A 144,179-nucleotide genomic window follows, 5' to 3' on the forward strand; every position below is an offset into this window, starting at 1 on the left:
TGTCATAATGCATCATGAAGTCGGTTATGACGACTTGTGAATACATATAGATGGTAATAATGAGCATTACAATGCTTTATAGACACCTTATAAAACATTATGAATGCATTCATAGGGCGTTATAAATACAACCTTCATAGAAAGTGTTACCATAAATCGGTAGTATGTACACATGACATATTGCAAACCAAAATGATGGAACCCCCGTGCAGATTTGAACTAAGGGGTCAAATATTCTGGCAGATGGTCTTGGTTTCTAACCTTTGGGACCACAGCCCGTAAATTTGCATTCAGGCACAAACTATTCAAGAATATGGAAAGATGTACCGGTACAAAGACAATCATGGAACCTCCTGACCTAAATCTTAATATCTATTATCTCTCCATTATCTATTTATTATTTTCTGCACTATGATTTCTCTTAGGATAAGATAGCCTTAGACAGTTACTACATAGGCTAAATGGACTGTTTGGGTGCTCATGGGGGTCAAAGGTCAACATCACCATCAGTTGGCTGAAGTGGTAGAGCACCCATATGATCTATCCAATGACACAAGCAGAAATGTGGCACCTAGCTGCAGTTGTGAGATAAAAAAAAAGGTTTAAACTGTACTTTAAAAGTAAAAAAAAACTGTCAAACTTTAGACAATGTCTGCTCTTCAGGTGAGGGGTTAATCTGAGCAAACTGTTGGTATTCGTTCCAGATCTTCATCCTGATTTTGAGATGGTGAGTTTCCATCAGACAACCTATCTTTTCTCACTGTTAAAGGACAAGTCTGTTCTAAGAACAACCTAGGGTCTATTTTTGGGTGATAACGAGTGTAAACATATGGACCAAAATAATGAATGTAAGTAACGAGTAAGAACAGAATAGGCATTTACAAAGAAATAACATATGGCAATAGCCTTGGGGGCAAGCTCGCTATGTCAAAGTTAATCACTACTTTACAAGGGTACAGAAAGGACGGTTTGTGCAGTGTGTGCATTATCTAAATCCGAGGTTCCCAAGCTCAAGACTGCTGAGGCCGAACTGTGTTGTCTTGACACATCTCTCCCAAAACTTGTGCTTCACTGAAATGTTCAGTGTAGACTGACAAAAATATATTTTAATACATTTACTCGTTTGACTTTTGACGAGCATTGCACACCTCTACGGTCGGAACAACTAACTGGTGTATCTGGGAATGTCAAATGAGGATGTCCATGCAGCCAAAGGCCTTGGTTGTCTTTATGGTACTTAATCCCACCAGTAGCATAATGTTGCCTGTAATGACATTCTTTGGTTGTAACTCAGTTCCAAGAAGTATGTCAAACAATGCCATCTAAAACGTCCCAAATCAGTTAATGTTGATGACAATCTTACCAAGAGTAAAACAACACAGAACAGATGAGTTTATTTTATCATAGGTAAAGAATACATCAAACAGGACAAACTTGGTGAAGTACACCTGATGAATCATATGTTGGTCCTCAACCACACGTAGGCTGTAATGCTTTTGCTTTCCAGTAGTAGGCTGCCGTTGCAGTACTTATCTCACTAAGTTTGAAAGCTTTTCCACAGCGACAATTGGAAATGAACCAAATAGTCCAGAACAATTTTGACTCATTAAAAACCTTGACAGGTGTCCATTTTGTTAGTGATTCATGTTGGGAGGTTTTCTGTAAATGAATATATGAATTTGTCATCATGATGATGTACTTACCTCACACACCGATTCATCTCAAATCCCAAATTGCAAACTGGCCTCCACCATCAGTGTGTGAAACTATCCCTTACATCGGATAACAGGAATGTGCTTTTTAGTGATACAAAATAAATGACATTTTGCATCTAAATATTTAAAATGGTCTGTTTCAGGCCTATAAACTCAAAGAAACAGAGCATTAGAACTAATGAGCTAGTGGAACAGACAAAAAGAGCACCATATGCCAGTATTACAGACTTACTTATTAAATAAACCATGACTTGTCCTCTTTGGTGACTTTTAGTCCCTTCTTTAAGGACTAGTGCGATTCACCAGTTAATGACTTCCCTTATGTAACCCCACAGTTTGGTGATCCACAGGTTCACCCCTAGGTCAGAGAGGTACTGCAGCTCTGGCGTGAGCATCTTGCGACACAGTTTGCGATGTATTTTGTCCATATTTTTTTTCAGATTGTAACCCATGATGGACTTTTCACCAATGGGCTGCCAGGGCTGCATTGCGGTCTCCTCGATGCTCCCTGCATCCACGGCCTGGCCACCCTCGATACAAATGCCCGACATCTCTGCGTTCCGCCGCCGGAGCTCAGCCACGTCTCGTGCCATCTGCTCCTGCCCGTAGGCATCGACCTTCCTCCAAAAGGTGGTATTGAAGTGCTGATACAGCTTCCAGTCGGCGGCGTTCCACTCAAGAGCCCTGGCTCTCAGCTCTCTAGTCATCTTCGACACGGTCGAGTCTTTGCGGGCGTTCAGTTTGAAAAAGAGCAGATCATCCATCTCCCAGCAGAGGGCATCCTTAAGCAAGATGAGGGACTCCTCAAAGTGCTCCACCAGCATCACCAGCCGGAAGCGCTTGGCGATGGCCTGGATGCTCACCTCAATCCTCGGGTCACTCGGCTCCAAATTGTTGTCCTGTCCTAAGTCGAAGAACAGCAAGTTCTTGAGGTAGAATGAGTTGTAGCCATTCGAGTCATAGTAGTATTTCGGGTCTCTGAGGAATTCAGCAAACTTGTCCTCCCCTGGGATCTTCCAGGTCAGAGGCACCAAGTTGTGAAAGTAGTGAAATGAGGACTCAAAAAGTTCTGCTGGATCTCGCAGGATTGTGATGTACGTGGTGTCAGAGGGCAGTACCTTGGCCACCTCGGTGGCATTGAAACGCATGTGGTTGCACATGATGTTGAAACACATGCCCGGCCTGTAGTCCTTCACCTGGGAGCGATGGAAGGAGGACGGGTAGGAGAAGTCGTTCCTGCTACTTGGGAAGGCAAACTTGAGCCGATGTTTCTCGCCAAAACGGAAGAGGATGTTGAGGAATGTGCTACTGGCTGTCTTGTGAGTCTTCATGAACATGATGTCCACCTTGGGAACACAGGGTGTCTGGTCCTGGCCATGCTCAGAGGTGTTTGTGTTGGAAGCAGTGTGTGCTGGACGGTGTGCACAAGAATAAGGCACAGGCAGTCTGCAAAAAAAAGAATTGAATTCATCAAATCAGGAACTGCCAAATGCTAAATAGGTATGTTACAATTACTATTGTATATTCCATTATAATAAGAAACACAACAAAAACATTTTTTTTTTTCAATTTTAAATGCCATCAAATTAGCATCTAAAATATTAGGCCTTGTTCAGGTTGCCAACCCATACAGGTTATTTTGAAAGTCTTGACATTAAATCTGACTTTTGTAGAGAGATGAAAATGCGGATTGATTCATTGCTTTGATACTGATGCCTATAGTATACAATGTTGGCAACTGACACATATTGGTGATAGTCTGGCTCAAATAACAGAGAGTATACAGTCATTCATTTTAAAGGATTTGATTTGAGAAAGTAATCTGATTTGGCTGCCAGTTTAACATTGCCTTTGTTCTTACAAGGTCAGACTCACTCAGTTAGGTTGAACTGAATCTGCGGTGATGACAGACAGTAGAACAGGATCATGCAGCTGGTTAGGAGGGTACCCAGTACAAGGCCTTTGCAAATAGACCTCCACTGCCTCCCCTGCTTGACAACCATGGTATCATCAAAGGAGGTAGCTGAGAAAAAGAGATAAAGATATTTTACAATAATGTCCATAAACTGTGGATATACATAAAAAAAAATGGTTGAGGATGAAGCTGCATAGCATACCGGTACTTACAAATGCAGTTTTCCGTAATACAAGCTGTTGTTCCCAAGTAACTTTTATTTTTATTTGTTGTAGCCTACAAATCATAACCACAACCAGCTTTGTTGCAGTTTGTTAAAGCAGTTTATTGAAGAGGTTCCAATGTTCTAAATAAGGATTTGTTTTCGCTTAAGCTTTCTGACATCATAAATACCAGAACAATCACTGATCTATAAAGAACACTTTATAGATCAGTGAGAACAATGCAGACATTATTGAAAATATTGAGCAGCCTATAAGTCCTACAGAAGGAAGGTGGAACAGAAGTTGCAGGAAAACAACATGAAGGAGGCATGGAACGGCATGAAAATTATAACTGGCCTGAAGAAGAGCAGCAGCTCTGTGTAGGGGGACCTGGACAGGGCGAACCAGTTGAACCATAACAGGTATAACAGGTTTGACTGCCCTGCTCCAGCTCCAATGGGAGTAGTCTGTCCACCACCCCCTGCTCCCCTGCTCAGTACAGTACATTTTCTAAATATTGCATTACTACTGCCACAGTTCTCACATTTATGTACAGAAACGTCCTAAATGGAGTTATGTAAAATGTTAATGTTAATACCTTGGAGAAAGTAAAAGGAATTGAAAGTAAAATCAAGTCATTTTTACCATCTTGCCAGGGATGGGCAGTATTTCTAATACATGTATTTAAAATATGTATTTCAAATACAAAATACTATTTTGTAATTGAAACACTTGAAGCGAAAACTATCAATAACTTGTCCAGCAAATTGAAATTGTCTGGCGAGGTGGGGCCACGGGTTGGCACATTCCCAGGATGGACCTTCTGAGTCTTAATCCATTGTTTTGTCCATGGTTTCGTCTCTTATCTAAATCTGACCATGGAGTTGACTTTGGCGGAAAGCTGAAGGTGATTGCTGATAGGCTGTCCCAATCAGTGGCGCCTGCAAAATCCAATCACGTTTGAGAGGGAAACAACAAATTGGGGGTTTCCGAGATTTTTCTTTTTCCCTTTTTTTTTAGAAGAAGTAACGGGTACTCATGGTTATGGATAGTGGAGTAAAGAGTACAATATTTGCCTCTCAAATGTACTTGAGTAAAGTCATGAGTACTCCCCAAAAATGATACTTGAGTAAAGTACAGATCCCTCAAAATTGTACTCAAGTACTGTACTCAAGTAAAATGTAGACTACTCCGTTACTGTCCGGCTCTGGTTTTGGGGGGGTCAGATAATTTTTTCTGATATTGTGAAAAGTATCATAGGGCCATTTTAATGTAAAGCGATTTCAGACACCCCTATTATGGACCGTACCATTTTTAACCACCGTGGTGCGTGAAGCAACGGAGATAGAGAACGACTTCAACTTCTCAAGCAAGTGTCAACGTTTAACCCGTTTAATCCCAACGGTCACAATAGTGACCGTACAAAAAAATCTGGCTCTTGTGCCTTTGAAACTGTTACTGGATGAATTATCAATACATTTCTCCCAAAAATAGAAACCTGAAAGGGTCTCAGTTAAATATGTGCAGTGCCAAATGTGTAGTGTAATTTTTCACATGGCCAGAGCTGCTTATGTTTTGGTTGCACCCTGACCAGAAAATGTCCACCCAAAAGCTCCCAAACTAAAGCTTAGAAAAGTATGTTTATGTAAACATAGGACAAAGATTTTTGGTAAACATCATCGTTAAGGTGTCTAGTATGGAGGGATGCAATTGAAATATATGAACTTTGTTCAGCGTTAGCATGAGTGAACATGATGACGGTCACAATTGTGACCGTTGGGAAACAACATAGTCCAATTTTAGGGATTTTCGCACATTTCATTGTTCAGTCATCTAATTTCCACTAAATTCCATTCAAAGATGATATGGTATTGTCCCAGGTCTGTTTTTTACTTTTAAATTTGTTTCACATGGCATTTCTCAACATGGCCTCTAAAATTCTCTGTTATATTCTAAGTGTGCCAATTTGTACATAGAAAATCCATTACCACACTATTATACATAATTATTGTAATAGCTGATTTTCTATGCTGTTCTTTATTTTAATTTCACTTTCAGTCACTTCCTGCACATACTGTATCAGATCTAACTGACTGCCTAGATTTTACACCTCAAAAACAGTAAATCATCATATTATTGACTATTGTATTACATAATGTCATATAAACAAGGTGGTGGGGGGTATAATCAACTTGCCAGTCAGCCTGTTGAAGGCATATTGGCTGAATTTATGCAGAGACTTGCAGTAGATATGAACAACCTTACCAGAAAAAAATATTCCCCACCCCTTTTCCCAACAATACCCCTCCACTTATGTAGGGCCTCTGCCACAGGGACCAGTCAGACGAACTAGAAGCAAAGCTTCATGTGATCAAAAATAAAGATCAAGTGTCTCAAGAATCTGCTCTCACACTATTGTATGTCAAAATTACAGAATGTTTCCTATTATGCATTTAGAACCTTACTTAATTCAGTGGTAAAATTAATCAAATTTAGCAATATAGTGGATATCACACCCCTCTGACACTAGATTAGACCAATAACTGAGGCCAGAGCAGGCTCCTATGCTCCTCAGGTTTATATGTGATGGGATCATGGACAGGTGTCCTGTGTTCCCCAGGTCAAGCATTGTGTGTTTCCAGGGTCCTCCAGCTTTATAAAGCACATAATAGGTACCCGAATGAGCATAGGTCCCAGGATACACACTGGGAGGACCTTATGAAGATGGCAAGTTGCATGCTGTGATGAAAATATGTTTAACAGCACTCACCAAACACACCTCTCCACTTGTGTGTTTGATGCCAGACAGGCTCATATGGTAATGCTGTTGTATATGCATTTAGAACCTTACTTAATCCAGTGGTAAAATTAATCAAATTTAGCAATATAGTGGACATCACACCCCTCTGACACTAGATTAGACCAATAACTGAGGTCAGAGCAGGCTCCTATGCTCCTCAGGTGTATATGTGATGGGATCATGGACAGGTGTCCTGTGTTCCCCAGGTAAGCATTGTATGTTTCCAGGGTCCTCCAGCTTTATAAAGGATACATAGGACACTATAGCCTAGTCATAATAGTTCCACTATAGTCATAATAGTGTGATTTATTATTATATTATATTATACTATATTGAGGTGTGTCCAGTTATACGTAATTAATGGACTCGGGCGGAGGCAACTTTTTTTTGCCACTCGCCCTCGTCCATTAATTCCGTATAACAGGACACCTCGGCGGCCGTTATCCCTTACGTAATTACCGCTGCAAACATATAATTACCGCTGTCAATGGCAACGGGTTTTGTGCTTCTGATACGTCTTTCATATCACTACGCAAGGACTGGAACTTCATTCAAACGTGAAAGCAGACGGTTGATCAGCTGTGTTCTAAAGAATGTTTGATTCAAGTTCAGCAGCGTGTGTTGTTGCGAACTATTTGTTTCTCAGCAAATGCCACGATGAACGGTAACAAATAGGCTAGGTTATGTAGGCTGAGTGGTATCGTGGGGAGTTTATTATTTCGTTTTGGCAAGTAGCCGTATAATAAGCGGGATAATGTATAGAACGCCGGTCATTACTGTGAAAATAAGTCCCTTCAGGGCGGAACAAGACCCCTCCGCTGCGCAGAGAAGGTCTTTTTGTGTTTTGTGTGTTTTGCAATTAATCTTAGTCTCCCTCAGGCGTTATGAGTGCATTGTCGAATTTTCCAAATGTGTGCCACTTCCATGGAAGAAGTTCCCAGCCCGCAAAAGAGTTCACTCACTAGGTACACACACACACACACATACAGGGCCGGTTCTGGAGGGGTAGCAACGTGAGCAACTGCACGGGGCCCAGTTTAGAGGGGGGCCCAGAAAATGTTTTAAAAATTAAAAATGCTTGTGCGTGATGTTGCTCCCCAGCTCAGGATAGCGTAGGACCGGCCCTGCACACATACACATAAAAAAAATGCACAAGTAGAATCACATATAGCATTATGATATGTGTGCATGTAACTGTGTTTATTTTACCACCTCTTTTCATGTGTCTGTTGTTATGATTGTGTAGTGGGCTCCATCAACCATAGCAAAGTCGGCCTGTCCTGCTGTTACCGACAGGACCCCCCGTCATGGCCCCCTCAGACCTGTGGCCACCTTTGCCTCGGAGATGAACACACAGTGTCCCAGGTGAAGCACACACTAATCCCGGCACAGTGAGCTGCCTGCATCAACAGCAGCGCTCGGGGAGCAGTGAGGGGTTAGGTGCCTTGCTCTCAAGGGCATTTCAGCCATTCTACTAGTCGGGGTTCGAACCGGCAACCCTCCGGTTACAAGTCCGAAGTGCTAACCAGTAGGCCACGGCTGCCCATATTCCTCTATTTGAAAGTTCCTCCAAATTTTATCGTGATCGCCAAGTGCAACATGTTGTGCAACACACATATCGGAACTCCCCCTACACCCTAAAAACTACTGGGTTGGAAACGACCCAAATTGGGTCACTGAGTCACTATGGGACAGCAAACATGTTGGGTTAGAATGACCCAGCAAGATGGGTTGGTGATTTATGTCATCTATGAATTGGGAACAAAAGCCCCAACTCCATTCATGGGATTTGTCATGGCCACAAAGTTTTTGCCTGTTTGGATTCAATAAGAAAGCGACTGGGAGAGAAAGACTGTGAAGGACTGTGCTGAAACTGAACCCGGGTCCCCGGGTTTATTGTTCAGTTTAAATGTTCGCTCTGTTTTCTCTATTTTTATCTATTGTATGATGACTGCTTTTTCCTGGTTTTTAACTTTTTAAGCATTTTAAATAAATTTAATTTAAGATTCAAGATTTTCTTCATTACATCTCATTATATTAGTAGAGAGTAAATGTGTAATGTTTTGGCTCCTGAAAAAACGTAAAAATAAATAGTAGCCTAGTGATAGATGTACTACATGAGTAATGATGATGAAGTACTAAGTGAGTAATTTGTTCAAAATTGTCAGTATTATATTCTTTAAACTTGTTTGCTTCTATGGCTTATATGCTTATAACCCGCAATGTAAAAAAATGAACATAATTCAACATAATTGATGGGTCAAATGAACCCAACTAAATAGGTTAATGTAAACCATTCTTGGGTTAAAAGCACATGCCCATTTTCTGGGTCACTGTAACCCAACATCCCTGTCAGAATAACCCAATATCTGGGTTGATTAAGCTACCCACAAGTTGGGTTAAATTACCAACCCATCTTGCTGGGTCATTCTAACCCAACATGTTTGCTGTCCCATAGTGAGCGTGTCTCATTTCAGGGGCTACATGGTTCTAAGGCCAGATTCGTAGACCGGTTGCGTCATAGTAGCGCGACTAGTGCTGTCCCATTTCGTGGGCTTGTCACTCCCCGATGTGAGTCGCTACCCGATGTGAGTCACGCATGCTCAGATTGATAGGTTTTACGGCATAACGCCAAGGGATCCGACTGAAATCCATAAAATAATTCACTTTTCTGTTTCAAAAACGTTTTAGCTATCTAAGATTGTTTGGTTGCTAACGTTAGCAAACGCCATTCAAGTGACAGCCTTTGTTGTGCTTGATTGCTTACTTACTTGCCAGCAGTGAACAAACTTCATAATTTTTATTGATATTACAGAAGTCTCTCGCTAGCAGGCTACTTCAGCCTCTAATCTAGAACTGACATTAGAGATCATGCCGTGAAAATGTGATGCCTTACGCTAAATAATACATTACTGCTGTGTAGGCTAATGTCATTATTCTGTGGCTAACAGCACAGGTAGTGGCAAAGTAGCAAAGTGACGCATGCGCGACTCACATCCGGTAGCGACTCACATCGGGGAGTGACAGGCTCCTTCGAATTCGGCCGACAAATCCACCCTTCTTTTCCTCGAAACGGAGTGCACATCGGGTGTATGCTTCGCGGCCTACCTGGTCCCCCAAGATTCGATACGTTTATGACGTTTCATTAAAGACATGGCGAGACAGACGGCAGAGCCGACTGTCACATCACAGCTACACATGTAAACATTTAATAAACGGTTTAATAACATTACAATTAAATGATCGGGCTTCAATGTGAACTATGGTTAAGCTATGTAGCCGATTTCCGTATTTAGAACCACTTCCTAAATAAATCTGTTCAAACATTTCCAATTGAAATGATTTATCAACAAGTCATATTAACATGCTCAGATATGATCACTGGTCAGTAGGCTAGTCTATATTTTCCACGATAAAGGCTACTAGAAGACCGTTAAACAACACATTTAAAGAAACTGGTTGATGGCATTTTGCATAAAGGCTATAATAAGTTCAAGGAAGGATACATCCACCAAAGGTTTATTAAAGCGTCTGTTTGTGACATCTAGCTTATAAACGGATAATAACAAATTAACTTTGATAAATTATTAATTTGTCCATTAGCAAAGCAGCAAATACAATTTCATCAGTTCAAATGAACTAATGTGTTTGAACCGCAGCCTGACGATGCCGCTGTAGATCACAACATTTTCGCGAGGTGTAGCCTAACATAGCTAGTAAGCCTAAAGCAAGTCTGATCACTAACATTGTAAATGTGCATTAAGAAAATAGCCTACTATATCGATCTATTTTATGTGGCAAAGGCATGTGGTCATGATGCTTTGTGCATGATCGAGATAATGAAAGGCATCTAGCCCTACAACAACACAGCACAGCAAGAGATGAAAACCTCTGCTAAATGGATGCTCATCAGCTGAACCACAAAGATATTTGTCAACGTTGTAGTTGGAAAAACGTATCGGTCTACAAGCCAGGTCAGTTAACAAGTAAGATGAAGTGCAATATGATGCATTCAATCAGATACGTCTGCAAACGACCATTAGCTACAATCACCACTCAAGTTACTCAACCGATCATCACAGCTGTCTAGCTATAGGGTACGTTATCCTGCCGTCCTAGCCAGGCTACCTTAACTGTTGATATTCCCTCCTAAGTTTTTGAAATTAGTCTACATGTCAGCAATCAGGGAAATAAATTACGCTGCCCGTGCCCACCTACCTCTTTAAAGTTGGGTTTCAACCAGGCTAGAAAGAAAAAGGCCAAGGCTACTCACATGAATATGCTCCAACTCTCTTGAAAAGTAATGCGACAGTTGTGTGATTGCTTGTTAGCCGGTGGGTGAACAAATTATTTAAAATTGGAGATGGACGAGGCAGGCAAAGGCTATAATGGGCATGTACCCTCCTATCACATTTTTGATTAGTCTTATAATAAATTAATATCGACAGATGCCGCAATTAATTCCTTGATAACGTTTCCTTTGCACTGTAGCCTGAATGTTCTTAGGATAAGTGTCTGCTAATGTAAACATGCTAAATGATAGGGAAAGGAGCAGCGCAAAAAAGTAAAAAAAAAAAAAAACTCAATCCTTTTAGTTTGGAAGGACTTGCATAATTGTATATATTTTTAATAATTCAAATGGATTGATGACTGCTCTCACTCAGTTAGCCTAGTTCATATTATTGTAACCTATACATAAAACGTAACACGTTGATCTTAAAGGATGCTTTTCACGAACATGAGTTAGAAAGATCAGTAGGCCTACTCGGGCTAATGACGTAACAGATCCGTTCTTTTAGGCTAGACCGTCCCATTCATAGACTGTAAAAAATTTAAAAAAACGTTGGTCCAGCCAGGTCCGGTCTATGCGGTCACAGAAGACCAGTGCTAGGTAGCACGAATGCTCCGAAGCATCCGGCCCCTGAAATGAGACACGCCCATTCCATAGTGACTCAGCACCTGGGTTAGAAACAACCCAATTTGGGTCGTTTCCAACCCAGTAGTTTTTAGAGTGTAGGGGGAGTTCCGATATGTGTGTTGCACAACATGTTGCACTTGGCGATCTAATCGCAGCTAATCACACAATTTTAACGTAGTTTGAAAGGGACAGGATTCAGGAATAGGCTACTAAGACAGGCCCCTCTTCTGTCTGACTCTCATGTTACCCCATGCATTATAGACTGCACACTAAAAAATACTGGGTTATTTTCTCAACCCAAACGTTGGGTTGAGGCTGTCAGGGCATTTTGTGGGGTTGTTTTTACTCATGTTGGGTTATTTTCTGTAACCCAGCTTGTTGGGTTGATAGTTTAGGACAGCGCCCCTCCTCTCTCCCACCTGACGTGGAGTACACTACCCAGCACCTGGGTGACTTTAACACAGCTGCATAGTTATTTGAGAGTTCGAAAAAACATCGTTATTCTTCCAACCGTCCAGTCCACCAGCTGTCAGCATGCAATGGAAATCAGGCGATTTCGTAAGGTATGTATCTTTAACTTTTTTTAAAATGTTTTATCCAGACTGATTTTAAAAGTCCACCCAGAGATGTAGAAGCTACCCTTCATGATATGAATGGATATTCTGCCTGCCAATTTCGTTCAGCCTCAAACAGGTTAACAATTGTGTCATTCATGCTAACTAACGTTAGCTAACATTAACTTACTATTACTGTTCATGTTAAATATAGGTTACACAAAGACAGACTCATAAAAACATAGTTCTTTGTTCACTGGGTATGAACTGCTGACAGAAACAAAACGAACTTTTACAACGAACTAAAATGAGCATACCAAGCTGGTTGACATTAGCAGACCATATAGCTAGCATCAATGCTAATTAAATATGCTTCATGGTGGTTGTAGCCTAGACTATGGTTGCAGCTAACGTTTGTCAGCTAATATTAGCCAACACAGTTGAAGGTAATGTTAGTCTCTTCACAAGCCACACATACGGTAATAATAATGGCAAACAACATCTTATTAATTTATTCAGGGTAGCTTCATATCATAGCCATGTAACTTAACGTTACTGGGTGTTTTTGGTTGTAGCAGAGAAGACGGGCTCTGGTTGTAGTAGCACTATCAGACAGTCATTTAGATAACGTTAGCATCTAGAACTAGAAGCTACAAGTTATTATAACTGCACAGGTGGTCATGGTTTCCAAGTGTGTTGCGCTAATATTTTGTCTCCTGGTGGATTTTTAATGTTTGTCAACGTCATTCAATGATAATGGTTCATGAAAATCTTGAGATAAAGTTCTGTAAATAACAGTGATTAATGCACTCTTTTTTTTTTTCTTTGATTCACAGGGGTGATCCCCAAAACGGACGGTGGAATCTGCCTGCCTTCATGGAAGTATCACAAGCTTTTTCCTATCTGTTCAAAAAATAAACTGCCAAATAAATAAATGTCGAACTGTATTATTTCATTGCATGGCTATTGTTGCCCATTGGATGGATTTTAAAACATTATATTGTAACATTAATGATTTGCAAACATTTATTTGAATTATTATCAATTAATAGTGATTGGATTAAGGAGAAAAATAAGATACTTAGAATAACCCATAAATTAGGTCAGCATAACCCAGAGATGACAGTGAAAATAATATAAATCCTGGGTTGTATAAAATAGCCTACCCAACAATTATGTAGGTTTAACCTAACAGTTTTGTTACGATAACCCAATGTTTGGGTTAGACTATCAACCCAACTCATTGGGTTAACCGAACAACCCAATTTTCGGGGCTAATATAACTCAGTGCTGGGCTCGACCACTATTTACCCAGTGGATGGGTTGAAATTGGGTTGTTTTTAACCCAATGTTTTTTAGAGTGTGGCTTCTGACAGAAATGAAGTTTTGTGCCAACACGTAGAAACACTAGGCCTACTACAGCCTTTAATTGGCGAATGGAGGTGCAAATTCCTTTCTTAGGTTATTGTCCGCGATTCACATTAACTATAGGCGATCATGTATTGTAAACGTCGCCAGATCACGTTTTGCCTGCATGGATGAGTGCGCATCTAAATAATATGCAAGATGCAACAATCATTTCTAAGAGGCCTACAAGGTAATTTCTGGCATTACTACTAGCATATGAATGCATTATTTATGTTGAAAGACGTGAAAGAAATGACACAGGCTTGCACAAATTCATCATTTAAAATAAAACGTTTCACTTTTGCTATCATTGCGAGAATAGGCTACAATATGGAAAATGTTCCCTTTCAGTCTGATCGGCTCCAAACATGTATGGGATTTCCTTAGCCTGTGCTACACCTTTCCAAGAAGTTTTGTGAAAATTGTACCGGTAGCTTTTGCGATATTGTTGACAGTCACCGCAGTAGGGTGCAGTAAATGAAAGCTTTTGATAGCGCACGCCACTAACGAAAAACGGAAAATCACCAGGACAAACCACTCAGGGGTGTAGGCTACTCTGGAACCATAGGTCACTAATTTGTGCGTTATTTACGTTTGATTACATTTCAGATACGTGTTGGTTTCCTGTAGGCCTAGTATAGCGCTTTATTCTTTCTTTATTTTTCTGTCCGAATATTGGGGGGGGACATTTTGGTCATATTTGAATATTGGGGGGGACACGTCCCCCTCAATGTCTATAGTGACTACGGCCCTGCCTGTCCCTAAAAAGCCACATCCTAGTGAGCTTAATGACTATAGACCTGTCGCTCTAACATCACATGAAGACAATGGAGCGACTCGTCTTTGGTATGCTCAGACCCCAGGTACGCCATGCACTAGACCCGTTACAGTTTGCATACCAGGAGAAAGTGGGCGTGGACGATGCCATCACTTATCTTCTACACAGGACACATTCTCACCTGGACAAGGGGAAAAGTGCTGTGAGAATCATGTTCTTTGATTTCTCAAGTGCTTTTAACACCATCCAACCCCTCAGACTGAGAGACAAGCTCTTGCAGATGGGTGTGGACGCTCACCTGGTAACCTGGATCACAGATTACCTGACGGAGCGACCACAGTTCGTCAGACTGAAGAACTGTCTCTCTGACACTGTGATCAGCAGCACCGGAGCGCCACAGGGAATTGTGCTCTCTCCAGTCCTGTTTACCTTGTACACATCTGACTTCTGCTACAACACTGAGTCATGCCACATGCAGAAGTTTTCTGACGACACTGCAATTGTGGGGTGTATCAGGAACGGGCAGGAGGAGGAGTATAGGAGCCTGGTGGAGGACTTGCAATGGTGCAAACTCAATCATCTCCAACTCAACACTTCAAAGACCAAGGAGATGGTGGTGGATTTCCGCAGATCTAAGCCCGCAGATCTAAGCCCACTCTGCTACCAGTCTCCATTGATGGGGTCAATGTCGAGGTGGTAAGCACCTACAAGTACCTGGGTCTCCACCTGGGCAATAAACTGGACTGGTCAGCCAACACTGACACACTCTACAAGAAAGGGCAGAGCAGGCTGTACTTCCTGCCACAGCCTAACTGTGACCACATTTATACATTTCTTAATATAGTTATTTATATATAGATATATAGACTTATTCTTGCACTGTTGCACTGTTTGACTTTCTCATTTGCACCATCACCATGACACTCATTCACACAGAGCACCTTACCTTACCTTATGCACTGAGAACCACAGGCTCAGTCCCTGCTTCAGTCATTGCAAGCGCACCTGATTGATTATTCACCCACTATGTGGATACTGTTTTTTAGAATTGATTTAGATTAAGTTTTATTTAGTATAATTTGTACTTAGTATATTCTTTATCTTCTACAGTCCTTATTGCTTAGTTGTGTTTTTTATATTATATACATTTAATTACTTTTTCTGCTGTTATTGAATGTGTGTGTGTGTTGTCTGTATGCTACTGTGACCTTGAATTTCCCCTAGGGATCAATAAAGTATATATATCTATCTATCTATGACTCTACTACTCAGTCCAGCTTTGTTTAGCTAGTGTAACACTGACCTCATAGTTTCATGTTTGTGCAAGGGTGAGCAAGCAAGTGCTGCATGGCATTCTTCATCATTATAATAAATTTAACATCATCATTTCCTCTTGTGCCCAATTACTGAGACTACAGTGCTGTCATGTGAATCTCCAACAGGGGTTTGGTTTGATGTGTACACCTGCCTCTCCACATCATGCCAATGGCATCTCTACTTTTTTCATTGCCATTGCATGGTCTGAGCCAAAAAGCTCTGAAGGTATTTTTATGAATTCTTTCAGGAAGGTGATATGTAACACTTTAAGTCGCCTGGTAAGAGATAGCTGCATATGGATCTTTGGACACAATTCAGTTTGCTAACCAAACACCTGAAATGTCAGCACCCATTCATCTAGGGATATGAGTTCAATGCTAATGCTATCTACTCTAATCTTATCTCATGATATGGTGAAACTATGCCTGGAAACATCACATGACTGTTCACAGGATGAATAATGCATCACCACTAGTGATCCTGTTTAAACCCAGCCGGTGTCCCCAGCTGTCTGTAATCAGATACCCACAGCAGGAGAGCTGATAGCTGATTTAGCATAACAAAGTCATGCAGTATAGTTAACCATCTCCATCACAACTCAAGAGCATATCTAATTTAATTTAAATCCACCTCTGGCTCTTCTATCATGCTCCCCTCCATGTTTGGTACTGTCTGTCCACTAGCCACTTGTACCACTGTTTTTATGCCTCACTGTTTGCGTGCTATATTGGCACATTAGCACATATGCATAACCCCCCCCCCCCTCCATGCCACAGCCGAACTGTGGCCACACTTATACATTTTCTTAAATAGTTAAATATATAGATATATAGACTTTACTTTACTTTATTTCTGCATTGTTGCACTGTTGACTTACTCATTTGCACTATCACCATGACCACTATCACCATTGCGCTTCCACCATGACACTCATTCACACAGAGCACCTTAGAGCACCTTACCATACCTTACTATGCACAGAGAATCACAGGCTCAGTCCCTGCCTCAGTCATTGCAAGCGCCTCTGATTTATTAATCACCACTATGTGGATAATGTTTTTAGAATTTATTTAGATTAAGTGTTAGTTAGTATAATTTGTATTTTTGTAATTTGTATTTTAGTATATTTTTATATATTGTATTAAGTGTTAGTATAATTTGTATTTTACTATATTTAGCATATTCTTTATCTTCTACTGTCCTTATTGCCTAGTTGTGTTTTTATATTATATACTTTAGTTACTCTTTCTGCTGTTAAAGAATGTGTTTGTGTTGTATGTATGCTGCTGAGACCTTGAATTTCCCCTGGGGATCAATAAAGTATCTATCTATCTATCTATCTATCTATCTATCTATCTATCTATCAGGATGCTGCAATATACAAGAAGACTCAAGACACCAAGAATTGCATTATGTTATTATAAGATGATATGTGTGCCCTTTACGAAAATTATATTTATATTTGCATATGACACGTTTGTTTGAAGTCTTTCTTGCATCAACTCTCTAGCTATATCTGGAACTGGAATGCACACTATCCATATTTATATATGCCTTTAGATTGTCCCAAAGAGTATCCTTTTGAAATCTAATTACAACTCTTTGTTGGTGTTGTGGTCTATTGACAAAGGACGTCAATTCAAGTAAGGTATCACATTAGCACTTAAACTTTTAAAAGGCCTATGCGCCACATTTGAGATAAATCTTCACGTACAGTATACATTGGAATACTTGTGAGTAGATGTGTACACTTTGGGGCCCCAAACATTTTCAGAAATAGAGCCATTGCAAAAACCTCTCATGATGGCCAAACCAGCCATTCAACTTTCCTCCATAGCTGAATATTTATTTTGCATGATGCCTCTTATGCCAAAAGTAATGTCTACCCCTAGGTCATAGATTAATGTCACAATAGCACAGTATAAAACAACTATACGTCTTGTGGTGCCCAATGGCAGCCATTTCACTTTCTGCCATATAATCAAATTAGGTATTTTGCATCATATCTCCAAACGTGACAGCACAGATAAAATAATATTTTAATGGACCTTTGACTGTAAAATACTGGATTAGAAATAACATAACCAAATCAAAAAGTTTAACTGACCAAGAGGTTTTTTGGTCAGGTTCACTGCAATTCCGATATGTTGTTCTTTTATTGTGTTTTTATTTCAACAGACATTTTATTCTATTCTCTTTAAATCTATGTACAATCTAGATGTGGCTTACATAGGCCTGTCATGTTTGTTATAGTGGATGGAATCCACTATCTTGAAATCTCCTGGCTTTTTCTTCTTCTTATTATTATTATTATAGTGGATGGAATCCACTATCTTGAAATCTCCTGGCTTCTTCTTCTTCTTCGTATTATTATTATAACCTTTTTTCTTTTTACCTTTTCAAGAATGAATGCGACTCTAACCGCTTAACGTACATACATGTTGAAATAACCGTTGTGTAGGTCTGGAGTTGGACAAGAGAGGTATTTTTTCAGATTTTCTTAAAAGTTTATACTTTTTGAGAAATAGGGGATTAAAAATGACAAAAAGCTAATTTTTTCCCCCATAGACTTGTATGGCTGTGATGTCATAATGGCCTAAAGCCAGCTGCGCTTGTTAAAGGACCAGTATGTAGGAAATAATGGAAAATAAACTGTAACCATTCCAAAAATGATCACCATATGTTGTCAGATAGTAAGGAAACACGATGAATTAAAGTAATGGCTTATTTGACATTACTATAACCCACAAAACCCCGTAAAACCCATGAAAAAAATGATTTACGGGGCGGAATCTCTTGGAATTTTCGTTTATGTTTTGAATGAATAATTCTAGAATAGCGTATTAATAATGGGCTAGCGCGTCCTCCTATTTGGGTTGCCAAATTAGCAAAGGCCAACTGTCAACAGCTGTCAGTTGTCATGAACGCCTACGAGAGGCAGGCAAATTTCCAAAATTAAAACAAGAAACAAATTAAGTGGACATCGGAGGAGCTTTCTGAGATGGCGACGTCTTCGTCAAACGAAGAATGTCAAGTCTGACGCAGAGCTGGCCATATTTCTCCACAACAGGTAGCCTAGGCTAAACTTCATCTGTATTGCTAACTTCAGCTAAATATGTTACGTTGGTTAGAGAGGTATTTTTTTCCGTAATGTGTAGCTGGGTCATGGTTGGAGAAACGTTAAGCTGCAGGTCAACTAATGTTAGCTAATATTACATCTGGCAACCCAGAAGAGGCTCGCGTCTGGTAGTCTTGAGAACGTTCACCAGTGTTTTGATTTTGGCCTACAGAACGTTCAGTAACAATCCTACAAATCGCACCTTTAAAGCTTGCGTCTGGTAGTTAACAAGACTACCAGACGCGAGCCTCTTCTGGGTTGCCAGATGTAATGAAGACTTAACTAACGTTAGTTGACCTGCAGCTGCTTTAACGTTTCTCCAACCATGACCCAGCTACACATTACGGAAACAGTGAAAACAAAAAATACCTCTCTAACCAACGTAACATATTTAGCTGAAGTTAGCGATGCAGATGAAGTTTAGCATAGGCTACCTGTTGTGGAGAAATATGGCCAGCTATGCGTCAGACTTGATATTCTTAGTTTGACGAAGACGTCACCATCTCAGGAAGCTCCTCCGATGTCCATTTAATTTGTTTCCTGTTTTAATTTTGGAAATTTGCCTGCCTCTTGTAGGCGTTCATGACTACAACTGACAGCTGTTGACAGTTGGTCTTTGCTAATTTGGCAACCCAAATAGGAGGACGCGCTAGCCCATTATTAATACGCTATTCTAGAAGTAATCGTTCAAAACATAAACGAAAATTCCAAGAGATTCCGCCCCGTAACTGATTTTTTTTCATGGGTTTTTACGGGGTTTCACGGGTTAATGTAATGTTGTCAAATAAGCCATTACTTCAATTCATCGTGTTTCCTCACTCTCTGACAACATATGGTGATCATTTTTGGAATGGTTACAGTTTATTTTCCATTATTTCCTACATACTGGACCTTTAAGCTCCCAGAGAAGTTCCCGGGCTAATTAGAACACTGACACAGGTGTCACCTGTGAATCCAACAGCTTTTAATGCATACAATCTGGTGCTCCCTAAAACTACACATCCTGTTTAGGTGTTTCCCATGTGGCAAAATAAAAGTCACAGCCATATCTCATTCTTAGCGCATTATATCTCCAGAACGGCTTGACGCATATGCTTCAAATTTGGTACAAGTGTTTGTATGGACTCAAAGATTAAGTGAGTTGATGTTGGAGGTCAAAGGTCAAGTCCATGAATACTCTGAGCGCGATATCTCAAAAATGCCTAGACATACATGCCTGAAATTTGGTATGAGTGTTTGTATGGACTCAAAGATGAAGTGAATTGATGTTGGAGGTCAAATGTCAATGTGAAAAACACCTTGAGTGTTATATCTCAAGAACGCTTTGACACACAAGGTTTTTTGGTACGAGGGTTTGTATGAACTCATAGATTAAGTGATTCAATGTTTGTTTTCCAGGAATCTCCCTACCAATATTAAGCCAGCAGCTTTCCATCCACTATTGTAATTCCTCTGGCATTACATTTTCTAGTTTTATTTGTTATTATGTTATAGATACATATTTTCATTTGGGAATTTTTATCATAGATACAAAAGTAAAAGATGCTTTTGATCTTCTGTAGGCCTTATCCAGATCTTATTTGAAATGTGCAATATGATGTGTACATATGAATGTGGTAAAATCTTGCACTATCTGAGCTCTGTTGTTTCTGACTGTGTGTCTCATCAGATAAGATTTGGTTGCCTATCCTCCTGAGAGGAGCACAAAATGAGCTGTGGAACTTGAGGGTTCCCTTAGGTTTGCTGATTAGAGCCTGGTCATTTCCGTAGGCGCCCGATGACGGTGCTTTTCAAATGCACTCCAAGGAGATAGAAGTGTGTTGGCAACAGATGAATCAAGTCAATTTTCTCTGATTTTTGCAAGACACCAGGCTTTGACACAAGCATATTAAAGCTTGAACTATGAACTTGAGAGAACATTTCATTGTCCACTTGAGTGAGAGTGTCAGGTTGTAAATTATATTGTTGCAGCTCTCAAACATTGAGGGGAAAAAAATAATAACGCTGTGATCCTGTAGAAAACTGTATGAAGATGAGCACACAAAACCAAGATCTTTCCACTACACCATCTGATTCTACACTCCGATTATTCCTGCTATTTGGAATTGAATAAGCAAATGATATGTGGTGGCTTTAACTGATCAGGTCTAGGCTAAGTAATTTACAGCAAAAAGGATGAAAATAGCGGACTATCTGAATGTACTGAATGGCCAGTTTATTCCATCAATTAATCTCCCTGATGGCACAGGCCTATTCAAGGATGACAGTGCAGGATTATTCGGGTTAAAACTGTGACCATGTAAAATTGCAGCTCAGGATGCATAGAGTCATTTTATGCATGAAATGGCCACCACAGGATCCAAAACCCAAGTGGGACATGCTGGAGAAGATGGAGTGATTTGACCCTGTTGTCAATATAAAATCTTGGAAAAAATGAAACAGCTCTGGGTGGAAATGATTGTTGTGCCATTGTGTAAAGTTGTCGAAACAATGCCACAGGAAATGGCATTATAATAAAACCTAAGGGTGGTCCAAAGATATACAGTATTAGCGTGCGTGACTTTTTTGACAAGGCAGTGTACAGTAACACTCCACCGTAAAAAAGAGTATCTTCTTTGATCCTATAAACCAGCGGTTGTCAAACTGGGGTACGCGTACCCCCAGGGGTACGTGGACTGATTTCAGGGGGTACGCGAAAAAAGATCTAAGTCATAGCCTATGCCTTTTCAAACATTTTCTCTATCCCACGTTGGTAACTTAACTTCCGCATTTGCACTGCACATTAAAAACTTATTTTCTACGCATTAACAAAATATTCGAGAGTGGATTAAATGAGAGGTTAGAGCAGCGTTTCTCAAACTGTGGGTCGCAACCCACTACTGGGTCGCGGCGACATGCCAGGTGGGGTGCGAACTGACGTTATTTATTTATTTTTTTATCTGTAGCCTAGGCCCAGGTAGCACCCGATGCGCAATGGACGCACTGTGTTATTCATAGGGAAGCGCTCGTGTCAAGGCAGCTAGTCCCGACCTGAATGAGATTTTGAACGAGGTTGTGAGAATGGTGAATTTCATCAAGACCCGGCCCTTAAAAGCGTGTCTATTCTCCGCACTTTGAGAGGAGATGGAAGCTGACCAAAAAACTGTACTGTTTCACAGCGAGGCAAGGTGGCTTTCCCGAGGTAAAGTGCTGTCGCGTGTTTGAGCTCCGAGTCGCCTCTTCTTGGAGGAAGAGCGCATGTTTGAATCTGCAAGCACGTTCACTAATGAACATTTCTTGACGAAGCTGGCCTATTTTAGCGATATATTTGGAAAGCTCAATGCTCAATAAAGCTCAATAAATCTCCAGTTACAAGGCAAAGACAAGCACCAGATAAGATCACTGCATTCAACAAGACGATTGTGTGTGAGATTAGGTGCAGATCTATTTAAAATCATTATATTCAGCACATTTGTAGGCCTATCATATGTTGACTATTGATGAGATTTGTATCATATGTTTATCATCCTATTCACTATTCTCGACAAAATTGATAAAAATAAATATTAATAAAACAATTAAAAAAAACCTTGTTAACAATTGGTGGTGTTGGGGGTACTCCGGAAGATCATAATGTCTCAGGGGGTACATGCCTGTTAAAAGTTTGGGAACCACTGCTATAAACCATTGAAAGACTGGAACTTTTTTTTGCAAATAAAAGCCCTTCAGCTATAAGATTTTAGGCCATTAAATGTGTTAAACATCATACTAACATTCTAAATACATTAATAACTTTATCCTCTTTTAAAATTATGACTACAGGATAAAACCTCACCCCATATGTCAAATTTGATTTTCAAATAATTAAAATAACATATTCACATATCCATATGTATCTAGTTAAAAACAATCATTATATGCAGGTCCAAAAATAGAATAAAGAATTTATGATACAGAAAATGTCGACCTGAGAAGAGTTCTAATCCACTAATTAAGTCAAAACACTGGCAATGGTTTCCTTAGTCTGGTAAAAGCAATGGACTTTTCCTCAATTTTCTAATCTTTTGAGATGCACCTGTAAAATCTCTTTTACATTCTAAATAATCTTTCAGATGTAATGTGTATTTGATATGCTGCCTTATGGCCTAAGAGAGATTAGAGATCCACTTTCAGTGCATTTGTATTCTCCACTAGATAATGAAAGAAAGTCCTAATCATAATAGATAATACAATGAAGTACTGTAGTGTAGTATACTTTACCTTTTGCATAGATCAGCAGATCTTCTTCTGCGGATTAGGCGGAGGGCTCTGCAGACTGGCCGCTTCCTGTTGAGTTTGTTATCAGAGGGGCATGATTGCTTTATATCAGTCCAAATGTTTAGCTTCCCTTCCGGCTTCACAGAGGCTCTCACTCTGACCATCCCAGACCATCATCACATCCTTGATTGCCATGCCACTGACCGGACCCCAATGCCAGAAGGACTAGCCAAGCCCTTATCTATGGTATTCCTGCAGCCCAACTCTGCTGTGTCCGCGATGGGTTTCTCTCCCTCCCTCCCTCCTTCTACTCCCTCTCTCTCTCTCTCCCGCTCAGCTCACCTGATGCCTTCAAAACCCCCGCCTCTCTGAGCAGCAAGGGTGCACACTCTGGAAAAGACAACCAAGCAGAAACAGAGGCTCGCTCTGTCACCGCTGACGTCAAGCAGCAGCCTCGATGGGACAAAGCACCAGGCAGCCTACAAGTGGGTGTGACTTGGACTACAATGGGAGGGAGCGTGAGCGAGATGGAGGGAAAGTGAGAAGTAAAGAGGGAGGGAGAGAGTGAAGGCATAGCCTCTGTTTTGCACAGATCTCCACACACAGACATCCATTGAGCAGAGATAGGCTGAAAGTCGATAGATGGGGACTGTAAATGGGTATAATGCAAGTGCATAATGTCTTGGGAACAAACAAAGGCTGGGATTGTGTAGGTTTGACTGGGCTCTGCATTTCCCCGATAGCCTCAGGCTGACTGTACACTTGATATGCGCTGTACTGTTACATTACAGGGCTGGAAAGCATTCTAGTTCAAAAAGTTTCTAAAATTAAAACAAATATCAAGGAAGCTGGGAGAAATAATTTCCAATGTCAATATGTATCCATTTTAAGTCTCACATATGGGTTCTCCGAGAGAGCATAACCGTCTTGTTTAAAAGCATACCATACGGACATACCATACAAAATCTATTCTATAATAGAATACTATCATGCCATTCCTATTGCGCTGCAAATGAAAATTATGTGATTTTTGAAGTCTTTTGAAGATTTTCAAGTCTTTGAGTGAGGCTCACTAACTCAGTAAACAAAGCACTAAGACAAGTCGGGGGCAAAGCTGCATACATCTGTTGTTTGCTGCTGAGCAGCCTTTGCTCCAGACAGTTTCTCTGGGCCTCTAGCTCTAGTCTCCTCGGGCACGGAGGTATCAAGTAATGGATTATGCTCTTCTTCCCACCCTTCCCTGCAGTGCCCTGTGCCCAACACTCGGTTCTTTGTTGGTCGGGACTCACCCCGCTGCCTCTAGCGCGCAGTGCCAGGCCGAGCCGAGGACTGGGGCGGGCACGAGAAGAATGCTGATCGGCCGCGGCGGCCCGTGAAAGAGGAGATTGAGCCGCTCGGGGCATGACTCGCCTGGCCCCTTGCCCACCCGAGATCAGTAGCAGCCAGGGGCGAAGGACGGACACTCGTCACGACCACCTACCCCGTAGGGGTCACGGCCGTTCATGTCCACACACACACACACGTGCTCAGTGGAAAACTTGTCACGGCTGCCCACTCAGCTGAACATCACACCCGTCCTGTGTCGAAGCTCCACCGCCCTGTCCACTCTGGGTGGCCTTTTAAATGCCAAGAGCTTGTGGGGCAGTGAGAAGAGCACCCAGGGCTACTACAGTGGAGTGCAGGGGGGGCATTAAAGATGCAAAGCAGCCAACAGGTGGGCGGTGTGTCCCGGTCTACTAGACACCGCAGTCAGATGAAGGACTGAAGGGTGTCAGTTGGCTTGGGTCAAGGGAAGTGAAACCTTAGTGGCCCATCTCGTCTATTTCGATCTACTAAACCAGTGTGTGAGAGACTCAGGCCTGGAGCCTTTCTGTTGTAGGGGAAAAAGAAGCTTGGCCCCACTCCAAAGCTGGTCAATTATTTAACTGTAAAAGCAGTCAGTGAAGGTCCCACTTGAAATCTAATATATGATTAACAATAAAATGGCTCTTTATTTTTTGCATTTCATTGTACAAAACTCCCATTACATTGAATTCTAATAACCGTGCACAGACAAAAAGTTGACAAAAAAAACTTTACTTCACATATAGATCACAATCTACAACATTGGATTAAATGTCATAATATAATGGTACTGAGACCAAAGGCATGTATTTTACTGCTGGTCAAACATCCGATCAGACTGACATGATGATAGGGATTTCTCACTGATTATCATATAATGACAGATCAAACAATTGTAACATTGCTTCTGGCAACATATTTTTTAATACAAATAAAACTAGTCCTTAGTGATGGTGTCAGTGTGTGCTCACTGCGTCTTTTTTGCTTTCTTCTGCTTTTTGTCTGTTTTGGTGGCATCGTCGTGGGCCTTCCTCTTCGCAGTCAGTTTGTTTGCCTGGAGGGAAGCAACAATTTTAGCCAATTCAGAATTTACCAAAAGCAAACAATTTAAGAGCATTTAAATATAAAGTGTCTTGCAAAAGTATTCAAACCCTCTGCAAATCACAGTTAAACATATTCGCCCAATCAGAGTTTTCATTGTAAACATTTATTACTTAGTACATTTCTGAAGGCTAGAACTTGCTTGTCTGTTGCAATTATTGTCTGTTGCAAAAATTCATATGAATTAAGCAGTTGAATTAAGCTGCTGAAAACCATCATTGGGTGGTAAAACAAGCTGGTCAACCAGCAAAGCACCTTAATTAACAATTTGAATGTCGCGCTGTTTTCTGAAGCTTTGGCTCAGAGTGCCAGCAATCTAGATCATTGTTGACGATGTTTGTAGAGCCACAGCGTATTCTATGTTATAGCTATGGACACATACTATGGCTCGTTTGAAAGGTGAGACTTTAAGCTCTCAGTGCGTACAATTTAGTACCATTTATTTCTACATGCCTTTGTTCCTGAGAAATCCCAAGCTAAACAGTGGCTAGTTTTCATCAAATTCCCTGTTTTTTTTCTAGAAATGGAGATATAGCGTCTTTCATGAAATATGAAGTGTTGCCTGTAAAGTTTTCAGGAAGTGACCTAGCGAGACTGCCACCTAGTGATAAACCCACAAAAATGGCCTGGTTTTGACCTGACGTGCATGCTTCACTGATTCGACCCAAAGCGGAAACCATCAAAAGCAGAGTTTTGATAAAATGTCCAGATAAAATATCCAGATTGTGCGTTTTCAATCTTCATCTATTTCAGTTCTATTCATCATAGAGTTCCCAAAATCGCACATAAGGTGTGTTAGAGTGTCTATTTTCGTAATTTAAAAAAAAGCTAAAAATGCAATATTGCGTTTATGGCACTCAACGCATGGGAACAAAAAATGCAATATTGCGTTTTTGACACTCAAAGTGTTAAGCTGGTCATGCTGTTTTTTTCAGCAGGGATTTGATGCCAGACATTATCAGCTTTGCAAATTGTTTTAAAGTGTTTCGCCCCAATTGATCAACTTGGTTGATGGATAATGATCCTGCACTGTGGCACCATAGCCTCTTAGTTGGATTTAAGCTGTGCAGATGAACTACTCACAGAACATTTGCAAGTTGTGAAATAATAACTTAGTGAAAACAACGAAATTTACATGTGCTGTATACAAAGCACAATTAACAACAGCATATCAGTGTGAGGTGGCTTCTGTAGGAATAAAGGCTGTTCTGGTGATGCATTTCAAGGGGGTTGAATACTTTTGCAAGCCACTGTATCTTTTTTTTTTTTTCTTGAGGAGAAGACCACCATCTTATGCACCGTCTATTTTGTGCTTTTGATCCATTTGAAAAGGTGCCACCACACCTCAGTTGGTGATCGCTGGATGCTACTGCACTCACCTCTCTGACTTTCCTCTTCTTGCCGAACATGATCTTGTCATAGAGGTACTTCTCCTTCTTCTTCATCATCATGATGGCCAGTCGCTTCTCTTCGGCCTGCTCCTCCTGCTCCGTGCGCTTCCTGTCCTCATGCTTGACCTTGCCAGGGGTCACCTTCACGAAGGGCACCTGGTGAGGACAGGCACACGTTAACACCTAACAGCAGTTACGCAAGGGCAGACAAGCCGACTTACAAGCATTCAGATCATGAATGCTTCAATGAGTCCAAGGACCAGCAGGGAGGGTCATCTCTTACCTTGCCCTGGCCACGCTGCTGTTCGATTTTCTTCAGGTTGCTCTCCTCTTCAGCCTCCTCCTCATCCATTTCTTCTTCTTCTTCTTCTTCTTCTTCTTCTTCATCCTCCTCCTCCTCGTCTTCCTCGTCATCCTCATCCTCTTCTTCCTCCCCTTCTGCCAGTACAGGGTACAAATAGAGTTAGTGTGTTAAAAACCAATCAAGAAATCCGCACTAACTGAGCCGATCTAAGCTTTCAGTGGTTAATAATTTCACCATAATAATAATAATAACAATAACAACAACAGATCTCTGAGTCTGGGGAGGAGCAGAAGGGTGGATGTTACCTGGTTGCTCCCCGCGCTGAAGAGCCATGAGTTTCAGTTTCTCTGGAGGGACGTAGTCACCCTCCTTCTCCTCCACGAAGGGGGAGAGGTGAGGGGGCAGGTTGACTCCCAGGAAGTAGTCCTCAACCGGGAGTTTAACTTTGCCATTGATGGAGTCGTACACCCACTGGGGCTGGATGTAGTACCTGTCGACAGAGAAAGTTTTGACCTGGTGAGCTCAGGACTTGTATGAAGATAGTGGAACTTCCCTTAACTGCCAATGAGAGTTGTATGCATTTTAGTATAGACTCCTCCACACTAAAGACACAATTAAGCATTTTCAGAATTAATATCTTAAGCTTTGCACATGAACTGCTCGCAGAATACATGCAGGTAGAGAAATAATAGCTTTGTGAAAACAACAACATGCAAGTGAATGCTGTATATAGTTACACATGCATGTCAGTGTGGGGGTGGCTTCTATTGGAATAAAGGCTGTTCTGTCCCACTGCTATGTAAAGCAGAGCTAGAGAGAGGGGGGGGGCTGAGGATCCATCATGTGTGACTGCCGGCATCACCCTCCCCCACCTCCGCCCACACGGACCTCCTCCCACAGGAAGCCCACCATAATAGGGTGCCATTGAGACTTGGGTGTCTCACAGAAGGCCACTGTTGGCCTGGTCACCCCTCTGAGCAAAGTGGGGCAGAAAACAAGACACAAACCCCCCCCCCCAGCAACCCCAAGAACAAGAAAACTATTGGAACATCTGCAGACACGAGCAGCGTTAAGCAGCACACAGAACAGACATTCCAACAAAACTTTGAACGCCTAAAGCCATTTCAATGTCGTCATAGAGGCATAACCGCAAGCAGACATCATGAAGACATAACAGCAAGCTAAAAACAAGAACCACAAACACAGTGCTTGTTCCGTACATCATTCCAGAGCAGCAGGAGGAGAGTAGTCGCCACTTACCTGTTGATGTACTGTTTATCTATGCTTGGCCTGTCCACGATGTGATGCGTTATGGTCTCGTCTGTGACCTCATACGTGCCACCGATACACAGAGACTTGTCCCATGACACCTGGCCACCGAAACACCTGAGAGAGGGGGGGTGACAGACGCGCTAATTAGCACTACTATGCACAATCTATGTGTTCCACCGCTCACTGGGAAACTGACTCATGATGGGTCAACACAGCCAACAAAATGAATGAACATTTGGAGGTTAGGGTTAGGGAGCGAGGAACAAAGTTCCTTAATCTGAGCAAAACTAGATAAGAAACCACTTCACTATTTGCTCTGTAAATATCCAAGTTCTTTAAGGAAGGAGCATTTTTATGAAGCATACCAGGAACCGCCATTTTACATTTACTGTACATTTTTACATTTACAAAACCTTTAACCGATGGAAGGATAATTATTCAGACCATATATTTTTATTTCCAGTGGAGATCTGCAGTTGTGTGTGGGAAGATGTACAGATTTAGATGACGTGTGCCTTTATAATCTTAGGAAGAGACAGGACTGAGACAATGGTCTAGCCCCATAGTCGCTAGTCTCCATGCAGACACCCAGCTAACCTGATGACAAAGGCCAAGGACTCGCGGGGCACCTCCCTGTTGAGGTAGAACTTCAGGCCCTCGAAGAGACGCTTCTGGGCATCCTGCTCCTTCTGCTCCTTCTCCCGAGCCTCCAAGTCAGCCACGTCCTCCTGGAAACAAACAGCATGGAGATTTAACAACACATTCACATGAAAGGAAAGAAAGGTAAAGCAGAGCCAGAGAGGTGAGGGTATGACACCCCGCCTGCTTGCATCACACTGTTTGCTTCACACCTTCAACGGGAAACCATGACAACTCACCCTCTTGTTCAACACATCTCTCATAAGGTGTCAAACTGTTGGCAATGAGCTTGTTTGTTACCTACTGATACACTGGTGGAGGCAATTAGAGGGTAACGTCATCGTCCACACATTTAACAATGTGTAGAAGTAGAACAACCAAGTCTCGTTTGATCTGAATTTTGCTGACCTCTAACTCCAGTGAGTGCCCTGTATAAATCATGTGCCTGTCTGTGTTATGCAAATAATATTTTGAATGGCAATGCCTATTACTGAATGAAGCATGGTAAGCTCTGAATTATTTACCCAGAGAGGGCAAAACTAATGACCTGGTTCTTCCATTAATTTTCTCTCTGAGAATACAGTATGGAAACCCCACTCGTATTGCAGTTCATTCAGCCACCAAGATGGTGGACCAATAAGCGGACAGTGTGAATGACGACGCCAGACGTCTCACATCAGAGATCAGAGAGAAGGCAGACGGAGTAGAGATGCATGCAAGTTGTTTCAAAGCCATGATGGAATCTTTTTGCAAACAAAAACAAAGTAAATATGTATCTTTCTTGAACTATGATGAGTGTTTAGGGTTTATCAATGGCTGGAGTGCATCATTAAATCTTCTGTACACCAGTCTCCCGCCTATGTCCATGCTAAACAATTACAGGCCCATATAAAATCTACTTTGTATTGGCAAAATTATTGAAAAAGTAGTCTTTCATCAACTAACCTAGCCTGGATGAATGATCGTATATCATTGAAATGTATAGTCTGGAATCGAACCATTCACCTCGCTTAATCCAAGGGGCGGGCAGAGAATTGTCTTTCAAACTGCCTAGGCATGCAATAGGCCAGCGCTACAACCATATCCGTATCCGGTCGGCAAAACGGCAAATACATCCTTCTTCGAAAGGAATGAAAAAAAAAAAAAAAAAGTCCAACTCCTCCAAAGTTGACGTCAACGCCGATTCAAACAACCGCTCTTCGTTCGCCATAGCCACCTTCCTTGTTGTTCACCTTCGCAGGACTGTCCTTATCCTGTTAAGCCCGCCTTAAGACTCTCTAACAAAATAGAGCGCTGTGATTGGATGACGTCCACGGCGTCAGCCAATAGAAATCCCTATGGTTTGATACTAGACGTACAGGCTGAGCAAATTAATTTGCCGCCGCTAGGGTGCGTCTAGATTTCTAGGCTACAACTAACCACCTTCCTAGCATCAAATGGGTATTTTGATTACTTCGGTCTGAAAAATTAAACTTCGATAAGGCCAATCACATCGTGTATGATTGATGTCAGAGTTGCAACGGTTCAGAGTGAATTCCCTTCTACTTGAAAACAAAGAAGATGGATGTTGCTGTTTGCGAACAGCGTGACAAGTTAAGTTTGAACTAGCCAACTAGCTCCGCTGGTTGGAAAATGCATGGGACTTATGAGTTGTAGTGCTATCCTATTGCATGCAGAGGGAATTTGAAAGCCCTTGGACTGATCACTGCGAATGGTGACGTCAGGCTACCCACTTGGACAAATCATTCAAAATAATTTGATTTCATATCATAGCTATGCAGATGACACATAAATTTACTTAGCTCTGTCAACAAATGACTATTGTCCCCTTTAATCTATGTGTCAGTGTATAGAACAAATCAACACCTGGATGTCTCAAAATTGTTTTCAGCTGAACAAAGAAAAAACTGAAGTAATTATATTTCGTAAAAAGAAGGAAAGACTTAGGGTTGCCACTCTTCTTGACACAAAAGGGTTGAAAGCAAAGGATACTGTTAAAAATCTTGGTGATCTAAATTTCAACAGCCACATGAAACCGATAACTAAATCAACTTTTTGCCACCTCAAAAATATTGCCAAACTTAGAGGGCTGAAGTCAAAACATGATTTAGAAAAACTCATTTATGCATTTATCTCCAGCAGGGTTGATTATTGCAATAGACTGTTCACAGGCTTTCCTAAAAAGACCATCAAACAGCTTCAGGTGATACAAAATGCAGCAGCTAGGATTCTCACAAAAACTAGAAGAACTGACCATATTACTCCAATTCTTAAGTCCCTGCACTGGCTTCCAGTAAGTCACAGAATTGACTTTAAAGCACTACTGCTTGTTTATAAATCAGTAAATGGAGCAGGACCTAAATACCTATCAGATATGCTTCAGCAGTACACACCTTCGCATCCTCTCAGGTCCCATCTGAAAAACCTGTTAGTAAAACCTGCTGTTAGAACTAAACATGGTGAAGCAGCTTTTAGCTGCTATACGGTAGTGTTAATTTCGTCAGACGAGACGAGAGGAAATATGTTTGTCAACGACCTTTTTTTTCATGACTAAGACGAGACGATGACGAGACTGCAGTAATGTCCTGAAACACTGACTAAGACTATCTATACATCTATCTATATACTATAAGATGCATTATTGTTGACTCTCTTCTTTTTAGTCTACAAAATGAGAAGACAGAATATCTAGCTGTTACGTTTTAAAATATTCCAAATGAGTTCATACGCAACAGCTTTCCTGTAGGCTAGTCTACGTGCTGTGGCTACAACCCTGTGGCTGCAACACGAAACTACATGGAACAAGAACACTGGAGATTTCTGCCAGTTTTAGCAAGATAACTACCTAAGCTTTATGCCACAATGCTACATACCCAGAAGTTGAAGCTTCTCTCATACAAATTAACATCCCCCAGAATGTCCATACAAAAATGTTCATCATGTAATGTCAACTATTTAACTAGTTAGACTGATGATGCAAAGTTTGCTAGCAAGTAAGCTAATATGGAAAGTTCGCTAGCAAGTTAGCTATGGCTAAGATGGAGAGTCTGTTTGGGGAATGCGTTGTGTTTGGTCGCATATCGCCATCTAGCGAGGCGGAGTAAAACATTAATACTTTGGCCTACGACAGTGTTTCTCAACAAACTTTTTCAGTTTCAGGACCACTTAACTAACCCTTGCTAAAAAAAAGATTAGACCTACTTCAACAGTAGCCTATAATTAAGTCTACACAATAGGCTTACTCACTGAACCACCTTGCTTATTGTCTTTGCACCTTGCTTATTGTGTGGATTCATACTGTATGATTTAAACTGGCATATCTTACATAGACAGTGTTGCAGAACTGTTTTTACATACAAGTTGGTTCAATATTGCAAACAACTCATCTATATTATATTTTACCACGTCTGCTCGCGGACCACTTGGGATAGCTTGCAGACCACCAGTGATCCCCGGACCACACTTTGAGAAACACTGGTCTACGAATATGACAGTGGTCCAGTCAAATCTTTTACTGTCTATGGTCAAATCCCAGCCGAGCTATAACTGTAGCTCGACTTACCTGTGCATGTAAACATACTGACTGACAAAAAATCAGAATGAGTAATTATAACAGACGAGTAGCCCTGTGGACACACAATATTGTTGGAAAATTGAGATGTGTGAAACACTATTTGACTCAAATGGTAATCAGAAATAATTTGTTATAAAAAAAAAAAAGACTAAAATGTGTTGACTAAAACCAAAGTCCTTTTAGGCAAGTCCCTCCACTCGGCGGCCATATACCAACGTTTTATGGGCACTCATCGGGCACAGTCTTTGGGTCTAACTGCACGTGCGCAAGGCTTCACGACACCAATCTTGCTCCAGCGGCGAGATTACAACACATGATTGGCACGATGTCTTCACTACACACCATATGATTGGCTCAATGTATTCTAGTGTTAATTTTGTCACCTATTTTTAATTTAGTCTTAGTCTTAGTCTTGTGACGAAATGTCCTTTTTAGTCTTTGTCATATTTACTCATTCAAATATAATTTTTGTTAATCAAGTTTTAGTCGACTAAAAGTCTCGTCGTTTTAGTCAAAAGAAAACTAAAAGTATCTTAGTCTTAGTCAGTTTTGACAGAGACTTTCTAATGTGGAGACACAGCACTCAGAAAATACTCCATAGAAATGCATTGGGCTAGTTTGTCACGCCAATATGACCGTTGTCTACACATATTCCACCCCTTCCTCGGCCAATCATGTGGTGTGATGTATGCGGCTCAGCTCTGGAACCAACTTTCGGATGACATTAAAAAGGTTTTAAATCTAGGCTGAAGACCAAACTGTTCTCAGATGCTTTCTGCTAACTGCGCTGAGTTACAAACTCTGAATCTGCCTTGAAAATTATTCTACCTTGTTTTGTGTTACTTTTTTTAATGCTTTTGCTTTTTTTTGTGTTAATTATTCTTCATTTTTAAATTATTTTAACTTGTGCGTTTTATGTTTTATTTTTATTATAATCTTTACCTTTTTAACTATTCTTTGATTATATTGCCCTTCTATGCTTTTATTTGTTATTACTGTTTGCTTTTTTTTTATGTAAAGCACTTTGAATGACCTCTGTGTATGAAATGCGCTATATAAATAAACTTGACTTGACTAGATTGAGAATGAGCCAAATTATGATGGAATGTACCTATTGTATTATATTGCTGTAACCCTGTACACACCTTACAACCCACACAAACTATCACAAAACAAACTTTCTTCCCATAAGTAAACACACTTTGGATCCAACATTGCCTCAAACCTAATTGGCGCGACTGGCTGGGGCACCTGCACCGTACGACGGCGACCCGGGTTCGATTCCCGCCCCGTGGTCCTTTCCGGATCCCACCCCGACTCCATCTCCCATTCACTTCCTGTCAATCTCCACTATCCTATCTAATTAAAGGCATAAAAAGCCCAAAAAATATACTTAAAAAAAAAAAAAAAAAACGAATTGTGGACTATTTTAATGTTTACAAATTACAAATCAAGTCATATCCTCAACCCTAAACACTTCAATCTATATGTAATTGCATTATGTTTGACCGGCTCACCTCTGCACCCGTCTCGTGACTTGTAGCGCCTTGGGATTGGGACGTGAGTGCACTAGCAAGGGAGCTAAAGCTCATGGATGCTAGTATCCCTTACCAGCACGCCTCTTAAGTCACCAGGAGGGAGTTTTTTCTTAACACACATACTGCACAGCTATCATACCAGCTGGTTACCGTTGAGAATAAAAATATGGCCATGCTAAGAATATCAACATAAAGATTGTGCTGGAGATATAAAGGGGGAAAGCATTTTTTGCTTTCTTGGTGAATGGTGAAAAAAAATTGTATCAAATACAAATGCGGTATAGGTATACATAATTAGAGGCTTAACTGTATGTGATTGCATATGAAGAGTTCAGATGCAAAAGCCTTTAAACGCCACCTCCGTCAAAAATGAGATAACAATGGTGAGTGAATGCTCTCCACACACAGTATACGTTTATCAAATAATTTAGCTTCAAAACCCCCTAAATACCACTCTCTTCCTGGTCTGAAATATTGATTTATAGGCAAAAACCTATAGGAGCCTGATTAAAAAAATGCTCATTTAAAAGTAAAAGATGGATTTAGAGGGTTTTGCATCTGAACTCTTCATATAGTCTACTGTGTGAAAGTTATGTGAATATTTACCCCTTCCGCAGGAAAGTGGTCAGCCTCTGCTTCTTCTTCCTCTGCCGTGTTGACCACTCGAGCCAAGCTGGCACTCAAGGCCGACAGTTTCTGAGGACAAAACGGAACAAACGTTTACACTCAAGGTTCACGCCAAAACAGGATATTTCTGATCCATCTAATGCCTTCGCTTACCTATAAATTAATAACACAGCAAGTTTAGAACAAGGTTTTCTATGTGTGTTGATTCCAGACATTGTATTAGTGACTCATTCAAATGAGAACCAACAGCTGTCTGGTTACAACATCAACTATGAATTTGACACACACCACATCTTCCAATGAATACTTAATGTTTCGTCCACAATCAAGGTGCCCTCTACATCATGGATAACAACACTAGCATTAGAGTATGGCAAGAGCAACAAAAGTAAAGTACAATACAGTCTCCTTCACTCAAAGAAATGTTTATGGGACATTATGAGATAAATGTGTTCAGAGAAAGACTGATGTATACCTCCATATAGCTTTCAGAGTCCATGGCATAGCCTTCCTCGTGCTCTGCTTTTAGGCCTGCTTCAGATTTAATGTCCAGCTGTGAAAAGCAAAGCAATTCAATCGCTGCCACAATATTCTACTGCTGTAATACGACAATACAGTATGTTGTGTCAAGAGGAAAAGCTTAAGTTGAGTAGGTACCTTGGGAGGGTATGTAAGATTGAGAGTCTGGTATAGACGGTAGTTGACAAAGCCCATGATGGTTGTGTAAAGCTCTGTGAAGGTGGCCATTACTCTGTAGTCCACATCAGTGGGGTGCTGCAAAAATGAAGTCAAACAAGAGCAAATTAATTGGTTATTAGCACTAGATTCCTTATCCGATTATTTCTATCAGCACTGCAGTAAGTCTCAGACTTGAGATCAATGCTGACCGCACAATGCAACTTGCACCCGCTAACAGATCGAACCTCCAACTTAATGGAAGAGGAGTAGGTGTTCTAATAAAACACTATGCATTTCAACATCATAATCAAACACCTTTCGAGGCCACAGTTTTATACTTACTGGCTTACTTTCTCTGGGAATCGAGCAGGCAGTGGCCAATGAACATAGATGTATTGTTATCTGCTCCAGCTCACAGCGTAAGGCCCTGCTTAAAACTTTTTAACCACGACGCAAACAAATCTTCTCTTAACCATTTACCAACCTGAGGTAGAAAGATATCTTCCTTTTCAAAGAAGATAATTACCCCTATTTGTTGCCCCCCCCCCAAAAAAGGTCTAATCTGAAAAGATAACCTTCTGTCAACATGTCAGTCAAGATCGCACATCGACTCAATTATCTCTAACTCAACATTGGTTAAGCCAAAACAAGCTGCCACACATACTTTACCTGCACTCCATATTTTTCTATGCACATGGCACAGATCCTCTGGGGTTGCACACAATGCAATCAATGCTCCCATTATTTCAGCAGGTCAGCTTTGCTAATAGCCACAAGGACTGGACTGTAAAGGCAATTCTCCCTAATATGTGAATTATACATGGGCTAATAGACTTTAGGAATAAGTAAGTGATTCTTAGCCAATACACTTTTTGCCACATTGAACAATTATCTCCTCGCAATCTGCTAGAGAGTGGTTCTGTGTGAACACTGCAAAAAACTCTGGTTGTCCTACACAACCTTGGCTCTGTAATCTGAAAACAAACGAAGTATATGCACAATACTATTGCAGCCAATCAGACACAGGTACCATAAGTTAGCACCCCCAACCCATGGGGCACTGAAGGGAGAGTCTATTTGTTTGGCTGTTGAGTTCAAATATCAGCAATATTTCTCCAGTATCGTCACCCACATAATTAACGAACAAGTCTTTAGGTTGCAGAAGGAATATTTACTATGCATAGGCAAATGTAACACATTATGCATCCACTAGTAGGAAGGGCCAGAGTGATGTACATATCACCATCAGGGAAAGGCTCTGTGCAGATGTCCGTTTACCCTCCAATCCTTTTCTGACCACTACAACAGAAGGGCACCAACTGTTAATGCAGTGGACTAGAAAGTATTATAATAAGAAAAAATAAACATCCATGCTGTCCAGAACTTTCCATGCGTGCATGTGCAAGGCAGCATTGAGATTCAAAACACTTGGAAGTGATTCTGGAACACAGATTCTGCACTCAACACATTCCGCTCTCAACATCAAATTGCACTGACAACTGAAAACTCAACAAATGAAAACACTGGACAAAGGGTCTTCTGCATAATGACATTGCAACACATTCAATTGAAAGTATAACACCATATTCTACTGTAAACGGAGAAAGCACATTAGATACGAAACATGATCCCACTGATTATGTTAAAAGCTGCGCTGCTAGAAGTCGACATGACAGACGATGCCATACTTACGTCATGAGCAAACTGATAGGGCACGAGCCAGGTCACCGTCTGTCCCAGAACCTCAGCCTGGTAGTAAATCCCCTTGATGGAGAGAAAGACCTGATGGGCAGACACAAGACTTATTTCAGAGTATCTAGAGCAGTCTGAGACCAAGCTGTTCAAAACTACAATCATAACAGCAGCAGAATGGCAGTAAGCACTTTTAGTACTTCCTGAGGTTTCGTAGCCTAGCAACCTCAAACCAGCTGTGTGTGTCTCCTACCTTCCGCAGAGCGCGAGAGGTGATGATGTAGTTCATCCACTCCACGGTCAGTCGCCGGCACAGCTGGATGGTCTGGACGTGGCATTTGCCCGTGCGGGCAAAGGTGGAGAAGAGGAAGCACATGGCAAGGGCATCGTCAACATCGCGCACAGCATCAATGAACGTGGGGTACCTGAGACCGGAGGCGTGAACAGACGTCAGTGATATTATTTGGAGCTATACCTCGCCATCTACTGGAGGAATAGTGAAAATGCACCCGGTTCTCACCTCTCCTTCACAATGTGGTCCAATTTGTAGCTTGGCTTGTTGTCCCTTAACCTCTGCACCCCAGTCCATTCTGCTTTTCCGTAAGCTTTGCGGAGCTTCCGTACAAACACCTGCACGACACACAGACGACCAACTTTATGTTATTTACAGCACTTTCTATTTATGCTCCCACTCTCCTATGGGCATGAAAAACTCATGCAATGGGCCAAACACATTCCCATTTAATACTGTAGACAGATGAAACACTGCAACAAAATAGTGCTCATTACATTATTCCAGTTGCATTCAAAAATACATACACTTAATGTATCTAATTTCAAGGTGATGAAATCCATTAAGTCGAGATGCTAGAGCCTGAGCTCTATGTCAAAGCAAGTGTTCCTTTTCATCAGGAAAATAAGCTGAGTCAAACTTAGTTGGCTAACATTAGAAATACACAATCTGACCAAGGCACAAAGCCAGAGTTAATGCACTTTCATTCTCCCTGCTGACAGAGTATTGCAGTACATGTAATGAACTATTACATACTGAAATGGATGAGGAACCTACCTTATACTCTCTGAATCTCCCCACAATGGGCTCATGCAGGAGAAAGCGGATGTCTTTCAGAAGATAGAAGGTCCTAGGGGCTGTGGAACCCTTGTTGACCTTCTTCTTGTGTTTTGGTTCATGAGGGTAGATTCCTTTCAAAATGCACAAACGCCTGCAGATAGGGTAAACAAACTATTTCAGTCCTTTAGACACTGAACTATAAAGTAGTCTTCTGTTTTAAACCGGAGCTTCATCTGTGACAAGAACAGTGTTCACACGGATATGGTTGAAATAACTACGGATAATTTTTAGCAGGTTGTCATATTAATGCAAGAAACAGTTATCCCAGGAATGGTTTCACTACCTGAAATCTGCCAGGCTCAGCTGTAGCTTCTTTCGGGCCTTGTTTCTGGTGATGTAATTTGTGGCTGACCCACTCTCGTACTGTAGAAGTCAAAATAAATGATGCTTAGCCACACACAAAAAAATACATCACAGATCAAACAGGACCATATCTACTGCCTTAAATATCAAGCAACAACTTTGTTTATAAATGATAAAGGGCCGTTTTTAGCCTATTATAATAGCACATAATAATACTAAGTCAAGTACAAATGTTACTGAAAAGTCTTCATTTGCATTAGTTTGATAAATAAAATCAAATGACAAAAAAATACTTTGGGCGCTTCGAAACATAATTGGATGCTCCTTGTGCACTCAGAGTAAGGTACACTAGACTAGACAGCTTAAGTGAGTGCATGTAACTGCTACACACCATGTCACATGGCTAATAAACCTTGTGGTCCTGCCAATTTACCAAGTAAGTAACATAACTCTGTTGTCGAAAGATCATTATAATGAGTAATTTACACAGTGGAAAAAGTGTGAAGTAATGTAATAAAAAAAACAGGTAGTAACAAGTGACTGTCGATTGTAGTAGTAAACAACTAACTAGAGCTAGCATAAACCATGCTAAATTACGTAGTAAAGAAAGTCAAAATTCGAAATGGACTAGGATTGGATTGTCAACGACTAACATAAATGTTACTCAAATGAGCAGTGCATATTATAAACATAACAGTGTGGTCCTTCTGGTTGTGCTAAAAAAAGGCCAAGATTTCAAGATTTTTATCCAACTACGCTAAAAAAGTTCGACTAGCTAGCGTTAGTTTAGCAGTCTAATTTACAGTAGCATCCATGCTAAGGTTGGTGTACAACATAAATCCAATTTCTTATAGGTTGCATTCGTTGTTTGATGTATATGGGTTGTTCTACTACCTTTTTCTTTTGCAATCCACCCATTGTCAGATGTCAAACCAGGGGAGTTCAATCAAAAAAGTATAAAATCCACGAACAGGCAAAGGTGCATGTCCACTTGCTTGCTCAAGAGTAAGCAACACACGTGTCTGTTGTGTCCTACGTAGTAGGACCTCAGTTTTCTGCGCGTTGGCTGCATATATGCCTGAGAAATTTTTTTATTTTGGTGAACGATTATTGTATATACATGCTCTGAATCGTTTTCATGTCATTAAAATCTCCATTACATTGTAGCACATGTTGAATTCAGTTAAATTTAATTTGGGTATAAAGTTACATTTTGGATTTAGATCAAGTGATGATGAGTGCGAGTGCGTGCTTGCGCGCGTTTGCGCGTGTATGTGGGAGATAGAGAGAGTGAGATGTCAGTGTCCGATTCATTTTCATCGACAAGACAGTCCATCCTTCAGGGAAGACTGAAATATAAATTAAAATGGGTGTCAAAGACTTCCTCAAGGAATATTTTCTTGGCTTCTGGGACTATGAGACACCTAAGGTAATGGTGGTGAGAAACAGAAAACTTGGAGTTATATACCGAGGAGTCCAGTTTCTAGTGATCACATACTTCATTTGGTAAGTTATTCTTGCAAAATGATTGAAAATATATCGGAACAAATGTAACTTCATCTATGGCTTTTATAACTTTATATATATATAACAGATGTCTTGCATCATTGGCCAAAGTCATTGCAAGAAGATGCCTCTCATCTACAGTACAGGCTATATGTAATAATATCCTACTTGTATTTATTTATTTATTTATTTATGCATCATCATTATAGGGAATTGATCATTTGCAAACATCCAGAGTTTAGATCTTTTTTCATATAAAAATTGGCAAACTTACACACAAACAAACAAATAAGGCTATAGGTATTTTCTTCACATGATAACAGTTTTCAGCTAAATGTGTATGATGCTCTTTTGACAATGCACTTGGTTTAATTTGTGGTGTACATTACCTACATTACATTAGGCCTACATATTGCAGTTGACTGAGAAATGGGTTTTTGAACGGAGACTGACTACAAATTCAATTGATTGTAAAATACTGAGCAGAGCATTATGCAATGATTGTGAACAAAATATGTGACCATATTGTCTTGGATGGTAAATGGAATGTTCAATATCAGGCTAATCTTGATCACTGTGATCATCATTTTTCTTATTGTGTATTATGATAAATGGATACAATATGTATTTTCCTAATTGTGCAAAAAAGGCTAAAAAAGAATGGGGGAAAGTCAGGTGAAGGAAATGCATGGGTGTGCCAGAAAAGTCCGGAACATAACATGGGTATGGTCAGCAATACTGCCATACATTAAGTGAAAAAATGTAACCGAATAGATTTGATGAAACATACAGGAAAGTATTTTGATGTTTGGCTGATGATGAGTTCAGAGTGAGGAAACGGAGACATGTCATGAATCTTTTTTTAAACTTTGTTAAATAATTGTATTATTATTATTATTATTATTATTATTATTATTATGTGTGCACTGGGTGTAATCTCCCCTCAGGTATGTGTTCATAAGTCAGAAGGCGTACCAGGACATTGAGACCAGACCTGAGAGCTCCGTCTACACCATGGTGAGAGGCGTGGCCCTGCAGGGGGACAATGTGCTGGACATGGTGGAATATGTCCATCCTTCTGAGGTAAACAAAATGTATCTGAAGGAGAGCCATTTGCAGTTGCCTTTATTTTCATAGTAGAAGTGCAACCATTATGCCCATCTGAATGGGCACATACACTACATCAAATAATCTCTGTGAAATGTACAGATCTACTACATCTTTGAGGTGTGTCACATACAGCAATGACTGAAGTGTAAAATGGCTTCATGATTTTATGGTTTATTAATGTGCCACTGTTGCTCTGGTTACAATTACCGATATGGAAATCCAAAGCCAATGTTATTATAATAAATGCGCTTCTAATATGGAAACGGGATGGAAAAGTGTTGGTGAGGTGAGAAAGGTGATGGAGAAATGATAAATGTCCATACTGGGCATGTGGTTGATTTGGCTGGTTGATTTTTTGCAGGGTGGAGATGTTATTAGCACCATCTTGAGGCGTGAGGTCACTCATGACCAGAAACAGGGCATGTGTGCAGAGGTAAACATTTGATTAGTATGACTATAGAGAATAAATGGTTTCATTTCATATTCCCCAACATCTTGAATTTCAGGAAAAATAGTATGAATTGGTTGGTTGACAAAATGAGTGTGAATTGAACATGAATGAGTATCAATGCCACTAATACTGTAATATTCTGATATTTTCATCATGAATAACTTAAACTATACAATAGTTTAGTACAGACAATTATGCTATTCTACACTAAAATACTGTATATTTTGCAGCTATAAAGGCCTGAATTTAATAGCACATTCTACAGCATTATCAAGGGGAATAATACTGGTAAAGGATGTTACACATTTCAGAGCTTATAGCTTGCAGAATGCCCCTTAAGTTCTGTTTTATATCCCATTCTATTTTTTCCATCTACAGGACTACCGCGTTTTCAAAGCAAATTGCACAAAAGATTCTGACTGTGTTGCTGGGAAAATAAACCTTGATGGCAATGGTAGGTGAAAGGTTGCTAACTGCTAAATAAAACTGGCATTTAATACTGTTCTGAATTCTTTGTTGACTGACTGTGTTCCTGAAGGACAGCAAACCGGACGTTGTGTGCAGTACTACAATCACACCTTCAAGACATGTGAGATCCAGTCTTGGTGTCCTATTGAAGCCTTTGCGGCTGTTAGGTGATGTGTAGAACTTATTTGATTTCTCTTGTGCACTGAGAGTCAGTCAGCTGATGCTTTTTGTAGTGGACTCATATTGCTGAGTGCTTTCACTGACATTCTAATTGTGTTTCTCTTCTCAACAGAGAACCACCATTGGCAGAAGCTGTCAACTTTTCTATATATATCAAAAATACCATACACTTTCCGAAATTCAAAGTGTTAAGGTTAGTCACCCATTTCCATTTTTGAATATGAACTTAACCTTACAGAAGATGATGATAGATAAATAACATTTATTTTCATTTTCCTGGTTAGGGGAAACACCAGACCTGGAAGAAAGGTGAAATACATGCCCCGGTGCCATTACAACGAAGAGACTCACCGCTACTGCCCGGTCTTCCGGCTGGGTTACATCGCAGAGCAAATCAGGGAGAAATTCAGTGAATTATGCAGAACCGTAAGTATTTCTTTGTGCTAACACATACTGTAATACATATTGTAATATAGTGTATCACGTTGTAATTCATATTGTAATACATATTGTAACAAAACATTGTTATGGTACATCTAATTTATTATTGAACACATGACCAGAACATAATTTTTTTTTGCCCTGCCAGGGAGGCGTGATTGGAGTCTTCATTAACTGGAAATGTAATTTTGATGTGGACCCTTTAGCGTGTGTGCCCACTTACTCATTCAGGAGACTGGACACGCGCAAGAGCCTGCACTCAGGCTACAATTATAGGTGAGTGTTTACTAGCAGACCCCACCACTGCCCATTCTTCTTCTAAACTGGACTGAATACTGGACCACAGGGTTCAAGTTCAGAATAAAAATAATGGAAAATTATTAGCCACATGTTTATGTGTTTATGTTTACGTTATGTAATTTAACAGACACTTTTGTCCAAAGCGATTTACAAATATTTCAAAACAGTAGTTAAAAGTAACAGGTAACAGTTGAATAGTGGCGTTTAGAGGCTTCTTCAGTTATAGAAAGTTGGTGAGGCTACATTAAGGATAGTAATAATAACAATAATGTCAATACCAAATATCAACCATCAATAATGAAAATGAACAAATACCATAAATGTACAAAAATGGTCACATAATGTGGTCTCATCAGTGTAGACATTTTATTTGACTTGCAAGTGCTGAATTTACATACCGGTACATTAGCTCTAATGCACACGTTAGGATGTAATGTGCTCTGTCTGGATGCTATCTGGATGTGAATGCTCCCCAGATTTGCCAAGTATTACAGCAAGAATGGTGAAGAGTACAGAACACTCATCAAGGCCTTCGGGATTCGACTGGACATCATTGTCCATGGACATGTGAGTAGTACCAGGTAAAACTTTTATTTTATTCCGTACAGACAGACAAAAAACAACTTTTAACTGACATGCTTCATAGGCTGGAAAATTCAACATTGTCCCAACCATCATCAACGCAGTAACGGCCATGACATCAGTTGGAATTGTAAGTGGCACATGATTTCTAATCTCATTTCTAATCAAGCATCCTATTAGAATAATAATCAATTAAACTTTTAAATACGTTTTTTTTCCTTCAGTGTTCCATCATCTGTGACTGGATCATGCTGACCTTCATTGACAAAAATGAGATTTACAGCGAGAGGAAATTTGACAACGTAAAGTTGAAAATGCTGAATGAGATTATGTTGAAAGATACCATCACTTCTCTATGTTGTGCTGCTTTTTAATTAACCTAAGATGTGATTGTCGTTTTTACTTTGTTATTTTTTTCAGTCCTCTGATGAGCCCGTCGAACACGTCTTTGTTACAGACCTCACCCTCACAAGTTATGGCTCTACTCACTCAGACCTCTCAGATGGGGTGCCACTATGATGGACGACTCACTCTCTCACCCCTTGGCCACAAGCACACTACAGGATGCCACTCAGCTGTAGAGCAGGACAGTGACTGTGCTCGAGTTGGTGGCACTCTTGCTTCAGAAGTGAAGAAATGTCAAGCCACATATAGCCATAGGGTCTGAGACAGAGAATACAACCATCACTCCAATGAACAAATCTGTAACCTCAACCTTAACTAGAAGCCTTCAAGAGACAAATTCCCTAACTGCAGTGCACATACCAAGCCTTAAGTATAGATAGCTTACTTTAGTCAAGTCTGTATTCAATGTCATTGATATTTGGCAGGGGGAAAAAAACAGAAGCAGAATTATTCAGTATTACTGCTGGCTCTGCTTGTCAGTGATGCAAACATAGCTCCGCATATAACATAGTAATATACATATTACAGTACAGAGTGTGAATTCTATTGTTTTGTGTCCAAACTGTAGTTTCTTTTCACTGGTTGAGGTTGATTTGTATATGTTCTGGTTTATCTCTGTAGCCGATTCACATGCATGTGCAAACCAAAAGTTAAAGGGTGATTGTAACAATTATACATCTCATCATTTCCAAGAACCATTTTCATCTCCGATACCAATTGATGTAATTTTGCTGGAAGACAGGAGTGAGGGTTCCCAGGGGAGAAGGGCTCCATGTAACAAATACAATGTGGTAATTATTCTCCCCACAAAATAGCTTCCATAACAAGATTGTGGGGAAGAGTGCTAGCAGGCTCACACTCAACCTTCTTCTCTGACACAATGGATGAAGCACTTCAGACAGCAACCTGACACCAAATGTTTTTTATTTTTATTTAATGGATCTATCCTTTTGGTGATTGGGAGGAAAAATCCACTTGTCAGTTACAGATGAATAATTGTCTGGGACTGAAAAGAACACTGTCTGGGAAATTGATGTGACCAGCACGGGCGCTCAATGACAAACAGAACTTAACAGGAACAACTAAACGATGCTGTGATCGGGAAAGTAAGTCAAGCCTGACTTTCCGAAGCACTTGATCGAATTAACCCGTGAACTTCAAGGAGTGAAATTGTATTATGAGGCCACAGGAAGACCCATCAGCCGACAAGGAGCCTTATGAGTCAGAGGATGGGTCCAGCTGTGGGTGGGACAATGAGGTTAGTGTAATGAGAGGAGATGGACTCAGGACGGGGTTGCCTTTAACCAGCCACGTTCGGCGAGGATGTATGTTGAAATGCTCGGCATTCCCATTATCAGTGATCTGTGTCTATAAAAAAAGTATTCACCCCCTTGGATATTTCCACTTTTATTGCTTTTATAAATGGAATCCTGGTCAATATAATTTGGCTTTTTTGACAAATTTACAAAAAAAAATGTGAAAGTGAAACCAGATTTCTACAAAGTAATGTTAATTAATTAAAAATATATAATGCATAATAAGTGATTGCATAAATATTCACCCCCTTCAAGTCAGTATTTAGTAGACACACCTTTGGTCACAATCACAGCACGGAGCCTGTCGATAGGTTTTAATTAGGCTTGCACATCTGGATACTGCAATTTTACTCCCATTCTTCTTTGCAAAACTGCTGAAACTCTGTCACATTGCACGGCGATTGAACATGAACAACCCTTTTCAAGTCCAGACACAAATTCTCTATTGGATCGAGGTCTTGGGCACTCAAGAACATTCATCTGGTTGCCTTTAAACCATTTCTGAGTAGCCTTCACACCTCAGGTCATTGTCTTGCTGGAAAATAAATCTTCTCCCAAGTTGTAGTTCTCTTGCAGACTGAATCAGATTGTCCTCCAGAATTTCCATATATTTTGCTGCAGTCATTTCAGTCTTTACCTTTACAAGCCTCCCAGGGCCTGCTGCTACCACAATCACGCTTCACAGTAGGGTTGGTGTGTTTGCAGTGATGTGCATTGTTTGGTGTCCGTTAAACATAGCATCTAGTCTGATAGCATGAAAAATTACATTTTGGTCTAATCAGACCAAAGAACCTTCCTTTTGACTTTGGAGTCTCCCACATGTTTTTGGGCAAACTTTAGTCGAGAGCTTTGCCATTCTCCCATGAAGCTTTGACTGTGAAGAACCCTGGCAAAAGTTGTTGTAAGCAGTCTCTCCCATCTCAGCTGCTGAGGCTTTTAACTCTTTCAGAGTTACCATAGGTGTCTTGGCCTCGCTCAACAGTCTTCTTACAGTCACTCAGTTTGTGGGGCAGTCTGCTTTAAGTCTTAAAGGAATGTTGGAAAATGAACGTTCTAAAGAATATCTGGGTTCATTGAATTCAACATACAATTTTAGAACCGTCAATTGTTGCAGAATTGAATTTTATGTTAGAATGTTTAAAAACCCACACCTTTAAGGGCTAAGCAGATTTAGACATGCCACATTGCTTCCATTTCTTAATAATGGATTTCACTGAACTCCAGGGGAATTTTTTTTTTGTATCCGTCCCGACGTATACTTTTCAATAACCTTTTCTCAGAGTTACTACAAGTGTTCTTTTGTCTAATTGTAGACAGGAATACTGATTAACCAGTTACTGGACCTAACCTAGGTGTCCTTAAACTGCAATCACTTGAACCACTGTTGAAATAGGTTAGTCACTTTAAGGGGGGGTGAATATTTATGCAACCACTTATTTTACATAAGATTTTTAATTAATTGACATTACTTTGCAGAAATCTATTTTCACTTGAATATTAAATAGGGTCTTTTGTAAATTCTTGTCAAAAAATTATTGTCCATTTAAATAAAATCAATAAAATGGAAAATATCCTGTGGGGGGGGGGATACTTATAGGCACTGTAACAAGCTTTTGAGGGACTAAAGTAGACATATGTGGTGTGTGAGGGCTAGGTAGTCTATGATCACATCAACTGCTGTGCTGCAATGGGGAAAAATGTGTTGGTCCAAACAGATTGTATGCTGATGATTAAGCAATAAGCAACAAACCTAACAAGAGCACCGATGACCTTATAAAAACTGCCAGCTGCTGATTCAGGAGATTACAGAGGAACATTAGAGACCAATTACCCGTAATTTTGTCTTGTTGCTGCTAATGGGGACCACTCACCAGGCGATCAATAAGACAATCAAAATGTATTACGGTTTCGCAGACATACAAGACGACAACACCAGTGGGAAGAGATTGTCACTGTACATGCTTATAAATATAAAACAATTTATTACCAAAAAAAATCACAAAAACACACCTTGCAAAAATGTCCATTATTCATTTTAGAGATCCTCATAATAAAAGTGTTTTCATGTTTTAACTTCAAATGCTTTTCAATGCTTCCCTCGGTCATGCATTATGTACAATTTCTCCATGTTGTGATATTTACAGCCTGCGGAACAATAACATCTGCAGAACAAGACACCGACGTGCACACCCAGACATCAATCACCATCAGTTTCTATTAATAGGGATTTTGTCACATTAGGCCAACTGGGGGCTCATGAGAAGCAGCCAGTCGATGGTCTCCTGCAGGAAGCCCATCTTGTAATAACCCGCAATGTTCCGGAACACTCTTATCTGCTCAGACAAGGTCTAGATGGGGAGGAAGCAAAGGAATCAACAAGACAGCCAAAGAATGTGGGAGATTTTTGATGATAAAATGGTAGACGTCTTAAGTGTTAGATGTTAGACGCACTTAAGACGTTGGATACGTTTTAAGTTCTAGATGTTTGATGCATTATGCCACTGACCTTGGTTGTGAAAGTCAGGTTGAAATCGCCAGCACAGCAACAGTACAGAGGCATGTTGGCCTCCTTCACTCCTTTGCATTTAGCACACTCCTGATAAAAAGACAGAGGTTGAGAGGGTGATCATTGGGAATTGGACACTGTGGTTATAAGTAGAGACAGCAATATGCGGAGATCATATTGGGCATCGTCTGTGTCAGTCTCTCACCAGGTCCTGCAGGGTGAAGCTCATCAGTTTCTTCTGTAGGGCCTCCACCAGCGCCATCTCAATGGAGTCCGTCTCGTACTGGGCCTGGCAGTTGGAGCAGAACCACTGTGGCAGGACAGTGCCATCCTACAGAGTGGAAATGAGATTTTTAGATACAGTAGGATTAGTTAGTTAGATTTTTAGATACAGTAGGATTAGTTAGATAGATTTTTTTCCCTTTATGGTATGGAAACGATCGATAACACTCCCAAAGACACTCCAGACTGCCTTTTTACCATGGAAGAATAAACAACTGCAACAACATCTAAAAGTCCTCAAATACAAATACCCGCTCATAAAAAACTATAAAAATATGACTCAAATCTGATTAAACAGATGCAGTTTCTGTATTGCTGCCCTTCCCATTAAATAGTGTTCAAATTCATCATGCTGTTTGCATGTCGCTCTTCCAAAGCTCACCAACTTTCACTGTTCTGAAATTGGTGGCTACTGAGATGGGCTTTCTCTGAAATGGTAGTATTTTCCAGATTTCAGTAATAGTTACATTCAGTCTCTGAGGTTTGGGGACTCCTTGTGGCAAACATATGCATTTGGCTGCATATGTTACAGGTTTGTGACTGTGAACTAATGTCACCCCACACACACACACAAACACACAAAAATAATTTTGTTTCTATGTAGGTATATTTTCTGCTTGGCCTTCAAAGACTGTCCCACCTTTCAGTTATTCCTGGTGGTAGTTTTCTGTACCTTGAACAGAGTAGGGCAAAACACACAATATACTGACCTGTGCCATGGAAGGGTCCTTGCACAGGTCAAGGTCACGGCAAAAGTTGCAGTGGTGGCAGATGACCTCTGGCAGGACGTACGAGTGGCATGGATCACGGAACTGGGCATCGTCTGAGAACTCGCCCACGTCCACCAGCCTCAGCAGGTCTCGCTTCAGCTTGTTCACCTGGTTCACGATGTTGCCATCCAACGACAGCACCTGAGAGGACAACGCACTTCAGTATAACCCAGAGCCATGCCCACAGAAATGTCATACTCTTAGAGCATCTATCACCTGAGCACCAGATATAAGATGCTTACTCTTTATGCTTAAAAACAGCATCTTCACTCCTGTTTTAGACATATTTAAAGCGGAAATCCTGCCATTTTTCACATAGATCTCTGTTACTCAAGGTACAGCTCTACACTCTAGGGGCATGTTCATGAGCCCCCATGTTTATGCCCCCAGAGTGTAGCATTGTAGCTGCCTGGCTGCTTGTGGATTTGCAAATTTAGTCCCATCCTAAAATTCCTACGGCATTACTGTGAAAAAGGGGCTGGATCTCTTCAGAGGTGCATCCTCAGAGGATGTACTTACTTTTACTTCCTCATTTTGGCCGACTCTTTTATCCAAAGCGACTTGACATGGACATGTCAATTCTTACAAGCGCTGGTTTCCCCAGAGCAACTCAAGGTTAAGTGCCTGACCCAAGGGCATAACTATGGCAACCAGGAATTGTACCCTCAACCTTTCAGGCTACTGCTTGCTAGCCCAGCTCCTTAGCTGCTATGCTACCACTGTCCCCATTATAGGTGTATGACGTACATGTATGCATGCAGTACGTTTACATGTCAGGTGCTCACCTGGCAGACGTATTTGATGAACTCCAGGGCAGGGTTGTTGAGGGGCAGGTGGGAGCCGGGCAGGGCGGGGAACATCTCGGAGGGCAGGGTCATGTTGCGCGTGCCCATCACCTTCTTCTGGATCTTCTGGGTGATGGTGAAGAAGTTCTGGGTCAGCTCGCCTGAGACGTACTCTTGAGAGAAGCTGATCATGCCTGTGGGGGAGTTCAGTAAGAGGGATTATTACAGGCTTAATTAACACCAACTTTCACCATAACGCACTGACTTGCTATATCAATACATACATACATACATACATACATACATACATACATACATACATACATACATACATACATACATACATACATACATACATACATACATACATACATACATACATACATACATACATACATACATACATACATACATACATACATACATACATACATACATACATACATACATACATACATACATACATACATACACTAACACTTCCTATATCAATTCATACATACATCAGTTATAGAAATAAAAATAAAAATAAAATACTTGTTAAGTTTTATGCTGTGTCTAAATCTAGGTGCTCTGATCAAATTAAATGTGTGTATGAGTATGGACCATATGTAAAGTATTGGTGAATGATGAGGACCCTGACTGACCAGGTAGGGAGTTGCTGTCCCCTGCTGCCTGCTGAGAGACCTGGCTTCCGCCCCGCCTCTTGATGGGCGTGGCCCCTGGAGCGTTGCGCCGTAGCTCCTCCCTCATGCTGTGATAGACAGCTGCAATATAGGCTACAGAGAACAAATCACAAATCAGTGTAAAAGGCCAAATTGTTTATTACATATCAGGGATAGAGAAACCTACACAAAAAATGACAAATGAACAAAAACTGAAAAGTTAACTGAACCAAGCAACGTTAAATGTTGTTACTTAAAAAACTATTTCATGGTCATTTACATGATGGTCATTTACAAGATCAATTACATTTTTTACAAGGTCAAGCTCACTAAATTCTCTACGTATTCTAAAATGCACAGTTACGAATAACGGACACTTGGATTGGCTAAATGAAAGATCAAAGCCAAAGATGAGAAGAGCGTGAAATGAAATTCTTGTCAACAGCAGTGAGAGTTGAGACATTACCCGAGATGATCATCAGGTAGTACTTCTGACAGGACGCCGTTTGGGGGAGATACTGCATGATGTTCCAGTTGCTCTCAATCAGGTCTTCAACATCGTCTTCCCCATCACCCACCTCTTCTTCGTCCTCATCCTCATCCTCGCCCTCACTGCCTTCCTCCTCTGACCCCTCGCCCTTTTCCTTTTTCTTCTTACCACCATCATTCTGCAAAGACACACACACACACACACACACACACACACACACACACACACACACACACACACACACACACACACACACGTTTGGATGGTAGTTCACATAACACCACTGAGGTGCAAGTATCTATCTATCTCTCTATCTCTATCTATCTAATAGACTACACAGTCCTATGTTCGCTTGTGTAGATGCAACATTTGTAGTGTGAATATCTACCTCTCCACAGAGGATGCTGGAGGGCAGCTTGCCCTTCACCCCTCCGTGATTGGCTGGGTCCATCCACAGCAGGAACTCCCAGCAGCGTGAGAAGGTGAGCGAGAGGGAGTGGAAGATCTCCCGGGAGTGGATGCTGACGTTTCAGACGGGCCAGAGAAACAGAACACATTTAAATCCTAACATCTTTACCTTTTTTTACACCACAAAGATCTAGAAATGGGCTGTTGGGACTTCAGACCTGTTTGTGATGTACTCGACATAAGCGATTGCGTCGTCAATGCGTCGTTTTTTGGTGCAGAGGATGATTCGATTGAAGTTCCCGTAGACGACAGAGGAGCCAAGCCGTTTAAACTCAGCAACCAATCTACAGAAGAACAGTGCCAGTTACAGTTTCTTACAAACCCATCCTGGAGATAAATTCACATAGGCACACTAACAGCACGATAGATACCTTCATAGTGGTTTTTATCAGTATTAGTCAGCTGTGGCCTACTGGTTAGCACTTCGGACCTGTAACTGAAGGGTTGTCGGTTCAAACCCCAACCAGTAGGCACAGCTGAAGTGCCCTTGAGCAAGGCACCTAACCCCACACTGCTCCCCGAGCGCCGCTGTGGTTGCAGGCAGCTCACTGCGCTGGGATTAGTGTGTGCTTCACCTCACTGTGTGTTCACTGTGTGCTGAGTGTTTCACTAATTCACGGATTGGGTTAAATGCAGAGACCAAATTTCCCTCACGGGATCAAAAGAGTATATATACTTATACTTATATATAGTCATCACTGCATTTTAGCAAATGTTACGTCACCTTCTTCCATGAACTTTCCAGGAGTGTGGACAGGATGGGACAGCATGAACATGAATTGTGTTAGAAGTTGGGAAGGTTCTGGATTAGACTGTGTGTGCACTCACTGCAAGAAGATCTTCTTCATCATGTTGTTCAGGGTGCGGTGCAGGGCTGGGTCGTAGAGCAGAGAGCTGGGTGATCGCAGCCAGCGGTAGAAGTGCATCACCTGGTTATCGGCGTAGACGTTGTGGTACTGTGTGATCTCGCGCACCCAACCAACAACCATGCTCTTCAGGATCCTGTCAACGTTTGGCAGACACCAAAGAGAGACAGACCGTAGCCCATTTAGAGGGCCCAATATGAAACCATCACTGCAAAAGTAACAATATAAATGAATGAGAATGAGAGAATGAGCTCATTCCAACCTGAATGTGTTGGAGCAGAGCGCCGTCTCGTCGTAGCTGGCCACAGCGGTGGCGGCCTGGTTGCCCGTCATCATCTCCTCCAGGGAGGCGTGCTGGATGACGTCAAAGCTGACGCCCATGCTGGCGCCACCCTCCATGTCGTTGACGTGTTGGGACTGCAGAATGGTGTTGACCGCCAGACTCTGGATGTCTAGCTCCACACACACTATTGGAGATCATGGGCAATTTGAAGTTAGCTTAGAATTAGGAGTGTAAGAGGGCCTTTCCCACTCAGTGGCCAAACAAATACAAGTGCTCCGACAGGGAGAATATGTGTCTCAATTACAATTGATGCTGATTCAGTCATTTCAACTTTCATTTTTTACAAACATTTTAATTCTTCGATTTCAGCTAAACAAGAAAAAGACGTCCACAGACCCTTTCTACAAAAACACAAGTGGAACCATATAACCAACGAAGCTATTAAGTGGCTATTTGAATATGTAAGACACCAGCTCTGCCTACAGCCTGCCTCTAAATGAAAAGGGTCACATGTAGTGCATGAAACTGCATGTAGTGCATGTACTGGATCAGAATAAACAGTAGCCCTGTGGGTCACCTGTGGAGTAGCAGCCCTGGCTGTTGATCTCCACCGAAGCGCGGTCATCACTCTCCATCACCAGCCTGCTGTCGTCCGCCTCCTTGCCCCCCAGGTCGGGCCTGGCAGTGGGTGAGAGCCACAGCAGGTGGTTGTGCTTGCGCAGGTGGCGCGCCAGGAACAGGTCCGAGCCGAAGATGGACACGTCCTGAGGCAGGTTACCTACAGGCAGGTGGTAGTACCTGGAGAAGGGAGAATAAGACACAGGTAAGTTGGTGGGAAGCATACAGATAAGCAAGTGTGCTTTAATTGAGAAGTTGCAAGTTGCCTTTTCATGATATTTGCAAGTTGCCTTTAAGAACTTTGTGATATTTACTGTGAAGCTGTCACGGTGTTCAGAATTAGGGAGCAGGCACTAGACCTGCTCTGATTGCACATAAACAACCATTTCTCATACCAGAAGTACATCACGATCATTCTGTAAGTATTTTGGGCGGTGGTAGCCTAGTGGTTAAGGAGCTGGGCTAGCATGCAGTAGCCAGAAAAGTTGTGGGTTCAATTCCCAGCTTCCTTGAGCAAGACACTCTGGGCACAATGGCTCTTATAATGTAATTGACATATGTAAGTCGCTTTGCATAAAAGCGTCTGCTAAATGAATAAATGTATGTGTATTTCCCAAACGACTGCCCTACATCTGGTTGGCTACAAAACTGCATGGCTGAAAGTGAAAGTGAAAGTGAAAGAGGCATGACACAAAGCCAGCATAACGTTAGGACGGGGGCGGAGGGGGTGCCCACCTGGCCATGTCGAAGGCCTGCGAGAGGCAGCTGTCCAGGTTGAGGTAGTGTCGGACCATGCGGCGGGCACCGTGGCGCTGCCAGTCCAGCACGCTGTAGTTGATCTCGTCGACCACGTGCACCGGCACCACCGGAAACTCCTCCAGCACCGCCATGCCTGCAGCCAGACGCCGCAGCTCCCAGTTGGACTGCACCGCGATCAGGGTAGGGCCACGGCGCTCCTCCTACACACACACGCACACACACACACACAGACAGTGTTCCAGCATCCAAAAATGAATCCTTTATTTTTACCCCACTCTCTATGCTTTTATATCAATAGTCAGGTCCGACAGGAATAATATCTATGTACATCATATGTTGTGTATAGAGTATATTAGGAAAAGCATAAGAGTGACGGTGGGTACCTTGTAGTTGAGGAGGATGCGCTGCACAGCTCTGTAGATGGCCTTGGCGTCGTTCTCTGCCCGCACCTCAAACTGGTGCTTCTCGGGGGGCAGCAGGTCCTCGCTGGTCTTCTCCAGCAGAGCTGTGCGCTCTGCCCCGTACAGGGTGCTCAGGTTGGGCATCTGGTTACTGCGCACCTGCAGCCGACGAGCCGAGGAGTGGACACAGACAGAGATGAGTAAAATACAGATATCCCATCAGGAAATGCATCTTCAGGGGTGCAGACTCTCTGCAATGCATGTAAACGCAAACCTTCCATGCCAAATAGAGAAGAAAAACTGGACCTCCAGAAAAAAATGGTAGGAATTCAAAATGCATAAAGGTGCTCCCACCAAGCACATCATATTACCACACCAAATCACTGAAGAAATCTCCAACCTTCAAGGCGTTAAGTAGGATTAAGCTGCTGTTGTTGAGATATAAAGAAACAAATCTAATAAAAAGAAACCTTCTTTTCAACTTATTGTTGTCAGCTCCAAACATTCAGTACACCTTGTAAAGACCCTTTTGAGACAGAACGTTTGAGACACTTGTTTTGCGTGGCTTTGTGAGGCTCAGGGAGAGAGAGAGCAGAAGAGAGATGTCCCCTCACCGTGTCGAGCACAAACACGCTGGCCTTGCGCTGAGACGGAATAAAGAGGCCAAACAGCGCCTTGTGTCCTTGGCTGTGGTGATACAGGTAGATGTGACGCACACTGCCTAGGAGCACACATCAGCAGAGAGGCCATTTCAGCAAATACATCTAGTACTTTACAATACTCCTTTACAACTAGTACTTTGCAATACTCCTTTACATTTAGCACTTTACAATACTCCTTTACAGCTAGCACTTTACAATACTCCTTTACAGCTAGCACTTTACAATACTCCTTTACAGCTAGCACTTTACAATACTCCTTTACAGCTAGCACTTTACAATACTCCTTTACAGCTAGCACTTCACAATACTCCTTGCAAAATAATCCACAGAGGAAAAACACTTCAGAACAACAACAAAAAGCATGTAAGCAAGATAAAAGTAATAACAAACTTGGAAGTATTTCACATCGAACAGTCAAGAAAGCAATTTCACAAAATGTGCTAACAATACAATACGACTGTGTGCAATCCCTTACCAGGTTCCAGGTAGCTGAACTGAGCCAGTGATCTCATCTCCAGGTGCTCAAGGTCAAAAGTGTCGGCCTCTCGGCCGGCAAGGTCACGCACGGCCTGCTTGTTGACCATGCACATACAGCCCAGCTGCACCAGCGCTCGGAACAGCAGAGGAACCTGAGGAACGGAAACGGTCAGACTAAAGCAAAACCAACTGTCCACATTTAAATGCTTTTATTTGGATTCGAAAGGCAGGCAAGGAAAATAAGATCCAAATACTGTAGGAAGAGTCACTGACAAGGTGACAGGTCTACATGGCTCACATACTGTCCTCAATTACCACATGACAGAGATTAAACAACGCATGTAAAGCTGGTATTATTTTAACATTACAATGTCTAGAGCAGGGGTCTCCAACCATATTTCCTCTGTGAGCTACTTTGACTAAATGAACGTGGCCGAGAGCTACCAATGTTTTATATTTATAGGAGTAGCAGCATGTCTGTAGGTAGCTGATTTCCACCCAAAAGCAGCAGACTGAACTTTAAGGTAATTTACCTTCTCTGTTTGTAGACTGCTGTGGAGAACGGCATTACATCTTTTACCGACTGATAGGCTTGCACCGCAGATCACACACACACAAAAACACAAGCACACACACCCACGCTGCCTACCTACACTATCTGCTGGAGACCACTGGTTTAGAGCCTGTCTACAAGTTTACAAATGACTAGCCCAGCTGAGGTTCCAGTGTGCCCACCGGTCCATGTAGTGAAGCTGTATAATCTGAACCGACGTGCCTCTCTCTATTCATCTGCACAACAGTACAGAGCACTGTACCTGAGTCTCATACACTCCCTCGATGTCAGGAGCTGAGAGGTCGGCGTTGATCTCGTTGATGTGCTCTTGGTACATGTCCTCAGGGACCGTGTACTGGTACAGGTAGTACACCACATTGGAGCGGGGGAGGATTCGGTTCACCTGCAAAACGGCAACAGTTCACTTATTTTTTATTTTCACAATGGATACACCATCTTTTGCTTATCCATACACAGAGGCTACATTTATTTATTCCAGCTTTAAGGGAAGGCAAACCTTTCTGTATGTGGGTCCCTCGTCTTGCTTTGGGATCTTCTGGTTGACATAGAAGACTCTGGGGATGGTGAGCTTCATGCAGTGGAGGTCACTGCCTATCACTGCCCACAGCTTAAACAGGCCTGGGTGACTGGTCTCTGCAATCTAAAAGGAGAGAAAACACAGATGTTTACATAATTGCAAAACAGTTCTCCAATGTTTTCTCAGTTAGCCTTTTAAAATGATATCAGATTAGTAAACAGAATATCCCTTTGGACCATTGGATGAATGGTTGCTGATAATGGGCAATGTAGATATTGTATTAAAGATCATCCATTTCTTTCTACAACAGTTGAGAACCCTTTTGCAATTATGTAAGCACATATTGTAATCTGAAAACTGCTGCCCTGATTTAAAAAAACAATTTAACTGATATTCTGTCTATAATGGAATGGAAATTTCTAAGTGACCCCAAACTTTTGACTGGTTGTGTGTGTGTGTGTATGTACTGTATGCATGACTGCTCTGTCTGACCTGTATGATCTGCCAGGGCATGTCCAGCATGCTGCGGGCCGTCTTGCGCAGGAAGTTGCCCAGCGCCGTGGTGGGGCCGTCCCGGATCACGCCGCCCCCTGCAGGGTGGGCCTCGCCGTCCACCAGCCGCCGCTTCTTACGCTGCTCCTTCCTCTGGCGCATCTGCAGCTCCCACTTCTTCTTATGGTAGCGCAGCCACACCAGCAGCTCCTCCTGAATCATGACACACACACACACACACACACACACACACACACACACACACAAACACACAAACAAACAAACACACAAACACACAAACACACAAACACACAAACACACAACACCACACACAGACACAAACACAAACACACAACACAGACACACACAACACAACACACACACACACACACACACACACAATCAAGCAACCAGCATTCTGCCACAATTTTACACTATTCTCAATGGTAGAATAGACTGGCAGACAACTTCATTAGGCTTAAGGCTTAACAACTTTCTTAAGCGATTTCCTATCAGAACTTCAAGAATCTGTAATCTTAAAGGGAAACTCTGATCTAAAAACAACACAGGGCCTATTTGTGGATGAAAGCGAGTATAAACTTTCACTGGGGACCAAAAGGGCATTGATTTCAGTAAGGCTGGAATATGTATTTAGACAAGAGTTTTCCAAAGTAACAAAAGCAATCCACAACAAAGGCAAACACTCTAATACCGGTATACTGATATACATCTAATCTGCATGCTACATACACACAAGATGGCCCAGGGCGCTGGGAAGCAGTCTGTTCCCCTATCTAACCACATGGGTGTCCCCCTCACCTTTGAGGGTCCCCTGGGGGGCGGCGGGCCGAGGATCTCCCTCCAGGACTGCGTGAGCTCCAGCTCCTGGGATTCGGCCTGGCTCTCCTCCCCCTGGGACACGCGCTTGCGCTTGGTGCTGATGAGGATGGCCGGCTGCAGCGGCCGCGGGGGCTTCCCAAAGTCCTCGATGTCCGCGGCCTCCCCGGCCTCCAGCGTCTGGGCCACCTGAGACAGCACAGGGTGTGGGGGAGGGAGTGGTCAGGGCCTCATAACAAACAGATGTATGCTCTAGAGCAGTGTTTCTCAAACTTTTTCAGACCAAGGACCACTTAACCAATAAAAAAACCTCACGGACCACCTAGCTAAAAAAAACAGTTCATCTACTTCAACAGTATATTGCACAATAGGCCTACTCACTGAACCACCTTGCTTATTGTGTCAGAGGATTCATATGATTTAAATTGGTGTAGCTTACATAGGCAGTGTTGTAGAACTGTTTGGATTTACATACAAGTTGGTTCAATATTACAAACAACTCATCTATATTATTTTTTACCACTTCTGCTTGCGGACCACTTGGGATAGCTTGCGGACCACCAGTGGTCCCAGGACCACACTTTGAGAAACACTGCTCTAGAGCACTGGTATGCTCAAGAGCAGCTTTTTGTCTGGCGACCCTCCAAAAAACATGGGCCAAGTCTGGCGACCTCCTCTCTAATCGGCGGAATTTGGTTTTGAAATGTTGTGAGATGGGCATTGTAAGCAAAGGCAGAAAATGTCTTCTCTTATAGGTAGGCTGTGTAAACACAGGAATTAGGTCAATGGCAGCCTTTGCAAATCATATGTGACCCCTCTAAAACTTTTGGCGACCCCTCTAGAGCAGTGGTTCTTAACTGGTGGGTTGGGACCCAAAAGTGGGTCACGGAACGATTCTGGGTGGGTTGCGGAGCTTGTGTTAAAAAAAAGAAGAAATCGCCCATTTCAAATAGACTTAATTGAGACAAAATGGTGCAGAAACCCCAGTGTGCCATGTTCACAATTGCTGGAAACTTGAGAAAATGCCTCATAACAAAGAACACCTGTCAACCTGACAAACCTGTCAAGTACTTCACAAATGTAATGCCAAACATCAGCATGTTCCAAACAAGTAGGCCTACAGGCATTTCGCTCACCGCATCTGTTGGCTTGATCCATAGACTGCTCTATATATACAGTCTATGGCTTGATCAGTAAAAAGATATATGGGTCGTGACTTAATGAACATGGGAAATTGTGGGTCCCAAAGCCAGACCAGTTAAGAACCACTTCTCTAGAGCAATAAATAAATAAATAAAAATGATTGTGCATTTGTGTGACACAAATGAGAGATAAGCACTGATTGGGTACCTGTCTCTTTCCCTCGCTGGTGAAGAGCTCGCTGATCTTCTTCTGCTTGAAGATGTCGTTCTTCTCCAGCAGCTTCTTGTGCAGCCAGTCGGGGTGGCGCACCCTGGGCACCGGGTTCTTCACCTGCTGCAGCGCCGCCGGGATGGTGATGATCTTCTGGATGGCACTGCCCAGACGCTCAATGTAGTAGTTCCAGTCAAGGATCTGCGAGCGATTAGGAGACGCAAGGGGAAGGTTACAAAGGCACGGTTGTTCTGTGGGTACTAATGCAAAGACATCCTTTCAAAAAAGTGTATGTAGTTAAAAACACATACCTTCCATAAAGCTATATATCTGAACTGATTGCTACAGGATATATATATACATATACTGTACATATACAATGTTCCAACTTTACTTATACTAGTTTGTTAACATAATCACATTTTTGTCTTGTAGCTTTGCAGACAGCCTAGACTAGTAACTTGTGGAAGATATGCCATAACTCACTGATCTGATGTCCAGTTCGTGAAGACTGGGCATCTTCAGCCATTTGCGCAGGAAATGCTTTTTGACTGAAGGTTCTGCCTGGAAGATAGCCAAAGGTATGGCCCTGCAGGAAAAGATAGAAGAAAGAATTGCAGAACAGTTCTCAGTCTGAAAACAAAAGACTATTTAAGGGGGCGATCAGACAGGACATGCTTTGCCGCTTATAAATCGCGAGGCGCACTATGTTTTCATAAAAACGCGAGGCGCACTATGTTTTCATAAAAACGCGAGGTACAGCAGGCAAAAAAAGAACCTGAGGTGCTCTGGGAGCATTAGCAGTGCGCAAACCGCTTGCTGCCAATACGAAACAATAAAAAAAGCGGTAAAAACCACGTCCTGTCTGATCGCCCCCTAAGGAACTCAGTTTCTGTAATGTTTCAAAGAAGATTAAACAGGGAGGTTACACCGGGCACGTAACTGAAGCGTTCCGTTCGTGTTTTGTCTGCTGCAACAATTAGCTTCCACTGTAATCAATGGAACTGGCTACACCATACGTGATAGTGGCACGTACGTTCAAAAAAATTAGACCTTTAGTCTTCTAAAACTATTTTTATGGTCTGCAAACGGAGTACTTCAGCTGCGCACCCAGTGTAGCTTTGGTGTAATTATTTAATTAATCATAATGCGTGTGTGTTTTCAGTTCGTTGTTGGAATAATCCAGTCTGTTAACCAGAGGTTCCATCTACCTCTCAGTGACGGGCGAGCCTTCTGGTTTGCGTGAGATAACGTAGCGGCAACTCAGCCCCGCGTCCTTCACCATTTGGTCCCCCAGAAACTCCGCCAGGCGCTTGGCCGTGCTGATGGAGGTGGACTTCTGCTCGCCGTAGTCCTCCAGCTTACGAGACATGGAGCGGTTCTCAGCGATCAGCTCGAACAGCTCAGTGTCCGGCATGTTGGCAGCCTACAGGAGGGCAGGGGTAAGGACCACAGGGGCATACTGATGAATGAGGAACTAACATGATTCATCACTGCATCTATCTAGGACAAGGAAGACTACAATCATGTATTAATGAGAGAACAGCATATTAAGAATTGTGGAGACATTATGAATAATATCAGTGTTTCCCATATATTGACTTATTTGTAACGGCCCACCACAATATCAACACTGACCACCACACAATGATTTTTACTAGTTCTACTAAATTGTGCTTAAATCTGGTTAGCATCATAACCACGCTGCGCTAATGTGTGAAAAACTGTTGCATTCAAGTTAATTCTGCAAACCTACCACCACAAATAGAATTTAATTCTGTGGGAAACACTGAATATTATGATAATTCACCACCAAACACCATATGATAGTAAAGCGTAGAAAACGCACCTTGCTGTAGAGAACGTCCAGCCAGTAGTCGGCCACTTTGGCCACTGAGGCGTAGACCTCCTCCAGCGTGGTGCCCTTGAGGAAGGCCTCGAACACAGAGGACTGGAAGATCTTGATGAGCTGCAGCTCTCCCCTACGCTTCACCTCAAAGCCCTTCAGCTCAGCCAGAGAGCCGTCCTCATTAAACACAGCGTACCTGTGGAGGAGAGATGCAGGTGATGCAGCATGAGCTGTTAAAGGCACGATTTCATGGCAAGCATCTCTGATTCCCTAAAGCAGTAGGGGGCTTAACACCCCGTTATCCTGGAATACAGGGAGACGTCAGCTCAAGGAGGAACTCTACTGAAAGAACATGTAAGGTGTGCCAAGTTTATTTGCCAAGAAGTTTATAACTTTGTCACTTGAGTTTATCTGATGAGAAATGGATCACTTCACATTTTAAGAGATCCCTCTACACAAACAGACACAGTGACAAGTAGTAACATGAATCCCTATCATAATAAACTGTAGGACCTATATATAGTCACCTTTATTTGTGGGTTTATTGGTTTTACTTCTTTTAGCCTGGGGGGTGTAATGCACTGGGTGTTGGTCATGTGGGTTAACACGCGTATATAAACAGTGCTTGAAGGTTAATTGCAGAAGGTGTGGATGTCGGGGAGATACGGTTATTACCGTAGCCGTTGCCAACAATATGCCGCCATCACACTACAGCACGCACTTACAGCAATACAGCACTATTTAATATCACCACCAGCACCGGGTTTGTTTTATGTCAAGACTAAAATACGCAATAAATGGGAACACCATCTAACCAGAGTTACTGTATGGAGAGCCATTGATATCGCTAGGTGTTAATTATAATAACACTTTGCCATCCATGCGGAGGCTCATGGGATAGTCTGTATATAAACACTAAATTAATTTTGTTTATTTCTTCAGTCTTACCTTTTCTTCAGTTTCTTGCCCTCTTCTTTGGAGGCGGGCAGTATCATGGCCAGGTAAGGCCCATCCACCTCAAAGAAGATGCTGTTCTCAGCGCGCGTCTCGTAGGTCAGGTTGGCCGGGTCCACCAGCTCCTGGTACTGGTGATTGGTAAAGCCCTCCTATATTAAACAAAACAAAACAAAACAAAAACAATCATTACAAAAACATTAACACCTGTAGTACTAATAAAACTCAAAACAAAAGTCTGTGCTTTGTCAAACCAAAACATTATCGATGATATAGGTCAGGTTACCTTAACCATGATGTTAAGCATGGCTCCCGGGTAGGAGATGGTGACTTTGGGCTTCTTCTCATGGGTTGATTTGATGACAAAGTTCTCAGGAAAAGAGTTGGGTAGAACACACCAAATTCCATCCGTGTCCAACTCCAAAGGCCTCCTGCAGAACCAAGCAGAACCGAGGGTCAAGGGGTCAAGACAACAATGAGCGGGAAACGGGCCGTAAAGTAAGTATTTTAGGACCACTGAGCATCCTGAGCATGGTGCTCTTGAGCCAGATTGGACCAACGTCTTACCCAATTTGTTCAATGAGCTCCCTGGCTTGGGTGATGATGTTGGCTCCAGTATAGCACACAATTCCTGCCATTTCCATGGAGTACCAACGAGCTCTAGAGAGCACAGAGGACCAAGTCATGAGATTGAACTTTATGTGTGTATATATGTGTATGTGTATACATATATATGTGTGTGTGTGTGTGTGTGTGTGTGTGTGTGTGTGTGTGTGTGTGTGTGTGTGTGCGCGCATGTGTATATAGATGTGCGCGTGCGTGTATATATATGTGTGTGTATGTGTGTGTGTGCGTGTGCGTTCGTTCATCCATACCCTTTCCTCATGACATAGCCATAGAAGGAGTTGAGGATGCACTTGTGGGCCAGCTGCAGAGACTCGTACAGGATCTCCATGTTCTTACAGCGCTTCACCTCGGCGGCATCGCCTGCGTCCTGAGCCTGAGACAGCTTCTTCTTCCACACCTAGAAAGAGAGTCATGAGAGACAAGTGACAGCTTAACATCTGATGAGGATGACTGAGCTACAATGTTCCCCATCAACACCATTAATTATCTTATATGACAATGCAGAGAAGACAAAAACGCTTTGAGAATAACTTGTTAAGTGTTTAACAACTTAGATCTTAGAGTATATCTGTTTTGAAAGCAGTATGGTGTCTGCAAGGATGAGAGCAAAGACCTGATAGTCTTACGCATGAAAAGGCCTCACGGTCAACCCAGATGTGCTGTAATGAAGGCTACCTTGTGTAAGCCCTTGAACTCATAACGGCGATCTCTGAAGGCTCGGACGGTGTCCACATAGAAAGAGTTCTCCCTCTGGCAGATTGTGGTGACTCTCGCCTCCAGCTTTGTGACATGCACCTTCTTATAAGCCTTCCTACAGTAATCTAGAGACAAACCGCAGACAAAGACAAAACAATCATGCACACGTGCATCTAAAACATTTATTTACAATCCCGTTTCGAATCGAAACAATCTCCATCTATTCAACTCCAACTGCCTGACTTGATCACCTTCCACATGTGAGCAATAATAGAAGCACAGATGACATGAGGAGGAGACATACACCATGTATTATTAACACTAATAGCAGCGCTTTATCACTTAATCAGCCTTGGATGTACCACTGAGTTGGAACAGTGGAGAAAAATACAAAGGAAGTGTGAGATGCGCTACTCACCGGCAAGACGTTTCTTCTCGTGACGAGCCTGTTCCTCTCGGTCGAGCTGGTGGAAGGCCCGCGGGCGGCCGTTGGGGAAGAAAGGAGGAAACTTCTCGGACTCCAGCTGCTGCTGGATGCGATGAAACTCACTGCGACTCGCTGGCACTGAACAAGACAAGCAAAAACGTAGGAGCTGATTTTTTCCCCCAGCTGAAACACCAATAAAGGACTATGTTCACAAGTTTACTAGCAATAGAATCAGAATGTTGGGGTAACCCGACCATACAAGCATTCATGTAAATATCTCACTAAATGCTGGAAGAAATTAATAACTTGAGCTCTCTACACCTAAGTAGTTGGTGAAAGGAAAACCTGTTACAGAAACTGTCTAGTAAGGTCTGATAAGACCCACATTTGCACATCCCAGGTCATGAATAAGAAGGTTAGGGCTCCTTCGTATTTGGTGGACCTTCAGTTTCTGTACCTGTACGTCGTAAACACATTGAACGCATAATCATCAAAACCTGATCTGTTGCACCTAATACATTGTTTTGCACATGTAATCATCACTCAATGAGGCCCGTGCAAGTCTTCAGTCCCTACAGAGCATTGCTGCCTTTACACCATCACACCAACCATCGGATAAGGCAGCAGTCCTAAATCATTAAACCCTTTAGGAGATCTCAATAATTCAAAACTCATTTTCCAGTGGTTATTAACATGGGTCTGGGTCTGCCTGCACATAAATCACTCACTGATCTCCCCTCTCCAGTGCCAGGTCATCCTCCTCTGGCAGTTAGCCCCTGGTTTGTTAAAGTCACAGGCAGCGCAGATGGCCTCATCCACCATGGCAGAGGGCTGATGGAGAGGAGGAGTAAGGAGAAAAGAAACAAGAGACAAACAAATACACACACACACTGATCTTAACTCAGTGATATTAACATACACACTCATTAACACACACACTCACTCATATTAACACACACTCATATTAACTCAGACACCATCGCAGAAAAGCAAAGTTCTCAAGCCACATTAAAAACTTTCATATGATGATTTGTGCTTTTTCTAATTTGTTTATGACTGCAGTTTTTGACTGTGGTGCTAACCTGCAGGCGATTTGTCAGGATGATGTTGGGGTACATAGCCCCCACGTCAAGATGGTAGATGAGAGGACATTCAATCCTGTTGGGCACCTCCTTCAGAGAGATCAGCTTCTTTTTGATCTCATCACACACCTGTAGAAGCCAGGGGATTAATATCTTCTTCACTGTTAAAGTAATGCACCAGTAATGTACGAATAACATCCACTACTACATTGCTTTTAGTCCTCTAAAGCAGGGGTCCCCAACCTTTTATGTACCATGGACCGGTTTGATTCCTATTTCTTTTCCACGGACCGTCGGGGGGGGGGGGGGGGGGGGGTTTGTTCCATGTTTCATATGTGTTGTGCATGCATTACTTGAAAAGAACTAGCTCCAGTTATCCAGTTATGTATGAACAGTGAAGGTAACGATCTCTTAAACATGTGAAAAACGTGAACTTGAAGAAGTGAAAATTGAACAATATGAACTATGATTATTGAACAACTTGAAGCTACATCTATACGTGTGAACATGCTTAACAAAATATGGGAACAAAACATGGGAACTAAACGAAACGTGCATTACGAATATAATCAGTGGGAGCCCTGCTTATGGAATGAATGAAGACAGTGACACAATCAGTGTGTTTGAAATGTCCAGTCGATTGCGCAATTTGGTCTTAGTTGCAGTCATTGCCGAAAACCCGGCCTCGCATATAGGTGGTGGGAAATGGTACGTTTTGAGCGCTTTTACAGCTATCTCGGGATATTCTGCTTTGTTTTTGATACAAAAACCCGCCAGAGAGGTTTCCTTATAGACACTCTTAAGACCACCGTCATTTGCAATTTCGATCAACTGCTCTTCCTCCTGCGCTGACAAGTTAGGACTATTTGGGATATTGACAAATGGGTTGCAGACCCACTCATTGGTTTGCCGTGGATCTTTGGAGGATGGGGAAGTAACGCTCAAACTCATTTGAAAGCGCAACAAGGTGATCGCTGCGAGAGAAAGAGCCCCGCCTCAGTCTCTCCCAAAACCCCCACTAGCTACTGTTTGGAACATATTAAATACACCCCGGTCCACTCGTCGTCCCCACAAATCAAGCTTGGCTTTAAATGCAGCGACTTTATCTGCCAGTTTAAAGACAGTCGTCATTCTCCCCTGGAGTGACAGGTTGAGGTCATTAAGCAACCCGAATATGTCACACAGGTAAGCGAGTTTTGACACCCAGTCCTCATCACTAAAATGTGCAGCTTTTTTTCTGTAAGAAATCTCTGCAGCGGCTCTCTCAACTCAAACACTCTGGCCAGTGACCTGCTAAAGATGCTTGTTTTTTGTTGCTCATTCTAGCAGTTTAGCTAACTTTGTGTGACATACCGTTCGCCAAGAACTGATCAAGTGAAGTGAGCTGACCTGAGGCTGCGCAGCGCTGAAGGCAATATGTAAAAGTGTTGAAGGCGGGACAGACAGACGTAAGAAAATAGACCTTGCAAAATGCAAACATGCGTGCAATCAAACAACTGCATATAGGCCTATGCCATGTAAAAACGTGACATTATTGCAAATTAAATTTAGTTTAGGTTGCATGCATTTTTTTTTAACTCATGTCGTAGGCTACGGCCCGGTTAGGAATGTCCCGCGGCCCGGTGGTTGGGGACCGCTGCTCTAAAGACCATATTGCATGTTATAACCAGCAGCAATGTGTATGACTGTTACTGTGGCCATAAATGGAATAAAGATAATGGTCACAGTTTAAATATCAGTGATTAGAGGATCAGAACAGAAGATCAAGTCAACTATGAGGTGATCAAGGTAGCATGTGTGACCTCATTGAAGTTAGTGACTTGTTCCAGCGGAATATTCTCCTCTTCCTCAATGGCATGACGCATAGTTCTCTCAACCCTCTGAAGGAGGAAGTCAAATGCTGCAGGGTTCTGTCCATTTGAACAAAAAAAAACAAAAGAAAGCAACAAAGATAAAAATTAGACAAACATTGTAAAATGAACTACATTAAAAACACATATATGACCACAGCATGAAATCATGTAGGAAAATCTCTCTTGCAAAAACTATGTGGGCCGTACCATTTTGAAGCGGCAGGGGATGTCACTGCGGAAGACCCCGGACTCCAGGGCCTCCACGTGGCCGCCCACATAGGTCTCAGAGTCCATCACGTGACCATCACTGGTCAACTTGTTAAACACCTGCTCCTGCTTGTTGGGGAAGACTATGTTGGCATGGAAGGCCTGGACCATCAGTAGAGCCTCACACAACGTGCCAGAGCCTTTACGTAATACCTGTAAACACACACACACACACACACACACACACACACAACACACACACAACACAGTCAAGACAGTCAATGATGGTGTGAATTACACCCTCTTGATTCAAAAGACAAATGGAACTCACCCAGACATGATAATGGACACTCAACAGTGATGCATTCTCCCCATATGGGTTATATCAATTAAATTACTCACTGGTGTTTAAAAAAATGCTGTCTGTGGCACTTAACTGGATTATGCTCTCTCTGTGTATGTGTGTGTGTGTGTGTGTGTGTGTGTGTGTGTGTGTGTGTGGGGGGGGGGGGGGGGGGGGGGGCTTCAGTTAAGGGAGTGCTTAGCCAGGCAGTGTGTCCTGGTTACCTCGTCCGGCTCCATTGGAATGATGGTGCACAAAGCGAAGATGAAGGGATGGACATACTTCATGTAGAGGTAATATGTGGCCACGGCGTCGGACACCGAGTAAGTGGCCAGGGTCTGTGGGAAGAAGGATTTACTTCATTTTAGAACTCATGTGGTTTCCAGTCTTTGTAGTGTTAAATTGTAAATAAATAAATCAATCAACCAACCAACCGACCGACCAACCAACCAACGTAAATATCAGTCCATGTAAATATCAGTCAGTTTAAACTGCATTAGGCTTATTAAACTTCAAAATACCTCAGAGTATAACAGGGTCGAAGCAGACCTTGTACTGCACTATTACAGAATTTGCCAGGATATGCTCACAGCTTGTCTTTCTAGAAAACGTTTTAATCATACATAACATTATTATGATAATGGAAATTCAGGTTTTGCTTCTTGTGTATGTTTTGCAGCAAGCGCTCTCATTGTGTGATTTTGTGAGGGCGTGGTCAGCACACCTGTGGCTCCTCCGTGGCCATGCGACACATCTCCTCTGGGTCCAGCTCCACCGGGTCGTAGCTCAGCTTGGCCTTTGCAGCTGCCTTCAGGTTGTGACTCCCCACTGGCAGGTAGCTGTCTCTCTTCACCCACCTGGGAAGAGCGCAGAGGGATCGTTTACACTTCAGAATGTGTGAATCTCATGTTCAAGACTGACTGGCTTCTGATATGGGGAAAAACAAATCTTTGCATGGATTACTTAAACCAAAAAGCCTTTATGTGTGCTACCATAGATATGAACACAAAAATACAAAAATGCATTCCATTAAGTTTCCATTAAAGGTTGTATCAGCGATAGCGGGGTAACGTCACTTCTGTTGATGTTAAAACAAAACAGAGAGCTAGCTCGCTACTCCCTCCCCCTCCCTCCAGTGCAATTGAAACACTCCTAAACGCGCATCTCATCGGTTATTGGTTGAAACACTTTAGCGGATCGTTAGGAAAGATTAGATGAATGTGATCATTTACTGTATGTTTGGGCCTTTTTTGGGCCTGCAATCGCTGATACAACCTTTACACTTATCTAGTGAATCATCCATAGCACAGACTGATATTTTCTGTAGCATGTGCTACATGTAGCACTGTACAGCCCTGCATTGAGGGATCCAAAGATGACAAATGGCTTATATGTGGGATCGCTCACCTGAGACAGTCCATGTGAATGGCCTGACTGGACTTGTACTCCCCCTGGCTGTCCTTCTGAAAGCCAATCTCCTTGTGCATGCTCAGGCCATGCTGCGCCGCCCGTGTCTCCACAAAGGGCCTGAAAGGATTCAGAGGCAAAAATCAGCAATTAACATTATAGAAAAGAGAGAAAAAAAAAAAAACATCAAAACAATGTACAAAACAAGGTGGGCATGTCCGACTCACCAGTCAAAGAAGTCCCCATTGTATGTGACAAAGATGTTGGGCTGCGTCTCGTGGACGTGTTCAAACCACCTCTGGATAAGCGCAGCCTGAAACAAAGGTCAGCTGCTTTTAGACCAAAGCTCAAAGACAGCTTTTAGTCAGCGTTTACCTCAAAGAGCCGCACAGGTCCAAAAGGCACACCTCAACAACTTACCTCATCTGGCTCATTGAACACTGTAAACGGTCCCTCGTACTCTGGTTTGGGGGTAAACTCAAAATCCTCAATGTCCTCAGAGACAATTTCTCTGTTTGTAATGAGAAAGCCCTAAAAAGTGAGAGGACATGGTTAAGAGTGAAATCATTAAAGAGAACTCCAGCTAGAGTCTAGCTACAGTGGTACACTCCGGAGGCATCTTTATAATCATGCTCCCAGAATGTAGCACTGCAGCTGCCTGTACTGTTTTGTACTGACAGTACTCGGTGACCTCGAGAAACAACAATCTATGTGAAAAATCACATCAGTCAGTATCATGTTACATCCAACATAAGCATGTAAAAACAATGCGCTAACCTGTCCATCAATCATGTATGAGATCATCATGATTTGGTCCGACTCTGCATCAGGGAACTTGAGGGGCAGCTTGGTCGTCTCTATATCAAAAGCCAGCACAACTGGATCCTGCATAAAACAACTCAATGTGTGAATTCACAGCAGTGCAAAACTTCTAACTGGATAAAATGGGAAATGTCAAAAAGTGTTGACTACAACTCAGTTTTATGTTTGCAGTTATGTTTGCGAATGACACCAACTTATGCCAACAGGGGGGAAAGAGCGGGTAATTATTCCTACTCACCGGTCGCTCCACAAGGTCATCCCTTCGTACAATCTCAGGAGGATAGGCACTGCCACGATATCGGACGTTGTACCAGTGAGCCTTGGGACAAAAACAGAAATGGCAATTAGAGGGCATCAGTAATATAACACATGATTACAACTCACTTTGCAGTAAATGTACTGAAGTCTTTACCACATGGATTTGCAGGTCAATGGACAAGCGGACATGGTAGGGCACGTCATATTCTCTCATGTCCACTATGTTATCCAACTGATCTGCCATCTTCTTGGACGGTCCGTCCTCATCCCCTGCTGTGACATTTCCTCCAACCAATGCACTGACAATCAAAAGAAACATACCAATATTACTTTTCCCAGATACATAACTGGCAAATTACAGACCATCAAAAGAAAAGCTCCTCTAAACTTCCAAACGTATATGGACAAAAGCATAGAAAGAAGTAAGCAGAATGTTTAACTGTCCATGGCCAAAGATTTAAGTTTTCAGCTGTCAGTTTCTGTCTTCAGTGAATGATGTCTATTGAGCCTTCAAACCGCTTAAGTCACTAGTAGCTAAAACAGCATTCCTGGGACCGTATTCACAAAGCCTTTTATCTTACCACTAGGAGTACTCCTAAATCGCACTAAAAGATTTTAGCTAAGAGTTTTCTCTTAAAAGTTATTCACAAAGCATTTCAGACCTACTCTTAGTAAGGAAAAATGACAACTCCTAAACTAAGAGTTAGTCTTCGTTGCCATGGATGACGTCATTACTCATGCACGAGCTTGACTGAAGTGGCCACCTTGATTGGCTGATGATTGTAACGCGGGAATGATTCCAAATACCTCCTTTACGATGATGAGTGACAGGTGACAGGTCTGAGAATGTGTGCGCTACACAAGTAGGCCTAGTGCGAAGGACGGAAGATGATGAATAACTGAATAAAAAGGCCTAGCCTAAATTAATAAAGAGTAAGGGAAAACAAATAGCCTAGTAGCCTAATGAAACATAGGCCTACGGATTGATGCAGTATCTTTGCAACATTATTAAATTAATCTGTCACCATAGGCTATGCCTACGTTTGCAAAGAGGAGACCATTTTAATTTGATTAACAATGAAACGTTACATTTAATTTACATGTTAACAATGAGTAGTTTTGGTTGTTGTTGGTGGCGTTATTGCATCCCTTTTATGAATGCAAAATTGTTCCCTCGCGATTGGAAGCTCCTGTTGCCGCATAGGCGACGCATTTCAAAACATCGCAACGTGAAATGCCACAAAAAGCTGTTTGTGAATAGGTCTTAGTGAGTTAGGAGTCCTCTCGACTTCTTTTAAGCTGTCCCAGACTTAAGTGCTACTTTTACAGTAGGTCTAAAATGCTTCGTGAATTACTTTTAGTGAAAAAAATTAGGAGTCCTAAAGTTAGGAGTGACATGCCCATTATTTTTAGGAGTTGCTCCTAAATTCGCCACTTAGGAGCTACTTTTAGCCTTAAAATTCTTTGTGAATACGGCCCCTGAACAGTGATATGAAACTGTAGCCTACCTGGACAGCATGCTTGTATAGGTCTCATTGGACTTCTCTCTTTCTCGGTTCTTACGAACAGCTGGGGCAATCTCTCGTTTGACCTTGATCAGATCGTCTACTGTGTTGAAGGACAGCTTGACATAATTTCTCTTAAGTCCAACCAGATGGTTTGCCTACAAAGTGCAACAAACAAAATCAAAGAGATCTTATTACTGCATGTGAAGTGGTACTACAGGACATGGACAATGAGTATTAATGAGAAGCCTGTTAATTACAAGGCATTCATATATATGAAATAAAGAAATAGTTACATATGTTATAGTTACAGGAAAACAATGGGAAGAGATTTTCAAACTATTAAAACAGTTTTGAAACAGAAAAGCATATTGTGCAACATTATCAGAATTTTACACCCTTTTACCCTAATTACTCCCAATAGGCCGATTAGTACTATGACAACTATGAGTGCTATAACTACTATGAGTACTAATACTGTGACTATCTTACCAGGTCCAGGTCTTCTTTGGGGCAGACTTCCAGCTTAGCCACTTTCCCCTGAAACTTCTTTGACAGGAATGAAATGACCTCTCGCTCACAATTCTGCAACAAAAATCACAAACCTGTCATCATACCAGTTCAGGGTGATACACTGACAAAATATTTTGTTGATTTCCAGACATACCTTTCTGGTAGCAACATAGAAGTATGGCTTAAATGGAAGTGCCACCTGCAAGGAGGAGTAATGTTTGGTTATGATGCTTATATATATATATCAAAACAGGATTTGTGTTTTATATCTTCCAGGATACTCACTAAGCACGGACTTAACATCAATAGACTCACCTTAAACCTTCTTCCATCGTCCTGGATGAAGTAATAGTCCACAGCACTTATCAGCCTTTTGTCATCATCCAGTATTTCTGTCTATATGATCACAGACAACCCCATGAACATCAGAGGTTAATACACTGAGCCCTTTCATAATGCTTATTTGTAGTAGGCCTACGGTATATATCCAGCACAAGGACATCATAAATGATTACATAGAGGAAACATCGGGCTGCGCATGAAATGTGCACATACCGGGTGCATATTCATCAACCAGCCCGTTTTCTCCCCGGGATCTTTCATCCTTTCGAAGCCGAAGCGTGCATCCATCTCATCAGTGAACTGACTGCGCTCCAGCCGCTTGGCCGCTGACTGCCCGGACATGTCATCCCTTGAAGACACAAGGAACAATGTACGATTACAAATGGTTCATGGTCATTATTACAACAAAAATATAAACAAAGGGTAACATTATCAGCAGTAACTGGCAAGGGAACTTACTGTTGGTTTTCCTGGTCCCCTCCTCCTCCTCTGTCAGCTTTGAATCTTCCACTGTTTTGTAGAACCATCTTGGAGAAACTTAGGCGAAGTCGACTCCTAGATAAGTACTATTATAATTATATCTATCCGACAGAACAATTACTATCTAAATTGGTAGGTAACGTAGGGAAGATAACGTGAGTTAGATATCACACGTTTGACAGTAACGTTAAAATTAAATAGCTAAGCTAGCTCCAAGTTACCTGTGGTGGTCAACTGTCTTGCTACAACAGCACAAAAGAAAGCCGTTTAAACCTCGTTTCGGTTTTTGCTTTGCGTTGTGGGAACTGTTTTGAATGACTGCTCCCTATTTCCGAAGAACATATTTGCAAAAAGCCCAGTTTTCTGTGGCTAAATAAAATCCCCAAATGTTATATCCATTTTCAGTTCACTTGTTGTTGACAGTCCTCACGCAAAGAAGTCGGAATTTGGCGCGTTCTCTACAGTTGCCGCGAGAACAGCTGACAACTTCCGCGAGGATAAGTAAACCCCGCCCACATTTCCTTTTTCTGGACGCACAGCAACTTTTGCCAACTCTGATTTCACCCATTTCACCTGGGGCCGGTTCCCCGATAACGCTCACTCTTAGCGCGCTAAGAAGACTCAAAAGATATATCTTACCAAAGTTGTTTATGTTCCTAAGTGTTCCCCGAAGTGTCCCTTAGGAAGCTTCTTAACACGCTGCCTCTTACGTTCGACGTTACAAAGGCGCTGTCCCAAGTGAAGGTGCTGAAGCTCAGGAATCGATTTTCTACTTCACGTGAAGGTGCATGACGGCGTTAAGAAACACAACACGTTCCATGCAAATGAAACATTCCTCAAATTATTCCAGTAACATTTATTTAACCATAGTTCAAGTAATCAGTAAAATATAAACTATTAACTAAATTATCAAATTGTCAGTAGCCTAATATGTTCACACGATATGTTGTGACTGGTAGACTAACCGGGTATCTATAGGCCTATCCCTCGCTAATCATCCACCCTCCTTAGCCTATCCCGTTGTGCCACTTGTGCCGCTTCTTGACATGGGTTTAACAACTTCTTAAAATTATGTGATACACTTTTATATTAATGGTAAGGTACCTTACAATTAGAATTGATTGGCAAGCAGCTGCAGTTACTTCTGTTTAATGCGGTATTGATTGTCATTGGTTAATGTTTTCAATAAAAAGCAAATATCTACAATGAACAGAGAGAGAGTTAGATAGCCTACAGTAGGGTGGGGAAGCAACGTAAAAAAAGGGCACCAAGCTTCTCGTCAGAGGAACTTGACATTTTGCTGGACGAGGTGAGCTTGCACAAGGTGACACTGTTTTCCATGCAGCTTTCGGAATAACTTGTGCAACAGCAACAAAAAAGAGCTATGGAGCGACATGGACTACACGGCTCCGCGGCCGGTGTTGTGTGCCTTCTGGTTTCTCCACCTACTGGTTTCCTTGCGCGTGCATGCGCTGCAGCAGTTGTCAGACATTCACAAACAAGTTGTTTTTAGGCGGTTTGAAGTCGCTTTTCATATACGCCATGAGCGCTCGGCTACATTACAGCCACTCGGACAAAAGACGTAAAAAAATATATGTTTTGAAAACTAGCATTAAACTGGATTCGATACCGCAAAAGCAATACATGCACGACTCTCTCCAGCCTGATTCCCTACTCCCTGAGCCAACTAATACCTGGCTATTATGCGATACAATTAACTATTATCGGCTACCATCAATTAAGAACGTAGGCAACACCCAGGTAACATGTTGTCCAGGCTATCTGAAACAAGTGGTTGCCCTTCATCTAAAACAACTGGTTACCTTAGGCTGCTACGGCCGTCAGTGCACTGTGCACAGTATGCTACTCTTTGTGGTTGATCAAATAAAAATAAATTGGTGATGACGTTATTGTAGGTCTAGTAGTAGTAGTAGTAGTCTAGTAGACCTAAATTCTTAGAAATTAAATGGTACGACAGAAGAAAAAATCTACATTTTAGCGCACCAGACCGCGATGTCTTCAAGGGTTGAATGAAGGGAGTTTGCAAAAATTAGCGTATTTTTCAAGTCAATAAACATTCTTACGAATGTCTTTGTCAGGGAACATTTGACTTTTCAAAACCATAGGCCTGATAGTCGCTCAGACAAGGAGATAAAGGCAATACCATTTGTGTCACCTAATGCAAGACAAAATGTTGCTTGTGTGGTTAATTAATAGGTGATTGATGACGGTTTTCAGCGAATTGGAGTGGCTTAAAGAGATAATGCGCTGAATAGGTCGGTTTGGTTCATATGTGTGCGTATTTATTGCAGGTTCGAATCCATTTTAATGCTATAAAGTGCAAAATGATAGCCTTTATTTTACATGTATTTTGTACGAGTGATTGTAGTGTAATGATAATGGGATAGATATGAAATGCGACTTCAAATCCGCCGAAAACAACTTGTTTGCGAATGTTTGACAACTCCTGCAGCTGTGGTGAGCAACGCGAGCACGCGCAAGGAAACCAGTAGGTGGGAAAAACCAGAAGGCACACAACACCGGCGCCGTTTTTGATTCAATACAAGGACACGTTGGATCGCTGCCATAGGCCTAGTTGGTCGCTTACTGGACACCATGCTTACCCATTTATAGATCTTAGCCATTTAGAGGCAAATTCTTTGCCAGCTTTTAATTATCAAAAGTGATTGCCAATTTGAACGCTTTAATGATATTACGAAATAGCCTAGGCTTACCACCATATTAGTTCTGATACCAAATAAAGTAAACTTCATAAATAGTCCTGCATCCATTGCGAACATATTTTATTATTAGTCTTAAAATGTCCATAACATCATCAACATACTGTACCATAGTTTGACTTGTACTGCTGCGATGATTTCTAAAGACTGCTGCACAGTGGCGGCGACTAGCTTACGAATGGTCCAGACCAACCTTACGAAAGTGTGACTTACAGAGGCCTACTTAGCGTACGAACGTTTCGGGAATCGTGCCATAACGTTAAGAGAGAGGTTAAGGAATAGGTTAAGAACTACTTAGCGATAAGAACGTTTTGGGGAACCGGCCCCTGGTCCATACAGTCACAGTCGGATAGTGGGCCGCCACACAGTATTTTATATATGGCAAAGTTCTAAATCAAGTGTACTTTTCCACTATTCAGAGTAGATTTCATTTCATTTTGTGTTTATTGTGTGTTTTTTTGGTAGCCCATGGGGAGTGGGGGCATGGCAGGGTCTGCAGCTGTCAGTATCCTTAAGTTAGAGGAATGTGAGTGAGTCATAGTCCTTGAGAATCACAATGTGGATATGATAATAAGCGGACTTATTTGGTTTGAAAATATAACATGCGCAATATAATGTGACTAACAAGGTACAGGAAAAAGAAAGTGTGTTGCTGATTCTGTGCTTTTAATCAGAGGACAGGTTAAGAATTGATTATAATAATCATTCTTTAAAGAAGTAATTTCAGCATTCCAGATAAGAGGACGGATGCGTCCTTTCATTTCTCTGTATTGTTTGTCTCACAAAATCCTTAAATTGAAAGCATTTCTCTTTTTAAAAAAATACTTTAGAGTTAATTGACAAATAGGATCATGTGACTGAAAAGGTGGACAAACTCAGGAAACTTTGAATTGATGGCAAGAAGTTAATTTTGGCTGGTGGGGTTTTGAGGCTTTATGTTTCACCCTTCCTTTACAGTGTTGTGTAATGGCAATTAACAGCCCCCCAAGTAGCCTAGGCCTAAATGTCTGATATTGGATATTGTCTTATTTTGAATGAGAGGAAAATTGGGACAAATTGTCCCTTGGCTTAGGCCTACTTGTTGCAGCTTCACACCTTAACTTTATGATGCACAAGACATTATGTCTTGATAGGTACAGATAGACATTATTATGGCTAACAGTCAGGTATTATAAAGTAGTCCACATCTTACAGTAGATAGTGTCGTGTTTATTAGTGTGGCCGTATTATAATGATGCACTTTACACTCAATTGAATGAACGTGAGAATGACTGGCATTTGATTGGTATATTTCTTTGAAATGTAGAGGGAATATAATCAGTGCAGAGCGGTAGATAAAACATATTTTTCTATGGCTCTGAATCAGTGTATAAACTTGTAAACACTGTTGACATGTTTTTGTAGTGACTACTGACTGAAAGGGCTGGTAACCTACTTCTTGTCTCATAAAACCCTAATCACATTTAATATAAAACTGTCTTTTCCCCTTGCAGATGTGTTCCTTCTTCCAACTGCTGTTCACTTCAGAATAAGTGAAAGCTATGGATAAAGCTTCAATCACTCTCCCTTATCCATAGCAGAAAGCCAGGTCACATGTCCGTGCGGGAATAATGGCTGCACAGGAACCATCACCACCATCTTCATTAGAAGGCAACAAACCCGGATTCCCTAAGAAAATACTGGCCAACAAGCTTGAGGACAAACATTTGTGTAATATTTGTCAGAAAATTTTAAGAAGGCCTTTCCAAGCCCAATGTGGTCATCGTTTCTGTTCATACTGTTTTAACAAAACTGTGAGGTAAGCGCCGTTCCTGAGGCAAGATGCTATTAGCTAATGTTACTAGCTAGTGGGCTAGTATTCACGGGCTAACCCAAGCCTGTTGGCTAACATTTGTTAGCTGGTTATCATTTAGCTTTACATATAATGAAGCTGCGTTGGCATTACATATCGAGGACAACATATTTGATCTGAACAGGCAAAGAAACTATCTGTATTTTCCGAATGCATCCCTTTCCTTTGTGTATTGCTTCAATTTTCCTTTCAGTTTCAAAAGACACCAGATCCCAACGAATGAAATCAGTGCGTGCTTGTTGGCTGAAATCTGTCATGTGTTGCTATCCAGCCTTCTTGCCTTATTGCTACCCTTTGGTGTGTGACCCGATGCAATTCTCACTGTTGCCGTAATGCAACTGTATTACATCTACATGATGAAGGCAGTGGAAATATAAATCATGTCCTTGACTGTTAGTAAGTCATGATACAATTATATGGGCGGATTTAATGCTAGTGTTAGTCTGTAATTTTAAAGAGGCTGACGGTGGTTATGTCTGACTTCACAGTTCTGGACCACAGAAATGCAGTGCTTGTATTAAAGAAGAGATATTTGAGGAACCAACATCCATTCTAAAACAAGGCTGTGTAAGTAACGTTAACTCGATTTCAGTTCACTCACTCATCAACTTGTCGTATGCTTCAGCTGACTTTAATAGTATGTATTACATGGATCAGTTTTGGTGACTTCCTAAAATGTTGGGATAAATTGTTACAGTAGCCTAATTATTACTGACGTTGTTGCTTTTTAACCAGTAGTTAAGTAATTCACTCAATGTATTTTAGATAACATATTAATGGAGGAATTTGTTGACTAACTATGTAGTCAATCACAGAGAAGCCACATTGAATGTCTTTAAGAATAAGCAATATGTTTTTTGTTTGTTTTGTTTTATTTTTAATCTCAGGCTTTTCCTGACAACGCAGCAAGAAGAGAGGTAGAGGCTCTAACAGCTGTTTGTCCTAATGAAGGCTGTTCTTGGACGGGCAGCATTAAAGAATACGAGGTAAAGAGCTTTTTCATGAGCTGTTATTGACATTTGAAATAATAATATAAATAATATAGTAATGGAATATTATATTCCAGCAGATATTTCCTTCTTTACCTCTTGATCCTTGAATTTCTAAATTTCTCTTCATAGCTCTTTTAACAGCTTAGTTTTTAACGCTTAATTTAACACTTCACTTGTATGTTAATTTAACATAAAAAATCATCTTAAAGCTGCAGTTTGCAAGTTTTTTTGATCATATTCACTGAAACCGACACTAAGTATAAGTATATATACTTTTTTGATCCCGTGAGGGAAATTTGGTCTCTGCATTTAACCCAATTGGTGAATTAGTGAAACACAAACAGCACACAGTGTACACACAGTGAGGTGAAGCACACACTAATGCCGGCGCAGTGAGCTGCCTGCTACAATGGCGGCGCTCGGGGAGCAGTGAGGGGTTGGGTGCCTTGCTCAAGGGCACTTCAGCCGCGGCCCACTGGTCGGGGCTCGAACCGGCAACCCTCCGGTTACAAGTCCAGAGTGCTAACCAGTGGGCCACGGCTGCCCACTATGCTCCGACAGAACAACATAAATCAGCCGGTTTTAGAAAAAACCCGCACTTCTACCTTTACCTAGAGCCTGTTATTTGTTTTGCAAAAATCCCCAGCTCCCGGTTATTCTGGTCCAATCAGAGCAGGGGTGTGTGAGATCTGACTGTCAAGTCTGGTGCAGTCTGGTGCGCACTGACGAGCACAAACTCGATGAGAGGGTGCTTGGTGGTAGTGGGGGAGGGGCATGAGAGTTGTAAACATTCAAAATTTTGGCTAAGTCCCCTCAATCTGTCAGACTTGCCAACTGCAGCTTTAACAACTGAATATTATGTTAAGGGTATACTAAATGTAGGTAGAACAACTATGAACTATGAACTGATTAACCTCTAATCTGTCTTAGATATGGTTTACCCACTATATTATATTGCAGTCTTAAAATATTGTAAATAAAGTTTGAAGATTTCTTTGTCAATTTGTATTTTTGTAGCTTACCCACGAAGGAAAGTGTGACTATATGATCATCTCATGTCCCTCCTGTAAAGAACTTCTCCGGGCTAATGAGTTGGAACGGCACAATGAACGAGAATGCCCGGAAAGAACATTGAATTGCAAATACTGCAAAGAACCTTTTCAGTTTAAAGATATCAAGGTAATGGCCGTTTGTTCAAAATGTACGAGCATGCATTTAATCAGAGTATTTCTTGAACTCAACCAGTATTTAGCATACGTTTCTACTTGAAGCCACAATGAATAATATGTGTTATTATATTCTGTTGAATAAACTAAATAGATAATTGTACAGACACATAGCATAATCAATCACTTGTTTCTGTCTTGATATTTGTAGGCTCATGATGAAATATGTCCAAAATACCCAATGATATGTGAAGGATGTGCCAAGAAAAAAATTCCCAGAGAAAAGGTCAGTAAGTTGAAGTCTAAACCCCCCCCCCCCACACTGTTGATCTGCATCATTGACAGAACAGAAGGTACATGGATGTGCTGTCCTCAAATTAGCTAGCTTTTAAGATGCCTAATCAGAGTGGTGTATTTAAGCTCTCGCAGTACTTAAGTAGATGAGACAATGCATTGTGCCAGAGGTAGCAATGCTGCCAGGGCAGAGTGGCTCAGCAGATGGCCAGCATAACGCCCAGTGCCTCTACCAGCTTGATGGAAATGTGAAGGATTACAACTGGAAATTCAAGGCTGGTAGCATGCATCTCTCCCCCCCCCCCCCCCCCTCATTCTCCATTTCAAGGAAGTCAAGTGCATTATTGAGCGGGAATTTGGCTAAGTAATTAGCTTTGCTTAAGTAATAATGTATTTTTTTTTATGTGTGTGATTAAAAGTGCTTTTTACCTCATTGGCTGGTCTTGGAATGACATGTGCATTGTTTGATGTTTTAGTCTTTTTCATTTTCCCTTCTCCTGACAGTATGTGGACCACATCAAGCTCTGTACTAAATTTAGAGCACCCTGCAGATTTCATGTGGTGGGCTGCGATATGTCAGTGAGTGATTTTTTCCAGATTCTTGTTTTGTTTCTCAAATGGATGCACTGTATGCTGTACAATTTAATAACACATGTCTAGTTATGTTAAAATGTTAGCAACACATGCATATTTCATTGGATTTCCAAATTGGATTACTTGCAATTTGTTTAAAGGTATGTTTGTATCACATTGCAGTACAGCAACAAGGCGAACACACCACATTTAGGGCATTTTCAGACCTATAGATCAGTTGTTTGGTCCGCAGCAGGCAATAAATTGGTACAATGTTGCAAACAAACTTTGGTCCGGTTCGGTTTCACACACGCATTGTTTCTAGGCGGACCAAACTGTGTGGGAATTGAGCAGACAGCTTCCTCAGTTTTTTTTCTTCCGGCTAATTCAAGCTACACACTGGAGTGACAGTTTTGCGGGGTGATCTTGGCTCATTGTTGGCATCTGTGACTTTTGGCAAATTGTGGAGTTTGGAAATGAGTCGTGACTGCAGCTAGAAAATAATCTGATTTACTCAGCCGACCATACATGTATGAAACATTGTTTGTATCTCCTCATGCATCCACTTTTGTCCATGTTTCACGTTGTTAGGACCAATTGTGCATGCCATTTATTTAGGAAGTGAATAGGAAATTAAATGTACCTAATTTTACCAACGATCCAGTGATCTTAACTCCCATAATTCACTACAACTAGACCGTTGGACCTGTTTGTTTTAGGTTGGCTTTCTCACCAGCAGGACCGCACCAGAGTTTGTTAGATGGTGCGGACCGAGACCACCTCTTTTTGGAGGTCTCGGACTGATCAATTTGGTGCACACCCGAGTGTGATTGTTGCATTCCGACCAACACAAACAAACTGAAACAAAGGCTCAAACAAACTAAAGGCTGTCGGTGTGAAAACGCCCTTAGTGTGTCGTTGCTTGTGTCTCAGTAGTGTTTAGGGGGGGTCTGCATGCTTATCATGTTTTGTATAAGTTAATGCCTGGTTTGTGTGTGTTTGCATGCGTGTGTGCGTGTCTGTGCGCCCGTCCCCTATCAGGTGGAGAAAGAGAAGATCCAGGAGCACGAGCGCGCCTGCTCCTACGAGCACCTGAACCTGCTGCTGCACTTCATCATGGGCATCAAGGTGAACTTGGAGAGTTTGCAGCCCCAGAGCCTGGAGCTGGCCAGCCACAAGATCCACGAGCTGCACCAGGCGCTGCAGGACCTGGAGCAGAAGATGGGCCAGCTGGGTGCGGGGGCTCCCGTGCAGGGCGCCTGCGCACCCCTTACCCTCCCTCTTCCCACGCCCACGCTGTCCACCTCCTTCACGCCGCTGCCCACCGGCGTGGGCGCCGCCCTGGAGCTGCAGCTGCACAACGAGAAGACCAAGGTGGCCGAGCTCGGGCGCCGCTGCCAGGAGCTGGAGCTGAAGGTGGGCACGTTCGAGAACATCGTGTGTGTGCTCAACCGTGAGATGGAGCGCTCGTCCGCCACCATGGAGGCCTACAACCGCCAGCACCGCCTGGACCAGGACAAGATTGAGATACTCAGCAACAAGGTGAACAGACCACGTGTGTCATTGGAAGGAAGTTCAACATTTACAAGGTCATCCATTCCCATGTTAACTGCTCCCACTTCATCTTCAATTTCATTTTTTGCCTTGGAAATCTGCCTCCTGTCATTTTGATATTAAAAACACTAAATGTAGCTTTTGCACGTTTTAATGTCCATGTAAACCTTTTTAATGTTATTTTTATTATCTCATTGAACCTGCATCTTAAAGACTTTCCTTTCCTTTCCTTTCCTCATTATCTCTTACATACATAAGTGCTTCTTTGTTACCTGTAGTGCTATTAGATGGACCAGGCTAACTTTTCAAGCTGTCTGCTGTTGGCTTGAAATGCCATGTTTTGGTTTTCCTCAGGTGCGTCAGTTGGAGCGGACGGTGGGTCTGAGGGATCTCTCCATCGTGGAGATGGAGGGAAAGATGAAGGAAATGTCGGCGGCCACTTATGACGGCGTCTTTGTGTGGAAGATCTCGGACTTCAGTAAGAAAAGGGCCGATGCTGTGGCCGGCAGAGCTCCTGCAATGTTCTCCCCTGGTGAGTTTCCCTGACAACAGGGTGTTAAGGCCATTTAAAAGTATTAAAAAGTAACTAGACTGCATTTCCGGCGGGAACTGCGAAAGTGTGCTTGCCCTGGTCCGGTCACCAACGTGAGCAGACAGTGGCATACGCTATGCTGAACCTGGCTTGATCCAGACATTGTAACAGTGCCTTTCAGTGTTGGAGCAGTGGCAATATCTCAAAAGCTCTAGGAGAGGGCTATTCAACTATTGGCTTGCGTGTTGAATGCGGTTTGTTGGATTTTACCTTTGGCCTGCCTTCGAATTTAGCCTCTATAACTGAGATCAAATCAATAAAATAAAATGACAGCAGTGATTGGCTGCAAAAATAAATAATGTCACACGTCTTGCGTCTCTCAAACTGGGCTATCAGGTAACCTACAGAGGAATTGAAATTATGAAATATGACCAAGGCATTAAAAAGCTGCTTGAAATAACATTTCCAATAATTTCCCATTATAAATTACATAATATTTGCACCTTCCTGACTTGTGAAGCTCACATAATTCTAATGATGTCACCTTATGTATGTGAAATGTAATACAACGTTGCCACCTAGTGTTCAGATGTATTTAACATTAACGTGACATTTCTTGCTTGTGTCGTCAACTCCATGCTTTGAGGAAAACAATCTTTTTATCATAGTTTCCTCTTCAGTGAGCGATTACCAGGTCGTTTTTGTAACAGAGATGGCTCTTTATTGTCCCTATAGGTTTACAGAAACACCTATTCATATTAATACGTAGGCCTATGGAAATCAAGTTAACGCTGCCGACCACTGTTTGTCTATTACATGGCCCAGAATGCCTTGCATGTCTTTACAACAAAACAACACAGTAAAACCTAAATGCCCGTAAACATATGAATTTGCATATTTGTAACATTTTTAATAATACTCTTCCATCATGATATTTAACAATAATGAAAAATTTAATTTGAATACCGTCAATGTGAAAATAACTGTACTACGTCAGCAATAAATAGTTAACCCTTTAGCCGCCAGGGTTTAAAAAGAATAAATTGGATTTGTACATCAAAATTTCAAAAGGCCATGGCTTGCAAGTGGTCAGAGATAAAGTCCTACTGTAAATGTAAAAATCATTTAGTATGAACAGAAGTTTATGAAGGGGGTAAATTGACTCATCTAATTAGCATATTATGTACATTTCAGTAAATACTAGATGTTGAACATATTTGAGCAGTTATACTTTCTTTTTTTGTCATTTCACCGACATAACAAATGAACAGGAATACAGTCACATGTAAACCAACAATAGTAAACTATTACTATAATCACAAACCCTATGCTACTATACAATAAAGTAGCCTGGTCAAATCAGTTCCATATCGCGGGTGACTTTGTAGTTCTTCAGAGCCCTATTTTTACAACCCCTGCTGTCTATACCACGTCCATTACGGACACTATCATCACTATTGCCACTGGCACCTCCAGCTATGTTGGGCAAAGGGTCGAAATAAGCATGGTATGCTTAGTGGACACTGTCGCAAAGACGTACCTCCATTCACAGACGCACCGTGAGTATCAGTCAATAGACGATTGATCATATTCTCCAAAAGGCAGATATTCTCCTTCAGAATCAGAATAGGTGAATAACAGATCCAAGACTTCATCACACGTGAATTTTTTTTTTTCAAACTTTGGTGTATTTCTGCTTCAATTTGTGCAAAACTAAGGCCCGCATCGCTTCCGTGTTATGGAGGAAATGCACGTCTTCTTCGTGTGTTTCTCGCGTGTTTTCGCAAGCTTCCTGAAAACTTTGAAAAAAAAGGTTGAGCTTGAATCGAAGCTCTGGGTGTCTGCCAACTTGTGGTCAAAAGTACAAATGAGATTTTACACTGTACTCGCGTCTATCGTCTGTTTTATTCAGTAATGACGCTTGTCGCAATATTGCGACATGGGCGGTTAGAGGGTTAATGTTCTCCTTGCCATTTCAGTTCGTAAGTCCATACTATTCCATGGCTGAGCAAGGATTTCATGATTGGGCAAGGCTGCCCAGAGACATTGTGCATACTTGGAAGGCATTGTGTTAGTAGTACAACTGCAAATGTGAATAGGTGATAGTTACCAAATACGGGTGGGTGGTTTGCCTTTTGGAATGTTTTCTTTTTTTTTTAGCTTATGCACCCTCACATTGGAGTCCGAGTTCAAATACAAAATTTGGTATCGATATGTGACAGTGTTCCTGAGATATGGACGACTTCCTGTTTCGGAGCTTCGCCGCCGATTTCGTTTGGCTGTGACGGGCAAACGCTTTCGAAAATCAAAAATCCTTCTGGTAACTTTTGTGAGGCTTGGTCCAAGGATAATGTACGTCAAGTTTCATGGCGTTCAGACCAAATTTGTGACCTGTAAAAATTTAGTTTCGCTTTCTGTTCAATCCAATATGGCGGACGAACGACACGCCCACCTGACGTCATCTTCGCGAGCAACTGACCGGACGTTTTAAAGTTGGAACGGTGTCTCGGTCTCAAAGGGCCTAGGCGCTAGAGCTGACAAAAAATTAGAGAGACGGGAAAAATAATAATAAAACTTAAGAAGAACAATAAGTGTGCTGCTTTGCAAGTAAACATATAATTAATATTCTATTAATTATATGAGCGAGTAGGAGTGATATGTCAGTGTGCGTTCGCGGTAAAAACTTTTAGCGCCCCCTCAAACTCTATGCTCAGACTGGAAATACGGCTGGCTTACTGCCAAACTTGTTACCAAATGTTCGCTACCATTGACGAAGTCATGGGAAAATGTAATTTTTCGGACATTTGGTTAGAGGACTCGAGATTCAAAGACTGGCTTAGGCTCGTTGGCAACAGCCAAGAGGCTTATTGCCACGTCTGTAAAAAGACAATAAATGTCACCTGGATGGAAGTGAATGCCGTCAGGTTACATATGGAGTCTATACTAGCCAGCAAACAAGAACGTGTGGGCTCATCGGCAACGTAGGGTATGCGTCATTGAAGCTATCAGTATGTCTACCAGCTGTCATTGTCATCCAAAAAAGTTTTAAAAAATTATTTGCGCCATCCCGTTTTCAATGACACAGGCTGTAAGAGCAGCAGACATAGCCTAAACTAGGCCTACATACAGTATCACAATAGCCCATTTTCAAATTAAAAGTCCCCATAAAGGCAGAAGGCCTTTTCATTTAAACAGATATATAATTAAATGAAAGGGGGAAAAAACAAGAATATAACATGTAAACATATGCACATGTTATAAGGGGTTATTTGCAATGAGCTACCCCTGCCTGGACTACAGAATAGAGGTTAAATATAGGCCTGAGAGTGTTGCTTTGTTTAGGCTATAAGATAAGGTTTAGGCTATAAGATTTAACATTTTCTACCCTCAGTAAATGTCATGTTAAGGTTAGTTTAACAGGTGTTACCTTTACATTATTCAAAGCTTGCTCAAGAGCTATAGGGTTACTCCCTTGATGTAGTATGTGATGAGATCAAAGTCCCAATAGACTTGCTTAAAATTAGTTGAATATAACAACCTGTGTAGGTTTTTATAGGCTGTATTGTAATATGCTATCAATATATTATAATATAATATATTTTAAGTCAATTTGTCAATTAGTTTCCACAAAATTCCCCAGAAGTCACCATTTAAGGGGTTATTTTTCAAAATGTTCGTCACAGGGAGCATGCAGGCGCAAAAGTATTTTATCACATGGGGCCCACATTCTCCAGCAGCACCCAATTAATAATTAGTATTTTTGTAAAATGTGACACCTTGACTGGCAAATTATATGAGACAGCAAGGGTGTGTGTGTGTGTACTGTGTATGGTCGTGGGCCTTTTTGGAAGAAAGTCCAGTAAACCTTTTCTGATTTTCATTTGTCATTTTGTCTTGATTGAGAGAGAATGATAGTGAAAGAAAGAGTGTAGTGCTGTAGAAGTGGTGTGTGTGCTCTTCCTACACACAACAATGAAATAACTTTTTATCTTGGGTTAGGATTAAATAACAAATAATTGTGTATAGGCCAGTGTTTTTATTGAAGCAAAAAAGGAACAAGTATCCAGTAACTGTAATAATAGATACTTGATTTGAATTGTAAGCGTTGCTACACTTTCTTACTCAGAAATTTAAAGGGACACCAGGCAAGCCTGATGCTTTTTCTCTACGAAACTCTTCCTCGCTCGGTCTGAAGCTTTTTTCCTTTTCTTTGCATCTTCCGTCAAGGGTTTTCGCTGCTTCTTCGCCGGCTCTGCCATTATACACACGTTTGCAACAATCGCTAGCGTTTCGTTAGCCTGCCTCTGCTGTGGATGCAGGATGTAAACTGATCCTGCTTCGGTCGGCGGGTACGATACACTGAACTTGCAAGCGGGATATTCTTCCTACAGGCAGTAGGGGCGGGCGAGAGAGTCTTTATTCGCCCTGTAATGAGTCATTTAACCATATACCGACTTACGAAGATGAGTAATTAACACGAAAACGTTGCCTGGTGTCCCTTTAAGTAACAAAATGACAGTAATCCGTTACTTTATAATTAGTTACCCCCAACACTGAATTTCGAAAGGTTGCCGCTAGTTGCAGCTCGAAGTCTTGTTGGTATTAAAAAATATTGTGAAGGTATTAAAAAAGGTATTAAAAGGTATTAAATTCAACTTAAGAATTTCTGTATATACCCTGGACAAGTTGTCCCCATAATGAATTATTTAAACGGTTGTAGCACCTTTTGACAGGACTAAAGGGTCTAAGAGATGTTACGACCCGGCTCTAAGCCGCAACATAAAGAGGGAGTTGGGACAACAGAGATAACTTTAACCAATAAAGTATTTATTTAAAAGTAACCAAAAGCAATAAATAACCATTGCCAAAAAATGTCTAGGGGAAAGTAAAAGCATGTATGCAAGTGTGTTAATGTGGGTGCGTGTATGCCAAAGTCAGTATGATGTTCCAAGATAGAAAGAAAGTGCTAGTGGGAGAGCGATAACCCAGAGGTGCCTGCAACAGAATGTGCCTAACAGAAAAGTGCCCAAATCAAGAGAGAGAACAACCCCTTAAATACCCATACACCTACACCAGGTGTGTATGATTAGCTAATTTGGGCAAGCTAGGGCTGCATTGGCCATGCAATGGCCATGTCAGGCCTGAAGGGGCACAGGGGGTCGTAACAGAGACTTCATGGGTAAATAGCTTGAGTAGAATTCCACTGAGTGTGGATGCGCTTCAGAAAACCCAACCCAAAACTTGCACAACAAAAGCTCCAGTCACCTTTGCTGTTTTCTGTTTGAATAGATGACGTAATAGCCAATCAGATGAGATATACTATAGATAAGATCGGTCTATTCCTTGACTGTTTGTGTAATATTTAGCAGAAACAGGTTCTGCTAATGTTTTAAGTCATTAGATGACATAATCCCAGTCATTTCTGGGATTCCATGCTAGGTAAGCCCATCTACAGTTGATATGTGTTGGAAGTGTGATCAGAGCATGTTTGTGTTTGTTTGTTGTTTTTCAGCCTTCTACACTAGTAAATATGGCTACAAGATGTGTCTCCGCATCTACCTGAATGGGGACGGAACGGGACGTGGCACTCACTTGTCTTTGTTCTTCGTGGTGATGAGGGGACACAGTGATGCCCTGCTTAAGTGGCCCTTCAACCAGAAAGTAAGTAAGCCATAACTGTAAATGAGCACATTAGAAAATCAGAGTCTGTCACATGGTGGACAGTAGTTTGCATCTTCACATAAATGATAGTGGTAATAGTTTTATGACTGCATTTGTTTATGATATATTCTAAAGACAGAGAAATGGGAGTTTAAGGGACACCGAAAATGTAAATTCTGACATGAACTACTAAAATGAAGTATGCACACTTGTTTTTATTTATATTTCTACTATTTCAAACATGGGGGAAAACTAAATGCTGTAAAACTTCCAATAAACTCTGGGGGTTTGTTTGCTTTAGTACTTAACTTTACCGGTGTTTATTGGACACTTTGTCGGTTTATTTTGCCAAGGATAGAAGCTGAATGACGCATACTAAATAAACACATAGTTTTCTCAACAAAAAACATTTTTACATTTTAAAAAATTTGATATGTCAGCTGTCTTCAATTAGTTGTCTCAATAACTTCTACAGGCAAAATAGGCCTCTTCGAGCTAAACCATCTACTAGCAGAGTTTCCCATACATTGACTTATTTGTGACGGCCCACCACAATATAAACATTGACCACCACACAATGATTTTCCAGGTTGTACTAAATTGTACTTAAATCTGGTTAGCATCATAACCATGCTGCGCTAATTTGCTAACAACTGTTGCATTCAAGTTAATTCTGCAAACCTACCACCACAAATAGAATTCAGTTCTGTGGGAAACACTGACTAGTATTAACTAAACATGATGCTCCAATGAGTTAAGTTAACAATAATTAAATATAGCTATAGAGGTAATAAAAACGTTGAAAATCCAGTTAGAAACAATTCAATGTAGCTGTTTGGCTGTTATTGGAAGTTGCACAGTATTCAAACCACAATGACCATGTTGAATGGCAGATCACTGCTGTCTCACTAACTTTGTTAGTTATGAATAACTTTGTGTTATGATGTGTAATCTTTTCTATTCTGAAATGCATTTTCACTTGATCATTAAACTGTTGAGTACATTGAACGTATACATTTATGACCTATTATCCACAACATTCCTGTCCAAATCCCCCCTAAATTTCTTCTTCTCCATTCTTCATTGTCATGATACAAATAGCTGAATGACTGTCAGAACAAACAAATAGTTTTCCCAACAAAAGACACGAAACACACCGGATAACATTTTTTAAAACTTTTTAATTCACAAATTTGAGCAAGCCCCCCCCCCACCCCCACCCCCCCGAACAGCAGAACATTAAACAGAGACATGAACATAGTGAAATGAAACAACACAGAATGATGGTGGAATATGTACTTATCAATGTGCATTTTAAGCCTTGAAGTAATTTTGGACCGTAACTAGATAATCTTTTCACTTGCTAAGTTGAGTAGGCTAAGTTAGTGTTAATTGACGTGAATGAACGACAAAATACTTCCACACCGGTGATTTCAGAGCAGCAAGAGGGGCTTCGATTTCGGTCGGTTGATGTGTATTTTTAACTGGCTGCAGTCTAAAATTAGAGGAGTGTTGACCCCGCAGTTCAGCGTGTGTCATGCTGGATGTCACATTGGGGGTGTGGCTACATCACCGATTCTACCTTTGAGTTCGAAGTTCGTGATTGAGATGTAATTTAAAAATAAAAGTCACAAAAATTAAAAACGAAATCGTGACACTCCTGTTCCTCAAACACTGCAGAATTTCATAAATTGCAAAAATGTCTGTTCATTGCAAGCCCGATTGGGGTTATTTGTTTGATTCCATTCAAACTTGACTTTTGAAAAAATTGACTGCTCTAGTAAGTGCCAAGCCTTTCTTGACACTGCTGCACCAAGATCAGTATTAAGAGACTTGGTTACCCACATTCGGCGGTGTCTCACAGCAAAACGAAAGCGAAGCTACAACTGCACAAGGGCAAATGAAGCACAGTAATTTTTAGTCTTAGGTGGATACTGTATATTTTGGGTGTTGCCTGTATGTCCTTGGCTATGTGAGGTCACAGAACTAGGTGAGTGCCCTGAGATCTCAGATGTTCTCAGATGAGGCGGTGGTAGTGTAGTAGCTAAGAAGCTGGACTAGCATGCAGTAGCCTGAGAAGTGGGCTCAATTCCCGACTTCCACCATTGTGCCCTTGAGCAAGGCATCTAATCCCGAGTTGCTCTGGGGAAAATGGCCCTTGTAATATAATTGACACGTGTAACTCGCTTTGGATAAAAGCGTCTGCTAAATTAATAAACATAAACATCTTCCGGATCTCAAATCTCAAAGCCTGTTGTTGGTCTACCTCCCAGGTGACGCTCATGCTGCTGGACCAGAACAACCGCGAGCATATCATCGACGCCTTCCGGCCCGACATCTCCTCCTCGTCCTTCCAGCGCCCCGTCAGCGATATGAACATCGCCAGTGGCTGCCCGCTTTTCTGCCCCCTCTCGAAGCTCGACTCCAAGAACTCCTACATCCGCGACGACACCATCTTCATCAAGGCCATAGTGGACCTGACTGGTCTGTAGGTGTAGCACCCAAACACTCCCCCACTGACCACTACCACCCACTTCCTTTCTTCTCTATCCTGGTGCCTGGATTCCAGAACCTTTGCCTGAGCTTTCAGCCATTCCACACGCGGTCGGAGTTCCCGTCTGATCTTTCAAGCATTGGGGCGGGCCAATGCCCCTTGGAGTTTGGCGCTGTTCAGCAGATTGTCACGAACAGTAAAAAGAAGAGTAAATTTGGACGCTGCTAATCCGTGCTCTGAAGTGGTAGCCGAAATGTGGCCCCACAAATGGTGCGTTTTACTTTTACTCCCCCCCCCCCCCCCCACTCTGGTCAGGGTGAGTACGGGTCTCTCCGACTCCAGAAGGCCGGCCGCCATAAGGGACCCTCTCCTCTGCACGCTCGTAGAGGTGGCTAGCTGTCAGCTGTGATTGTAATGTACAGAACTTTCCTTATAGCCTGTGCCATGTTTGAGAGGCACACTGCCTTTTACGGAATTTGAAGACTTTCCTTCAGCAGACTGCAGTACCCCCCCCCCCACTCCTATTTAGTGTCTTCAATATCTTTGCTTCTGTAGCCGTGCTACATTTACATTTTCTTTAACTTGAGTGCATTTTTGCATAGACAGACGTGGAGTTACAATAACAATAAGCGGTTGCCCATGATTGGCCTTTCGCGCCTCTAATCTGCTACATAATCTTAACTGCTAGTCTGTGGCAAACTGTATGCATTGAAGTCTTCTGACATTCCTCCTTAGCTTTGTGTGCCTATGATCTGGACTCTTGTGTTTATTGGTTATTATTATATGTAGTGGTGGACATTGCTTGAATTCCATAAGGTCCCAAGTGCAGACATTTTAGGTATATAAAAAAGTTAGGGAGAATGTGATGTGTACATGCGTGTCTGCGTCTGTATGAGCTCTTTTTGGCTTCTCTGTATTACAGTACCAGTTGTTTTTCGGGTGCCCTTTTTGCTTGGTTTGCATATTGGATCTGTGGAAGATACATTCTAGTTAGCAGCAGATCAGGGTTCCTCACTGACCTGAATAGGGGAGTTGGTTGTCTCTATGTTTGTTTCTGCTCAAGACAAAGGACAACTGCCTCAAGAGAAAGAGTTCACACACATCAACTGTTGACTTAAACTTCTCTGTGTCTTAAATCCATTATTCAACTCCCTGCCAGTCAGACAAAAACATGGAAATTTACGATGGCAAGACAGTCAGGTTTTGACAGAAGGAATATATATGTTGATGGGTATGGTTCTTTATCAGTTTAAATTTGTGAGGGACATTGGTATTAAGCGTGATTGTTTTTCTGCCACTGTTTAAGGGCCAGTGATTAGTTGTGTGTGATGTTCTCCTGTTTTGGGTGTTCTGCTGCTGTTGTGCTGCTTGGGCCTTCTCATAGACGTCACTCCAGAAAAACAAGAAAGAAAAAAAAAGAAAGTTTGATCTATTTTTGGACTAATAGACTCCTGAATTTTAGTCGCAAGTGTGTGGTGGTTATACTATAATCTATGAATGTTTTCCTGCGAACGTAAAAGAGATATCCCTTCAGATGTAGTGTTCTGTGAAACCGTGAAGAAGTACTGCTCTTGGTTTTTTGCAGTGTAAAAGAAAAAAAAAACATTTTTTTCCCCTCTTGAGAAGCATGAAGACATATCTTTGGAATCACAATAGATTTAGAGGTGTGAATATTGTGTGACCTTGTACATGGCAGTACATAGCCAGTGTAATCTGTAGAATTTTGGGACAACCTCCATAATGAGCAACAAGCCATTTCTCAAAAGGGCTGAACTGTCTTCCATACTGGGACATTTTGTTTCACTTGTTTGTTTTCCGGAGGTTGTGCTCATCTTGGCATTCCATACACTTTTTGAGATTAACCTCATGTTGACCCAGCCTATTTTCAAACCAGTCTCGATGGATATTGAAATCTCTCTGTGCATGAGAAGTTTCAGTAGGAATTGCATATTGTAAATAATTGGTTTACTTGTGTAGACCATACATTTGATTATTTTTTTATTCCTTTTTTTAATTTTTTATTACTGATTGCAGTATAGATATGGCAGTATTAGTGTGTGCGTGTGTGTGTTTATATTGCTCATTTATGTATAAATATAAATATTATGCAGTCACACAGTTTTTGGTGTGAGCTGTGAGTATAACATAAATATGAATTATATATATCTATAATGCAATTATAGATTCTATGACTAAATAATGCATACATATATCAAGTTGGGATGGTTTCAAAATATGTTTGGGCTTCAGTGAACATTTTCTAGCACATTCCCATGCATAATCCAACACTAAGTTTTTATATATATATACCTATATATGTCTTGGCCTCCTGTCGTCTTCTTCCTCTCATGCTCCAGATTTATTTGAGTGTGTTCTGGTTTAATAGATTGAGAGAAAAAAACAGCTTCCTATGTCAAACAGCTTTATTATTTTGCCCTAATGAGATTCCGAAAGCAGTCTTTTGTAAATACAGTTAGCCACTGAGTTGTGAACCTGATGTGAACCTTTTAGTGATGCTAGCAAGGCTAGGCTAGATGCTTGGGAGTTGTTGCAGGTTAGCCTTTTTTGCATGTAGACACGACTTGTTTGCCTCTCATAAGTAGCTGTTGTAATAAACCTAAACCCTTGATAGGCCACTCTTCAGCTTGGGGCACATAATTTGCCTCTTAGATACACACTGTATGATATGCCATTTCAGATATTTATACTATTTTAAAGTGACCTTCCTCTTCTCCTGTGTGGCATCTGTCTCTCTGGTGTGTTAGGACAGAGTAAAAGAGATTTCATATGGTTTATATGCTGAGGTTTAACAAATGAGACAGGATGTTTTGCAGCTTGACCATTCCTGAGTTTCTTTTACCCCATATTGAATACACTCACCCATAGTACAATGCTAGCTGGCTTGCAGTTTTTGTATAGGAATATTGCTAATCAGTTATTTAGCGTACATTCAACTTTGCATTAGCATGTGTCATAGTATTCTTAGTATCCCTTTAACATTCTTCAGGTCTGCTAACAACTACATGACACCTGCTTACATCTCTTCACTTAATGACTTATTCCAAATTCAAAACTAGGCTGTTGCATTTGAGATTTGTGGACAGTTTTCACCAGAGGGGTTTACAGTATCTGACTGCTGTCATGAGACAAAATACGACTTCTTCCAGTTCTATTGCTCAGTACCAGCCCATCTGTAACTTGGCTACCATTCTGCAGATTGTCCTTTGTTGTTCATTGTTGCTATATAGTTTTTGGGGAAAAGCCAGTAACATTCGATGGACTATCAAAGTAATGTATGTGAGCTACTAACTTTGTCATTGTGATTGTAATAACTTGTCATCTACAGAAATTTCTTCTTTAAAGTTTTTTTAAGCAAATCTGTTTTTGACCAAGTGGATTAATCAAGAAACATTTATACATTTGGCTTTGATATAAATATTGAAATGTTCTTGTTCCAATCCATTATTAGAAATGTACAATGACAAGTGGCAAGTGGATGCAAAACAATTAAAGAAGTTATGTTAAAGGTAAATCAGTGTCTCCCTCTTATGTGTGCTGTTCACAGATAGAATGTCATTGCAGAATTTGACCACATTCAAAACCACCACAAGGGGGTGCTCTCTCTCTGTCTCTGTAAAAAAAATGGGTGTGGAAATGAGCATTGTATTCTTGTTGTAAGTGAAATGATGGCAATATTGGTCACCTATAGACTCATTAAACATCTATATAAATGCCTATTAAACATCCTGTGGAGATAGTCTCCGAGCAAGGGCTAAATATCTCTCACTCTCACTTTTTGTCTCTCGCTATCTTCTCTCTTGCTCTCTCTTTTCTCTCGCTTTCTCTCTCTTGCTCTCTCTTTTCTCTCGCTATCTTCTCTCTTGCTCTCTCTTTTCTCTCGCTATCTCTCTCTTGCTCTCTCTTTTCTCTCGCTTTCTCTCTCTTGCTCTCTCTTTTCTCTCGCTTTCTCTCTCTTGCTCTCTCTTTTCTCTCGCTTTCTCTCTCTTGCTCTCTCTTTTCTCTCGCTATCTTCTCTCTTGCTCTCTCTTTTCTCTCGCTATCTCTCTCTTGCTCTCTCTTTTCTCTCGCTTTCTCTCTCTTGCTCTCTCTTTTCTCTCGCTTTCTCTCTCTCTCACACACACACATCCCTTCTCCAATCAGCCGATCAGTTTTAGATATGCTCAGATTTGTCATCTGCTCATTTCATCAAATCACTGCCTGCACACAAATCCACAGTACAGACACAAACTCCCACAAGAGCACTGCCTCCTCGTGTCTTCCTCCTTTAATCTGAGCATCTCTGCTCTTCCTCGTATGCCCACACAGTGGTGCTCCCTTCCTGGCCTTGCTTCTCAGGAAACAAAGGGTGGCCCTGGAAGGTTCCTCCTCATAATCCTGACATGATGGCTATTACAGAAACCTGCAGAAAGAGAGGAATAGAGAGAGAAAGAGTAAGTGGGCCCCGTCTCTTGTGTCTCTCTGTCTCTTTGCTTTCCTCTCGCTGGGCTGATTGGCCGTGAGCAAGTGTGTGTGTGTGTGTGTGTGTTTGTGATCTCTTCAGGGAAAGTAGTGGCGTAAAGCATATTTGAAATCATCTCAACCTAAAAGGCTCTCTTGTTGACTTCACCCTTAATGGACTAAGATTTCCCATTTTTCTACATTACTTACACTATGAGTCAGCTTTGCCTCGGGGCATCCGTCCTCTGCAGAAGCCTGTCTGTCTGTCCGCCCACCTGAATCACAGAGTCTCTAAAGACATCTACTTCGGAAATTAAATAAAATTTCTCCCAAATGGACTGTTTGATTTTGATGAATAATATCTGGAAAATAGGGGGGGGGCAGTTATGCAACTTCCAAATGAGCCTGCTTATGGTAAAAAGATGACTTTACAAATGGTTGTTAATGTTAATGTTTTATGGTAACTTGGGTTCTATGGGAAGAGATGAGTAATGGTGTCTGACTATAAACTGACTGACCTTATTATTGACCTGTCGATACAGTGAGATAATAATGACGGTCTCCGTGCATATTGTATTCACTTAGACACAAACTCTTTATGTTTCAAGGAAGGTCTGTCATGAGAAAGCCAATGACAAGCACAGATGAGGCTCAGATGAGAAAACCTCTTCTCAGAAGAGTCTCAGAATGGTAACTCATGACCTCACATCTATGAAGGAGGTATAGCAGGTAATTCTGCATAAGCCCGCTGTAAGAGCACTTTGTACGACCACTTCAGTAAGTGACCAGAATAGCCCTGGCTCTGCTTTCTTAAGCACTGGCACGGAAAACACTGGGAGGAAAATGGTTTAGCTACGTTAGGGAATACCTCCAAGAAGAAGGGCTTTCAGTTAACTCCACCTGCACCAACAATTACACTGGACCACCCTGTGTTTTACATAAAAAGGAATCTTGTTGAAGAATTTAGCTTAGCTGTAAATTGTACTACTTACACAACCAAATCTGAAGAAAACCTGGGTATTCAGTGGACAATGTGGCCCCACTTACTGTAGAAGATCTGGATTTCGCCGACGACATAGTCCTCTTTACACACCGAAACACAAATGCAGACCAAACTCACAAAACTTGCCAGAATTGCAGCCACCACAGGACACATCAATAAAACAAAATGTATGCAACAACAATATTGGCGCCCCCCCCCCAAAAAAAAAAAAAAACACTATTAGTGTGTATTATTAGTGCATATTAAATATCTATTTTATCCACTTATTTAACTGCTGTCGCATCCCTTGACATGCCATCTCCTTTTCCCTTTTTCTTTTTCTATTTTTAGCCGCCAACAGCTTTTTTTGCTGTATCCATCTTTTTCCATAGACGGCAACTCGCTACTCGTAGGCTTACCTGCTCGCTCAGCGCTCACGGCGCCTACTCTAGCCTGTTAGTCCTCTAAAATGTTATAACACTGAGAAAATGTTGAAATTATTTAGAACGATGATTTATGTGTATATATATATATGCGCCGCATATAGCACATACCCACTTTTTGTGCCACTGTTAGGAGGTGTTGTTGGGAAGGATGGAGGTAGTGACAGACATAAAAGCAAGAATAGGGAAGGCAAGGTCAGCCTTTCTAATACTGAAGCCAATATGGAACACAAAATATATCACCACAAATACAAAACTCTGCATCTTCAACTCCAATGTTAAATCAGTTTTATTATATGGGGCAGACACTTGGAAGAACCACAAAAGCATCATCAAACACAAGCTCCAAACTAACAGATGTAGTTACGACACATAGTTACGACACGTTTACAACACATCGTGGAAATGTATTGGCCAAACACCATCACAAATGAAGAGCTCTGGCAAACCACACAACAAGAACAAATTGACACCTGGAGCCCACAAGGGAAAAGAAACCCAGGAAGACCAAGAAACAGCTAGAAAAGGTCTGTTGAGGCAGACCTCAAGAAAGCAACATCATCTTGGAAGGAAGCAGAGAAGATTGCCCAACACCGAACCACCTGGATGAAGTTCATTAATGACCTATGCTCCCTAAAGAGCAAAAGGGTTTAAGTCAAGTAAATTGTACACTTTTTTTGTTCTTTTAGAAACAAGCACTCATTTGTACGAATGCTCTTAAAACTCTTAAAAGTGTGTCAGATAATTTGTTCTTGTGCCAACAATGCGCTTTGCCCCGAAGCACATAGCCTCTGCAGATTTGAGCTTGATGATAAAAGGCCTAAATTGAAGGGGAGGGACGGGGTTGCTGCGGAGATAAGGGGCGTAAGAGAACAGGCCACAGGGCCCCTGTATTCACGTCTGGCTCGTGGTCAGAGGGTTTCTTCCTCCGGGGCAGATTGCAGGAGCCGTGTATCGCAGCGGACAGACAGCGTCTAATTCAATGGATTAACAAAAGGGAAGAGTTGTTCCTCCAGAGGGCTTCCCCCAGTGTGTGCCGTCCTATTAGAGAGTACCGGAGCGCCTGTGTGGGAGGAGAGGGTCTTCTGCTGAGAAAAAGGGGCCGCTGTTTGGAAGAACACACACACACATACACAGACACACACACACACACAGACAGCAATGGTCTGTGTCCTCAATACACTGTGAAAAGAGGGATAGCTAAGGATAGTGATCTGCTTGAAGTATAAGAAGGATTGATGTTCTCTGATATATGACCATAATCTATGTGGCAGTAGTAGTGTGAGACAAGGCTTCTTATCCACTTTGCAGGTGATATTTCATTGCTGTGTTTTGGGTTCCGCATCCACCAACGCTATCCAAATGTTTTGGGAGTTATAATTCAAACCTCCCAAACAAAGTGCAGGTTTCTCATCTTGCGAGACGAAGATGGCCATATTTCACCTGTCCTCGTATGAGCCCAGTTCCATGTCCCGGCCGTTCTTGCTTTCCCTTCATCTTCTTTTTTTGGAGGGGAAGATTATGTCATGTGCCTTGGGCAGTGATTTTAGCTGACAACAATGGGAGACTTTGAGGGATTGTCGGTAAGTGCTGTCAGGTGTGTTCACCACATGAGAAGGAAATTTGCAGCTTTGTGTGGAGCAGTAAAAAGGCTTTTCAGTAGGGTGTGGTGGAAAACAACAGCACAGTGCTGTATGAGACCAGAGACTTTTTTTTTGGGGGGGGGGGGGGGGTGGTTGACTTGCCGGATAACCACATCTTTCATTTTTCCAAACACCCCACTGTCAAGTTAATGTAGTGGGGCAGCCGTGGCCTACTGGTTAGCGCTTCGGACTTGTAACCAGGGGGTTGCCAGTTTGAACCCCGAACATTAGGCACGGCTGAAGTGCCCTTGAGCAAGGCACCTAACCCCTCACTGCTCCCCGAGTGCCGCTGTTGTTGCAGGCAGCTCACTGCGCCGGGATTAGTGTGTGCTTCACCTCACTGTGTGTTCACTGTGTGCTGAGTGTGTTTCACTAATTCATGGATTGGGATAAATGCAGAGACCAAATTTCCCTCACAGGATCAAAAGAGTATACAGTACTTATACTTAGTGTCCTTTATGTGACGGTAGTTTTGGCCATGATATAGTGGAGCAAAAGTATTTCATTTCAATGATGACATTGCTTGTGCTTGATGTGTCGGCAATGTATTCAGAATTCATGGGAATGTGCCGGTGGTGTACAGTAAAGGTATTGTTGTCCAAATCAACCATGATTATCAAGTTGAGAAAAGGGTGAGGGTTCACTCTTTACATTCTGGGACTCTGTGTGTATGTAGGTAGGTATTCCCTGTTGTCTGCACATAGTGACGCTGTTGTTAAGCCTGCATTGATTTGATCAAAGTCACTTTGAATGGAGGTGCCCTCTAGGAGTAGGTGAAAGTTGAGAGGTGACCGTTCCTTTCCCAAAACATTTATACTAAATGGAGTAATCTGTTGAAGTGTCCTGCAAAGTTCATTTTGAGCACACTAAACCTATTAATGTTTGTCTTTGAGATAAACTGGCATGGCAGACATCTAGTGAGGCATCTGCATTTGCCACCTTGTAAGTGGCCAAACCAAGACCATCCTGACCATTCTGTGAAATGATGATCACTGATTACCGATAATTATGACCGCCGCGCAGCGAAGCGGCGTCATATAGGTTTAGTCAGATTTTTTTCTTTTATTCTTTTTCGCGTGTCCAAATTTCCGTCAAGGATTCCCGGGACACTGTAAGACCGGGGTACACAAAACTTGGTGGGCATGTAACCCCACATGGATAGCATGGAACCATTGTTTTTCGTTTTGATCTGTAGCCCCCCCGCTGGACTGGACCCCCTGAAAGGAGGGTAGGGCAGACACAGTTTTCTGTGAATTTCTCGAGAACCGTAGGGTTTAGGAGGACCTTTTTGTTTTGTATGTTGATCTCAAGGGGCCATTTCAAGCCATTCCCAAGGATTAAAGTTCTCCGTCATAGGACGGATTTCAGTCAATTTGATTTTAGAAATGTCATATTTGAGATCGATGCAGATCCGATGAGAAAAAAAATAGGAGGGGGGGGGGACTGTCACCTTTGCTTTTCCTTTTTTAAGGCAACTACAAATATTAGGTAAATGTTTAAAGACCTAATGTTCTTGAGAACTTTCTGTGTCTCAATCCGTGACCGCTCAAGAAGATACGTCCTATACGGCCTACGTCAGCCATGAGTTTCGCTTTGTAGCCTATGTTGTAGCTACACACTTGTCTCGGGCGTTTGCTTAAAAAAAAGAACACGTATGGAGGACTATAACAGTCTAAAAGTTGGATTATAGTGACACAATCGAGACAGCTGATGAGGTTGGCCAATCCGTTTAACTTTTTTGGATATGATATTGTGAGCTCTATGTGCGAATTCGGAGGCTGTGTTCTTTCCGTGCATCAATGTAGACACTTACTATCGCGAACTCTTGTCAGGGGAGGTCATTCATTTTGGGTGTCACCTATGACTTGAACAGATAGCCTGCTATGCCACCCGATGTAGGCTACTATTATTGTTACAGTTTTTAATCAATGCAACTAACATTATGTGTAAAGCGACGCAATATAAACCGTAGCCTATGCAATTTATTATCCCGTCTGTTATGACATACAACAATGTTTTTCACAATTTGCGACGGAAGGTTTTGACTGAGCGTGTCGAGTAAGGGGGTCAGTCGTGTTTGTGACGCAGACAGCCTTGTAGCCTATTTTGCTTAGGCCTCACTTTTAACGACAATAGGTTGTGAGTGTATGTTGACAAAAAATAACCATACAATTAAAATAGTCAACTTAAAACTTTGCTATAAAATATTATTGATTTATAGCACAAAACCATAACCAGTGGGCCTACCAGAACCTCGCATATTAGCGTCATGATTTGTGTGCGTCTATTTGGCAAGGCCACTAGCTGTCATGGATGCGTTGTTGCTAAAGGAAGGCAGGTGTCAAAAGTTAAAAAATAAATGCAGATGGGCAGCTGTTGGAAACGGGGGAGAACTAACAAGCCATGGTGTAAAGAAATTAAAGTGCCAGGAGTTTGCTTTTGCGCGGTTCGCTGCAAGAAAATTGTTTATGGATGCAATAGGAAAACGTTTTAGCACGCCACCAATCAGAAGACCGCCATTAACGTTCGTGCACTTCAGGACATCTTACCTGGTGCAACTAGCCACCACGACAGAGGTAGGCTACGTTTATCTATGGCTGACCGTTTTTACGTTTAGAAAGTAAGCTACGCATGTTCTTTCATAGCGCAACACGACCTGTCCTTAACCATATCGCAACCTCTTGTCAAACTTATACAATCTGTTGCTGAAGACAAAAGCGCCGTCTCCAGATTGTCGTTACAAATGCGCAGACCTCCTGCATGAGCACACACAGTATTGCTGCTCATTGGAAAACTGAGTTGTGTGTAAAACTCAAAATGACCATGTTATCATTAAATGCGGATGAGGCAACAAATGGAAATATGAACAATATCTAGAATGTTCTGATTTCTTACTTTGATGAGGAAATGGGAAGTCTTGCAAACTTGATTTTATAGATTTTACTTGGTGTTGAATTGCATATTAACAAGAAAAAAACTCCCCTTTAAACACTTTTGGCCTGAAGTAATTAAATAAGAGTGTGTTAAAGCCTTTCTACAATATTGCTGCAGTAGAAAAGAACAGCAATGGCTAATCAGCAATGGTCAGGGATGGTACTAAAATATATTTTTGTTCATCAGGAAAACTCAATCTCAATCAAGAACACTCTCAATTCGCCTTATTCACAAGGCGGCCATTGGCGGCTAAAACGAGGCTACAGGGTACACAAACCATAGGATTGTTATGTTCTATGCATTCACCTGTAGGTGGCATTAATTATATAGTAAGTGTACCCTGTAGCCTCGTTTTGGTTTAAACAATGGCCGCTGTGTGAATAAGGCGAATACTCCCTTTACTTTGCTGTTTGCATCTTTTTGTACATTAAAAACCAATAGGTCGCGACCGCAAAAGGGGTGCTATCTCTATAGGTAGATATGAACAACGTATGACTTATGGCCTGAAAAAAGTTCAGTCAAACGATTTTTTTTCACTTTAATCCCTGATCATTCCATAACCACTCATTTCATGTATAGGGCCACCTAGTTAAACACAAAAAAGTAAAAATGAGGTGTTGTATTCGCAGGTATCTGTGACCTAACATAGTCGAAATTGGAAGTGTAGGATCATTATGACACCCTCTGAATGCACGCCAAGTTTCGTGGAATTCCGCTCATGGGGGGCCACACAATAAATTAATTTATGTTACTATACACCAACTGGCCTGTAGGTGGCCGGAGACAGTTTTCTGTGAATATCTCGAGAACCGTAGGGCCTAGGAGGTCCACCTTTTTTTTGTATGTTGGTCTTAAGAGGGCATGTCAACCCATCCCATTACCACTTATTTCATGTATAGCGCCACCTAGTTAAAAATTAAAAAGCAAAGAATTAGGTGTTTTCATCACAATATCTCTGGCTGACATGGTCAAAACTGCACGAAATTGAAAGTGTAGGATCATTATGACACCCTCCGAATGCATGCCAAGTTTCGCAAACTTTCGTTCATGGGGGGCCTTACAATAAAATAATTTATGTGTACATTCAGTGACCGTACACCAACAAGGATTCCCGGGACACTGAAAGACAGGGGTACACGAAACTTGGTGGGCATGTAACCCCACATCGATAGCATGGAACCATCGTTTTTCGTTTTGATCTGTAGCCCCCCCGCTGGACTGGACCCCCTGAAAGGAGGGTAGGGCAGACACAGTTTTCTGTCAATATCTTGAGAACCGTAGGGCCAATTTTTTCCGTATGTTTGCCTCCAGGGGTCATCTTAACCCATTCCATGTGCACACATGTGCATAAACAGATACACACGCACACACATACATTCACAGTAATCATACTTATGACACATACTCACACAGTAGACATATGTACGCATGCATGCACATGCACAAACACAGGCACATACGCAGGCACACACACAAGCACGCACAGACACACACACACACACACACACCCACACACATAAACATAAACATAAACATGTACACGCACACATGCACACAAGAATTTCTCAGAATTATGAACAGGCAAGATGGGGGTGGGGTTGTATAAAATGAATTTTACATGTGAAATCTATGAACTAATCATGTTTTGGTACTTGTTGTCTAGCAGATACCAGTGAGAATTGAGTGTGGCTGATGCAATTTAGTGAGACAGTTAGAATCATATAGGCTTTTCAGCGTGATTTATTTTTGTGGAAAAAATGTGCTGGACTGGGCGGCGGCCATATTTTGTACCGCTCTGCGGTACATCTAGTTATTAGTATTGAATCATTAGCCAACACAGACTGATATCATGAACTGCGTATGTATGACACGCCAGTGGCCACTAGCGTGTTATCTAACGCATAATAGCATTTTGGCGTGTTTATCAACGCCATAACCTAACCATAACCCTAACCCTAGAGGGCACCATATAATTGCCGTTGACATACACGCGGAAGTGAGACGATAAGTGGCGTGTATGTTTACGCGGCGTTGACATAGATAGCTCAAAATGCGTGCACATAACACGCCAGTTGGCTTTTTTTGAAGTAGCGTGTATATTTACGCAAAACCATGATACCAAGTTTTGGCCAACAAGTCAGTTACTCATGAGTGAAACTTAAGAGTGTCTACCACTGACCCGTAATGGATTTAATAGCTCCTGTGTTCTGCTTTTTGTCCAGTTTAAAGGTAATGAATTAGGTTCATGGTGGATCAGATGAACCAGCATAACCTTGGCTTGATTATCTACGGAGGTCCCCGTCTCACTTCCTCCGCGCTTGGCGCCCCTCGTCCCAGTCACGCTCCCGCTTCCTCCCGGCCTCTGAGCCCTCTACGATGCCGCCCTCACGAAGGGGTGTTCTCGGGTTTCCTTCGTGGGGGCACACAACTACACCCCTGTCCATCTACGCCTCCCATCTCTCGCCCAGTGTAAACACATCCCCCCCCCCCCCCCATCCACCCCCCCAGGAGGACAGACAAGCAGATTTATTTCGCCAGCCGGAGAGGCAGATTTGTCGAGCTGTGGGGGCCGCCATGAGTCTGCTGGCTGCAGCTCCGGTCCCAAGCTCCCATTCAAAAAGTTTGTCTTGGATGGAGGATCGACATTGTCTGCGTCAGTGTTCCTCAGTGTTTCTCAGCGTTCCGCGGGACCGAGGATGAGCATACTCTCAATGCCGCCAGTGCTTTGGTTTCCGTAAGCACTTAAGTCGACCTACCAGACGTGTGGGAAACTGTGAGTGTAGAGTCGGAATGGTGCTGTGTAGAGGGAAACTGGGCCCACCGAGAGCATAGCCGAAATGCTGCACGTCACACACACTGTGGGAGTCCAGTGTGTTTACAAGCTCTGCTTCCCATGGCTGCTTTGATCACAGCTTAATGGTGTTGGTGACAAAACAAGAGGCAAATAGCAGCCTTCCTTGGAAACTAAACCCCCCCTCTGTACAGCTCTAACTTGAAAGGTGTTGTGAACCATGGCCTGATGTTCTAGGTAATCACTGTGCGCCAGACACTGAATGTGGCCAGTGAGTGGTCCAGTTTCATGGCCAGTGCATTTCCCATTCTAAGTCAAGTGATTACCGGTCTGATTGGACACTGGCTGCTCCCTGGTCCACAGCTGGCTTTAAAGATGCAGTCCATGACTGGCAAAAGATTTGTTGGCTGGAATAGTTTATGGATCGATTTGAGCCACTGTGTTTCCCATTTACAGAGCCAGGGTTCTGCACAAACGTGTGTGTGTGTTTTTTTAGGACAACTAGAGGAATGAAATTCTCCATTCAAATGAATGAAACAACATTCCTGTTGCAATTTACTGTCAATACATGAAGTGACTATGTATGACCATACACCTCTGTAAGGACTGGAAGAATATGAATATCAGCATGATACATGTTATTCAGGATGTTGCTTTGTTGTACTTGTAGCAATAGTTATGCTGCAACAAGAGTAATATAAAGTTTGTTTTCATAAGTTGATCTGTTAAATCAATAGTACAAGATGACAAAATGAATAATCACCCATTGGCGTTAGAATAAGAACATAGATTGTATGTTGTAGCTGGCCATCTTGTCTGTAGTTTCCATTGAGAGGATTCTCATTCCATTAGGAGGATTCTGAAGAGATAATGACTCGTGCTGGTAAAAGCGTCGACCTCTGCAGAGGCCATGAAGTAATTTTAATGTGGTTCCTCGAAGCATCGGAAACTCCTGCCTGTGTTTCCCAGAGAAGTTTTGGGGCCATAATCTTATCATGTGGTCGCTGTGCACATGTGGTGACTCAAGCGTCTGGCTCCTCATTAGGGGGAGTGTGTGTGTGTGTGTGGGGGGCAGCTAAATGAAGTTCCCTTGATTAGCGCGTAGGGCATACCGCACTCAGCTTTGGGATGAACTTCATTCTGCCTTGCGGAACCAGAGTTCTGATGTAACCATGGATTTCTTTACAGGTGTACTCACATGGAAATCAAATTTGTATGAAGCATTCTCCATGATGTACCGCATTAAATGATGCACACCTTCGACAAGTCACCATCGGTGTTCACTCGACTCGGGAGGGTTTATAACAAACTACCACTTAACAGTTATTAGTTTCGGATGGCCCTTGGTATGGCGGATCCTCCACGTAAACGTGTAAATGGAGTGCAATTGGCTAGGGAGAGGGCGGAGTGACTAGTTTCGGAAAGGGCCTGTTTCTTCACTGCTGTGCTATAGATTGTAAAATGGACTGCAACTCTTGCTATCGCCACTTGGAGGAGCTTGCATCAAGTCCTGAAGGCTGAGCTCTCAGCCAGAGCACTGAAGGAGCAATGCTGTCTGGTTGCACTTCACACGCTGTGTGCTTGACAGAGTCATGGAACCATGCCACACGCTTTAATGGAATTGCGTTCAGTGGGAGAGTCTTGCATGCTGTTTGAAGTGTAGCAAAAAGCTTAAATGTACAGGAAGGTATGATGCTCACTGCAGGAATGCACGCATGGAAAAACAGCACAATGCATCTTCTCTGCTCCCATGTGTGGAGCAAACTGATGAAGACACACTGGCCAGACTGTCTGCGCTTGTGCTGTGTGCACACTGTAATGCAGTGAACTCATGAGGGATGAGTTGTAAAGCCGGCAGACCTGTTTGAGTGCGGAGTGTGCACTCGTCGCTTCCTCGGAGACGGAAATGAGAGGAGCACTGGGCTGGCTTGCCCTGCTGTGCTTTGCCTCTGATTTAAAGGTCAATAAATGATTTGTCAACACATTTCTTGGCCAATCGGAGCAGCTGGTTAAAGGTTAGCCAAGGGTCAGAGATGGGGGGGCTGATGCAAAAATTAAGCTTTATTAATGTTGTATTTTGTGATGATAAAGGAGTGTTTGATGGTGAGTCTAGAACGACATATTGAGCGAATCTGATGCTGCTATAAGTTGTATGAACACAGTCTTCTCTCACTTAATAAAGTTTAGAATGACTGTAATATGAACACTTTACGGTGTGTAGTTTGTTTTGTGGATTTAATGATCTATTTGAGGAATATGTATGTTTCCTGCTAGATTCTTTGAAGCGATTTGGAACTGACAAAAGTATGCTAATTGCCATTCGTCAGTGTTTATCCATGTTTTGACTCTTCATTCAACAGAATATTTTAAATTACGGTATTACAATTGAAAATGGCATTGCCTCATAGTGTGTTGCACAACCTTCCAACAAATGCTCAATTCAAATCACTTCCAGCAAATGCTTTCTGTAGCTCTGAATGAGATGTCTGCATCTGTTAGCAGATCGTTTTGTCCACTCTACCTGAGTGAACAACTCCAGCTGTCTCAAATTTGATGAGATTTAGGTCTGGACTCATAGAAGGGCGCTTCAGAATAGTCCAATTTGTTCCTCACCAATTCTTGGGTTCTTTTAGCTGTGTGATTGGGTCGGTATCCTGTTGGGTGACCTTTGACCAGGGACTGAAACTGAGCTTTCTGACACTGGGCTATATATTTCACTCCAGGATGCCTTTTAAGTATTGAGATTTTATTGAGGCAGTTCTCTCTCTCTTTCTCTCTCTCTCTCTTTAGCTCTCTCTCTCTCTCTCACACACACACACACACACACACAAAGTATCTCCCTTACAGAAAAAGTGAGGCCTCAAAAACAGTGGATCAAGGCTAAACCAGAAAACAGGTCTAATCGTATCTGCTTGTCGAGTGATAACGCTGATTCTGACAAATTCCTTTTTATCATCTGTATGTTATTGTTTTGTACAAAATCACATAAAGAGTTACAAAACTACAAAACTTACAAAACAAAACTAATTTGAGTATCCTACCTAAAGGAACCATATGTAAGATTGTGGCCAAAACTGGTACTGCAATCACTTTCAAAGTACTGAAGAGTGGTGTATCCCCTCTCCCTCCCCCCTGACTTGAGGTTGCCAACCCGGATGCCGAAACATTACTTTCTTCATGATTAGTAGATAGGTGGAGGGTGGCACATTAGGCCAAAACACAACACAACATGACATGACAAAACACAACATCAACATCAGTTGAGGGCTGCAACTTCACTTTTTAAATGACAATATCCTGGCCGGCCTACTGTTGTCAGTGATATAAGTATTTGAAATGAACATGATTTCTTAATGTCTAGTGACATTTCAGGGCCATTTTATGATTAATTGAAATACATTTCTTACATACGGTTCCTTTAAAGAGTGATCCAAACAGATATCACTGTTTAAAGCCTATACACCTACTGTATATCGCTTATTTATACAGTCTTTTTATTGCTTGACAAGTGGATGTGATAAGACCTGTTTTCCGGTTTAGCTTTGTGATGCTTGGCATAAAGTCGATTGCTCTTACTTGATCTACTATTTTTGAGGCCTCACTTTTTCTATAAGGGAGATACTTTGTGTCCACTATTGGAAAACAGCTATTAGAAATATACCTTCTTCAGTTCTTTATTCACCAGGGCATGTTTGGAGCTTTAAAGGTAGAACATCCATGACCACACACCGGCTTCATCCATTCTGGTTATCCACCCCGTGACTCCCCAGCAGTGGTGGAAGGAGGCTCACTTCACAACAACTTTTTCTATCATCACCTTCTTCACTTTCTCTCTCTCTCTCTCTCTCTCTCTATCTCTCTCTCTCATAATTGGGGAGAGCAGGTGGTGGTGGGTGGTGTTGGTGTGAGATGAGGAGAGCTGAACGCTGAGCCGCGAGAGCTGGACTCCTGCCGGGTGAGCTCTGCTCGGGGGAAAGGACCAGCATAGGCCAGAAGTTGATTGATGGTAGAGGTGCCAGCTACTAGTCTCCGCTCCATATGTAGTCCGTCTCTGGGGAAATATCCTGCAGGAGCCAGTGCTTTAAAAAGTATCGGCCTATGATACTGTCTTTCTTCTGTGAGTGCAGCAGAGATGTGAAATAATTCACCAATTAAGAAACTTTTTCTTCACTGTTAACATGTTACGTTTTGTGGTTTCTGATCTGTTTTTTCTGATTATTTGCTTTGCACAACATATCTTGCGTAACTTGCACACGTGAGCCGTGACTTGTGCCCTGTGTAATGACTTTGTGGTCATCCCATGGCTTACCCTTAGCAGCATGGGTCTTTTCATGTGTAGACACAGCAGAAGTGGATGAGACTTCTTAAAGGGAACATCAATCACACAAATTGGGATTTGAATCAAATTCATGGTGGGTCGTGAAGTTGTTGGCAGTTAAACTTTGCGTAAGGCCCAATTTATGGAGTTGCTTTCAGAGGCAGGGAAACAGCTCATGTTTTTGAAACCCCATCTGGTAGTGTCTACTGTGGGTGTGAGATTGGCTGCATGACACCAGCGTTTTCTTGTTTTGCTTGGAAAAAGTTGTCATGCAACTCTGGGAGGAAAAAAAAGTGAATCATGGTACAGTTTTGATGTGTTGCACCACAATTCATGGAACTGAGCAAGGGATTTGGTGTCGTTGTTGGGCTAGATTTCCTACTTTATGCTGTGTAGCAGTATTTTTAGCCCTGCGGCAATATATTGCAGCATGCCTCTCAAGACTATGGAACATTGCTGAGGAGTTAAGATTCATGAGGACTGTGCTTCAGTTGGGATTTCTTTGATTCTTTCTTTTCACAGGCAGAACTTGAACCAGAACAGCTATGAGACCAAAGGGATATAAGTGAAGTGATCTGATCACTGTAAATGGCAAGGCATTAGGTGTGAGGCGGACTGTAAAAAATGTTCTGACAGTAATTGGGATGCTGTTAATGAAAAGATAAGGAGGCAGGTCTTTGGGAACATCCTTTAGTCCAGTTGAAACCCAGATATATGAGAGTTGTAAAAGATGACATTAAGGACATACTGGCTTGTCACCAGTGAAAAGAAACCATGTGAAGATATTCCGACAATGAGAACAAAGAGAACTTGTGAACTTAAACTGACAGCTTTAATTGCTGGCTCACTGTACAGTATGTTGCTCTATAAATAAACAATGAGAATCTGGTGTGCTTCTATAAACTAGGAAACCATTATAACAATCATTCAACTTTCCTCCGAGAATATCTAATGTCAAGACATTCCTCACATTGTGGGTATATTTAGAAATCGCTTTGGAGGTGTTGACACGTGACACATTGCATGTGACGTCTAGACCAGCTTATCCCATTTGGGTATAGACTTCGAAAATGATTTATTGAAATATACTCAAAATGTGTTAACTGGGGTGGTTGGACGTAGCAGGAATGTTTTTCTACAATTTAGCTGTAAAGTATGAATAGGTCTTTACACACTAATTTTCCAAGGAAGGAAACCCCCCAATTCCTCACCATTGCAATTAGCCATTACTCTCTGTATAGGCCCATGGTGCAGAAAAAATAAACTGTACAAATGTACTCTTTAACTGTGTTCCCTTTTAACCTTTCAATGGCAAGATCCCTTACACTTACAATACGTTGATTGTACATTTGTAATATGGTTGAATTCTCCCCACTTTTAGACACCTATAGAATTCTCCCCACTTTTAGACACATATCATTACAATGATTGCCAAGGCTTTGTATTTCAGCAAAAACAAACCAAATGTTGTGGACAACTCGCATCCTTCCAGTCAGATAGGGAGGCATCTCTAGCCAGCCAGGGCACGTGTATTTGAGGAAGATGACTGGCAGGTGAGGAGACTTATTTGTGCAGCTTTGTGTCAAATTGTCAAACATATCCGTTGATGATTATGCTCACACTATACATAAACACACTGCTTTGTGAGTTCTATTTAAATAGGCAACTAGTTGGGTGTACTCTTCAAATTCATATTGATGATATGTGGCAATGTGAAGGACAAATAAAGACATCTGCCATTACCGGTATATATTATCTCCCACTATCTGTGCAGGCTGTGCGCTGTGTAGTCCAGTAGTCAGGGACAGGCCGCTGAGCAAAAAGCATTTATTAAGGGTCATTCACTCCAGGAACGATAACTATGAAGATAGTTATAGCTATAATGTCAATGTCAATGTCAATTTTACTTATATAGCGCATTTACAGACGGCTTAGCCGCACCAAAGTGCTTCACAATAAAGTGCAAAAAATAAATACAGGAAGGCACAAAACAAAAAGGGCTACAGTTAAAATAAATTAAGAAATACAGAAAAAAGAACATAATGATAAAAGCTTCCACACTGATCAACGATAAGGAAAGTCTCTCCTCGTGTTAATGAATGTAATGGCTAAAATTTGATGGATTCTGATTGGCTGTCAGCTTTTCGTTCGCTTTCGTATAGTTCTCAAAATCGCTCTGAAAGTGATGACCAACAATATTGTTCTTCATATTGTTATTATGACCGCCGCGCAGCGAAGCGCCGGTCATATAGGTTTAGTCAGATTTTTTTTTCTTTTTTTTCTTTTTTTTCTTTTTCTCATGCCCAAATTTCCGTCAAGGATTCCCGGGACACTGAAAGACCGGGGTACATGAAACTTGGTGGGCATGTAACCCCACATGGATAGCATGAAACCATCCTTTTTCGTTTTGATCTGTAGCCCCCCCGCTGGACTGGACCCCCCCCGAAAGGAGGGTAGGGCAGACACAGTTTTCTGTGAATATCTCGAGAACCGTAGGGTTTAGGAGGACCATTTTTTTTCGTATGTTGATCTCAAGGGGCCATGTCAACCCATTCCATAACCACTCATTTCATGTATAGCGCCACCTAGTTAAACACAAAAAAGTAAAAATGAGGTGTTGTAATCGCAGGTATCTGTGACCCAACATAGTCAAAACTGCGACGAAATTGGAAGTGTAGGATCATTATGACACCCTCTGTATGCACGCCAAGTTTTGTGGAATTCCGTTAATGGGGGGCCACACAATAAATTAATTTATGTTACTATACACCAACTGGCCTGTAGGTGGCCGGAGACAGTTTTCTGTGAATATCTCGAGAACCGTAGGGCCTAGGAGGTCCACCTCCTTTCTTTTTTTTTTCTTTTTTCTTTTTCTCAAGCCCAAATTTCCGTCAAGGATTCCCGGGACACTGAAAGACCGGGGTACACAAAACTTGGTGGGCATGTTACCCCACATGGATAGCATGGAACCGTCGTTTTTCGTTTTGATCTGTAGCCCCCCCGCTGGACTGGACAGACACAGTTCTCTGTGAATATCTTGAGAACTGTAGGGACTAGGATGACCATTTTTTTCCGTATGTTTGCCTCCAGGGGTCATGTTAACCCATTCACACACACACACACACATACATTCACAGTAATCATACGTATGACACATACTCACACAGTAGACATATGTATGCTTGCATGCACAGGCACATACGCAGGCACACACACAAGCACGCACACACACACACACACACACACACACACACACACACACACACACACACACACACGCATAACATAAACATGTACATGCACACATGCACACAATTCAAGAATTTCTCAGAATTATGAACAGGCAAGATGGAGGTGGGGTTGTATAAAATGAATTTTACATGTGAAATCTATGAACTAATCATGTTTTGGTACTTGTTGTCTAGCAGATATCAGTGAGAATTGAGTGTGGATAATGCAATTTAGTGAGACAGTTAGAATCATATAGGCCTTTCAGCGTGATTTATTTTTGTGGAAAAAATGTGCTTCATATTCATTCAATTCATATTAGCTAGAACGTTTTTTTTGCCGTTATCGTTCTTGGTATGAACGGCCCTTTAGCATGATAATCCAATCCAATACTATATCACCAAAAGATGTCAGTTAGGTTTGATCAGCACCAACTATGTTATTGTTTTTAAACTATTGTTATTGTTTTAAATATTGTTTGCATGTTTGTTAAGCATCTAACTTAACTTAAGACTAGAGTTTTTTTACTGCTGCATTTAATGACACTCATGGTTATTGTGGTTGTTCTGTCACCAAAAAGGAAATGCTGTGCTGGCTTATACATACAAGGATACAAGGATACAAGGAAGTTTATTGTCACATGCATATAGTTACTGGAAGTAAGAAATGCAGTGAAATTGTCTGGTGTCAGCCTATTTGTGCATTTATGGTGGGGGGGGGGGGTAAAAAGTCCAGTAGAAGAGGGGTTTAGTAGATTAAGTGGCAAGGGCTGCATAAGAAAGGTGGGGGAGGATTGAGATTGGGGGGGGGGGGGCACCAACAAGGAGCACCCAAGAGCAACAGGGGCAAGGAAAAACAGCATTCAGCAGTCTGAGAGATTTTGACACAGTTGTGTGTCTGTTGACATTTAATATCTACCTGGCTTATTTCCATGAGCTGTCATAGTATAGCTCTTTGTACCGTGTTGCCTTCTGTCGGACCACGGGCATCATGATGACTGGTCACAGATTAAAACCAGATGTAGGCAAAGTGGATACCAGCTTGGCCCCTCTTCCCGGTAGCAGAACTGGTGTGTCCTCTATGAGTCCCATTCTTTCATGTCTCTTCAGGTTGCAGGTAATATGTCAGCCGAGCTGATTCCGGCTTCATTCCCCAGAGAATAAATCTGCTATCTCGCCTCCCATTCCCTGCTCTTCTCCAGGTGTCCAGGAACATGGCACTTCTGCTCAAAAGGGAAATGCAGGAGATTCATATGTATGAGTTTTTTTTTGTACAAGAGTACAATGCATTTAAATTTAGAATCAATTTGAGCAGTTTTAGAATCAAGCAGTGAAAGAATGGGTTTTATGGTTCTCCTGGCAAAAGATGTCCCATTTATCATCTTGGAGTTTTGTGAATCTTTGTGTATTTTTGTCACAAATACAAGTGTAGGCAGCAGCATTATTACAGGGGACAAAACATGTGACAGATGATGACATGGGAAGGAACACAAAGAAGATGACCGCCTAAGTGCATATGCCCAGAAGAAGTGAAGGGACAAGTTTAATGTCGGTGTCTGCCTTTTTTCACAGTTTCACAAGTTGTCAAGATAAGAAGTGGTCTGTACAGTACCAGTCATGTTTTGAGATGCTTCACCTGTAGTGGCCTTTGACCTCAATTAAAGGTCAAAGCTGCCTTGTGAAAGAAGAAAAAGCCTTCACTTATCTCCCCTTTTTGAGCTGTTGGTTACCTTAAGCAGGGTTCCCACGGGACATGGACTTTTTGGAATACCATGGAATTTTAAAGTCTATTCCAGACAAGGAAAGTCAGGGACTTTTATCATATTTAGGGCAAATATCAGGGAATTCTGTTGTAGCAGTTTAAAGCAACACCAAAGAACTTTTCATGTCGCACGCACTATTTGTTTATCGAGCACCGGCTTTGCAAATAACAATGTCCACAGACAAGGTAGAATAAGTTGCATGATTTTATGAAAGTACGATGTATTGCGACATCAGATGCAAGTCAAATTTGTAGTTTCTCATGTCTCATTCCATCGAACTACAGATCCGCTACCCGATGCTGTAAACTTACATAGTGCGGTAATAGCCGATAGAGGGCCGCGAAGCGAATGCAGAAAGTGCCGAGTTGATGAACCACTGAAACGATTTTGGAAACATTATTTTAAGGTACAAAAAACTCTTTGGTGTTGCTTTAATAGCGGTAATACAACTATTTTTCTCTGCATAATTGGTGCGTATCTGCCTGGGTGTTGGCTTTACTGCTTGCTTGAGTGGCTGTGGTTAGCCCAACTTTGTTTATTCATCTTCTGCTCTAAAAAAGTAAGATATTCTTGAACGCTACGCGACTGCTCTGAAATCTTTGGTCAATATATTGTACCATTCATTACAGGTCAGGAAATTCAGACTTTTTTTTGTCAGTGAAAGTCAGGGATAAGTCATGAAATTTTACATTTGACTTACAGTGGGAACCCTGCTTAAGGCCTCTTATCCTTACATGAATTACTCTGCCATTCAGAGACATATGTACCTGAACACACAATTTATTTTCAGGTGAACGAAATAGACCTACATAACCATGCGTCATGGAGACGATGGATATAAGACTAAGAGTGTCTGGCCTTGAACTGACATCTTTCTGTACTTTCTCTCAGTGGGTCTGTGTAGTTGGATGTAGAAAGAGCCCCCCCCCCCACACACACACACACAAACACACAGTGGAGATGGAGGCTTTATTTTCGTTCCAGGTCCAGTGCTCCTGTGAGGAAGCAGGCCGGGGCCGTGTTTTTCTTGTCAGCCGCTACTGTTTTCTTTCGAGGGCTTGTGTTCTCGCTGATGGAGCAGCCCTGATGCGGACAGGCGCAAAATGTCTGACTCTAAATTAACAGAAAATCCCCCCACACACACACACACACACATCCCCACCCTCCCCAATTCCATCATTGGCACAAAAGGTGTATGGGGGGAGTCATTTATTCAGAGCACTTATACGTGTGTGTGTGTGCGCGCGGCGCGTGCGTGTGTGTGCGTGTGCGTACAAGAGAAACTAATATGGTTTTCATTATGGCGCATATTCAACATTATTTTATGACGTGTCTGGCTCGGCCTGGCTTGGGTAGCCAGCTCTGTAGCACAGATGTTGGTGCTTTATGGTTGAGTATGATGTATAAGTATGTGAATGCCATTTCAGGGGATCAGTTATCTGCTATAGTACACTCTGTATCTTCCCTATGGGAACTATTGTGTAGAGATAATCTCTGTTTTATGTTATTCCTGGACATGCTGTATTTACTTAACTGGTTAGTGATATTTGAGGTCGTAAGATATGTTGTAGAAGGATACTGTATGTATGTGAGTTTGTCTCATGAGATAGATACAAGCCTGTTCCTTTTGAATGGAGCCAAAGTAGATTTTTGAGGGGTAGATTTTTCCATGTGGCTAGACAAAGGGGGGGAAGTACCTTCATTGCCCCAGGATTCCTCCTAGGCATCCTTTGGTATGGTAGTGATGTATGGCTGGACATAGTGAATGATCTGGCGTACCAACACAGGTTTGATAAAGGCCAGATTTCATCACTGAATCAGAATGATTGTGTCAATCGTGCCAAAGATGATGTCACTGTGGCTGCTGAGAGTACAGTAGTATATACCTATGAAAAAAGAAGTATGCTGAAGTTCTTCATTGTTGAGACGTGTGCTTCACTGCTGTGGCTTGTGGTCCATTCTTTTTGATGAATTTCTTGGCTTTCCTAGTAGAATTTTCAGATATTCTCAACAGAAAAAAAATAAAAATAACGCAACTGAATACTTCTTTTGCCTTTGATGGTATTATTAATGTCCATGCTGAAAGAAGCTCAAAGCTCAGAACACTGGTCGTCTTTAATAGTTTACAGGATGACTGTTTTGCAAGCAGTGAAGATTATAGTTATTGTTATGGCACTAGAGTATTGAAGGGTGGATGTTCGACTGATGAGAACACACCTGAGCACACCATCACATGACGTAAGCGAAGCTTGGCGTAAAACTGGGTAGTGGTGGGAGACGTGAGTGCTCCTACTGTCAGCTCCTGAAGAGTGGGAGGCTGAAGCAGGAAGGGATTTTGTTTTTTAGCATCAACTTTTTATTAGCACCATTTATAACATTCAGACATGTACTGTAGGAGGGGATTTTTGAGGTGTGGTTGGGGAATGAAAGAAGAAATAAATTGAGAAATAGAGAACAAATGTAAAGACATGACATCCCTAATGCCCTTCTCTCTTACTAAAGAGAGGAAAGTGAGGGATAAGAGAGATGGTGCAGAGGAAAATAAACATGAGCAGTAGAAGAGCCGGACGACAAAAACATATGATTGTGCAAACTTTGTTCCTGTGCTTTGTTACCATCAAATGGCAAATTTTACTCTCTTTTTAGCAGCTCATTTTCCAGCAGCTGAGAATACATGAGTGAGGATGCATGTAGTGTATGTTGGAGTGATGTGTCCGTATAGATCTATCACAGATCTATAGATCTATGATATAAAAAATAGTACTAAGTTAGTTCTTTTTAGTTCTGAAGAAATTAATTATGTCGGGCTACTTGCCAGCTGTTTTTAAAAAAAAATAAAACAGGACAGTGCCAAACTTTATAGTCACATTTGATATTTGTTTCTCTCAGTCACTTGTGACTGGTAATGCAAACGTCATAACAGTGATCTTTAATTTTCTCTTCCTTTAATTTCTAGTGAATTTATTCTGACACGCTGCAGAGATCACTGTGAGGTGGAGAGGGAGGTGTGATGAATAGCTAACAAGCTGCTGTAATGAAATGACTCTGGCCTGGCACATAGCCCTGTGAAAACATACAGTGCTTGTCAGGGGTCACCAACTGTTATGTCATCATTTCTCATCTGTGTGATCCCTGTGGCAAGCTTCAGGTCGCAGAGGTCAAGACTGCCATGTGTTTCACTTTTCTTAAAACATACGCACTCCACATAGTGAAGGATTTAGGAAAAGCTATCGTTTTGATCATTTGATCCATTCCAAATGCAGTGGATGGGATGCATGCATTGTGTTTGGAAATCCCTTGCGGTGACCCAAAACAGCGGCACTAACTGTGCATTTTTGCTTCGTTTGGACACATTTTGGCCATGTCAACAAAACCAAAAGACATTCTTCTCCAAAAAACCCTTGTGTAGCGTGGAGCAACTATGATAACTAATAGCATATCCCTGAGGGCCCTCTGAAAGGGCCTCTGTATCAACTGACCAGCGTGAGTGGGAGGCTTTTGGTCAGAAGAGCCATAAAGTCCCATTGTGGAGAGCAAACCAGGTTTGATAACTGAGTATCTGGGAACAATTACAAGTCAAGTTGGCAGAAAAAATAATGCTGGGAGAAAAAGTACGGCAGTATACCAAAAAGTCCACCATTAATCAGTGTGGTTTATTTTTCATTTTGAGAGGGTGTAATTTGTGCTTTCATCAGCATCTGCTCGCTCTGGGTGGATTTGTTATTGTCTGAGGGCTTATGTTCAGAATCAGTAAACATTGTGGCATTAATATCAATTACAAAGAAAAATCCGGTAGGAGTCTTCATGAAATTCAAATCCTAAAGTCACCTGGGTTCAAGTTTAGTGTTTGTGTCCCAGACGAGCACAGTTAATGTGGCTTTCTCCTAAACAGGTGTCGTTGACATGTTACGATGAAGGCTACGCGGAAGGTCAGTCAGTGGGATTCAGTCATACAGTATAGTGTAGAGTAGCCTCAAGCCACACTTTGTCCAAATCTACAGCAATGGTCACAGCACAGACAAACACATTGAAGGATTCTCTGTGTCCTAGTTGTTTTGAGAAGTGGTGTTCATCCGTGGTCTCCTCATTCACACATGGCCATGCCATCCTTCACCAACACCCCCCCCCCCCCCCCCCCCCCCCATCCACTTCCCTCCCCCCTGGCTTCTCCTGTTTAACTCTAAATTGGTGCCACATGCAGTCATCCGTTACAATGGGGGGCTTCTGTTTTGGGGGAGGGTTGGCCCAGAGCGACGTGATGGATCCCCTGCTCCGACTCACTCTTTAACCCGCATTCTTTTTTTTTACCCCTGGGAGTCCCGACGGGACCGAAATACCGCATCCGCTTTGCAAAAGATGCGTATGACCTCACAGCTGTCCATGACTCGTCCAATGGTGCTCTGTTTTTTTAATCAGACTCATGTTAAAGCAGGGAAGAAAAAGTTCACTGACTTGAATGGCTTTCACACATGGACCATTTCCCATCCTATTTATGATATAATCAGTAAGGAGAGAATATTTTAGTTGTAGCTTGCCATGTTCATTATGTTGTACTCCTGCAAATGACTGATATGTCTCCCTTCCTATTTGGTTGGTGGTGTATCAGAATGTTAAGTGGGTAAATGGGTCTGATGTCTGCAGCGTCAGTGTTCCGCCTGGACTGAAATGGGCTTTCAACTGCTGCGTTTTGGCCTTGTTCTCTGATCTCGATGCGAAGTTAGGTCATGGGAGAAACGTTTGCAGAGTGGGGTTAGTCGACGTCAGATTGATCTGCCCCCCCCCCCCCCCTTTCCCTCCTAGAGACTGTTTGAAGTTCTGTCTGCAGAAAAACCTTGCCTCTGTGCTCGGAACCTCCTGGTTTTGCATCCATAAATCTAAATCACATAATTTATTTAATTGGATCCATTTATCATGGCTGCACCCCCTTTTTCTCTGTGTGGTGCTGCGTCTGGAAACAGTCTTTATCATCCAGCATGGCTGGGGAGCTGCCATCCAGTAGCCCAGCAGCACTCCTAAATTGGGAGAAATTGCCATTGCTCTATTCGGAAGATATTTCACCCAGGTTGTTATGATCAGATAAGTGTTTTAATGACCCCTAGGCATGCAAATAAAGAATGAAGTCATGTGTTTTCCTAGCCTGTGGGGTCAGTGCTGTGTGTGTGTGTGTGTGCGTATTCCACCCGAGGCCTGAACATGATCCATCGTTGGGTGAAATGATATCTAATATCTGCCCCAGTTTCTTCAAGGAAAGGTGAGGCTGGTAGGTTAATAGCCGTCTGGTTGGCTAAGTCCACATGGAGAGGTTCAACTGAGCTGCAAATGCAATTCAACTCTAATGACACCCTTATGTTCCTCTCAGCAGTGTTTGTATTCAAAATTCATGCATGAGCATGAAGCTACTGGCTTCATAAAGGTGCACCCCACATTACATTACACATGGGCTTCATGATCTCAACAATCGGAAAAAAATGAGAATCCTTGCCTTGTTCAACTACAAATTCATATTTAGTAGTTAGATATTATATTAGACTCTTACTAAGTGTATAGTTGTTGGGATTGGAATACACTTGACGTGTAATGACTAATTGTAATATTCCACAGCATTCATTTCAGCTTGTGTGTCTAATATTTTGGATTCAGTATGGAGACGTAAGGAAAAGAGATCTGTTCTTTGATTATGAAGCCCTTAGGGGGTTTCACTGAAACAACCAGTGGTTTTGCTTTTTCCTAAGTTAGCTGTAATGTTATACATCTCAAGCCAGACAACCTGAGCATGGTCACAAAGAAAGAAACCTTGACCCTAACTCTTTTTATTAATTTTTTTTTGTGTACATCCTGGATTTTTGGAGGTTTACTGGTAGTTTTAAAAAGATGTCAGCTTCTCTGGTCCAGTTAAGAGATGGCACTTGATTTCATGCAAAGTTTTCTATGCACCAAATGAGTCATTAGATTATTTTGCAGTTGCATTTCCTTTAACAGCAGGGAACTCCAACCTTCCCCAGACCTGCGGCATTCATTAGTCTTAGCCGCGAGACTGTCGGCTGTGCTGCGCACGCTTGAGCGAAATGGCTTCTGAACCTCGCCTGGCTTTTTTCTCCCCCTGTCCTGTGCTCTTTTGTCTGAGCAGTGGGCTGTAGCTCCAGGGTGGCTCCTTTAAAAGCTTTACAAATCTGGAGCATGGAACACTCCAGCTGGGTCACTTTGTTGTTGCCATGCTACCCTTCCTCTTCCTAAAAAAATAAAATAAAATAAAATAAATAAAAGAAGCCAAGACAAGCCATTTATCTAGTTAGGGCAAAAATTGAGGTTGTTCATGTAGACATAATCTAAATGTGCATCAAACAACTGAACAGTCAAGAAAGTCAAGTGTTAATAATCAAATAGATTTATGCATGTGTGAGTAGGTGATTGAAATTAACGTGGCCAAGTGAGGCACATTGACATTACTGCTGTGTAATTACAGCGTGTGGTCACCGTATTGACTGATGAGGAGCCAGCGGAGCGATGGCTCAAAAGCTGAGAGAGAGAGTGAAAAAAAGCAAGTTGGTGGTGTAATTCATCCGGGGAGCATGGACGCCACGTGTCTGTGTTCGGGGCACCTTCGCTCCGTCCACCAGATGCTGGCGTGTGGGAGCCGCCGTCTTTTGTCTCTGTGTTCCAGCGATGGGAGTCGGGGGTGCCTCTGTTGGAACGCTTCCCCAATCAGCTGTGTGGTGATGTCATGTTGGGGATGTTTTGTGTGTGTGTGTGTGTGTGTGTGTGTGTGTGGGCGATGGGATGTCCTGACCTCGTGAACGTGAGACAAAGCCGGAGCTGGTCAGCTGGGGGTGTTTTTTTGAGGGGTGGGGTTGGGGGCTGTCGGGGGTCATGGAGAGGGCTGGTGTCTGGAATGAACCCTCTCGGTCTCAGTGACACCATACGCACAACCTGATGGAACCGCAAGGGCGATTGGGGATTGGGTCATTATCTTGCAGCGGACACCAGACAGCAGGACTTCGAATGACCCTACATTGCATTGGTAGACGGTACGTCATCAGCCATATGAGATGTTGGGAGTCTATAGATTTTTATAGGCAATATGTCCTTTCTGTGTTTAATGTTTTGTGGAGGTATGAAAGTGAAGAATCATCCCATTATATGGAGTGTGTGAAAAGCCAAAAGTCTGTCTTCACTTGCTGATAGATATCGCGTGTCTTGTTACGGGGACAATTTGGCTTAGACAATTTATCCACTCTTACAGATGTGTACAGCATATATATAGAAACACACACACACACACACACACACACATGCATACAGAGAGAGAGACCCCCACACACAGATTCTTTGTTCTTGGCCACTGTAAGCGAAAGTCCTGGTCAGAGTCTGCTGCTTGTCGCTGCTCTTGGGGAATGTGTGGGTGGACGACTGGAGTCATGCCCAGCGGAGGTCTGTTGGAACCATCAGCCTGGAGACTGGGGAGCTGAGTAAATCACCTGGCCTCCCTCTCCCACTCCCGCCAGTGCACCAGACACACACACACACACACACACACACACACACACAGATACACTTAGTGCCTAGGTTCTAACTCCGGTTGCACTACATGGGTGCACCTCATGTGTGGAGTGTGCGCTGTAAGGGAACAGTCCAGGCATTACAGTTACAGGCAGTCCAGGCATCTACAGTTTTGGGCCTGGTCTGGGAATGAGGAAAACAGTTGACCCTAGTCCCAAGCCACCCTGTGGCACTCATGCACTCTCACATGTTATGTAAAAGTCCTCAAAAGTGAAACACTGAGTACTAGAACACATCAGAAAAGTTCTTAGGGTAAAAGGTTTTCCAAGCGTGTGGACAGCAGAGGATATCCTGTGTCATCGACGTTTATGTTTCAGAAAAGTTTGCATTTGTGCGTGCGTGCTTTATTCTAAGTCTGCTTGGAGCTTTGGCAGAACTTAAAAATATAGTCAAGGAACAAAGAACCAGTGTCAAGGAACAAGGAGCCTGTGTCAAGGAACAAGGAGCCTGTGTCAATGCATGGTACGAGATACATGAGAGTTGGAAGAAGACGCTACTTCCACAACCAAAAATTGTTCCGGTTATATTCAGCGTAAAGGTGAACCTTGATTTAGCGTGCCTTTGGGACAGCCTTCCACGTGTCATGGCTATGAAGTATTTCCATGAAGACACTTGCTTCTTTAGAGCAAACAACTAATTGCATGCCTTTGCAATTCTTCATTTTAATTATTCCTTTTTTTATATATGATTAATTAGATTAAGATGAGAAATATATATTTTTCATAATATGAAATTAAGATGAATATAGTACATTCCAGATTAAGTCAGAAATGAGGAAAACCAGATCATCAATCATGCATACTTTGGGGAAATATTTAGAGCACCATAACACACTGATTCTCCTGTGCGGACACAGGCTGTATCGCAGAAGTACCCCATGTGTACATGTCCCAATCCTCTCCATTAACATTGCTATGGGCTCTGTTCACTAGCTTACTTGAAGTCGGCAAACCAGTTTCCTGTTCTTCGACATGGCTGTCAACAAGCACCTGAAGATGAATGCTTTAGTTGTACCAAAACGTAAGAAATGAGTACGTGAGTTTTCCTTTAGTGGGCGGCTCTAAGGAGCATTGCTGTGAGCCTCTCTGTCATTATAAAAGCGATTTTAGCTTCCACCTTTTTTACTAAAAACGCCAGCCTACGTGCAGTGGCTGCACAAAATAAGGAGGGAAGGATTTTCGGTGAGCTCACGTTTTGGTACAAGTGAAGCACTCTTTATGGTGCTTGTTGACAGCCATGTCAACGAACAGGAAACTAGTTTGCCGACTTCAAGTAAGCTAGTGCATAAAGCCCATTATATGCACACTCTTCCTCCAGCTAATCTGCTACAGTAGCCACTCTCCTCTCCACGGTCATCAGCGATCCAGCAAAGTGTTGTCCTGTCACTGTCAGCTCTAATGCAGCAGAGGGCAGTACCATCTGTGGAACAATAGTGTTGACAGACGTTGACCTTGATCAGAGGAAAGAATAACATGACCCCCTCCAATTGTAAGTCATGGACCCATGGCTAATAGGATTTGAGCTATCGCAGAGCGTTGTTCTGGCCTTTGCAAATTGTTAGTTTTTTTCCGAAGACGTGTACCACATACTCATTGCTCTGGCTTGGTTCCAGTGAGAATGTCTTTCTTTGTTCACCCATCCTTCTTTGAGAGCTCCTTGTTGGACCATATTGGAACAATTACATTATTTTTCCCTTGGTGTGGTACCTCACAGGCTTGATTCATGCCTGGAGCATGGGGAAATGGGAGAGAGAGAGCGTGGGTGCTGTCGTTTTTCCAGACACTGTCAACAAAGAATATCACTTTTCAGCATGCTCAAGAAATCCCAATTTATCCTGCTCTCCACACAGATGTGATGGATTGCTGGCAAATGAAGGGAAAAAAAGAAGAAAGACTTAACATTTGGAAAGACCTTTATGCTACTTTATCACTGTTAAGTTTTGAAAATTGAACTTTCACACCATGCAATTCACCGACTGAAGTATGCATTGTGACATTTTCATTAGGCAGTATAAAATAGCTCAAAAGGTTTATAGAATGAAACTCTCCATTGCCTCCACCCACTACTGCCTCGGCCCTCTACCGCCTTGGTCTTCTTCCGTCTTGGTCCTTATGCCTTTGGGAGGCAGGTCTCCTCAGTGGTTTGGGTGCAGGTCTCAGAGGTGCCACATGTGGAAATTCTCTTACTCAAACAAACAGACGTCCAGCAACCCACAAGCAGCTCTTGCCATGGGACCCATTTGTCCAGGCCTTTAACCTCCCAGACATGCTCTGGAGGCATCCCCCCTTGCCTATGTGCTATTCCCCCAAAGCAATCTCTTTCACTGCTACTGATACTAAGGCCTCACAGCCTACTACCCTGACTAGCCAACAGTTCACACTTGTAAAAAAGCCCCACTATTTACGGTAGCAGGTTTGTATTAATTGCTACTGAAGTCTGCTGAGTCTGTGCCCTTGCATATGTTCTTCTCTGTATGGGGTCGGTGATTACTTGTACATGTGCATTGATATTATGAGCCTGTCTTGAAGGAAGGCACTTAGCGAAATCAGCGCTCACTCAATCACAGCTCTGCCCTGGACACTGGAACCAGGTCATGCCCAGCGACTGACCGAAGCTTGCGCTCTTAGCACCTCCTCGACGCCTAACATGATGGACCCCAGTGGCACGCCACGGGCCACTTGGAAGCCTTCGGGGGATGCTTTTGTGTGAGCTGCGTGTAGTAGTGATGGACGAATGGCTCCAAAAGCAGTGTGCAGGCGGGTGGGGGGACGTGGCCCTGATCTGGGCTGAATCTGCCACACCTGGGCCACAACTGGGCCAGACCCACGCCACAGGCAGCTGCTGCTCTGGGTGTGCGGAGAGACTAGAAGGAGGAGAGGGGTGTGGGGCAGGGAGGGGGTACTCACTCGGTACTGGAGACGCAGAGCCTCACTGTAAACTACAATGAAACTGGGTCATTCCCTGGGGCGAGTTCAATATATAATTATGAGGCAAACGCCATAATCTGCCCGCTGCTCCCACCGGCACCCCAACCCCTCACGCGGAGCGCAGCCTGGCCAGGCTGGAAATGATGAGGGGCTGCTTCTCAGGAGTCCAGCTGCGGCAGATCGCCAGCCAAATTGAAAAAGCCCTCTCGTGTTGCCCACCTTTGCCCAATTATTTACATCATTATCCTGCCATTTTCACATGCTGCCGAACAATTTTCCCACAGCGCTGACCCCAGCCAAGGATCTGAATGCCCGCAAGAGTGCTTCTGAGGCCCACTGGATCATGCATCACAATTATCACCTTTTTTTATAGAATTGCTTTAAAGTGCAGTCAGGCGGGGTCTTGGTCTTCAACCAGCTGCAGTAGCGTCTTTGGTGCCAGTAGCTGCACACTCCTTTTTTTGTGTGAGAGTGACCCCTCTCTATTTTCAATTCCACACCATTCAGATTCCAATTTCGGAGAAAGGGGGGAAAAGAGATCATTGACTCTCAGTCTGGTAATTTTGTTCGTTAGCTGCCCACTCCCTTGCCCATCATATTAACCCTGTGCTTTTAATGAGCTGTACAGTGGGAAGTTGGCCCGCGGAGTGTCCTGTTGATGAATGAAATAGTGTCCGGCTGCACGGCATGGTGGCCCTGCTAATTGAACATGGGGATGCAGGGGAGAGGAGAGGAGGCGTTGGGTAGGGAGGGGAGGGCTATGACCATACTCCCCCACCTGGAATGCCTGAGACACAGTGGGCCATCTGGTTTTTGTATCCCCCCTGACCCTGGCTTTGGCAGAGTGGGGAAGTAGCCACTGCACTGGGATTAAGCCCGCGTCGGCACTTCCTCCTCATTCATCCGTCCAATGTCACATTCCTGATGGAAGCGTAACAGTGGGCACTAATCAAAATAGTCCCCCCTTTGCATGCTGGGACTGTGAGAGAAAGGCCTGAATGTGAAACAGCCTGCAGATGCACTTTCACAGTGAATGACTTCAGTTTGCGCTGAAGACAAGGAACATTCTCTCTATTCTCCATTGGCACTGAATGACGGACATTTCCATCTTTTTCATAGAGCTGTCACTGTAATACACGAATGAAAAACTGATTATACAAAAAACCTGTACCTTATGTCAGGAGGTCTTTACCACCCTTGCCTGGGAACAGTTTATGTAACCTACAATTGAACACTTTTTCAAAGATCTTCAACTTCTTTCATTTGTATTGAATCAGATGTGTTTAGTTAGTTTGTATGCATAACAGCAACTCCTTTGATTTAATTTTCCTGGAGTTGTGCATATACATAGTACATAGAAGTCGTGGTCAGGATATGATCATGTTGCATAATAAAGCTTGTCAATTATGCAAGAATTAGAGGTTGCATAATTGTGCTTTGAGAGAAAGTTATGGAGTATGTAGCCAGAAAACCTCATGACATTACAGATATTTAAATGGTCTATGTATGTAGGACAATTCAGAAATCAGGTTACATTAATCTCCCGTTCCTGTATATTTGAATATTGAATTGCAATAGACTGCAGATTACAAACCTTTTATCTCATCAGTCTTAGACAATTTCCAAAAATGCCAGACAAAGAGATATTTGGGACACGTTTTCCTCAACTATGGATTTCAGTTTCTGGAAGGGCTATCTATAAATAGATCATTTTAGTGTATGTCCTGTAAGGGTGATGATTACCTGACAGCTAAAATAAATAATCCACATTGCTCATTTCAGTATCAGATGATGATCTTGAATGATGAATGACTGGTTCAGTACTGAGAGTGATATATGGAAAACAACAGTGGCGCAGCCAATTTGCCTGACTGTCACGCTGGGCTCAGACAGCGATCAGACGGCGATAAGGGCCTCGATGTGAAGAGGGCACCAGTCGGCCCTTCCTCTCTGGAGGATCTTGACTGGAAAATGGGCTGGATGCCCTGTGGGAAAGCCCACTCCCACATCCGCAGGACGAGACTCGGCGTCCACACAGTAGCTCCATTCAGATAAAGCACCATGACTCACCTCGTGCCAACAACCCTCTCTCTCCGGTGGACCCTCCGCTTGGAACTTTAAAGCACAATGCAGTTCTTTTACTTAAAAATAATGGCAAGCTTATTCTGATGCTACATAGACTTATGATATGGATAAGTAACACATTGCCAATGCACAATATTGCACTATGTAACATTGTTGATTGGGTTGGATCATGAACCTTTCAGTCGATTTTGACAAACTGGGTACCGTTGTAGCACTAAAAGGCATTGTATATTGATGCCAAGGGGCATATTATTTTTTTCCACGGTGTTGCTTTAAAGATCTAATTTTAAGCCCATATCTGATTTTGTAGCTGCTTACTTTATATTAGCATTCTGTGGAGCACAGAGGCTTTTGCACTTTCAGATTTGTTTTATAGTTAGGTGCATTTCTCCTGGCTGTTTGAGGAAATGTCAATGATTACAGTCTGATTGAGTCAAAAACCTTTTGGCAAACCTTGCACTTGGTATTGTTCTATCATTTAAATGTTGTTGCCATTTGGTCGTCGTATTTGTAGTGGGAGTCACGGAATGCTCTCCTTGTCCATGTCTGTCATGCTCTTGCTGTGGTACTGCCAGTGTCTTGGAGTTATCTGACTGGAGGCACCTCCTTCCTCTCTCACACCCCATCAACCTCATGATACTCACTCTGATTGGTCACAGTCGTGCAAGAGTACTGAGTGCAAAGGCAGGTGTAACAGTCCCTGGCCAAGCTCCCTGGCACGCTGCGGTCTCTCTTTGCCTGCGGTCTCTCTTTGCCTCTTTCCCCAGATAACCACCTCCCCAAAGTAGGCCATTCTCTTGAGGGTTCTAGCAGATGAGTAATGTGTGTAATGAATCAAGCAAATGTATGCAGGGATCAGTTACATTTCCACTGTTGCGTGTTGGATGCTTAGGTCGACAGTGTGTTGGGGCATCCCCTTCCTGAAGTCCATTGGTCCTTAATCAGCATGTGTTGGTGTGGAGAGTGATCTTCAGGCTGTGCCCTGAGAGGAAATCTGGGGATGAGGGCTATCCCCATGGGGAGCTTTGGCTTCCTTCACGGGTCCTCGAAGCTCTGTGGGCGAATCTTTTTTTTTTTTTCCATCCCTTTTAGGAAGTGTGTGTTAATGTAGAAACCAGCTAACTCCACACGGATGACCAGGAGGAGGTAAGGGTGCCTCATGACAAGGCAAAATCAAAAGATGAAAGAGGCTTCAGAGGAACAGAAATGTGTAGAAGCAGTTAAGAGTTCACGGGCACAGCCTGTACTGCCCTGAATTCGGCTTTGTGGAAAAGTCTGACTCACACAAACCATACACACAGATTACTGTAAGAGTTTCACTCTGTGTCTTGGACTTTGCTTATTTGCCAGAGTCTCTGGTTTGTTTCTATGATGGAGGCTGTCTGAAGAATGTTCTGATCAGAGGCCTTAATCAGTTTCCTCCAAGATTTCTAAATTTAGTACTTTTACTGCATACGGGTAAAAAACATGCTGCCTTTGTGTATAATAAAAAGTCTTTAAGTATTACTGTAGAGGCCACAGATTACAAGAAGCCTCTTTCTAATACTGTTTGTGATACAAAACACAAGATACAACAGACTACTAGACTAAATATCATTACCTGAGCAGATTTATTAGTAAGTGTCGTGTGTAGTTTTCTCTTAGTTTAACTACCAAACAGGAAATTAATGGGTTTTAACCTGCAATGTTGGGAACACAGTTAATTGATCACAGGAACACATCCACGTACAGTCTGCCCACACCAAGGAGAGAATGAACTGCACAGGAGGTGCTGAAATGGATTACCGCGAGCCACTTACACCATTATCTTATTTTCAGTTATTTCACGTCTGCAGAGAGTGCTGTGGCAGTGTTACAGCAACCTGTAAATTGTTTCCAGACAGACTAATTATGGCCAGAATATACTTCCAATTGAGCGGAACGATAGTTTATACTCAATGGATTTTAGATAGAAAGCGTACCATTTTGGGCATGATTTGTTCCCAGTCGTGTGGGTAAAAAACTAGAGCTAAATGGTTGAAAAGCTGCCACCAAACTCATAACTTAGACAAATGGCTTACTTTGATGCTTTGTAATAATATATTAGTTTTGTCTGACTCATGGATTGTCATGTCTTTTTGAATGATCTAACTCTGTTAAACCAAAACAAGATGGAGCTGTTACGTTTTTTGTGCTTCATAATCACCACAAAGCAGGCTTCTCCAGACACTCAGATTTACTTGACAGATGCAATTGGAAGATGTGTACAGATGGAATAATCACTCAAGTCCTGTTATCAGCTGGCAACCTGCTGTGTTTGGACTGTAAATGTTTAATCCATTTTTATTCTTTAAATCAAGTATGCTTTTGGTTTTTGGAGTTTGCAGTGATTTAGAGTAGACAGCCCTATCATGTTTTATCTCAAGGATCTGAATGTAAGTGGAACATGGAAGTGTACCATACTATGTCATAGGTTCCAGTTCTAAGGTGTCTTGCTATGTAACAGTACCTAGATAGATAGATAGATAGATAGATAGATAGATATATACTTTAATGATCCCCAAGGGGAAATTCAAGAAACCTACAAGGTACCTGCAAGGAATAGTCATATTTATTCTAATTTACTTTCAGGCAAAGGGTCATAAATCAGTATTTGAGAACATGCAAAGCCTATATAATAATTTGGCCTTATGAAGACATCACAAAATGTATGGTCGAGTGAATGACTGATTGCCAGAATGTGGTGTGTGATTAAAAACTTAATGATGTGACAGAGGCCATAAAACCCTTATAAGCCTGTTAACGTCTCTCGGACAACGGTTGAAGGATTGCCAAGTGTGGCGGGATGGTGGCTCTGTGCATGGGCTATAAATAAGGGGAGAGAGCTGGAGGGACCGACACCATTGTAAGACGGGTATGTGACGGACGCTGTGTGATGAAAACGTCTTCAGACAAAGGAAGCACAATCCATTTGACATGGCTGCCCTCCGACCATGCAACGCCAGAATGAAAGACAGTCACCCCGTATCATGTCAGCCAAGACCTAAAATTGGTCAAAATTGAATTGCTGCCACCCTTTTTACCCATTGTACTCAGGCAATCATGGAGCAGAATTGTCGCAAATCTGCAGCGGTCCCCTGAGGTTCCGAAAAACTCCCTTCTGTCTGTCCGTCACTGCCACACATGCCAGTCTCGTCATTTGTACCTTTCATTTCTTAATCACCCGCAATCAATTTAGCCTTCCTAGGCCTACAGATAACCACATTTTAGAGACTCATTCATTTTAATGAGGCCAAGGAACAGGCCTTACTCATTGCAGCTGTCACGGTTGATTTCTCGAGTCTCGATTGCAACCCCCCCCCCCCACAAAAAAAAGCAGGTTGATCTGGTGATCTGGTGTCAATCTGACCCAGAGACAACCCCAAAGCGACAAGGATAGTTATTACCAACGTGTTTGTCACATTAAAATAATAACCAGTGCCTTCGGATTTGGATTCATAGGGTTACCTCCAATTTAATGTGCAATAACCCCTAACCTACAAAGCTTGTGGTGTCTTCTGTTCCTGTGGCAACCTAATATTAAATCTTACGATCGCTTGAGAGAGCGAGAGAGAGAGAGAGATACACCCAATGGAAGTCTTTTTTATGAGTCTTGGATGGACACCTCCGAACAAAGACGCAAATCCGGTGCGGTGTGCTTGCCGCTGCGGAGAGAAAGGAACCCCTGGCAGTTCTACAAGCTGGGCTCCTTCAGATAACAAACTCCCCCTGTGGCTCCGTGATAGCGCTTTATTAGAATTCAGCCGCTCTCCTTGGAAAGAAAAGAAGAAAAAGTGCTGACGTGTGGCTCCCTATGAACTGATGGACGCGATCGCCAGGCCTGATAATGACCGCATGAGAAAAATAGAAACAAACCTGAAGATAAAATAAAATATAAATCATGTGTAATTGCTGATAATTAATGGGTGAGGGAATAAAGGGACCATTGAACAACTAATTGCTTGGCTCAGACGATTTGTAGAGTAATAAAGAGAAAATGCACAAGTAGCAGTATATATTCAATGTACAGTAATTAAGGATGATGATGGTGTGATTGAACTTGAGAACCTTGGGGAATCACCAGTAGCTGCTGAGTAAAAACAAACTGTCAACTGTATCACATGGAGAAGTTTACTCAAACCCTTGCCTGTGGGATGCCTGTTGTGTTGTTTCCCACATCAGTGGCACCGTCTCTGAGCTGGGGTGAGTCAGACAGCGGGATGAAATATTCATGCCCTGAGGAGAGCGTTCAGACAGAGGCGCAGTATGTCTGTCGCCCCGGGGTGCGCTCAGCCTTGCTTCTTGCACAAAATGAAAGAGGCCTATATATACATACAGACTTTTACTGGCGTTTAGTGTGAAGAGTAGGTGTGTGTTGTGTAATCGGGGGGGTCACCAGGAGATCAGTTTTCTGCTGAACTTTGAAAGACCCCCACAGAGTTCTCTTCTCAACCCACTCCACATGGAAAGAAATAGTTTAATACCGCTTGGGTTATTTTATATCAGATAAAAAAAATTATAATAACCAAACAGAACATGGCTGAATAACTGCCAAGGAAATGAATGAAGTCTCTCCCGCATTCTTGAACGGATTTATAGTACAACTTTAAGAGCTAGAGGTGAGCTTGTTTGATGGGAGGGGGGCAAGGTCATCCATCACTGGGCGTGATCACAGATGAGCGCTTCAGGAAACATGGGAGAGTGCAGGAGGCCCAGGTCTAGTCATTATCAGCCCTAAGAGGGACATAAATTGCATAACACTTTGATGTGGCTTGTTTGTCATGCTTCCCCTTCCCCATATAGGCAGGGGTCTCGGCAGTTTATTTGTCTCAACAAATTGCCATCTGCTGGGCCAGATTGTAGCGATGGCTGCTATCTAGACACATACCTGACCTGAATCTCGAACCGAAAACGCTGTCAAGGAGTGAGAAGATTTTGCATGGTTTATTATGAGGGAGGTTGCAGAGAATTGTTGCATTGATCTTCCTGTTTCTGCTCTTTTATTTACATAGTTCAGCCATTGGCACAACAGCTTATGTTCAGTTTCTGAAACATCTTAATGCATATGACTCCATCTAACATGATAGTTCCACTCCCTCTATGTTCCTAACATCGTGGCAGGACCTGAAGTTAAAATAATTATTACTTGGTCATGATTCCAGACCTCCTCCTATTGGGACAGTGTTGGCTCCTGTGAAAGAAATGACCGAGGAGTACCCGCTGCTGCTGCGTGCGCTAGCTGAGAAACATGACATGCCTCATTCAAATGAAGTGCCTCAGTTGCTCTGTGGAAACTCCGCCGTGAAACACGGTGTGCCTTTCCCCTCTTACTGCCCGGGCTTCTGGGCTGTGAATTTTTATTCCACAGTCGACTCTACGGTGTGGAGAGAGGAAATGGTGGATTGTGTTGAGTGAGGCCATCGTAGCTCACTTAACTGACTATATCAGTGTGTGTTCAGACGCTGGGGATATGTTCCCTCTAGCATGCAGGATAACCGAAAGTCAACATCCTTCAGAGATATTGACTGAATCAGTGCTCACTCTGTTGCTTTGCTTCCAAAAAGCAGAAATCAAAGCTGAGGTTTATGAATGACTGAGCTTGATTTTTTATCATTTGAATGGTTTTTTTTGTTTTGTTTGTGGTGGAGCAGATTGGATGGTTTATGCCTCGCTTTGCCTTGTGGTCACAAATTATAATGCATAAACAGCGGAAGCATCAAAAATCTGGCAGCACTCACACACCACCACCACCACTAAGCAAAAGCTGAGACAAAAGGAAGAAACAATTCCGGGAAATCAGAGATGAATGATTTAAAACCGCAAATTGGAACTTACAGACAGCATTGTGCGCTAAAACATCTCTAAACTATATGTGCTTGATAAGCAAAAAATAAAGAGTGTCCAGTAGTTCTGAGTTTGTCCGAAAATTCACCCCATTTCTTTCCCCTCCACTGAGTACAAAAAGATGAAGGTCATTGTGGATAAATCTGTGGCAAGAGAGAAAGAGAGAGAGAGAGAGAAAGAATAAAGCTCCACTACTCTCTAAGCTTTGCTGAAAAGCTGTATCCTAAAGCTGCTGATTTTCATTAAGGGCTGAACCTCTGCCCTCTGTTTTATTCACTCCCTCAATTAAAGAGCCACTGTGGAGAGCAGGCCTGCCAGCATCATGCCCTTGTCATGCTAGGGGTGAGACGACCCTCAAGGTGATGAGCCGGGTAATTTCCCCCAGCTCCACCAACGGGATGTGCGCACCCCGCCACGGGAACAGCAGGGATTGGATTACGGAGCTGTCACTCAACCCCAGCACCAGCAGATTCCAGCCCGCCGGGAAACTTCCAGACAGATGGCTTGCCATGGTGTCTTCAGAAAGCAATGCCATTCACCACCAGAACCCCCCCCCCTCTCCGCCCCCCCCCCCCCCCCACATAAACTGTTTGTTAGATACAGTAAGCTCCTTAGATTTCTTAACTACATCTCACTAAATACGCCAGAATTTGTCACTGTGGAATCAGGGTCTTCGTTTAAGCCCCTGCAGCTTTAATTTGTACAACACAGATGCACTCGCCGCATTCGAATTACAATTGACCAGCCACAAAGCAATCTACCATCTTCATCTCTCTCTTTTTCTATCTCTCTCTCTCTCCCTCTCTCTCTTTTTCTCTCTTTCTCTGTGGCACTCCTCCAGCACCAAACAAGCACCCATTTGGCACGAGAGCACAGGATGCGGGGGCCGCGTCTGCAGTTTATTTTGGGGTAAAGGGGGTTGGATGACCCCGTGGGTCTAAAGCTGAGAGGAGACTTAGCCCAAGCAGGTGCCTCCCGTGACATCTGCCTCAGTTCTCAGGGGAAGCAGCACCCAGTCTGCACGGCCAGAGCTGCCAGCCGACCCACGAGCGCGCTGATGAGCCTCATCTGCATATAAAAAGGTACATTTTCATTAAGGTCGGGTCAGCGCTGCCGACGCACGTGACTTTAATATCCTGTATTGATTTTTTTTTTTTGGGTGGGGTGGGATGACGAATGTTGTGTGCAATTGGAGGTGAAGGGGTAATTTGTGTCTCTGCTGCAACTGAATTGAGGAAATTGAATAGAAAAAAAAGAATTGTCTTAAATCTAAACTGCTGCATTTGTTGCTGTGTACAGTGACCCCAATTCCGACTTTTGCGTTTATGAAAAATAATGGTTTGAATTCACCGTAAAATAATATTTGACTTAATTCTATGTTTTAAGAGAACTGATGTACAGTCAAATCTACAATACAATTAAATCTAAACTCACCTCAAAATCTCAGCTGTTAGTTTTGGTAAAAGTCCTTCAAGTCAAATACCTTGTTCCAGTTTACGTTTACATGCAGTACAAAAGAATTCTGATGTTCAACTTTTTTTCCGCAGTGCACCCAGTGCTCTGTGGCTTTGTGAAGACTTTGGTTTGGCCCTGCGCACGCAATGTGGCAGTGACAGTAGTGATAGTGCGGATGAATGGCCGTGGCATTATGGCGTGCGAGGATGCCGAGATGAGCACACAGCTTAATATATGCCATGTGGAGGATCTGGTGACATGTGGAGCGGCAGGATAATGTCCAGACCTAGGTCAAATATTGTAGATGTTTAATCTCTTTAAACTGGTAAGACTTTTTTTCTGAATATGAAATACAACAAAAGCTTGTGATGGCACATTTAAGCAGTGGACCTCGAAATCCTGAAAAGAATAGGCAGATAGCGCCAGAACGTTGTTTAGTGATGTTTAGACACCGATCAAGCTACGGATCCGTGTCGCCTTGTGTTTCTGTGAGGGGCCCAATCAGTCGCAGCCAAAGCCGAAGAGTAGCTGCTGCCGGGACCAGGCTCATAAGGATTCCGAGCATGAAGCCCCAGCTATATTGAATCCGGGGCTAAGCGTGGCCTGTAAATAAAAATCTATGGCAAATAAACAGACTCGTAGCCTTATCCATTTAATCTGGCCAGGGGCCACGGCGCTGCAGAAGATGGAGCTTGGGGCTTGCTCCGAGCCACTTCTGCATGCAGTGTAAACAGTGGGAATTGAACGGCGGCTTTCTTTTTTTTTTTATTGGAAAACGAGCACCAGAAAGGTCACCGCTAGCCAGCGCCTCTCCCAGACGGACTTCTGGGGCTCGTGTGTAAAATGTTGTGAAGCGTGGAGCACTGGCAGCATGTAGACATGTTAATGGATCCTGTTCGCCTGATTTGTGGGGCCTCGTAGGCATTTGTGGGCTCTCTCTTTTTTTGTCGGGTTCAGTGGTGTATCGGCCTGCTCGGATAATAGCAGTCTTTTGAAGTCACAAACTGTAGTCTATCTCAGTTGTGCTGGGGTGAACTGGGGGGCGAAAAAAAATGACAAGATGGAAATGTCAAGTGAGATATTGCTCTTTGTTGAAGTGAGGCTCTCATGTTCTGTTGGTGTTTGGAGTCTGGAGAACGTTCATTCCTTTTTTTACCTCACCCACTGACACACATGAATTTGAGGAAGGTCCATTCCACGCGAGTCCAGGTTTATTTTCGGCTGCAGGGCTGAATTCAGGCAGGGGCAGTTGCTGAGCTGGTGTGAGCCTGTCTGGAGTTGGGATTAGGGTGGGGTGGGGGGTGGGTGGTCGAGTGAGGAGATGAAGGTTTTTAGACAGCTCAACAGCTTCTGGGTCTTTACGTGCAGAGAGATGGAACGTCCATGATCCCCATGCCTTCTGTGAGTGGGGGCCAGCGTTGCAAGGCGAGCATGTCATCCCTATCCTCCGTCGCTTTATCGTGCCTAGCGCCATTAAACCTCAATGAAGCCTTGATTGATGGGATGGGATGGGATGATGGCTATACGATTGCTGAGGCCAAGCCGAGTCAATGGCAAAATGAATGGAAAGATATAATTATGTGGTTTTTAGATGATTCCTTTAACATTTGTATGGACATATGGATTTGGTTGAAATTAGGGTAGAAACCTCTAACATTTGTTAAACAATGGTGAAGATAGATGTGTGTCGAGTCCAAGCCAACCTCTATAATGTATTGTACCTCACACTGCTTTATCCTCCAAATGTTGATTGCAAGGTTAACTGACATGTGGACAGCAACAGAAACCTCCCCATTGACATTCTGTCCTCTGTCATCTGTTCTGTTCTGTCATCTCTTGGTGACATGAGCAGTTTCTGGGTAATTTTTATCCCACTCACATACTGTCACTGTGCTTTTGATAAAATACTATGGAGGACTTTTTGTTAGTCATACCTTTGTCTGATTTTGAACAAGTTTGCTTTGGATATTCATTCATTTTCCCTTTTGAAATGTGTTTTCCTCTTTTTGGTTTTATTTAATGTTTAGTAAGTAGCAAAACTGGCCCTGTCACTGTTGATGGAGGTGCATGGTTAACCTTTAGTGAAATCATTTCATTCATGTGACCAGCGACTTAACGAACATTGACTGCTGCCCAAACACACAGCTAAGTGGGCAAATATTTAACCAGCTTAGGAGAACAGCCACTCAAAGAGTGAGAAGAGTTGAAGAGGCATTGAAGGCGGGTGCGTGCAAAAAAAAAGTAAAAGATTAAACGAGAAAACGAGCTGTCAAGGAAAAGTGTGCTATGAAAAAGGAGGAGGAGGAAGAAGAGGTGGGGGAAGGGGAAGGGGGTCACACTCCCCTCTCCACATCGTCCCTCCGGCAACCAGATATGTTGGAGATTTAGTTTTCCTTTTAATTCTTAATGAGCTTAACGTTGAACACCAGCTATGAGACGCACGGGTGAAATTCAGAGAGGAAACCCATGGACAGCCCCTTATCCTATGGGCTTCCTAAGATAACATGTGGAACAATGGGCCTCAGAGGCTGCTGTGGAGAGGGGGGAGGCACTCAGAGGTATTCCATTGCAGAATTACCCTGAATTACCTTGGCAAGCCTGCAGGTTACACTTCACAGTTGAAGGGGGGGGGGGGTGGCTGGGAATATGCAAAGTAGTCTGGGGGGAGGATGGTATTATGATGTTATATTTTCTTTTTTTTTGTAATCTGTATGTATGTATATATTTAAGGCGTATGAAATCTTACTTACACACATCATCTCACACACAAATACACCCATACACACGTCCATACACCCGCACACACAGATTTGCGTATGTGTAAATATACATTCATTTGTCCTGGTTTTCAAAAACCTTATATAGAAGCCCTGAAGCTTCCTTTTTACATCTTTAACTAGCACTCTGCACACTCAGCTGTTCCTCCATAGGTTATCCATAAGTAAGTAATACATGTAAGTATTCCTCTCATCTCCATAGTTGAACTCAAGTCCATTCTTCAGACTCATTAAAAACATGTCTCAGGCTGGGAGATGAACTAGCACTGAGAACTACGACTGGAATGTGAGACAGGCTCAGTGCTTTGTCAAGACATTTGTGAAAGAGCTGTTTGTAACCTAAGTCTTTGTGCCACAGCGGTGTGCCACTGTCTCCTACTAAGAGATGAATATTTAACCATCATCTGATAGGAGGTGCAGGATGTTGGTGAAGTCATCATAACTCTTTACTTCAACTCTCCTTTTGTTCTCCCTTGCCGCTGTAAGTACACTTAAAGGCACAAACTTGAATCTCAAACAGGAGAAATAGCGTCCTTCGTCATTCCTCTAAATTGGATGATGCATTACTCTGGAGTTTCCATGGAAATCAGGGAAAGAAGCATTTAATAATAGGTTGCACTGAAGCAGAGAGGCAGAGATAGAGAGAGAGAGAGAGAGAGCGTAAGAGTGAAAGAAAAAGAGAGAGGGAGGAGGGTTAGCTGTTGGAGATTGAGATTGACTGGACATAGCTTATAGCACAATAATGAACATCCATTAAGTTGCTGAAGCATGGAAAGGTTAATGCACAGAGACACTTGTTCCTTTCAGCTGCACCTCATTATTATGCTAAATGGGAGAACTCTGGCACAATCTATTATATATGTGTGTCTCAAAGTCAACTCAAAGGACATGAAGATATATAGGCAACTTTATATCACTCAAGTCTCCGTTCCGTGATGTAAAACATTACATTCCAATTTTTTCGCTTGCACAACCTGAATAGTTGGCATTGTCAAAAGGATATTTAATGAAGGTGTGTGTTTTTGACCCCTAAAGACATTTTTCTCCTCTCAGGAGCATTACAGTGTTGCCTGATTGACTGATAGTCTGTTTTAGCCGCAGGAATTGATCCCTCACCTCCTGGACTTTAAAGTCAAGCTCTCCACTGGCGGCCTTGGCCCAGTCTCTGTAAGCTGATCCTAATGGAATGGCCAAAAACCGCTGGGGTCAGGAGAATAAACACTGTTAAAAGACAAAACAATGTGATGGCTGTCTGTCTGCAGAGGGTCCCATGTGGAAGAAAAAGGTTTTCCATAAACAAAAGCGGGTGGTGTCTCCAAGCGCTGGTGTCTCCACTGCTATGTCATCAGGGGTCAACTATGTGGATCACAGACAACGAGAGTTATTGACAGAACAGGTCAAGGTGGAGACACCAGAATTTCAGGCTCAGTAAGCTGAGGAGCTATTTTCGCTCCTGGTCTCTTCAGTAAACAATGCCGAGCAGAGCAGCCAAGCACCTGGCTTTTGGCTGCTCTGTGAGAACTGTTCTGTGATTGCTTACTTATGAACTTATGCTCAGTTCATAAGTAAGCAATATAGTTGATAGAAAATTATTTTCGAATTTGTCAAGGTCAAGGACTTGGATAGAGCGAGTAAGAAAACCAGCCAGCGTTTGTGTATCTGACCCATGACAGCAGTCTAATGACACTGAATACCAATTAGATGACTGCCTGAACGCGTGCTACTGTGATCTGGCACGGGCCATGTGAGCCAGCGAACAGGAGCTTCAACATAGCAGAATCGAGCACTTCTGGCAGCCAATTACTGGGAAGAGAAGTGTATAAACCACCTTGTCCCGCTCTTATCGACCGGTGACTTTGGACAGAAAAGTATGCAAGCGAGCATGCTCCCTTCTCTTGCCAGTTTGTTGTAGGCTACCAGAGTTTGCCTGAGACTCCCCCCCTTCTCTCTTTAGAAGTGTGGCACTCTGCCACAGAATCAAGTGCCAGCTTAATGCCACAGAGCGCCAGCTTCTTTTCATCCCACCGAACAATCATTAGCATTGTGTAGCCTAGCGTGCGGCTAAGACAAACAGCACTGGAAAGACTGCATCACATTGTTCAGAATTCTGACATCATCCTCTGTTCAAAACACCTAGATATCACATAAACATTCTAGACACTGTTAGCTGTAAACATTAGAGGATCCAGTACTGAGGAAGTAAACATGGCAAGGCAGAGCATTGTAAATCATGGCTACTGTCTCGGTTACGTTGCCTGCCGTAGCTCCCCTCACTCATGGGGTCTTTGTACTTTATGGCAGCCAGGTAACTGCAATTAAAAATGAAAGAGGGCCAGTTAATGTGCCGAGATGGTAGGTGTCTGTCAGCACGAGTGGAGGCCCCCTGCCCCCCCCCCAGTCCTCAGATGTTATCCTGCACACACTCTGGCGTAATTGGATCGCATGACATATTTGGCTTGGGGCAGCACTTGTCCTAAATGACTGTGCAAGCTGCGGAACTGTGTTTGGTCTCGGGTTTAATGACCAGGCGATGACGCATAGAGGGCAGGCCAGCTTCATCGCTCGCATCCCAGCATGTTGCTGGCAGCCCGGTATGGCCTTGTGGTGTCTGGTGCCGTTAACCCGGAGAGGAAGAGCCTCTCACTTGCAACCTTTAAGGCCCGAGTGGTAGGGGTAGCGGTGGTCACAGACCAAATAAGATTTAGCCAAGACATGGATTCTTGCCTTCGCCATAACAACAGGAAAGTCTTCACCTCTCCCCGCCCCCTCACCTCTTGTTTTTGGCAGACATGGACTAATTTTGAAATTGGCCAGCTCTCTCCTTTATCTGGATGTGAATAGATGAGCATTTGCCAATGGACTAGCATGTGCTGCAGCCAAAAATGACCATCCCTTTCCACTTTGGTATTTTTATGAATGAACTCAACTATTTATTTTTCTTATATTTATTTTTTGACAAGGTTAAAACACCAGTTTGACCTGCTTGTAATGCTGCATGTCATGTCTGGTTGCCTATATCTACAGGCATGTAGTTACTTTAAAAATGGACAATCTAAATATCTTCTGAAACGCCCATCGTCAGACACTGTGTGCGTGTGAGTGATTTATGTCTTGCAGATCAAGGGTGACTGGATATATGTTGACAAGTGTGGAGCTGACTGAGATTCTTATCACTGCTCACTCAGGCAGAACTTTCCACCCACTTTCTTAAGTATACACATAAATCTTGGGGAATCTCACATTGTTAAGGCGCGAGGTCACTCTGGTAATTGCAATCGACTGCACAGAGCCACCAGAGAGTTTTCAAGCTTCTCTAGACTAGACTTCAACTGGTAATGGTTTCAACAATCAAGTGTCCTATTAAATGACTTGCCTAAAGGAACTTTCTTCCTGCCACTATAATGCGTCCCCACTGAATGGGGTAGTCAATGTCAGAGGTAGCCCGAAGACATGTTAATTCCATACCTCCACACACTTGAGCAACAGAGGGAGGGATTCAAAAGCAGAGGCTGCTTTTCATCTTGGTCAAATAAGCACAGCTTTATGTTTACCTCCCTGAGGGTTGTATACCTGTGAGATCCTTGCGATTGCGATGCCAAGCCCTGTGGTGTAAACAGACTCATGATGAAGTCCGTAAACAAATTACGGATTTTCCCAAACAGCAGAGAGACGGCGTGGCACGGCACGGTGGTGTATCAGATCTGCGTTTGCTCTCCGCTTATTTCCTCCGCGTGGAGTGATTTGTGAGGAACATTACAGACTAATGTCTCAACTGTGTTAGAGTAATTGCCTATTGTCTTGTCAGCGTCCTCTCTGAAGGTAGTTGGCAGGCAGGTCATTGAACGACAGTAAAAAAAAAAAAAAAGTAAAACAAAATGGTGTACCATGCAAAAACTCAGTCGTGAGAGACTGGATGGATTTCTATGGAACTGGTCCACAGTGATGCTACATCAGAGGGATGTGTCCTTCATGTACCCCAGCGACTCTATTCTCTCCGGTTCCCTCATTGTGTCACCCTGCAACTTTAGTATAAGCAGTTGCAACCATCCGATTGGATAAATTCCTTCACAACAATGTAAAGCGTGGAACATACAGTACGTTGCCTGAGCACAATACTCTTTTCCATGTGTGACTGGCTCCTATTCAGTGGGCTAATTGGATGCTGGTCGAACAGGCCCATAGTGAAGATCAGAAAAGAAGCCTAAGCGCTCACAGGCGAGATGGGGAAAAAAAAGAGCTTTGTAATTCAAAACAGTGAAGACGGTTCCCTTGAGATGTCAAGGTAAGCTGCTTCATTTGCACAAACAGTGTGAAAACTCAGAAATAGCTACAGAGACTAGGTAATGGCACGGTGTGAATTAAAGGGAGAGAAATTGACCTTTTCTCCCGGGTGCTCTTTTATCATTCCCCTGGCAAAATATTTACAGAACTCTCGGTTACATTACACGGTAGGAGAGACATGAAGGCCCTGTAGCTGCCGAGAGAAGGCATTTGAAGTGATATAATAAGTCTGCATTTTTCATTGTAAAAGGACAACTCAAGGACGGCTGATAGCAGGCCAACCAAAACTATGTGCAGAAGAACTGTGCTGTTCAATATGTAGCTTATCAGCTAATGTTTTCCCTCTCTTTAGTGTCACAGTTACTACTTGCTGTAATTTTGATTATTTAAAAAAGCCCCCTAGTCATAAATATGTGAACGGATGGCATGAATAATGTGAAGACTCTCGCTCTGCCTTCTCTGTTGCGCTTCGTTGTTCCCTCTCACTGTCTCATTCCCCCCCCTCACCACAGCATGGATGTGTAACAGTAACCCAGATAAACAGGAAATAAGAGCAAGCCGACTTAATTGTCATAGGAAATGTGGTCGCTTCTGATAGTACCCGATAGTAAGCAGTGAGTTCAAGCGCCCGTATCGTAGCACACTGCAGACTGTTGGCTTGTACTCTGGCTTTGCTGTACATGTCAGGCACTGTTTCCTTATAAATGAGTCTGGCCGACCCTTATAGCCAACCCCCCCCCTCCCCCACTGCTCATAAAAAGATAGTGAGGAGAAGATGAGAGGGGGCATGGTGTCGCTGTAAAGGTGGCTCGAAATGCATGTCGGAGAATCATATCTTCAGCATTGTGATTTATAGCGTATTTCCAAGGGGCATAAACGCTTTTGCAAGGCAGGTGATTGTTTGGCGAGGGATATCTCGGGACACAGGCGACGACGGTTATTTGACGCGGGGGACCGCGGAGGCCCACGGTGATCCATCTGATCTGTATTACGTGTCATCTCCGGAACAGGATAAGGCAGGAATGATGGTCCGGAGCTTCTCAATCAGAGCATGCTCCTCCACGCTCATGACGAGCCACTCTTGATTGCAACGCTCCTGGGCCTCTACAGATAAAGAGAGGGAGGGAGAGAGAGAGAGAGATAAAGAGAGGGAGGGAGAAAGAGAGTGAGAGAGAACGATGAAGAAAAAAAAGCACTGCCAGTCCCCACATGGAGTTGATTGTAAGTGAGGGGGAAACCATAAATATCAGTTTCTCACCTCTTCCTCGGCTGACTGGAGACAGTGAGCCTTATAGTGCAGGGTCAAAGGTCATTTTGAAACGAGCCCATTAGGAAAAGCCTGGTTTCAAATTCTGTCACTAAACTATATAAATGAAGCCATCAACAAGAATGACATAATAGTTTACCTTTAACCAAGTTTTGATGGACTGTTTGACTTGAATGATGATTGTTTAATTTAATTGATATGAATTGACGATTGAATGAGTGATTCTTAATTATACTTCAAACTTGCTTTATGCAATGTAATGCCTTGTTGTTGCTGTTGTTGTATGTAATGTTGTGTTGAGTAAATGAGCTGATGAGGAAAGGAGCCTTGGCAAGCGTGTGGCTCCAGATGTGTCTGGCCTGTGCGTTCATTCGACATGCCTGCCTGCGTATGTGTGTGCGCGCATGTGTGTGTCTGCGTGTGTGTGTGTGTCTGTGTGTGCGCTCCCTTTCCTGCTCTCGTCTGGCACCCTGACACTGGGCCCTTTGTGAGGGTCTCACCGGGCCTCACTTTCTAGATGTTACGGCAGAAATAAAAAGAAGAAACAAGTCGACCACCATCCCTATTCATCCCTCTCACAATACCTGCCCGGCATGTCAATGGCGCAGTCTGGAACTCTAATGGACTTAGCAGGCGTCTCCGAATCAGCCAGCGATGGGATCAGGGGGGACTGTTGTACTTGTCAGTTACACTCGGATGACTCCGGTAAAGCCGTCTTCCTCTGTCTGGCTTTTATTTTGCGGGGAAGGGGGGAGTTGAGGAGATAAATGGATCTAAAATGGATACCTGATAAATTCTCGCCACACTTTCTCAGCCCGAGGGTAAACAGCTCAGAATATAGAGAAGCCATTGTTGCCGACTGCGTAAAATGAATGTGCGAGGTGACGAAAGTCGTGCTGCCCCGTGGTACACAAAGACTTAAGCTCAGGCGAGCTCGCTTGGCTAAATCTCTTGATGCAATTCACAAAGGTAAGATCGTGGCCCTTGGTGACCTCCCAAGCTCTGCTACGATTATCTCTCCCAGACACAATGTTGACCACGTGAGGCTTTTGCTTTGATTCTGAGATGACGTGAGATCTACACAATCTGAGACAGGATGAGGGGGGGAGAAAGTTAGCAAAAAGCGCAATGCCCAGGCATTCACCCCAGACTGGGTTGATTGGCAGGCCCAAGGAGAGATGCAGTGGACGGTGGGAAAATAATTGAAAGTCAGAGCGGTCAGATGGGCCTTAGCCGAGACAGGGGGGCTGTGCGATGACAGGCGAGATGAGTCCATCGCTGCCGTGCCGTGCATTCTTATCCCAGCGGCTCCACGGTGCCCCCCTTACTCCACTCCACCCTAACACAAACACACACACACAAAGCAGAGGCGCCACGCTCGCTGTCCTGCTTCCAGCAGGATTCAACTTGAAGAGACCTTGTTTTAGTGCCTCTCAGAGATGTCCTCAATGAGCAGCAAAGCCTTGAAGTCCTGGCGATAAAACCACAAATTTACTGCCGCTAAATGTTCTCCTTGAAAGCCATGAGAGTCAGTGCATCTTGGAGTTATTTTGTACTTTGGAGGTTTGCAAAGGTAAATAAAGAGGAAATACCATGTTCTGTTTCTTTTCCAACTATTCAGTGTGTAAACACTAACAGATACAGATGCTGGTAGTGGTAGTCTTTTTTATTCCAATTGTAGTAACACTTTACAATAAGGGTACATAATTTAACATTAGTTAAGTATTAGTTAAGCATTAACAAACACTTGTTTCATTATTACAATTCACTTCTCAACATTACTTAAAGTGTACTGTAATTCCAGCAAAAATTTGACCCAAGGGGTGTTTTTCTGCATTAAAACACATCAAATAAGCCGTGGAGACTGTATTTTTTCATGATCAGAGCTTACTCTGGTATATGCTATAGCCCCAAATAGCAAACAGTGGATTTCATGGAAGGGCCATGAGCGAAACACTTCCCTCAAAACAGCATCAAAACTCGTCAGTAGCTTGCTCGGGGTCACTACACATAAAACAAAGCACCAACAACGTAGTTAGCGAACCCGGAGTTTTGAATTATGAACTGAACTAGTTAATTTTAAAATGTGTGAACTGAACTTTAAACTAGTTCACGTAGAAAGTGAACTTTCCCAACACTGCTTTCCGGAGCTCTTAATGGCAGAGGATAGCTACAGATCAGTTCACACAATCATTGAAGTAGGCTGCATTATGGGCCATAATTTATGGCTTTGTCAATCAACATAGAAGGTGGAGGTGAAGTGCAAGTTTAACAGCAAACAGGACTTTTCAGCACGTATCAAACCATGTAGGCTAGCCCAATTAACACCTATGTAAATAGACAAAACACTTGCATCAAAGCAGGGTGACTTCTTCAGACTTGCGAGTGCTGTCAAATCGATCGTATACTGTTTGCTCATAGTCTAGTGGTGTGGTGGTGAAGTGCAGTCATGTTGCGTTCAAGAGCGTATACGGTAGGTCTACGTCCCTAGCCTATATTTTAATTTCACGTCTTTAATGGTAAGAGATCGCACAGGGATGGATAATGAGCGGTTGTTTAAGATTAAATTACAATGCCAGACACCTTCAGATATGAGAGACCCCCTCACATTTTTGACTTTGTTGTTTTCATGGGAGCAAATCCTCACTCTATGGGAGCTCAGCTCCCTCTGGCTCCCACGTAATTCGAGCACTGATGAAGTCTGAATAACATTGAATTGCCAATTAAATAAGTGAGGTATTCACCTAAAATAACATATAATCTCTAGTTCATTATGAATTCATCATCTATGTAAACATTAGGAATTATAAGTTAGTTTACGGCTTGTACCTTATGAATTCATCATGAGTTCAGTATGTGTACATTAGGAACTCATTATTTATAACGAAGGAAAACACACTGATAACACATACTAAATAAGACTCTATTAATGAGGAAAAGGATATTTGTTAATCCTTAAAGGCCGTGTTGCAGGGTTCATTTTCCAACGAATTTGCACAATTTGCTTGTTGATAATAAACATTTAAACTGTTATCCATTGTATTTGATGTTGTTGGGTATCACAA

At 42.4% G+C, this 144,179-nt stretch overlaps 5 protein-coding genes across 5 annotated transcripts; 2 read left to right on the forward strand and 3 right to left on the reverse strand.

Annotated features, from left to right (window-relative positions):
• Positions 1-1,777: 1,777 nt before the first annotated feature.
• gal3st1a (galactose-3-O-sulfotransferase 1a) lies at positions 1,778-23,266 on the reverse strand. Its single transcript, XM_076270036.1, has 3 exons — positions 22,965-23,266; positions 3,591-3,738; positions 1,778-3,161 (listed from the first exon to the last, which is right to left on the reverse strand). The coding sequence occupies exons 2-3, from the start codon at positions 3,716-3,718 to the stop codon at positions 2,015-2,017; spliced, it is 1,275 nt and encodes a 424-aa protein (XP_076126151.1). The 5' UTR covers positions 3,719-3,738; positions 22,965-23,266; the 3' UTR covers positions 1,778-2,014.
• A 1,661-nt stretch (positions 23,267-24,927) lies between these two features.
• pes (pescadillo) lies at positions 24,928-39,568 on the reverse strand. The gene is made up of 15 exons (XM_076270132.1): positions 39,451-39,568; positions 38,537-38,616; positions 38,191-38,344; positions 37,642-37,751; positions 37,375-37,546; positions 37,122-37,211; positions 35,409-35,525; positions 35,227-35,304; positions 34,731-34,820; positions 28,971-29,101; positions 28,362-28,487; positions 27,407-27,591; positions 27,081-27,235; positions 26,786-26,953; positions 24,928-25,359 (listed from the first exon to the last, which is right to left on the reverse strand). Exons 1-15 carry the CDS (start codon positions 39,472-39,474, stop codon positions 25,273-25,275), a joined length of 1,767 nt encoding a protein of 588 aa, XP_076126247.1. The 5' UTR covers positions 39,475-39,568; the 3' UTR covers positions 24,928-25,272.
• Positions 39,569-39,882: 314 nt separating this feature from the next.
• Positions 39,883-45,431, forward strand: p2rx2 (purinergic receptor P2X, ligand-gated ion channel, 2). The gene is made up of 12 exons (XM_076269953.1): positions 39,883-40,062; positions 41,010-41,145; positions 41,534-41,605; positions 42,002-42,077; positions 42,162-42,258; positions 42,384-42,464; positions 42,556-42,697; positions 42,861-42,988; positions 43,489-43,579; positions 43,659-43,724; positions 43,819-43,896; positions 44,015-45,431. Exons 1-12 carry the CDS (start codon positions 39,923-39,925, stop codon positions 44,111-44,113), a joined length of 1,206 nt encoding a protein of 401 aa, XP_076126068.1. The 5' UTR covers positions 39,883-39,922; the 3' UTR covers positions 44,114-45,431.
• A 1,495-nt stretch (positions 45,432-46,926) lies between these two features.
• pole (polymerase (DNA directed), epsilon) lies at positions 46,927-72,905 on the reverse strand. Its single transcript, XM_076270232.1, has 48 exons — positions 72,465-72,905; positions 72,219-72,354; positions 71,979-72,059; positions 71,818-71,862; positions 71,643-71,735; positions 71,154-71,308; positions 69,800-69,944; positions 69,626-69,706; positions 69,343-69,450; positions 68,986-69,096; positions 68,793-68,878; positions 68,566-68,685; positions 67,883-68,015; positions 67,383-67,496; positions 66,816-67,028; positions 66,558-66,665; positions 64,756-64,884; positions 64,402-64,504; positions 63,665-63,811; positions 63,226-63,371; positions 62,799-62,947; positions 62,491-62,583; positions 62,210-62,354; positions 61,918-62,075; positions 60,970-61,165; positions 60,332-60,546; positions 59,607-59,709; positions 59,118-59,321; positions 57,750-57,956; positions 56,931-57,143; positions 56,418-56,561; positions 56,163-56,303; positions 55,346-55,499; positions 54,823-54,929; positions 54,191-54,367; positions 53,784-54,007; positions 53,008-53,228; positions 52,410-52,614; positions 52,110-52,283; positions 51,440-51,565; positions 51,202-51,334; positions 50,790-50,991; positions 50,306-50,437; positions 49,659-49,852; positions 48,814-49,014; positions 48,027-48,152; positions 47,822-47,911; positions 46,927-47,663 (listed from the first exon to the last, which is right to left on the reverse strand). The coding sequence occupies exons 1-48, from the start codon at positions 72,530-72,532 to the stop codon at positions 47,553-47,555; spliced, it is 6,867 nt and encodes a 2,288-aa protein (XP_076126347.1). The 5' UTR covers positions 72,533-72,905; the 3' UTR covers positions 46,927-47,552.
• A 3,931-nt stretch (positions 72,906-76,836) lies between these two features.
• traf2a (Tnf receptor-associated factor 2a) lies at positions 76,837-93,876 on the forward strand. Its single transcript, XM_076270018.1, has 10 exons — positions 76,837-77,024; positions 77,567-77,645; positions 77,966-78,064; positions 79,088-79,249; positions 79,448-79,522; positions 80,035-80,109; positions 81,145-81,645; positions 82,012-82,189; positions 87,702-87,850; positions 90,124-93,876. Exons 1-10 carry the CDS (start codon positions 76,837-76,839, stop codon positions 90,340-90,342), a joined length of 1,725 nt encoding a protein of 574 aa, XP_076126133.1. The 3' UTR covers positions 90,343-93,876.
• The last annotated feature ends 50,303 nt before the right edge of the window (positions 93,877-144,179 follow it).

Source organism: Alosa pseudoharengus, unplaced genomic scaffold, assembly GCF_046254945.1.
Source record: "Alosa pseudoharengus isolate Yale_2024_CS ecotype anadromous, Long Island Sound unplaced genomic scaffold, YU_APseudo_1.1 YU_APseudo_1.1_scf_6, whole genome shotgun sequence".
NCBI lineage: Eukaryota > Metazoa > Chordata > Actinopteri > Clupeiformes > Clupeidae > Alosa > Alosa pseudoharengus.

What these genes read in the sequence shown, in the direction of transcription:
- p2rx2 (XM_076269953.1), top strand. Translation starts at nt 39,923, where the DNA reads ATGGGTGTCAAAGACTTCCTCAAGGAATATTTTCTTGGCTTCTGGGAC. An exon ending in CCATGACATCAGTTGGAATT is followed by an intron (nt 43,725 to 43,818) that starts GTAAGTGGCACA and finishes TTTTTCCTTCAG; the next exon opens with TGTTCCATCATCTGTGACTG. An exon ending in GCGAGAGGAAATTTGACAAC is followed by an intron (nt 43,897 to 44,014) that starts GTAAAGTTGAAA and finishes TATTTTTTTCAG; the next exon opens with TCCTCTGATGAGCCCGTCGA.
- pole (XM_076270232.1), bottom strand. Translation starts at nt 72,532, where the DNA reads ATGGTTCTACAAAACAGTGGAAGATTCAAAGCTGACAGAGGAGGAGGA. An exon ending in CCCCCAGGGGACCCTCAAAG is followed by an intron (nt 57,144 to 57,749) that starts GTGAGGGGGACA and finishes GTCATGATTCAG; the next exon opens with GAGGAGCTGCTGGTGTGGCT. An exon ending in AGGACCCTTCCATGGCACAG is followed by an intron (nt 48,153 to 48,813) that starts GTCAGTATATTG and finishes TCCACTCTGTAG; the next exon opens with GATGGCACTGTCCTGCCACA.
- gal3st1a (XM_076270036.1), bottom strand. Translation starts at nt 3,718, where the DNA reads ATGGTTGTCAAGCAGGGGAGGCAGTGGAGGTCTATTTGCAAAGGCCTT. An exon ending in ATTCAGTTCAACCTAACTGA is followed by an intron (nt 3,162 to 3,590) that starts GTGAGTCTGACC and finishes TTTTTTTTGCAG; the next exon opens with ACTGCCTGTGCCTTATTCTT.
- traf2a (XM_076270018.1), top strand. Translation starts at nt 76,837, where the DNA reads ATGGCTGCACAGGAACCATCACCACCATCTTCATTAGAAGGCAACAAA. An exon ending in GCAGCATTAAAGAATACGAG is followed by an intron (nt 78,065 to 79,087) that starts GTAAAGAGCTTT and finishes GTATTTTTGTAG; the next exon opens with CTTACCCACGAAGGAAAGTG. An exon ending in AAAAAATTCCCAGAGAAAAG is followed by an intron (nt 79,523 to 80,034) that starts GTCAGTAAGTTG and finishes TTCTCCTGACAG; the next exon opens with TATGTGGACCACATCAAGCT.
- pes (XM_076270132.1), bottom strand. Translation starts at nt 39,474, where the DNA reads ATGGGTGGATTGCAAAAGAAAAAG. An exon ending in ACCACTTTCCTGCGGAAGGG is followed by an intron (nt 29,102 to 34,730) that starts GTAAATATTCAC and finishes GTTTGTTTCCAG; the next exon opens with GAGGACGTGGCTGACTTGGA. An exon ending in AGAAGAGGAAAGTCAGAGAG is followed by an intron (nt 25,360 to 26,785) that starts GTGAGTGCAGTA and finishes GCTTCCCTCCAG; the next exon opens with GCAAACAAACTGACTGCGAA.